General features: G+C 40.5%; 6 protein-coding genes and 1 long non-coding RNA gene across 11 annotated transcripts; 5 read left to right on the top strand and 2 right to left on the bottom strand.

Moving 5' to 3' along the window:
• The first annotated feature begins 17,304 nt into the window (after positions 1-17,304).
• LOC311264826 (uncharacterized protein) lies at positions 17,305-23,574 on the top strand. 2 transcript variants are annotated; one of them, XM_084365960.1, is made up of 7 exons: positions 17,305-17,409; positions 17,681-17,813; positions 19,847-19,945; positions 20,048-20,842; positions 20,990-21,132; positions 21,992-22,101; positions 22,190-23,574. In XM_084365960.1, the coding sequence occupies exons 2-7, from the start codon at positions 17,708-17,710 to the stop codon at positions 22,326-22,328; spliced, it is 1,392 nt and encodes a 463-aa protein (XP_084222086.1). In that variant the 5' UTR covers positions 17,305-17,409; positions 17,681-17,707; the 3' UTR covers positions 22,329-23,574. The 2 variants fall into 2 exon arrangements, with proteins under 2 accessions (XP_084222086.1, XP_084222085.1); XM_084365959.1 differs by having other exon boundaries at positions 17,317-17,409; positions 17,654-17,813.
• A 5,352-nt stretch (positions 23,575-28,926) lies between these two features.
• Positions 28,927-32,095, top strand: LOC311269570. The gene is made up of 3 exons (XR_014624108.1): positions 28,927-28,992; positions 30,150-30,242; positions 30,550-32,095. It is a non-coding gene; the product is annotated as an uncharacterized lncRNA (long non-coding RNA).
• Positions 32,096-41,251: 9,156 nt separating this feature from the next.
• LOC311272932 (uncharacterized protein) lies at positions 41,252-47,101 on the top strand. Of its 2 annotated transcripts, none has more exons than XM_084379702.1 (7): positions 41,252-41,360; positions 41,632-41,764; positions 43,793-43,891; positions 43,994-44,788; positions 44,936-45,078; positions 45,930-46,039; positions 46,128-47,101. In XM_084379702.1, exons 2-7 carry the CDS (start codon positions 41,659-41,661, stop codon positions 46,264-46,266), a joined length of 1,392 nt encoding a protein of 463 aa, XP_084235828.1. In that variant the 5' UTR covers positions 41,252-41,360; positions 41,632-41,658; the 3' UTR covers positions 46,267-47,101. The 2 variants fall into 2 exon arrangements, with proteins under 2 accessions (XP_084235828.1, XP_084235829.1); XM_084379703.1 differs by having other exon boundaries at positions 41,279-41,360; positions 41,639-41,764.
• Positions 47,102-64,250: 17,149 nt separating this feature from the next.
• On the top strand, positions 64,251-68,231 carry LOC311252606 (up-regulator of cell proliferation-like). Its single transcript, XM_084345900.1, has 2 exons — positions 64,251-64,311; positions 65,685-68,231. The coding sequence occupies exon 2, from the start codon at positions 65,714-65,716 to the stop codon at positions 68,156-68,158; it is 2,445 nt and encodes an 814-aa protein (XP_084202026.1). The 5' UTR covers positions 64,251-64,311; positions 65,685-65,713; the 3' UTR covers positions 68,159-68,231.
• An 8,266-nt stretch (positions 68,232-76,497) lies between these two features.
• On the top strand, positions 76,498-97,265 carry LOC311263771 (up-regulator of cell proliferation-like; the record flags this gene model as incomplete). Its single annotated transcript, XM_084364075.1, has 3 exons — positions 76,498-76,965; positions 93,816-93,912; positions 94,798-97,265. The coding sequence occupies 3 exons, from the start codon at positions 76,498-76,500 to the stop codon at positions 97,263-97,265; spliced, it is 3,033 nt and encodes a 1,010-aa protein (XP_084220201.1).
• Positions 97,266-97,923: 658 nt separating this feature from the next.
• cabp2a (calcium binding protein 2a) lies at positions 97,924-119,830 on the bottom strand (the record flags this gene model as incomplete). Of its 3 annotated transcripts, XM_084375362.1 has the most annotated exons (8): positions 97,924-98,872; positions 99,171-99,318; positions 99,477-99,586; positions 100,551-100,685; positions 101,814-101,844; positions 105,977-106,198; positions 118,968-119,150; positions 119,697-119,830. In XM_084375362.1, 8 exons carry the CDS (start codon positions 119,754-119,756, stop codon positions 98,847-98,849), a joined length of 915 nt encoding a protein of 304 aa, XP_084231488.1. In that variant the 3' UTR covers positions 97,924-98,846. The 3 variants fall into 3 exon arrangements, with proteins under 3 accessions (XP_084231488.1, XP_084231487.1, XP_084231486.1); XM_084375361.1 differs by lacking the exon at positions 105,977-106,198; XM_084375360.1 differs by lacking the exons at positions 118,968-119,150; positions 119,697-119,830 and adding an exon at positions 106,435-106,482.
• A 6,501-nt stretch (positions 119,831-126,331) lies between these two features.
• Positions 126,332-129,601, bottom strand: LOC311251153 (prostaglandin D2 receptor 2-like; the record flags this gene model as incomplete). The annotated part of the gene is made up of 1 exon (XM_084343480.1): positions 126,332-129,601. One exon carries the CDS (start codon positions 129,599-129,601, stop codon positions 128,282-128,284), a length of 1,320 nt encoding a protein of 439 aa, XP_084199606.1. The 3' UTR covers positions 126,332-128,281.
• Positions 129,602-139,088: the final 9,487 nt, after the last annotated feature.

Here is a 139,088-nt window from a genome sequence, read left to right as displayed (position 1 = left end):
TTGAATTTTATACACAACCATGGCACCATGCCTTTTAAAATAACACATAGTTTATCAAACTGAGAAGACTGCCATTCATCAAGGATTCACAAGTCTGAAATTTCTGCAAGAGGCACCCCCTGCTGTTGAATGTTAAGAAGACCAAAAAAAAAAAGAGGAAAAACACATCATATCCATAAATGCCATGTGTCTGCCATGCCAGACATGTTTTGATGTTTGTTTTCCAAATCCACCACTCACCTCGTCAACAACGGCCTTCAAGTGGACTTTTGGCATACTTCCAGAGAGTCTGCGCAGGTACCAGACTGCACTGGAGGTCACTGATTTAATCACCCACAATTCACTGCTACAGACGTGACCTTATAGTTTTTCCAACACCAACTGAAAAACAAACAAACAAAAAGAAAAACATACTACTAATGTGTAAAACAGTGACTCATATTGCCTTGCAGTCTCGTACACCCACGCTGACTTGACGTGATGACAGTGAACATGTCACAGTACATACCACCCTAGTCCAAGAGGGCTCAGCCTGCCAGTCCAGAGGGGGGACCTTTGTATTCAAACCATTACTTGAGACTAAAAGCCAAAATGGTATGCATGGTAACTCACTGGCATCTGAGTGTGACTGTGTGTGTGTTAACAGATGAATGAGAGGCAAGGTAAAGCACAGTGACTCAGTGTTTAACACTGTCGCTCCCTGGGACCTGGGTTTGATTCCTGGCTTTGATTCATTTGTCCAGCCAACCCTTGGTTGCGGCACTAACCTAGATATGATATGTGATGGCATGACACAAGTGTCTTTTCCTGGTTTTAAAGGCTGCATTACAGTAAAGTGATATCATTTTCTAAACTGAGTGACTGTTCTACTTGTTCTAATATCTGCCTTTACCCACTTAGTTATTATATCCACATTACTGATTATTTATCAGAATTATTATTGTGTTCATTTTTTGTCAAAGGACCAATAGTCATCAATACAATAAGGTATTTGGTCAAAAATATTGCATTATTTGACTTTGTTGCCCAGTTATAACATTAATGAAGTACTTTTGAGGAGATATCAAAATATTATATTGTGTATTTTGATAAAGCCTAAAAAATGTAGACAGAAAATAATAAAAATAATAATAAAAAAATAACATTGAGGCTACATATCCCAACCCGAGCATGATTGTATGTGACAATACAGAATATTTGTCTGCAAGTGCTTTTGAAAGATGCAGTAGCCTGGATCAGTATACAATCAAGTTACAATTGACCATGCAGTCCAGTGAGGTAACCCACTCATCATTAAAACAAACTGAACAATAACAAAACCCAAACCCAAAGGGCTGACCGAACCAAAACCTAAACAAAAACTTTTCTTTAAAAGTGAGTTTACTTTTTCCAGATTTGGTCCTGTATTCAGAACTCAAACAGGCACTGACGGTCAACCACAGCTGGGTGTCTCTAAACTCTATCTCTTTGTATATTCACGTGTCTGTCTATCTGGATCTGTACCCCACCCACTCACACAGGTAGGTGGTGAGATCTCAATTTGGCCATATTGCTGTGTGGAAGAAGAACCATGCATCCACACCTCAGAGAGGTAAAATAAAAGCTCTCTGCCTCACATATGTCTGATATTGTACACACAACCTGTCTCATTTAGTCAGTGGATAACTGAGATTCCATATGACCCCTTCCTCTTACTTCAACTAAGAAGTATGAATCATTCACTTAGTTTCATCTGTGTTCAGACTGTGTTTGACCTGTGTAAAGCTCTACGTTGGGATGTTCCCTATTATATGTTCAGGTAACATGCCTGTGTAATCCAAAGGGCCCTTTTAAGGAATATAATTCAGTGTCATCCTACTTTTGATCTAAATGTTAGATCTCCATCATCCAATTCTTCTGTATTACACCTTAATTTTTAAGTGGAGTTGTGAGAAAGTGAGTGGCAGAAAGTGGAAATAATCAAGTAAGTACAAATACCTAAAAACTGTACTTAACTACAGTACTTGAATACATGTACTTACAGTCCATCACTGACTGTAGTAATATAGAAGCAACAGTGAATGTATACTAATTTCAGTAAATATTAACGGATAAAAATGGTCACATTCATGTACAGTTAATATTTCACATCGGCACACCTATTGGCAGGCAGGCATACTGACATACAGTACTGTCATTGACAAGTAAGTTAAAATTTAACTGGTTGTGAGAACACAATATCTACAACTTAATCAGCTTTATCTGCTCTACAGGCTCATTCTTCAGTTTGTCTAAATCAGTAGCAGTCCAGCAGTACTGAAAGCCATTTGTTATACTGCAGAGTGAAGCTGTTGTCACACTTGGCCTGTTTACTTTTATGCTTTAAGATCTGCAACCCCCCCCCCACACACACACACTTTTTCTAAGTGCACAAACTTACAAATGAAATATGTAAATGATGAATGAGTTATATTATATTTGTGAGACCGAACCAAAATACTCATATTTCTTTCTGCAGAAGACGGTCATCGGATATTATTCAAAATGATGCAACGATTGATAAATAACTCATGAAACGACTCATGAATCAGTTCCCATATCTGTATGCAATTCTATCCTCTTCGGAACTTGAACTTGAACACACACACACACGCACACATTCACGCACACACACACACACACACACGCGCACACACACACACACACACACACACACACACACACACACACACACACACACACACAGATGATGATGCGATAAGGCACTGGTCCTGGACTACATTGTGAGGCTTATGTGTGTTGTGTTATGTGTTGATAAATCATTATCATAAAAATAACCACATGAATAAATTGTGTAAAACATATAATTGAAACATGTTAATAACACAGGCCTTGATTGAAGTGTGCAGCCCTCTGCCAGCAAGTCTACAGTAGTTATGTGTTAAAGAAATGTGGGAGCAGTCAGTAACTTTGCCAGTGAGATTACACGTGATATTGTGCAATGGAAAATCTTCCTTTTCTTCCGCCTTCCATCCGACACTTGACCCACTGACTCTACACGTTAAACTCTATTTGAGTTCTCTGAGCAACGATTCACCATGAGACTCTATCAGGTAGGCTATTTTTTGTATTTTTGATTCAATATACAGTATATATACATTTGATCTGAGTCTCTCCTAGCTATATTTTGAATAATTATGTTAGGTCAGATCAACAATGCAGGAGAAAGTGTCTTTTGGCTTCATACTGATCATTTCGTTCTTGTCTTTCATTGACAACATTTTAAACATTTTCCTCTGATTGTCTGCAGTGTTTTAACAGTGTTTTATCTCAGCTTCAGCCTGGACACACATCTTAGCACCAGGGGCATAGCTATGAATTCTCGCCCCAGTAATCAAATACAAATTTTTGTGGGTCCTCAGGTGGACAAATTTTTGTGTCCTCTAATGCACTCAGTGTGTCTGCCCAGAGCTTTCATAGCTTATATTGGATTACATTGTAAGTAAAGGTTTTGCGTTTCCCTATATTTCATTAAAACTATTTCCTTATTACTATAAGTCTCCCTGCCAAGTAGTTTTGTTATTTCCTATGCATTGCAATATTTGTCTCTGCTAGCTCCACTATTGACTTATGGAGGCCATGTGTTGTACCAAATGTGCACACAGGTTTCTGATGTTTCTCCTCAGATCCTTTTCTTTTTCAAGCGCCTTGACCAAACAGAAGGAATCATTAGGTCAGCAGCGAGTGCGTACTCCCTCACTGCCTTCCCACCTACAAACATGACTATTGAAATGCAAGGCTAAGCTGAAAATATCACTGCTAAGTCATGCTCATTGTTTACAGTCATTATGGTAACGTGAGTGTCATGGGCTAAATTTCCATTTCAGTTTAAACACTCCGAGAAACTCCAGGACACAGATGATTACTTTCCATGAAATTTACTAGGAATCTTTTGAAACTAAAAACACAATACAACAAAATGTATGTATTATTAAACAACCAAACATCACAGCAGTATTTGATACATAGCATGGCTTAGCTATCCTAGTGGCAGCAAAATATAGAGCTAGCTTAGCTTTGCAACACAATTGGCATCTCAGCAACTGTAACTGCCACTATAACTGAAACTGCTCACAGAACCGTAACTGCTACTATGTTGCTATGGCTACGAAAATAAACAACTGACACAGAACTATGCCCTTCTAGAAAGGCACACATTTTCTAGGGGCATAACACTCCCCGCTTGGGGTCTTTAAAGAGCCCACATTAATGAACAGAATCAATCCTTGGAGAAAGAAGCAGAACCACTTCTGTGATGGGACGAGAGAAAGTCTTCTTGGTTCCATCCTTGTTGACTTCCACTTCGACTTTCCGGACCAATCCATCTTCTCCTGGAAAGGTTTTTCTGATGATGCCCATAGGCCACTCATTTCTCTTTGCCTGATTGTCTTTCAAGAGAACTATGTCCCCTTCTTGGAGGCTCGTCCGTTTCCCTTGCCATTTGTGCCGAAGCTGCAGTGTTTTGAGGTATTCACGTTTCCATCTGCTCCAAAACATGTCTGCCAAGCATTGAACTTGTTTCCACTCTTCTCTGAAGAGATCTACTTCATCATATCTGTCTGATGGGGGAGGAGGCGCAGGGCCTGTCTTGAGGGTCAGGAGCATTGCTGGGGTGAGGATGAAAGGCGATTCTGGATCTGATGACACTGGGATGAGCGGTCTGGCATCCATGATTGCAGCTACCTCAGCCATGAGTGTGGTAAGAACCTCGTGTGTCAGGCGAGATTTCCTCTGCTCAAGCAGCATGCAATCCAAAATACGGCGAGCGATGCCAATCATGCGCTCCCACGCGCCTCCCATGTGAGACGCGTGGGGTGGGTTAAACACCCAGGTGCAGCTCTCTGTGCTCAGGTACTTTTCTATGCTGTTGAATCCTGGATTAGTCTCATCCATCTCCAGCTCACAGGAGGCACCAATGAAATTAGTTCCACAGTCAGAGCGTATCTGCTTTGCGGGGCCCCTGACTGCAAAGAACCTTCTCAATGCATTGATAAAGCTGCTAGCACTCATTGCCTCAATCACCTCGATATGAACTGCCCTTGAACACATGCATGAGAACATCACAGCCCATCGCTTTGAGTTAGAGACTCCTCCTCTTGTGCGGCGTGAGACGATGTCCCATGGTCCAAAAACATCGACGCCTAAGTAGGTGAAAGAAGGTGCTACTTGTAGCCGTTCCGCTGGTAAGGCTGCCATCTGCTGATGTTCGGTCTTTCCCCTCAGTCTTCTACAAGTGATACATCTGTGAAGCAGACTGCTGATACAGCGTTTGGCTCCCACCAGCCAGAACCCTGCAGCTCGAACGGCACCTTCGGTCAGATGTCTTCCTTGGTGTTTCACTGCTTCGTGGAAGTGGGACACAAGCAGGGTTGCGAGATGATGCCGGCCAGGAATGATGATGGGGTGAGTCTCGTTCATGCTTAGATTTGACTGTCCAATCCGGCCTCCTACTCTAAGAAGTCCGTCTTGGTCTATGGTGGGGTGTAATTTCCACAGGCTACTGGAAGATGGGATGTTGGATCCTGAGTTAATGCACTTGAGTTCCTCTGCATAGCATTCATTCTGGACACTCTTCACAACGCACACTTTGGCTCTTAGCAGCTCTTCCTCTGTAGGACGACAGATATGCCATCCCTGACATTGATCCTGGACGGAGTGGGTGAAGGAGCGAGCTACGTGGATCAGGTGTGCCATGGCTGTGAGGAGAGTGCTGAACTTGGAGAAGCGTTCAAAGCGTTGTGGGTGTACCACATCTCTGATAACGTGTGAAACTTGTCGTCACCTGGGGACGCACTTCAGAATCGATGTCAGGGTCGATGACATCGTAAGTCTCCTGAAGCTCAGATGGGTGCAAAGATGCATCACGGAGAAACGTTGGTCCTTTGAGCCATGTTGTGCTGCTAAGGAGAGCTGGTGTCACGGTTCTTGATCCAACGTCAGCTGGGTTAAGGTGTGTTGGGACGTACTTCCACTGGCCGGGACAAGGTGACTGGCGGATTCGCTGGACCCTATTATGTACGTAGACATAAAATCTCCTTGACTGGTTGTGGATATATCCCAATACAACCTTGCTGTCCGTGTAGTAGGTGATTTTGTCGAATGTTGTATCCATCTCTGTGACAATCATCTCAGCAATCTCGACAGCGAGTACAGACGCACAGAGCTCAAGCCTTGGTATAGTTAGGCCAGGCTGGGGGGCCAACTTTGCCTTCCCAAAGACAAACCCAACCTCAGTCTGTCTGAGGTTGTCTGTCACCTTGATGTAGGCCACGGCTGCAATCGCTTTGATTGATGCATCTGCGAAGACACAGAGTTCTCTCCCTAGCGCGCCTGTGGTGGAGAGGGACGTATAAGGGCGTGGTATTTGGAGCTCTTCTAGGACTTGGAGTGACTGTTTCCATCTGGTCCACTCGATCTCCATGTCTTTGGGGAGTGGTGAGTCCCAATCCTCTGCTTGCGTGGTGAGTTCCCTGAGTATAAGTCTTCCATGAATCGTAATGGGTACGAGGAATCCTAGGGGGTCGTAGAGGCTATTCACTGTTGAGAGTACCCCTCTGCGGGTGAACGGCTTCTGGTCGTCTTCAATCTGAAACGTGAAGGTGTCTGTGCGCATGTTCCAGAACAGTCCGAGGCTACGTTGGATAGGCAGATCATCAACGAAGAGATCTAGGCTGTCAACATCCTTGGAGCGATCTTCTGAAGGGAATGTCTCTATCACTGCAGGTCGGTTTGATGCAATTTTGTGTAATCTGAGGTTGGAAGCTGCAAGCATCTGCTGCGCTCGCCTGAGGACACTGATGGCTTCTTCCTCAGTGCTGAAGGACTTTAAGGCATCGTCAACATAGAACTCACGGTCGATGAATCTTCTTGCGTCGCTGCCGTAGTCGGCCTCTGCTTCCTTAGCTGCCCGTCGCAGACCATACACAGCAACAGCAGGTGAGGGACTGTTCCCAAAAAGGTGAACTCGCATCCTGTAGTCCACAATGTCTGAGGTCAGGTCATTGTTCCTATACCACAGGAAGCGTAGAAAGTCCCGGTGGTCCTCTTTCACAACAAAACAGTGGAACATGTGCTCGATGTCAGCGGTGATCGCCACTTGTTCCTTCCTGAACCTCATGAGAACACCTAGTAGGCTGTTATTAAGGTCGGGGCCAGTCAGCAAAACATCGTTGAGCGACACTCCTCTATATGATGCGCTGCTGTCGAAGACCACACGGATCTTATCTGGCTTTCTGGGATGATACACGCCAAACAGGGGTAGGTACCAGTACTCCTGTCCGGGCTGCATTGGCGGGGCGGCTTCTGCGTGTGCTCTCTTGAGCATCTTCGCCATAAACTCTAGGAAGTGGGCTCTCATCTGCGGTCGTTTTTCCAATGAACGCCGGAGTGAGACAAGGCGGTCGAGAGCCTGTTTCCTGTTGTTGGGCAGCCGTTGTCTCGGTGACCGAAAAGGTAAAGGTGCGACCCAACTTTTGGAGCTGTCTTGGTGGCACTCTGCTTCCATTATCTGGAGAAACTCCAGATCTTCCATCGATGGAGCAAGTCTGTGGTCGTCAGGAGTACGAGCAAATACAGTTTGCCCTAAGCTGTCTCCTATGAGCTTTGTTGCGCCGTGTGTGGAGATTGGTACTAGATGGTGCTGATGTTTAGGTGCTTGACTGAACACCTCTTTCACTCTGATCACGTTGTTGCATGGCTGAAGATGGCTTGCACGACCATTCTCTAGGATGGTTGTCTTGTAACTTCTCATCTCCCGTGGTCTGTGAGCGCCTCCAAGGCATACATCACCAACGACGACCCATCCTAAGTCAAGCCTTTGTGCGAATGGAGCATCTCCTGGGCCACTTATCTGATCTCGGACCTTGTGCACACGTAAGATGTCTCTGCCCAGAAGGAGAAGTATCTTGGCATCCGGATCGAGAGGTGGTATTTTGTCAGCAATGCATTTCAGGTGATCATGATGGTGGGCTGCCTCTGGGGTAGGAATCTCAGCACGGACATTGGGAATTTGGTTGCACTCCAGGAGTGTAGGCAGAGGAATGCTCATTTTCTTGTCTACTGGCTCCACAGTGTAACCACTGGCTCTCCTCCCCGCTGTCTCTGTACATCCCGCACAGGTCTTGAGCATGTATGAGTAGGAGCAACCAGAGATTTTAAAGACGTCGAAGAACTCTGACCGTGCAAGGGATCGATTACTCTGCTCATCCAGTATAGCGTACATCCTTTTGGACTCCTCTCTGCGTCCGTTTGGGAAAACACTGACAAGACAGATCTTAGCACATGCTCTGGAGCTCAGACCTTCTCCACATACTTGTGTACATGTCGACTTGACCTCCTGGTTGTCCGCTTTGTCCTCCTCCCCGCTGTCCTCTGAAGTAGGAGGGGACGACTTAGATTTCCAGGTAGGTGGGTTAGGGTGTAGTGCTGTCACATGGGCAGTGCTCTCAAACTCTGTACAGTTTATTTCAGCGGTGCAGTTCTTTGCAAGATGTGAGCAACAGCGAAAGCAGATGTAGTGTTCTTTCAAAAGCTGTTTGCGATCACCTATGCTCTTTTCGCGGAAACCTCTGCATCTCCTCAGAGGGTGGGGCTTTAGGTGCAAAGTTTATTTGGGTCAATTCTTTCTCTGTCTTCTTCAGACTCAAACTTGGCCGTACCTGAGACCTGTGTTTTGTGAACATATACAGATGTCTTTGTGGGCCTCTCCCATTTGCTCTTTCTTTCTGCTGGAACTTGCATGAAGAGACTAAAGCCTGGGTCTGTGCGAGCCTTTGCCTCTGTGCTGATGAAGTTTACCAACACGGAGAAAGGTGGGAAGCTGACAAAATGTTCGTGTTTGTATCTTGTCCCGTGGTATAGCCATTTTTCTTGCATATTGTATGGCAGTTTCTCAATGATAGGCTTAATGCCTCTGGAGGTATCCAAGTATGACAAGCCTGCGAGGTAGCCATCTTCCTTGGCAGCTTGTAGCTCTGACAACAGGTCGGCTAGATCCCGGAGTCTCTGCGGATCCTTCGTTTAATTTTTGGAAAGTTTTCCAGCCTGTTGAACAGAGCTTGTTCGACGGCCTCTGGCGAGCCATATATTTCATCGAGACGCTCCCATGCCATGCACAATCCAGTAGACAGATTCCTGATGTTTACAGTTTTTACTCTTCTTACATGTTCTGCTGACTCTTTCCCCAGATACTTGGTTAGGAGGTCTAGTTCTTCTGTAGCAGACAGGTCTAAGTCAGCGATGACATTTTTGAATGATGTTTTCCAGGCGCAATAGTTCATTGGCTGGTCATCATACATAGTGAGACCTGATGTCACCAGGTGGTTGCGGGCAAGATATTTCACAAGGTCTAGAGTGGTTGTAGAATGGTCATGGTTAACTCCATAAGGTGTCCCATGAACAGGCGGTTGTGCAGGAGTTGGGGAATATTGTTCGAAGTTCTGTTGTAGTGGTGCTCCACTTGACTGAAGAGCCTTGGGAGAGTGGTGAGGCATAATGGTAGCAGAAGCAGCAGCTTGGGTCTGACTTTTATTGAGTGGGTGGGGTGTTGAAGGGTTAACTTTGCTCTCCATTATGGCAGATGCACTATTGCTGCGTAGGCTGGCTTGTGCTGACAGGTAGGCGCCGGTGCGCTGGTCTTTCATAAACTGAGGGAATGGGTCTTTAGCTTCGCTGTATACTTCAAAGCCCATTTCTTGTAAACCGGCCATGAGAGTATTTGCCTCCGCTATAGCAGCATCTTTTTCTTTTTCTTCATTTAATGCATCGAGGCTGGCTTGGATACGTGCCTGCTCCACTTTAAGTTCAATTTCCTTTTTTGAATGTGACGCTCTAGCCTGTGCCGCTTCAGCTTTTGCCTTTGCCATGGCGATGGCCATGCTAATCTTTGAGCTGGACGATGCACCAGATGAGCGGCTGCTCCTTGAGCGTGCAGACTCAGAGTGGTTACCTCCATTCCCTCTGTTAGCGCTGTTATGTTGTGACATTGCTGAGACTCAGCGTGGTCTCAATATCAGGAGAAGAAAGCTAACGTGAAGCTATCTGAAGCTGTAATGCTAGCCGCTTATCTTTTGATACTGAGTAGCTTCGTAGAATGGCAATCCTTGTGTCTCCCATTAGCTGTGTCGACGTCTTTTCACTGTCATGGGCTAAATTTCCATTTCAGTTTAAACACTCCGAGAAACTCCAGGACACAGATGATTACTTTCCATGAAATTTACTAGGAATCTTTTGAAACTAAAAACACAATACAACAAAATGTATGTATTATTAAACAACCAAACATCACAGCAGTATTTGATACATAGCATGGCTTAGCTATCCTAGTGGCAGCAAAATATAGAGCTAGCTTAGCTTTGCAACACAATTGGCATCTCAGCAGTCTTAATATTCACATAAACTCAAATTGCAAAAAAATCAAGAAATGTATTAAGATTTGCTTAAATTTTGAGTCATGGGATTACCCATGTCTCAACAGGAGGGATGGTATCCATAATAGAGAACATTTCAAAACTATGAAAAAATGTTTTTGTGCTTCATGATTAATATGTTCTAAGCATAAATGTTCCAGGTCGATTACGTCTAAAGCCAGGTAAATTCACCATGCAAAAATTAAAACTATGTGTAATAACTGTTTTATGTACGACCCCGATTGCATTCCTTATTGTAAGTATCAAGAGAGATTTTTGAATTTTACTGAGGAGGCAATTGGACCATACATCAACACTTAGATAAGACTAGTTTAATGGCATGGCAGAATAGGATGGTGTTAGACATGTTGTTGGCTGGATGTAGAATGTTTGGAGATATGTGTTGTAAGTTTATTCCTAACAATACAACACCTGATGGCAGCACCACTAAGGTATTGGATGGATTAATCTCCCTATCTGTAGAATTGGCTGAAAATTATGGTTTGATAATGCTCTGACAGAATGGTTACAGGACATATTTGGAAAATGGGCAGGTTTTATAAAAGTTGATGATGTTTTCTGTAGCCGTGATGATTGCTATTCTAATCACTTGTGGATGTTGTTCTATCCTTGTTTGAGAGGACTGTTACAGAGACTCATTGACACGGCTGTGACCAAAACGACGATGCTGTATGAAAGGATCCCCACCACCGATGATTACCAAATGAACTATGAGTGTACAGCACCAGAATATGTTTCATTTGATTTGACAGATGATGATCTATATGGTAGCCTCTTTAATGAAGAGGAAGATACGACGGTTTAAGGAATAATTGCTGTTTAAGTGTTTATTCTACTGAGTACATATTGAAAATAACCCCATTGTTTTTATTTCTTTACGTGCAAGGGATAGTTTAGTTAGGTAGGGACAGGTCCATATCCAAGTACGATGGGTTGACCAGCTTGGTGAGGATGCTTATGTTTTGTTTTAGGGGTAACATTGTAGTTAAAAAGTTTTTGAACCTATGTTATTCTTATAACTTCTGTGCCTTGATGGAGTACCTGTGTGTGGCTGCCGGGGCAGCGGAACCGTGAGAGAGTTTCCCTATCTAGAAGAATAATGGTAAACTAGAATGTTTTCAACTGCTGATAGGGTTTTCGCTCTCACACTCCACAAAATTCATGTAATAATTATGCTTAAAATCAGCATAAACAGGAGGGATATGTGATGAGAATTTTGTATTACATGTAGAGGAAGGTGAATTGATGTTACACAGCCCCCTTGTGAGGGACTGTTAAATGTGAACTGTGACCTGTGACTTGTGACCTTTTGATATGGCCTTGTTTTGTGACTTGTCTTATGACCTAAGTAAGGTACTGACACTAATGGTAAACATCCTCCTCTCTGTAGGAAGGTTTGAATCAGCATTTGTTATAGTGATGACACACCCAGAGAGAGAGAGATAAATACCCTGATTCCCTCCTTAGAAAGGAGTCTTCACTTTGTAACTGATCTGCGTGTTGCTCTGTGAATGCTCCTCTTGTACAAGATTAAAACCCTTGTTTGAACTTTGAGCTGACTCCGATCTCCTTCCTCCAGTTCTAATGAATGCAGAATTATTTTAACAAGGTCTGTCTTGCAAAAGAAAACTTGATCTCAATGAGATTACCTGATTAAATAGAGGTTATAAATTGCACTTCTATGAAGTTGGGGGACTCATAGGGGGCAACATTAAAGCAGTAGTGACACCTAACTCCAAAAAAATGCTACATTTCACATGATACAACTCAATGTCATCTTTCATATGCCCCCTCTGCCTCCTAAATAACTGCTTCCTCCAAACCGTATAGGTCATAACTGTACAGTAACACAGGCTTTATGTTAAACTTTAAGTCGTAACTGTTCATTCATGTGCTGTCTGAAAATTCGGAAAGATGTTTTTCCAGAAAATTCATATGAATGTTCTCTCAAGTCAGAACAACAACTCGTAGAGTCAGAGAAAAGTTTGGCATATGAGTAGCCAAGTTGAAGTCACATGATGCTGAAACATGGCGGATTAAAGTGGGGGAAGCTGTGTCTTTCCTGCCACTGTCCCTCTGTATATTTAGAATGGATTGTGTCATAAAATGCTGATTTGCTGTTCTTACGTTCTCACAGGAACCTGACTAAGCATAAGTTGTTAAATTGTTGACAAGCTATGGACCCATTAGAGCTTCTGAAATGTTAGCTCCAGCTTGCATTGTCCAACGGGACCTGTTGCTGTCGCTGCGATCCAGAAAGTGAGCTTCATAGAGATGCTTTACATATACAGCGTCATATGCTGTGTGCATTTTATGAATGTATTTACTGCATTGTTTAATGATATGAAAATGAACAAATTCAGATGAATATGAAAACACAAACACATTTCCATGCCAAATTTCCACTCTTGTACACAAGTTGTTAAATAAAGTCTACACAAAATGATTTACTCGCCCAGTGCACAATTTTTTCTCATTCAGAAATACGTTGGAACCAGTGTATGAAATACGGGGGTCCGGTGGGGCTGGACCCCCGATTAACCCATGAGACCCCCTGAAAGCCTCAAAAGCAACATTTGAAGGGGGTCTCAAATTTTGTCAAAAAAAAAAAAAAAAAATTTATTATCACAAATGGTCACCAAAATGTGTTTAAGCTCACCATGTCCAGTATTCAGAATCCAAAACATTTATTCACAAATATGTTCTACTTTTTGCCACGTGGAGCAGCTGGTCCTGCGCATGTATGCAAATTAGCCATGTGCGCAAACAGAAGAAAGACGAGAAGTTGAGAAGTCATACTGAAAATGGCTAGCAAGCTAAAACTAAACCAGAGTGTATCAGTCACACACTTTGGGTTCACATCCAAAAAGGTGACACTCAGAGATGATGAGGCACCGAAAGATGATGCTGGTGCAGTTAGCACAGTGGGCCCACTCGGTACCAGAACAGAGGGTCCTCTCCCACCCAGAGACTCTCAACGTCCAGAAGAACAACTTGAAGTTGAGTCCGAGTGCTCCGAAGACACAGCAGGTGCTGAGGTAAGGTTAGCTGCCACTGCTGCTAGCACAGGTGACCTGCCGGCTGGTTGGACAACGAAGCAGGTGGGCGAATGGAAAGACCGCAAGTTATGTAGGCCTTGTGGTCAGGGGCGTTGCTAGGCCTGCAGCTTTGCAGGGGCAGTGATGTTACTGTTATAATGTGTTCTGTGTTCTAAAGCTCTGTGATTTCTGACTGTCAGTGAACGTGTATGTATGGACAGGTATGTGGTTGGATGAGGAAGCAAGGGGGCGGGGAGAGTGTAGGAAGTGAGAGTGTGTATGTGGAGTAAAACGAGGCTGTAAGACAGAAGTGAGAGGAGTTGTTGTTGTTTTTGGCGTAGTTACGGCCGACAGTAACTGTTGTGGTTCAGACATTAAAGAAAGGTGAGACCAACTCCTCGTTCTCCTTCTTACGTCCGGTCGGACGCTACAATATGTTACATTATAAGCAGGCTAAGAGGTTATGCCAATCCTGTATCACAGCTTGCTAACACTGTTTAAGACTGGTTTATTGGTATGTTGCTTTGGAGGCAGTCAACCAGGATAGTGAGGTATCTGTGCAACAACACATTCTGAGCTATGATTTAACTGTGACATGTTGTTCCTGGTTGTGGGGGTTAAGGAAGGTGTCAGATGGGAATGACATCTGTTAGGTGACATTAGAGTAATTAGTCAGTTCTATGTGTGTTTTGGAGGGCAGTTGGAGGACAAGATAATAGAGTTTAACTGGTATGCCAAATGGTCAGGAGCCGGTTCAACTATACATTTCCCCAAAAGGACAGAGGGACAGTCAGGTCAGTTTTAGGGCACAAATCCCAAAGAAGGACATCAGCAGAGTAGGTTATCTATAGAGGAGGTGACATTCCATAGGAGACTGGCCAACACCTCTTTTGCCTATTGGATAGAGAAACCCTAAATCTACCAAAGTGACCAATTAGAAAAAGTAGGTAGGTGTGGGCTTAAGTACTTTAAAAAGGCCTGCGCAGATAGAGAAGGTTAGGTGAGTACTTGTAGATTTCCTAGATCACAGAGGATTTCTGGTAGAGCAGAGGGCAAAGCTTTAGGGAGAACTTTGCCAAAATTGGGAACACCGGGTGCGGCCGCACCGGTTCGGACGCAGGCTTGAAAGCTGTTTCAATAAAGATTGCTCTATCCATTCTCACCCAGCCTCGCCTCCGCAGATTTTCATCGCAGATCATTTATCATCAAACTACACGCCGACATCTTTTGAGGAAGAAAGCCCAGAAACAACAATAGCTTGGAGCATGTATTTTTGCATAACATGAATTGATCAGCATCATAGCAACAATGTCATGTAACATTATCTATCAATATTACCTAGCAAAGCTTAACATCATGAACTACATGACCCTCAGTTTCAGAGACAGTCAGGGAGATAGACATGCACATGCAGACTGTGTGACCCAATACAACTCTCAATACAATCAAAGAAATGTTTATACTTTCTGGAAATCAGAAGATTAAATCGCAACGACCATGTAGCCCCATATATGTATTTTTTCACCCCAAATCCAATGCCACCACCTGTGAGTCTACTGTTGTGGAGCTAAATTAGACCTGCATGTGGAGGGAGACAGTGAGCAGTAACTGTCATGTTGTTCTTTTCACAAATATGGGAATGATAGTCAAAAATATCATTAAATACATAGTTTTACATAAAACAGCACAACATTTTTTCGCCGGCCTATACAAGGGCCCAATTAGATTTCTTTTCATGGGGCCCAAAATCCCTGGTGGCACCCCTGGTTGTCATGTAGGCTATAGACTGATTGTCTTAGCTTGCATCCATGAAATATCGTAATGTTATAGGCCTACTGCATATTGAGAAATGTATTTCGGTATTGCGCAACAATCTGGAGATGGGTACCCCCCCAATATTGACGAGTATTTCACACACTGGTTGGAACGAAACTTGAGTAATCTACCTGACTCAGACGTTTTTCCAGCATGCTATGCTATTAAAACTCCATGCTCAGCATTTTTGTTTTGTGAAATCTGTCCTTCCTCATATCTGATCTTGTGGTTATATTGTGAAACTGACAAAAAAGTTTGTGCTGCTGCGTTATGTAGCGCTTTGATTACACCAAATCGAACAGCTTTATATCCCATGACCTCAAACAGTGGTCTCGGTGCTGTCGGGGCTTTAGTGTGTTTATTGTGTGTTTATTCCAATCAGGGACGCATGACGGGATGTCACTCATGGTTATGATGATGCCTCAAACAATGCATCATCAGTGTTAAGATCAATCTTGGATGGCCAAGAGTATCCTCAGTTTAATTTCAACCGCTCCCTAAAGAAAAAGTTCACCCAAAAATTCAACTTCAGTCAATAAGAACAACTGAAGTAGATGAAGACTTGTTTTAAATACGGCTGTCAAGCTATTAAAAAAGTAATCTAATTAATTACAAGCTTTGTGATTAAACTACAGCTCACAATTTCCATTATTAGCATCACCGCTAATCACTGGAGGCTGGGATTTTGCATCTCCATCTCAGCTGGGCTACCTGCTTGATGGTGCGTCTTAAACCGATGACGCTCTTGTTTCAATCCCCGCAGTAGTATCAAAGAATCACTGCTAACAAAGTGGCTCTGCTAATTCAGTTACAAACACATTTCATTTGCTATAACTTCTTCACAATAAAAGCCCCCCTGTAATTCAGTAATTTAAAAGCTTTTGTTATGAAGCTGCATTACAGGAAACATTGTGTTTTCACCAGCAGTAACTACACATGACTCCTGAAACAGCTGAAAGTGAACACGATGAAACCGTAAAACACAGCAGAGGTTTGAAAGTTGCAAACAGGATGAGAGAAACTAAAAAGATTCAATTAGAAGCTACAAAAGTACTGAGAGCTGGATACACTGACTTTTAAAAATGTCTTTCTCTCAGGTTTCCTGCACAGACATAAGTTGAGTATTGATTTGAGGGGGGAACAGGTACTTTTCCGACAGGTTTCGGGTTGGCTGCAGTTGGAACATCACTGCAGCACGCTTGAAGGCGGGGCGGCTTGGCGCTTCTCTAGAGCAGGTCCATTGCCAGCGCCACTTGGCTCAACTCAACTCAGCTCAACTTGACGCATTGCAGGTGCTCTACGTGTTATATTGACAGCCCTAGTTTTAAAATATTGATAAACAACAAAATAAACCATAGAAAATGGCTCCATACAGCCTGTCCAGTGTAATTCAGTCTCTAGTGGCCTTGACATAACAAATTTATTTAAAGAGATTGGTATTAACACCTGTTTAAAGCGGAAATCTTGGCATTACCGCACACCCTGCCTGATTATCAGATATTTCACTTTAAAGCAACATGATGTAACTTTTTTCCTTAAAACAACATCTTCAAAATCATTTTGATGGTACAGTGTCTTGTAATAGGGTGAATGGTGTCTCTGTCTCAGCCATTACGCCCTTTGTTTCTGCACTATATAACCTCAGTGAGAGGGTAGGATCACAGTGTTACATACATGTTTACTTCAACATACAAGTTTCCAAGACACAACATTGTTATGATGTGATGAGTTTTGTTTGCAGTTAGCACCTACATTATGTTGACAAATGACAAATTGTTTCAGACCTGGGATTTGTATTTACAAGAGTGGTTTTGTAATGACCAAATTTTCATTTTTGGGTGAAGTAATCCTTTAATTTGATTTCTCTGTCTAACTCACTTGCGGTTAGGAAGAAGGGAGTTCCTCACTCCGCCTCCTGGCCAGCCCTCAATTTCTGCCCCACTGGTCACAAGTGAAAAGAACACCATACTTTAAAGTGAGTGTGGCATATATTGACACACAGGTGCACTGCCTTTGTGATCTGAAGTTAGAGGAATACAAAACATAATTCCTTCATTATTCCAAATTTTTGATCATCTCTACAAGGAGAGGTAAGGTTTACTTTGTTGCTATCTTACATTCATGTGTGGCATTCTTATCCAGGTGTAGATTCCAAAAAACAAATCTAAACCTAGAATTGTATGTAGACGTTTGAATCCTGCTAAAAGGTAATATGTTCTACAGCATTATTGTTTATGTCAAGATAGGAAACTTTGAAGAAGAACATAAATCAAAGTGAAATTGTTGAAAGTGGATAGATTGTTTGTATTATTACTGAAAGAGTTTTTTCATAAGCTAATGCCGCAGTGTTTTGCTGGCAAGACTGCAGCTCATGAAGCAGATGCAAATATGGCCGTTGAGTACCGTGCCTCCACAGTGACAAACATGGACATGGAGAACAGTAAAATTGGCTATAAGAAATTCTTCACCGATGGCAGCAAGCTCCAGTATTCAGGTAAAAACATCTTAACTTCCTTTCAAATACAATTGGATGGTTTAACAATTTATAAAATGAAACTATAAAAATTTGTCAGCTGCTTTTTAATGTTTTTTAGCTCACTGATTTGGTTTCACAGCCCACAATGTACTGTTTTAATTCTTATCTTATATCTTATAATCTTATACGGGCAATACCATACAATAATCACATTTGAATATTTGATAGAAATGAACTTACTAAACAAAAATGTTTATTTCTATAGCTTGTTGTTTTTTGGCTGCTGGGGTGCAGCAGAATACGCTGTGGACACAAAATGCAAGAATTGCTTTTGTATGATATGGTGACTCCACAGTTTCTTATTGCAACACTACTATCATAGGCCTAAATACTATAAAAAACAATGTCAGATGTATCCGAATGTACTAGGTGCTAACTACAACCAAATCTCTTCAGCATCATGGCAATGTTATGTCTTGAAGTGGGATGTGCCATATGGGAGTCAACGTTTGCACAGGCATTTTGCACACAACTCAGTTAAGTAGCATGCCAAGCTAACGTAATCCAAACCAATGAAAATATGCTGCTAATATCAGGCTATAACATGCTACCTGGCCAAGGCCATTTTGGCCATATCCTTTTTACACAGTCAAGAACAATAGTGGTATCCATTTGGACGGATCATGTTTCTGGCAACAGCACTGGACCCTACCTGCCCAGTTTCAGGTAGTAGGCAGACTAAGCTAACAAAGTTAGCGACCACCTGGTTAAAAATGTGGAGCTTTAAGCAGCTATGGAGTGAGACATTTCTCTCAGGAGTTATTGGAGATCAAAACAAATCTAAAAGGGAAGTGAATATTGGATATGGACTTCTGTCAGTTTACAAAAACTTGATTCCAAATAAATGCTAAAACTTGTGTGTATGTCTGTTCAATGCGTAAATATGCAGCTGTTTGATAAATGTTTGCTTCAGCAATTTTATGTGGTGTTTTTAGTTTGTTCTGCTGCCCCCATGAAGCCAAATCATGCTTTGATTCAATTCTGTTAGAACTGGACATTTTGACAGGAAGTACGAACAAACAGTGCAGATCATTGAGACAAAACTAGCTAAGCTTAAGGTACTTCTACATCACAATATATTTCATGAGAAAACAAAAAACTGCCAGTTCCATAGTATTTATATTAAGCTTTATATCCCAATCCCAATATCCCAAAATTGTACTTTTGGTTGCATTAGTGGGCTGTTCACATTTGCAAATGATGCTACAAACAGTGATAAATGTGTCTGTCTGCGCCATTCTTTCCAAAAATCTCTGTTTCTGCCCACCCAGACGTGAACACTGAAAACATGGTTTCTTAATAACTTCACTCCGACAGCAGTTTTCCAAAAGCTCCATTTTCAGTGACCTAAACTGCTGTTGATGTTTGTACAAAAGTGTGTACGCATGGACAGGGTCTTAGTAACTAATTGTTATTATCATGAAGTACTGAGGGACTACTTGGTAACTACTCAGTATTTTGAATCACTACTTGAGGAGGCACAAAAAGTATTATGATTACTTATGATTAAATAATTACTTAAATAGTTGTTGATTCACAGATTTTCATGAAGCACTCATTACCTAATGATTTATTAATATATTTTCTCCCAGTCTGTTGTCTTCACTATCTACTGTATAGTCCTCAATTTCTCGTTAAAGATTCTGCTCTTATGTAATTATCAAGTCGTTCCTGATTCATCCCTTACTCACTCTTTAGTAGTATATATATATATATATATATACACACATATATATACACAGTCAGTATATATCATTACAAGTTCCAACATAAATATGTTCGTATATGTAATATGTTTTGAAAATAATACATAAATGTATTTCTAAAGGAACTATTAATTCATCAACACTTTTGCTTGAAATAAATGTTTTGAATAGTATTTTGCAACACCACGCCTCACCACTCATAGTACAGATGAAGCACAAAACCACAAGTTCCCTAAAACACTTCTTTGGTTTTAAGTTTCTGTCTCTACTCCTGCTGTCATCCAGTTTATGCATTGAGAAACGGCCCTTTCCGGATCGCTACAGTTTGCCTCGGTCTGCTGTGCCTAATCCTGTTGTTTGGGGTCATAGGTCAGAGTGTCCACTGTGAGTCCACCTCTTTGTTTCCTGTCAAATTTTCACGTTTTAAAAAGTTGCCTCATGTCATGATAAAATCACTGATTTACTGATATATCTTATTTTTGGCAGATCAAAACACAGAGCAAGAGCATCAGAACAACCTAAAAGCCATGCGTAAAGAGAAAGACAATCTGCAGGAGGATCTGAGGTCAGCGCAAAAACAGAAAAGGGATCTCCAGGTCACAAATACAAACTTGCAGCAAAATTACGATTACTTAACTACCAGATATAACCGCATAGACACCAACAACAACATACTGAGTAGGGAAGTAACTGAACTTAAAAGTAGCCAAAGCCAGTTACAGGCCAGTAACACTGCTTCAATCAAGGAGATAGAAACACTAAAAGCCAGTAACGACCAGCTCGAGACTAATAACAAAGCCTTGACTTCAGCCAGAAACCTGATACAAAAACGATACGATATAGTGGTCAACAGCAAAAATGAGTTGCAGGCCCATTATGTCTCAGTGACCAAAGAAAGGGACAATTTACAGACCAAATACAATAACGCAACCAGACAAAGAGATCAGCTGCAAAGTAATTACAACACCATGATTAAGGCTGTAGAGCACTTGCAGGACAGATACAACCACTCTACCAAAGAGAAAGACAAGATAGCAAGCAGCCACCAAAACCTGACAGTAGAAAAGGAAAGTCTGCAGGCCAGGTATGATGTACTTGTAAAATCCTTGGATGAGCTGCAGGCTTCTTACACGTCCATGACTCAAGAAAAACAGGAGGTGGAAAACAGTTGCCAAAATGTAACAGTGGAGAGAGACCTGCTGATGAAGAACAACGAGAACCTGACTGCTGTGAGAGACGAGCTGCAAATAGAAATTGAGAAGCTGAAGGCAAAGATTGGAGGTAACATGTTAAGGATGTTTCATATTGACAATATGCATGTGGCCCTCTTGCCAAAATGATTCTAGACAGAACTTTAAGATCTGCCATGCCTTCTGATGAAAAACAAATCCAATGCTTTCAAATAGCTTTCAACGGCTGTATTTTCAGATGTAAAATGCCCCACTGACTGGAGAAAATATGAGGGCAGCTGCTACTACACCTCCACTGGCAAGAAAGGCTGGAGGGAGAGTAGAGAATACTGTCAAAGCAAAGGAGCAGACCTGGCAATCGTAAAAACCCAAGAGGAAATGGTTTGTTTGTCTCTTTGCATTTATCTACAGTATATCGGCATGACTGTTCATGCAGGTGTCACAATGAAAGCACAATAAACCAGCTTCTTCATAGCATTTTAGTTCATGAAAGCTGCACTGATCAGTATGTTCACACTAACAAGGGATGTGTGATGTGAAAGAGGATGCGCTTATGCATTATGTGATGAAGCCACAAGGAATCACTGGCTCTGCTGGTCTCCACAAAGAACTTAATCTATAACATATGCCGATTTAACAAGTAGGTGCAAATAATGAAGAACCAGTCATGACAGAATTTCACAATGTCTATGAAGACTCTCACATAACAACCTAGTCTGGGGACTTTCTTCTCGGCCGGCGAAGAAGTTTCCTATATTAGGAACCCCACCAGCCACTGCCTGCTCATTGTTTGGATTGTACAACCTGCAAGTAATGTTTTGGTCCAGTTATCTTTAAACAAAAGGACATTTTGGCAGAACAAATTGTTTGTGAAGCCATGTTGACAATGCCATCAACATAGCGGCTAAGTGCTCCGCTGGAAATAGTGAAAATATAGGAAAAAAAGAGACAAAGGAAGTGAAACTATTGTTACTTCTAAAAGCAAATTTAAGCAAAATGGAAATGGAAATATTTAGCTCTTTAGATGCTTAATTCTCCACTATGTTCACCATACTTATGCTAGCTTAATTAATAACATAATTTCATCAATTGTTAGTATAAAAATATTCATTAGTGCAGCTTTAAGTTATTCTGCTACATCACAACGATAACTGTCTGTATTACATTCTCATGAAGTAAAACGTGACTTAAGGTAACTTTGCGTTTAGTAACCTTTGATTTTATGTCTTATCCCCCATAGATCTTCATCAATGGCTTGTATTCAAGTGAGAAAGAAGTCTGGATTGGATTGACGGACTTAGGAGTGGAAGGGAATTGGAAATGGGTAGATGGGTCGCCACTGACTACAACGTAAGAAACTAAAAACTATGTAGACCTCGTTCACCAAAGGATAGAGCAGCATTTTTTCTCATTCTGGATGTCTCTCGTTGTCCTGCAGGTTCTGGGGTAAAGGCCAGCCCAACAGCTTTGATGGGAGGAACCAGGACTGTGTGGAGTTCAGGCACCGGGCGACAGGGAATGGAGACTGGAATGATGAGAGCTGTAACACAGAACAAAACTGGATCTGTGAGATGTAGTTTTCCTGTTTGCAAAGTGGACTAGAGCTTTGACTAGCCTTGCTGGCCACTGTCTGGTACAGATGATTATCATGTAATATCAAATTTACACACAAAGACACAGAGCATTGCTAACAGCTAAAGCCTGAATGTATTGTTGTGATAAGCGATGTAAGTCAAAGTTAGCAGATGGCTGATCTTGTGCTGGAGCAGATACATTAAGATAGGTTGTTTGGATAAAACTGCTTTCGTAATGTTGCACCAGTTAACTGTACAATGATATCTGTACATACTGTAACAAACAATCATGTTAACCTTGTAACTAATTTTGAAAATAATGATTTTCAGTGTACACATATGTGAACTGACACTTCCAGATTATGTCAAACTAATTAATCAATTTTCCCAGAAGTTGTACCTACTAATGAGTTGCTTTGAGGCTTGTGACGGAGAAGTTGGGTGGAGTTTGAGCTTGCTTTCCATGGTGTCCTCTGGTGCCAGGCCCTGAAAACACTGTTTATGTATGAGGCTGTGGAAACATTTCACTACATTAAAAGGGCCCTGTGGAACTTCTATGTTGTGGTGGAAGGCTGACTAAATTAACGTTAGCTACTCTAGCTCTCTGTTAGCAAAGTGTAGAAGGGACCTGAGATGAATTAAAGTCACATCCCTGAAATCTGCTCACAGATGGCAAAAAAAGAGATATTGGATTGGATTGGATTTAAGTAGATGGGGCTACGTTGGAAGAAATACAACATACTTCATTGCAACCACCAGGATCAAGCCAAAATGTATTCAATTTCTGATGACAACTGATGAGTTGCTGCTTATGTTGCAGTCAAATCTGATCACAACACAACACATCAACATAACCCATGAGGACCCATCTACAGCCTTTAAAAGCAGTATAATGTTGTCTCATCCACCATTTGGCCTGACAGTCCCATTGCCAGAAATCCTACTCATTCCTCTCCACAACGCCTTTGCATTTTGCAGAAGAGTGTGTTCACATTTCTCTCTCAGTGCTGTAGGTGTTCCTTCCATTATCCTAGATCCCTACAGTAGGTCCTTTTAGAAAGACTTAATCAAATGTTTCACTTAATGAGCACTGTATATATTAAAGAAAACACTTTCTGAACATTCACCCACACAAACCAAATGTGTTTCTTACATATTTCAGATGATCATTATTAACTGCAAGAGATTATCAGCACATTCAATGCAAGATGCTAAGCAGGCAAACTTGTGACAGAGTTATACCACTAATGTTCCCACTGTGCTGTCTCAAAAGATGTGTTCCTAAAAGAGTGAAGCTGTTTGTATCTATTGAATTTCTAAACTAACGTGAAAAGAATGCACACTCAATATGATATTTGCCAATATATTGCAGCTCATTTGAATTTTATACACAACCATGGCACCATGCCTTTTAAAATAACACATAGTTTATCAAACTGAGAAGACTGCCATTCATCAAGGATTCACAAGTCTGAAATTTCTGCAAGAGGCACCCCCTGCTGTTGAATGTTAAGAAGACCAAAAAAAAAAAAGAGGAAAAACACATCATATCCATAAATTCTAGACATGTTTTGATGTTTGTTTTCCAAATCCACTACTCACCTCGTCAACAACGGCCTTCAAGTGGACTTTTGGCATACTTCCAGAGAGTCTGCGCAGGTACCAGACTGCACTGGAGGTCACTGATTTAATCACCCACAATTCACTGCTACAGACGTGACCTTATAGTTTTTCCAACACCAACTGAAAAACAAACAAACAAAAAGAAAAACATACTACTAATGTGTAAAACAGTGACTCATATTGCCTTGCAGTCTCGTACACCCACGCTGACTTGACGTGATGACAGTGAACATGTCACAGTACATACCACCCTAGTCCAAGAGGGCTCAGCCTGCCAGTCCAGAGGGGGGACCTTTGTATTCAAACCATTACTTGAGACTAAAAGCCAGAATGGTATGCATGGTAACTCACTGGCATCTGAGTGTGACTGTGTGTGTGTTAACAGATGAATGAGAGGCAAGGTAAAGCACAGTGACTCAGTGTTTAACACTGTCGCTCCCTGGGACCTGGGTTTGATTCCTGGCTTTGATTCATTTGTCCAGCCAACCCTTGGTTGCGGCACTAACCTAGATATGATATGTGATGGCATGACACAAGTGTCTTTTCCTGGTTTTAAAGGCTGCATTACAGTAAAGTGATATCATTTTCTAAACTGAGTGACTGTTCTACTTGTTCTAATATCTGCCTTTACCCACTTAGTTATTATATCCATATTACTGATTATTTATCAGAATTATTATTGTGTTCATTTTTTGTCAAAGGACCAATAGTAATCAATACAATAAGGTATTTGGTCAAAAATATTGCAGTATTTGACTTTGTCGCCAAGTTATAACATTAATGAAGTACTTTTGAGGAGATATCAAAATAATATATTGTGTATTGTGATAAAGCCTAAAAAAAAATAGATAGAAAATAATAAAAATAATAATAAAACAATAATATTAATGCTATATATCCCAACCCAAGCATGATTGTATGTGACAATACAGAATATTTGTCTGCAAGTGCTTTTGAAAGATGCAGTAGCCTGGATCAGTATACAATCAATTTACAATTGACCATGCAGTCCAGTGAGGTAACCCACTGATCATTAAAACAAAGTGAACAATAACAAAACCCAAACCCAGAGGGCTGACCGAACCAAAACCTAAACAAAAACTTTTCTTTAAAAGTGAGTTCACTTTTTCCAGATTTGGTCCTGTATTCAGAACTCAAACAGGCACTGACGGTCGACCACAGCTGGGTGTCTCTAAACTCTATCTCTTTGTATATTCACGTGTCTGTCTATCTGGATCTGTGTTTGACCTGTGTAAAGCTCTACGTTGGGATGTTCCCTATAATATGTTCAGGTAACATGCCTGTGTAATCCAAAGGGCCCTTTTAAGGAATATAATTCAATGTCATCCTACTTTTGATCTAAATGTTAGATCTCCATGTAGGAGATACACTGTATTAAAGGCAAGGTATTAATCACTGAAGATTAATAAAACACTCGTTAATGGGGCACCACCTCCGATGTTTTGTCTATTTGAATAATCCGGAGGTAATTAATCAAATCCGACTAAACAAGGTTAACTTGTATCAATTTAAATCAATTTAGTTAGTCTCACAGCTGAATTAGTGACTTCTTTATACAGTTTCCTCGGTTCTCCACATCAAAGCAAGTAAGCACAGACAACGACGTACGGTTAAATATGTTTATTTACTAAATAAATCAAGGTGAATAAATGAAATGATGATTCAGACAACAATAAAACAAACAAAAATGTGAAGACTATATGGTTAAAGTGACAGGATTATTTAAGGTGGATGAGCGATGGTAAAGTCGTGAGTCTGGGCAGCATTCAAATGTTACGAGAGTAATTTTGATACTAACGAGACCCTAACCGGACTTGTCTTGTGAAAAGATTATTATGAATTAGGAATTAAAAGAACACCAACTCATGAACGTTTAGTGAAACGTGTGCAAGATGCTTAGCCTACTTTGTCTGAAGAGTGGAGAAGCCTTTCGCTTCGATCTTTCTGCCGGATTTCGTCTGAGGGATTGCTGGCTCGCGGTAGCTGCGGGTCCCGAAGAAAGAGGGAAGATGCGGTCGATCCGACTTCACAGCAGGCGGCTCTCTCTCTCGTCCAGGTGTCGGAGAGAGATCAGCTGATCCAGCGCTCAGCAGAGGATGGTCCGGTTCGACCTCACAGCAGGCGGCTCTCTCTCGTCCAGGTGTCGGAGAGAGATCAGCTGGTCCAGCGCTCAGCAGAGGATGGTCCGGTTCGCTGCCCAGCGGGATGGTACCGCTTGTGAGCGTAGAGGGCAGAGTAACTTCAGCTTGGCACAAAGTCGCTGCAAACCGTAGTCCTAGGTTTGTGGAAACAGGCAGTGACACTGCGCGTTTTGCTTGGCGTTTTAGTCTTAAAAAAGACTGTTGTTTATCTTCACACTCTGAGTGGTGACTTTTAACTCTAATTCAGCTGATATTTAACTTTCCTGACGAGGATAACGATAGGATGACGCTGGCCTGGCGTTTCCTCAGTTGTTTCTCAATACAAGAATAATTAAACTGAATTCTGTTCCACTGAATAAAATAGTGATACTTAACAAAAATAATAAGGACGGAACTTACTTCTATTAACGTCTAACAAAAATAAAAGCTCTTAAAGATTATCGCACGTGGTCGATTGTACGGAGATTTTTATACCTAGGAGCTTGTTACAAAAAGAAGCAAAGTAAAGTGTTGAAAAATTTAGCAAAGAAGAGAAAGAGAGAAGGAGAGGAGAGAGGAGAGAGGAGAGAACGAGGGAGCTCTGTCCCTTGGCTTTAATAGTCCCGACAACAGGCGGAGAAAAAGGGGCGTATTGACCACACTCCTAGTGTGGGTGTTTTAATTCCACACCTTTAAACTTGATTAATTCCAACTATCAAGTTAACGCTTTCGAAATCGCGCTTAGCCTTTCTCAGAACTTTACCATGGCAAAAGTAGATGGACTTTTGTGAAACAATAAGACATTATGATCTGATTAAAATCATTGAACACTTAAATGAAATCAACACTGGATCAGAACATAAGAATACACTTGAAGACAACGTAGGACTGACGAAACTGGTCGCTTATACATGTTCCTTCTAGTGTTAGCTTAAGGCTTGTGAAGAAAAACATTTTACAGACTTTTAAATTGTAGTTTATAAACACGTTAGAAAACTAAAAAGATCTCCGACAGTCTAATCCAGTTAACCATAACTTACCACTAGATGGCACTGTGACTCCACCAAACACCAGACACCAGTGAGCATTAAGCAGGATCTCAGTCCATGTTCATCACAGAAACTTAGGAATTGGTTCAGTTTGATGAGCTTATTTTACTGGATTTCAAATTGTAAGAATTAAACAGGTGAGACTCTGATTTAATGGTTAATTAGAAATGCTTCTGAAGTCTAGAGGAAACTCTGACCATTTGTTTGGAATGTACCAGAGATAACACTGAAACAGATGTGTCGTTAATCTCTTCAAAGAGAGGAGGTAGAGAAAGGGGGGTTTTCCACCGTCCTTTTCTCTAGTGTGTGTATTGGAAAGTAGGGAGAAGAAGAACACGTTTGAGGGACAGATAGCACGATCGGTCCATCAGACGTGTTACCTAATTACAATTATAAAGACATTATATCACAAACAATTTTATCACAAACAATCCCGGTTCCTTTGGTTGAGGTTTTAAAGGAGAAGTAGCTTCATATGTTTCCTTCGTTTGACCTGTGTGAAAGGAATGTTCCTGTTGGTTAGGTCAAAAACAGTTCGTACAAAGGGGGTTACCATCGTAAATTAATTCAAACTGATTCCCTCTGGTGGTTTTATGAGAGAGAGTGTTGTTCTCCCTCCTAAGAGATGACACGGGGAGACATCCCGGCGTCTCCATCCTGATAACGTCCTCACACAGATGGAAAGTGTTAATAATGAAAAAAAAACAACAGGGCCTCAGCAGGTCAAAGGTCCACATGAGAGCATTAGGCATGTTTCCCTACATCCATCATCCAATTCTTTTGTATTACACCTTAATTTTTAAGTGGAGTTGTGAGAAAGTGAGTGGCAGAAAGTGGAAATAATCAAGTAAGTACAAATACCTAAAAACTGTACTTAACTACAGTACTTGAATACATGTACTTACAGTCCATCACTGACTGTAGTAATATAAAAGCAACAGTGAATGTATACTAATTTCAGTAAATATTAACGGATAAAAATGGTCATATTCATGTACAGTTAGTATTTCACATCGGCACACCTATTGGCAGGCAGGCATACTGACATACAGTACTGTCATTGACAAGTAAGTTAAAATTCAACCGGTTGTGAGAACACAATATCTACAACTTAATCAGCTTTATCTGCTCTACAGGCTCATTCTTCAGTTTGTCTAAATCAGTAGCAGTCCAGCAGTACTGAAAGCCATTTGTTATACTGCAGAGTGAAGCTGTTGTCACACTTGGCCTGTTTACTTTTATGCTTTAAGATCTGCAACCCCCCCCCACACACACACACTTTTTCTAAGTGCACAAACTTACAAATGAAATATGTAAATGATGAATGAGTTATATTATATTTGTGAGACCGAACCAAAATACTCATATTTCTTTCTGCAGAAGACGGTCATCGGATATTATTCAAAATGATGCAACGATTGAGAAATAACTCATGAAACGACTCATGAATCAGTTCCCATATCTGTATGCAATTCCATCCTCTTCGGAACTTGAACTTGAACACACACACACACACACACACACACACACACACACACACACACACAAACACACACACACACACACACACACACACACACACACACACACACACAGATGATGATGCGATAAGGCACTGGTCCTGGACTACATTGTGAGTCTTATGTGTGTTGTGTTATGTGTTGATAAATATGTATTATGTATTAAAGAAATGTGGGAGCGGTCAGTAACTTTGCCAGTGAGATTACACGTGATATTGTGCAATGGAAAATCTTCCTTTTCTTCCGCCTTCCATCCGACACTTGACCCACTGACTCTACACGTTAAACTCTATTTGAGTTCTCTGAGCAACGATTCACCATGAGACTCTATCAGGTAGGCTATTTTTTGTATTTTTGATTCAATATACAGTATATATACATTTGATCTGAGTCTCTCCTAGCTATATTTTGAATAATTATGTTAGGTCAGATCAACAATGCAGGAGAAAGTGTCTTTTGGCTTCATACTGATCATTTCGTTCTTGTCTTTCATTGACAACATTTTAAACATTTTCCTCTGATTGTCTGCAGTGTTTTAGCAGTGTTTTATCTCAGCTTCAGCCTGGACACACATCTTAGCACCAGGGGCATAGCTATGAATTCTCGCCCCAGTAATCAAATACAAATTTTTGTGGGTCCTCAGGTGGACAAATTTTTGTGTCCTCTAATGCACTCAGTGTGTCTGCCCAGAGCTTTCATAGCTTATATTGGATTACACTGTAAGTAAAGGTTTTGCGTTTCCCTATATTTCATTAAAACTATTTCCTTATTACTATAAGTCTCCCTGCCAAGTAGTTTTGTTATTTCCTATGCATTGCAATATTTGTCTCTGCTAGCTCCACTATTGACTTATGGAGGCCATGTGTTGTACCAAATGTGCACACAGGTTTCTGATGTTTCCCCTCAGATCCTTTTCTTTTTCAAGCGCCTTGACCAAACAGAAGGAATCATTAGGTCAGCAGCGAGTGCGTACTCCCTCACTGCCTTCCCACCTACAAACATGACGAAATGCAAGGCTAAGCTGAAAATATCACTGCTAAGTCACGCTCATTATTTACAGTCATTATGATAACGTGAGACTTGAGGTACTTGGATATGGTTAGCGATGACAACGTTGCACTCACAGTACACGGCCTGCTCTACAGCAACTTATTAATAAAAAGTATTTGTGTTAATTAAACTAAAATAGCTAAGAAAGCTTGTGGAATGTAGCGAAGTAGCTGCTAACACATCTCCCTGTTCGCCAGCGAGAACTATGGAGCAGTCAGTGTCTGTGATGTCAGTTCATGCATTTGTCTTTGGTTTGTTTGGCGGTTTCTATAATCTTACCAACCGCAGCTTTAATTGCACAATTTGTTTTATAATGAGAGACACACATTCATCAGCTTTGGAAGAATTTGTTGATTGAACTGAAAGATTAAGAGCTGCATTAGTCGAGTTCAATATTTGTAATTTGTACATTTATATAACAGTTTTCTGTATAATTTTCAGGATTAAGGTAAAACCCTCTCCATTTCCTGCATGTGAGATATTCGTGTCTGATGATTCAGAGGATACCATAGTCAACTTCGTCCAAAACGAACCGTAAGAAACAAGACTATATGTGATATTGTTATAAACAGTTGAATAATCGATTGTTCTACATGGGAACAATATTTAATCAATGCATCAGAAATGATTAATGACTCAGATGAAGGCTGATTCATCCTCACTTCTTGATTCTACCTGGATGTTGCAACAGTCATTGTAATCTTCACCTTGTAATTCTTTACTGTCACATTCTGAATTTGAAGGATGTAAAAAAAGAAGGCTGAGTCTTGTAGCTTTTGATTACAGATTCTTGAGATGGATGAAAAGTATGTGAAGTCTTTTTTCCTATTTTGTCTTTCAGTGATGTTCAGTTCGATGCACAGACATCATTCACATCACCCACATCTGATGGTTTATCAACCACGTCTGGATCGAGGGATTCTCTATTTGATGAGGATGATTCGTGAGACACTTCTTAAATTCAATACCTTAGTAGTGCACTCATATAAAGTAAACATCATAAAGACTGATCAGAATCAGTGCAGCCAGGGCTGAGTCATCCTGACTCACAGCTGCGGTCAATTGTCTTATGACAAAGACAATTGACAAATTATCTCTTAGAAAACTGTCTTTGGAAGGACAAAGTTTAAATTAATCCCTTAGGCCTGAGTAAACAAAAAGATGTCGGGTCAGGGACCCAAGAGTTAAAGAGTATAAGGAAAAGAAATGAAAAGACCGGTAGAATAAAAAATAACGTTAAAATAAAAATACAAATAAAAAAAAAATACATTAAAAAAAGAGGGATCAAAATGGGAAATTGTAAATGTTGTGGTGAACCTGACGAGGTTCAATATGAAGGAGATGTAAAACGGATGGGCCAAAGAGCACCAGATACTGTAAAATATATAAGAAGTGGGAAAAGAAGTATGGATTTAGAGGAAAGTTACAGGTGTAACAGAGAATTGGTAGAAATTGGTAGAAAAAATAGAGGCAAAGTCAAAGGGAAGTAAGAAGAGACAGAACAAAGAAAGTTACACAGGCGAAGTCATGGTTAAATGAGGCAGAAGCAAGAAAGAGAGGAATGCAGAAGCAGAAATAAAAGGAAGTGAGACAACGTGAAGAAAGGAAAAGAGGAAGAAAAAGAGAAAAAGAAAAAGGAAAAAGATTTTGGAGGTAATAAACTTTATCCTGTTTTGTACTCCAACCGAGATAAACAGGAAGATGACGATTATGTGCCTCTGGGTCTCCATCCCGCTCCTCTGCCGTACCTCAATCCTCAACTACTGCCACCTCCTGCCGCAGCCGCAGCTCCAATTCCTCCCCCTCCCTCTCTCTCTGCACCTACTCTCTCCGCTCCTACACCGACAGAAAGGGCCTTAGGAAGTCCAAAGACAACGAGGTGGGGTAAGTGGTATGATTCTCATAACCCTTTTGCCATGACTGTACTCTCTCCTCCAAAGAAGTCAGTGAATTATAACATAGAAGAAGGAGAAATGTATCCGATGATAGAAATGCCTAACCCGAGAGCTGGGGATGGGCAAGATGCAACAATTAGAGTGTACAGAGCATGGACAGAGGGTGATGTGAAAGACGCAGCATGTGGCGTTCCGCACCCAAGGGAAAACACAGGAGAGTTTAAGGAACAATTTGAAAGACTGTGTGAAAGTTTCCAGCTGAACACTCTAGAGGCAGAAAGAATACTAAGGTGCATGGTAAAGCAAGATGAAGGTGTGTTAATCTACTTAGAGAGACTGAAAGTAGTGTTTGCAGCAAATAGTGGGATACAAGCCACGACCGACCATGCAGTGCATGTAGAAAATGTACTGAGAGATGTGTATTTCCGAGGCGATGTTAATCGTGGAGGCTGGAGAGGGAGAGGCAGAGGAGCAGGACGAGGAGGACGAGGAGGACGGAGATTTGGAGAAGATGAGAGCTGCTATAACTGTGGAAAATTTGGACATTGGTCTCGACAATGTAAAGTTCCAAGGGACAGAGGTCAAGGAGGTTGGCGGGGAAGAGGAGGAGGAGGGACACCCAGACAGATAAATCAGGTCATGCACACACACGCACGTAAACACATACACATCGAGACACAGAAGATGAGGAAGAAGTATGTTAGCTAGAAAGTGAAGTATTTTTAAGCATGAATAAAAAAAAAACGATGGTCAGTTTCCTATGCCTACACATTTTAAGAGTATTTTAATGTAAAACAGCTCATGAGAAGAATATGTGGTGAAACAAAGGAGCCACACAGAGTATTTGGTAGAGCCTTGAAGGAAAAATCAAGAAATGTATTAAGATTTGCTTAAATTTTGAGTCATGGGATTACCCATGTCTCAACAGGAGGGATGGTATACATAATAGAGAACATTAAAAAATGTTTTTGTGCTTCATGATTAATATGTTCTAAGCATAAATGTTCCAGGTCGATTACGTCTAAAGCCAGGTAAATTCACCATGCAAAAATTAAAACTATGTGTAATAACTGTTTTATGTACGACCCTGATTGCATTCCTTATTGTAAGTATCAAGAGAGATTTTTGAATTTTACTGAGGAGGCAATTGGGCCATACATCAACACTTAGATAAGACTAGTTTAATAGCATGGCAGAATAGGATGGTGTTAGACATGTTGTTGGCTGGATGTAGAATGTTTGGAGATATGTGTTGTAAGTTTATTCCTAACAATACAACACCTGATGGCAGCACCACTAAGGTATTGGGTGGATTAATCTCCCTATCTGTAGAATTGGCTGAAAATTATGGTTTGATGATGCTCTGACAGAATGGTTACAGGACATATTGATTACCAAATGGACTATGAGTGTACAGCACCAGAATATGTTTCATTTGATTTGACAGATGATGATCTATATGGTAACCTCTTTAATGAAGAGGAAGATACGACGGTTTAAGGAATAATTGCTGTTTAAGTGTTTATTCTACTGAGTACATATTGAAAATAACCCCATTGTTTTTATTTCTTTACGTGCAAGGGATAGTTTAGTTAGGTAGGGACAGGTCCATATCCAAGTACGATGGGTTGACCAGCTTGGTGAGGATGCTTATGTTTTGTTTTAGGCGTAACATTGTAGTTAAAAAGTTTTTGAACCTATGTTATTCTTATAACTTCTGTGCCTTGATGGAGTACCTGTGTGTGGCTGCCGGGGCAGCGGAACCGTGAGAGAGTTTCCCTATCTAGAAGAATAATGGTAAACTAGAATGTTTTGAACTGCTGATAGGGTTTTCGCTCTCACACTCCACAAAATTCATGTAATAATTATGCTTAAAATCAGCATAAACAGGAGGGATATGTGATGAGAATTTTGTATTACATGTAGAGGAAGGTGAATTGATGTTACACAGCCCCCTTGTGAGGGACTGTTAAATGTGAACTGTGACCTGTGACTTGTGACCTTTTGATATGGCCTTGTTTTGTGACTTATCTTATGACCTAAGTAAGGTACTGACACTAATGGTAAACATCCTCCTCTCTGTAGGAAGGTTTGAATCAGCATTTGTTATGGTGATGACACACCCAGAGAGAGAGAGAGATAAATACCCTGATTCCCTCCTTAGAAAGGAGTCTTCACTTTGTAACTGATCTGCGTGTTGCTCTGTGAATGCTCCTCTTGTACAAGATTAAAACCCTTGTTTGAACTCTGAGCTGACTCCGATCTCCTTCCTCCAGTTCTAATGAACGCAGAATTATTTTAACAAGGTCTGTCTTGCAAAAGAAAACTTGATCTCAATGAGATTACCTGATTAAATAGAGGTTATAAATTGCACTTCTATGAAGTTGGGGGACTCATAGGGGGCAACATTAAAGCAGTAGTGACACCTAACTCCAAAAAATGCTACATTTCACATGATACAACTCAATGTCATCTTTCATATGCCCCCTCTGCCTCCTAAATAACCGCTTCCTCCAAACCGTATAGGTCATAACTGTACAGTAACACAGGCTTTATGTTAAACTTTAAGTCGTAACTGTTCATTCATGTGCTGTCTGAAAACTTGGAAAGATGTTTTTTCCAGAAAATTCATATGAATGTTCTCTCAAGTCAGAACAACAACTGGGAGAGTCAGAGAAAAGTTTGGCATATGAGTAGCCAAGTTGAAGTCACATGATGCTGAAACATGGCGAATTAAAGTGAGGGAAGCTGTGTCTTTCCTGCCACTGTCCCTCTGTATATTTAGAATGGATTGTGTCATAAAATGCTGATTTGCTGTTCTTACATTCTCACAGGAACCTGACTAAGCATAAGTTGTTAAATTGTTGACAAGCTATGGACCCATTAGAGCTTCTGAAATGTTAGCTCCAGCTTGCATTGTCCAACGGGACCTGTTGCTGTCGCTGCGATCCAGAAAGTGAGCTTCATAGAGATGCTTTACATATACAGCGTCATATGCTGTGTGCATTTTATGAATGTATTTACTGCATTGTTTAATGATATGAAAATGAACTAATTCAGATGAATATGAAAACACAAACACATTTCCATGCCAAATTTCCACTCTTGTACGCAAGTTGTTAAATAAAGTCTACACAAAATGATTTACTCGCCCAGTGCACAATTTTTTCTCATTCAGAAATACGTTGGAACCAGTGTACGAAATACGGGGGTCCGGTGGGGCTGGACCCCCGATTAACCCATGAGACCCCCTGAAAGCCTCAAAAGCAACATTTGAAGGGGGTCTCAAATTTTGTCAAAAAAAAAAATAAAATAAAAAAATTTATTATCACTAATGGTCACCAAAATGTGTTTAAGCTCACCATGTCCAGTATTCAGAATCCAAAACATTTATTCACAAATATGTTCTACTTTTTGCCACGTGGAGCAGCTGGTCCTGCGCATGTATGCAAATTAGCCATGTGAGCCAAACAGAAGAAAGACCAGAAGTTGAGAAGTCATACTGAAAATGGCTAGCAAGGTAAAGCTAAACCAGAGTGTATCAGTCACACACTTTGGGTTCACATCAAAAAAGGTGACACTCAGAGATGATGAGGCACCGAAAGATGATGCTGGTGCAGCTAGCACAGTGGGCCCACTCGGTACCAGAACAGAGGACCCTCTACAACCCAGAGACTCCCCAGAAGAACAACATGAAGTTGAGTCCGAGTGCTCCGAAGACACAGCAGGTGCTGAGGTAAGGTTAGCTGCTACTGCTGCTAGCACAGGTGACCTGCCGGCTGGTTGGACAACGAAGCAGGTGGGCGAATGGAAAGACCGCAAGTTATGTAGGCCTTGTGGTCAGGGGCGTTGCTAGGCCTGCAGCTTTGCAGGGGCACAGACCCCCCCCCCCCCCAACAGTTTGATTTCTGGTCTATTCAAACAAGACAATTTCATTTAAAGATATCACGTTACCTTGTTTTTTTCAGTGTGTTACTATTACTGGTACATTCTAGTCAGATTTAATTCTTTTCTTTATAAAAATAAGATTTAGTCTTCAAAAAAATGTTTCAAAAAGAGAAACGGGGGTGTCTCATAATCAAGGTCTATATTGTAGCGACCCTGCAGTGATGTTACTGTTATAATGTGTTCTGTGTTCTAAAGCTCTGTGATTTTTGACTGTCAGTAAACGTGTATGTATGGACAGGGGGCAGGGGGAGTGTAGGAAGTGAGAGTGTGTATGTGGAGTAAAACAAGGCTGTAAGAGAGAAGTGAGAGGAGTTGTTGTGGTTCAGACATTAAAGAAAGGTGAGACCAACTCCTCGTTCTCCTTCTTACGTCCGGTCGGACGCTACATTGGTGTCAGAAGTAAAACACCGGAGTTTGACTTGCTACCCTCCAGTGCAGCTAGCACTGACCCGGCTAACTCTGCGTTGCCAGCTTGCAGTATGGCAACACAGAGGGATGAGGTTGACACTCGTCCAAGAGTCAAGGAGGAGGTGATAGACGGTGCTTATGGCGGGATGTCGGGGCGTGAGACGGAGTTTGACCGTGCTTCTTCGGAGCACGTTGCTCGCCTGAGACAGCCAGCCAGGAGGCTAGCTGCAGATGCCGGCTTCAGCTCGAGCACCGGGAAGAGCGCCGGCGGGAGAACGCGTGCCGGGAGTAACGCGGGGCCGGATGTAAACAAAGATGGCAGCGCCCGCTGTAACCAGATCCAAGTGAAGACGCTGAAATACTCCGGTAGGGCGGACTGGGAGGCTTTCCATGCCCAATTTGAACTCTTGGCGAGGGCTGCAGGCTGGTCAGAGGACAGTAAAGCACTCCAGCTGGCCCTGTGCCTTACAGATGAAGCTTTGACATGCTTGCTGCTGCTTAGCCCAGCTGAAAGAGACAACTATGGGGCTTTAGTTGGTGCTCTGCAGCAACGTTTTGGACAATGCAACCAGCCTGGTGTTCTTCGCTCAGAGCTGTCAAACAAGCAGAGACAGGCCGGGGAGCCGCTCCGTGGGTTGGCTAATGACATTGAGACCATGGTGAGGAGAGCATACGCCCACATGCCCACTGAAGTGCAAAGTGAGCTGGCCAGGGACCAGTTCATCCGTGCCATAACCCCTAGGGAACTGCGCATACAGACACAACTAGCGCACCCCTGTACTCTGCAGGAGGCACTGGAGCTGGCCTTGGAGAGGGAGGTCTTAGGTGAGGTTTCACAGAGCGGCCACGTCGGGGGCAGCCCTGCTGTGAGAACTGTGGTGCAGGAGGGCCCGGGCCAAGAGAAGCCGGCATGGGCGGATGAGTTGACTGAACTCATCCGTGCTGTGTCACTGCAATCACAGCGCAGCAGCACCCGTCCTCACCGAGGCCCTCCTGTGTGTTGGACGTGTGGCCAGCATGGCCATATCAGCGTGCGATGCCCCAAGCAGGCTGGTGTTCAGGGAAACACCCCGGGGTCTGTGTAAAGGGGACAACGCAGACGCCTGCCCCTGTGTCCCACCATGCCTTGCCTCCTCAGGACGGAGCCCAGCTATACAGACGGGGGAGCGAGGCTCCACTCCCCCCAGAAGTAGATGACACCTCTGAGTCTGTGAGGGTGGTGGGCTGGACCCACGTGGGAGGTTTTTGCCATGTCCCCATCACCCTGGCAGGCGCTCCATGTATAGCCCTTGTCGACACCGGCTCCACAGCAACGCTGATGAGACCTGACGTGGCCCCAGCAGGGATACAGTTGGAACCTACTGTGGTAGAGCTGCGAACAGTGACTGGTGAGCTAGCCCCCATGCTTGGAAGAGGGGTGGTGGCTATACAAGTTGGGGGGCTGTCAGTGAACTTTAGGGTGTGGGTTGCAGCAGTGCAGGACCCCTGCATATTAGGACTGGACTTCCTGCGGGCTGTGTGTTAGACCTGGGGAAGAACACACTTGCCTTCTCAGGGGGACCCACAGTTGAAATGGTGCTCCCCACACAGGCCCCAAGACCACATCCACCTACATCACGAGTAGCAGAGGCACACCATGGGTCAGACCCCCAACTCCAAGCTTCTCCTTCTACACCCGTGTCCCCCACACGCCATGCCCCAGTTGATGTGCAGCCCCCTGCCCCTGAATTTAAGGACATTTTTGCCCTAACAGAAGAGTAAGTGGGCCTGACACACCTGGTGCAGCACAAAATCAACACCGGCGATGCACGGCCCATCAAGACGCGCCCCCGCCGCCTTCCCCTGGCGCACCAGGCAGCTGCTGACAGCGCTATTGATGAGATGCAGAAGGCTGGCATCATTGAGCCATCTGACAGCCCATGGGCCTTGGGGGTTGTGATGGTCAATAAGAAAAAGGGTTCGAAGATGAGGTTCTGTGTCGACTACAGGCCACTAAACGGTGTGACCAAGAAAGACTCATACCCACTGCCCTGCATCGATGAGTCTCTGGACTTGGTGTCCAGCTCATCCTGGTTCTCCTTGTTAGACCTGCGCAGTGGATATTGGCAGGTGCCCCTCAGCCCGTCAGCCAGACCAAAGACTGCTTTCTGTACCGGCAGAGGATTGTGGCAGTTTCGAGTCCTCAGTTTCGCCTGTGCAACGCGCCAGCCACGTTTGAACGGCTGAAGGGGAAGGTGCTGGGTGACATCACCCGACAGGAATGCCTGGTCTACTTAGATGACATACTGGTCCATGGGAGCTCCTTTCATGCAGCCTTGGGGGCCCTGCGGCGCGTTCTACAGAGGATATCGGCGGCTGGTCTGAAGCTTCACCCCGATAAGTGCTGCTTCATGAGAAAAGAGCTTCTCGGGCACAGGGTTGGGGGAGAGGGCATCAGCACGTTGGAGGAGAAAGTGCAGGCAGTGAGGGACTGGCCGGTCCCCACCAACCTGCGAGAGCTGAAGAGCTTCATTGGGCTGGCATCCTACTACAGGCGGTTTGTGCGTGGCGAGTTGTTGTTTTTGGCGTAGTTATGGCCGACAGTAACTGTTGTGGTTCAGACATTAAAGAAAGGTGAGACCAACTCCTCGTTCTCCTTCCTACGTCCAATCGGACGCTACAATATGTTATATTATAAGCAGGCTAAGAGGTTATGCCAATCCTGTATCACAGCTTGCTAACACTGTTTAAGACTGGTTTATTGGTATGTTGCTTTGGAGGCAGTCAACCAGGGTAGCTTGGAGCATGTATTTTTGCACAACATTAATTGATCAGCATCATAGCAACAATGTCATGTAACATTATCTATCAATATTACCTAGCAAAGCTTAACATCATGAACTACATGACCCTCAGTTTCAGAGACAGCCAGGGAGATAGACATGCACATGCAGACTGTGTGACTCAATACAACTCTCAATACAATCAAAGAAATGTTTATATTTTCTGGAAATCAGAAGATTAAATCGCAACGACCATGTAGCCCCATATATGTATTTTTTCACCCCAAATCCAATGCCACCACCTGTGAGTCTACAGTTGTGGAGCTAAATTAGACCTGCATGTGGAGGGAGACAGTGAGCAGTAACTGTCATGTTGTTCTTTTCACAAATATGGGAATGATAGTCAAAAATATCATTAAATACATAGTTTTACATAAAACAGCACAACATTTTTTCGCCGGCCTATACAAGGGCCCAATTAGATTTCTTTTCATGGGGCCCAAAATCCCTGGTGGCACCCCTGGTTGTCATGTAGGCTATAGACTGATTGTCTTAGCTTGCATCCATGAAATATCGTAATGTTATAGGCCTACTGCATATTGAGAAATGTATTTCGGTATTGCGCAACAATCTGGAGATGGGTACCCCCCCAATATTGACGAGTATTTTACACACTGGTTGGAACGAAACTTGAGTAATCTACCTGACTCAGACGTTTTCCCAGCATGCTATGCTATTAAAACTCCATGCTCAGCATTTTTGTTTTGTGAAATCTGTCCTTCCTCATATCTGATCTTGTGGTTCATGTTGTGAAACTGACAAAAAGTTTGTGCTGCTGCGCTATGTAGCGCTTTGATTACACCAAATCGAACAGCTTTATATCCCATGACCTCAAACAGTGGTCTCGGTGCTGTCGGGGCTTTAGTGTGTTTATTGTGTGTTTATTCCAATCAGGGACGCATGACGGGATGTCACTCATGGTTATGATGATGCCTCAAACAATGCATCATCAGTGTTAAGATCAATCTTGGATGGCCAAGAGTATCCTCAGTTTAATTTCAACCGCTCCCTAAAGAAAAAGTTCACCCAAAAATTCAACTTCAGTCAATAAGAACAACTGAAGTAGATGGAGACTTGTTTTAAATAGGGCTGTCAAGCTATTAAAAAAGTAATCTAATTAATTACAAGCTTTGTGATTAAACTACAGCTCACAATTTCCATTATTAGCATCACCGCTAATCACTGGAGGCTGGGATTTTGCATCTCCATCTCAGCTGGGCTACCTGCTTGATGGTGCGTCTTAAACCAATGATGCTCTTGTTTCAATCCCCGCAGTAGTATCAAAGAATCACTGCTAACAAAGTGGCTCTGCTTATTCAGTTACAAACACATTTCATTTGCTATAACTTCTTCACAATAAAAGCCCCCAGTAATTTAGTAATTTAAAAGCTTTTGTTATGAAGCTGCATTACAGGAAACATTGTGTTTTCACCAGCAGTAACTACACATGACTCCTGAAACAGCTGAAAGTGAACACGATGAAACCGTAAAACACAGCAGAGGTTTGAAAGTTGCAAACAGGATGAGAGAAAATAAAAAGATTCAATTAGAAGCTACAAAAGTACTGAGAGCTGGATACACTGACTTTTAAAAATGTCTTTCTCTCAGGTTTCCTGCACAGACATGAGTTGAGTATTGATTTGAGGGGGGGACAGGTGCTTTTCCGACAGGTTTCGGGTTGGCTGCAGTTGGAACATCACTGCAGCACGCTTGAAGGCGGGGCGGCTTGGCGCTTCTCTGGAGCAGGTCCATTGGCAGTGCCACTCAGCTCAACTCAACTCAGCTCAACTTGACGCATTGCATGTTATACTGACAGCCCTAGTTTTAAATATTGATAAACAACAAAATAAACCATAGAAAATGGCTCCATACAGCTTGTCCAGTGTAATTCAGTCTCTAGTGGACTTGACATAACAAATTGATTTAAAGAGATTGGTATTAACACCTGTTTAAAGTGGAAATCTAGGCATTACCGCACACCCTGCCTGATTATCAGATATTTCACTTTAAAGCAACATGATGTAACTTTTTTCCTTAAAACAACATCTTAAAATCATTTTGATGGTACAGTGTCTTGTAATAGAGTGAATGGTGTCTCTGTCTCAGCCATTACACCCTTTGTTCCTGCACTATGTAACTTCTGTGAGAGGGATCACAGCGTTACATACATGTTTACTTCAACATACAAGTTTCCAAAACATAACACTGTTATGTCGTAATGAGCTTTGTTTGCAGTTAGCACCTACATTATGTTGACAAATGACAAATTGTTTCAGACCTGGGATTTGTATTTGAGAGTGGTTTTGTGATGACCAAATTTTCATTTTTGGGTGAAGTAATCCTTTAATTTGATTTCTCTGTCTAACTCACTTGCGGTTAGGAAGAAGGGAGTTCCTCACTCCGCCTCCTGGCCAGCCCTCAATTTCTGCCCCACTGGTCACAAGTGAAAAGAACACCATACTTTGTGAGTGTGGCATATATTGACACACAGGTGCACTGCCTTTGTGATCTGAAGTTACAGGAACACAAAACATAATTCCTTCATTATTCCAAATCTTTGATCATCTCTACAAGGAGAGGTAAGGTTTACTTTGTTGCTATCTTACATTCATGTGTGGCATTCTTATCCAGGTGTAGATTCCAAAAAACAAATCTAAACCTAGAATTGTACGTAGACGTTTGAATCCTGCTAAAAGGTAATATGTTCTACAGCATTATTCTTTATGTCAAGATAGAAAAACATGACGAAGAACATAAATCAAAGTGAAATGGTTGAAAGTGGATAGATTTTTTGTATTATTACTGAAAGAGTTTTTTCACAAGCTAATGCCGCAGTGTTTTGCTGGTAAGACTGCAGCTCATGAAGCAGATGCAAATATGGCCGTTGAGTACCGTGCCTCCACAGTGACAAACATGGACATGGAGAACAGTAAAATAGGCTATAAGCAATTCTTCACGGATGGCAGCAAGCTCCAGTATTCAGGTAATAACATCTAAACTTCCTTTCAAATACAATTGGGTGGTTTAACAATTTATAAAATGAGACAAAAAAAATGTCAACTGCCGTTTAATGTTTTTTAAGCTCACTGATTTGGTTTCACAGCCCACAATGTACTGTTTTAATTATTATCTTATATCTTATAATCTTATACGGGCAATACCATACAATAATCACACTTGAATATTTGATAGAAATGAACTTACTTAACAAAAATGTTTATTTCTATAGCTTGTTGTTTTTTGGCTGCTGGGGTGCAGCAGAATATGCTGTGGACACAAAATGCAAGAATTGTTTTTCGTATGATATGGTGATCTACAGTTTCTTATTGCAACACTACTATCATAGGCCTAAATACTATAAAAAATAATGTCAGATGTATCCGAATGTACTAGGTGCTAACTACAACCAAATCTCTGCAGCATCATGGCAATGTTATGTCTTGAAGTGGGATGTGCCATATGGGAGTCAACATTTGCACAGGCATTTTGCACACAACTCAGCTAAGTAGCATGCCAAGCTAACGTAATCCAAACCAATGAAAATATGCTGCTAATATCAGGCTATAACATGCTACCTGGCCAAGGCCATTTTGGCCATATCCTTTTTACACAGTCAAGAACAATAGTGGTATCCATTTGGATGGATCATGTTTCTGGCAACAGCACTGGACCCTACCTGCCCAGTTTCAGGTAGTAGGCAGACTAAGCTAACAAAGTTAGCGACCACCTGGTTAAAAATGTGAAGCTTTAAGCAGCTATGGAGTGAGACATTTCTCTTAGGAGTTATTGGAGATCAAAACAAATCTAAAAGGGAAGTGAATATTGGATATGGACTTCTGTCAGTTTACAAAAACATGATTCCAAATAAATGCTAAAACTCGTGTGTATGTCTGTTCAATGCGTAAATATGCAGCTGTTTGATAAATGTTTGCCTCAGCAATTTTATGTGGTGTTTTTAGTTTGTTCTGCTGCCCCCATGAAGCCAAATCGCTGCTTTGATTCAATTCTGTTAGAACTGGACATTTTGACAGGAAGTACGAAAAAACAGTGCAGATCATTGAGACAAAACTAGCTAAGCTTAAGGTACTTCTACATCACAATATATTTCATGAGAAAACAAAAAACTGCCAGTTCCATAGTATTTATATTAAGCTTTATATCCCAATCCCAATATCCCAAAATTGTACTTTTGGTTGCATTAGTGGGCTGTTCACATTTGCAAATGATGCTACAAACAGTGATAAATGTGTCTGTCTGCGCCATTCTTTCCAAAAATCTCTGTTTCTGCCCACCCAGACGTGAACACTGAAAACATGGTTTCTTAATAACTTCACTCCGACAGCAGTTTTCCAAAAGCTCCATTTTCAGTGACCTAAACTGCTGTTGATGTTTGTACAAAAGTGTGTACGCATGGACAGGGTCTTAGTAACTAATTGTTATTATCATGAAGTACTGAGGGACTACTTGGTAACTACTCAGTATTTTGAATCACTACTTAAGGAGGCACAAAAAGTATAACTTATGATTAAATAATTACTTAAATAGTTGTTGATTCACAGATTTTCATGAACCTAATCATTACCTAATGATTTATTAATATATTTTCTCCCAGTCTGTTGTCTTCACTATCTACTGTATAGTCCTCAATTTCTCGTTAAAGATTCTGCTCTTATGTAATTATCAAGTCGATTGATCCCTTACTCACTCTTTAGTAGTATATATATATATACACATATATATACACAGTCAGTATATATCATTAGAAGTTCCAACATAAATATGTTCGTATATGTAATATGTTTTGAAAATAATACATAAATGTATTTCTAAAGGAACTATTAATTGATCTTTTTGATATTAAAAAAAAACTTTTGCTTGAAATAAATGTTTTGAATAGTATTTTGCAACACCACGCCTCACCACTCATAGTACAGATGAAGCACAAAACCACAAGTTCCCTAAAACACTTCTTTGGTTTTAAGTTTCTGTCTCTACTCCTGCTGTCATCCAGTTTATGCATTGAGAAACAGCCCTTTCCGGATCGCTACAGTTTGCCTCGGTCTGCTGTGTCTAATCCTGTTGCTTGGGGTCATAGGTCAGAGTGTCCACTGTGAGTCCACGTCTTTGTTTCCTGTCAAATATTCACGTTTTAAAAAGTTGCCTCATGTCATGATAAAATCACTGATTTACTGATATATCTTATTTTTGGCAGATCAAAACACAGAGCAAGAACATCAGAACAACCTAAAAGCCATGCGTAAAGAGAAAGACAATCTGCAGGAGGATCTGAGGTCAGCGCAAAAACAGAAAAGGGATCTCCAGGTCACAAATACAAACTTGCAGCAAAATTACGATTACTTAACTACCAGACATAACCGCATAGACACCAACAACAACGTACTGAGTAGGGAAGTAACTGAACTTAAAAGTAGCCAAAGCCAGTTACAGGCCAGTAACACTGCTTCAGTCAAGGCGATAGAAACACTAAAAGCCAGTAACGACCAGCTCGAGACTAATAACAAAGCCTTGACTTCAGCCAGAGACCTGATACAAAAACGATACGATATAGTGGTCAACAGCAAAAATGAGTTGCAGGCCCATTATGTCTCAGTGACCAAAGAAAGGGACAATTTACAGAACAAATACAATAACGCAACCAGACAAAGAAATCAGCTGCAAAGTAATTACAACACCATGATTAAGGCTGTAGAGCACTTGCAGGACAGATACAACCACTCTACCAAAGAGAAAGACAAGATAGCAAGCAGCCACCAAAACCTGACAGTAGAAAAGGAAAGTCTGCAGGCCAGGTATGATGTACTTGTAAAATCCTTGGATGAGCTGCAGGCTTCTTACACGTCCATGACTCAAGAAAAACAGGAGGTGGAAAACAGTTGCCAAAATGTAACAGTGGAGAGAGACCTGCTGATGAAGAACAACGAGAACCTGACTGCTGTGAGAGACGAGCTGCAAATAGAAATTGAGAAGCTGAAGGCAAAGATTGGAGGTAACATGTTAAGGATGTTTCATATTGACAATATGCATGTGGCCCTCTTGCCAAAATGATTCTAGACAGAACTTTAAGATCTGCCATGCCTTCTGATGAAAAACAAATCCAATGCTTTCAAATAGCTTTCAACGACTGTATTTTCAGATGTAAAATGCCCCTCTGGCTGGAGAAAATATGAGGGCAGCTGCTACTACACCTCCACTGGCAAGAAAACCTGGAGGAAGAGTAGAGAATACTGTCAAGGCAAAGGAGCAGACCTGGCAATCGTAAAAACCCAAGAGGAAATGGTTTGTTTGTCTCTTTGCATTTATCTACAGTATATCGGCATGACTGTTCATGCAGGTGTCACAATGAAAGCACAATAAACCAGCTTCTTCATAGCATTTTAGTTCATGAAAGCTGCACTGATCAGTATGTTCACACTAACAAGGGATGTGTGATGTGAAAGAGGATGCTCCTAGTGATGAAGCCTCAAGGAATCACTGGCTCTGCTGGTCTCCACAAAGAACTTAATCTATAACATATGCCGATTTAACAAGTAGGTGCAAATAATGAAGAACCAGTCATGAAAGAATTTCACAATGTCAATGAAGACTCTCACATAACAACCTAGTCTGGGGACTTTCTTCTCGGCCGGCGAAGCAGTTTCCTATATTAGGAACCCCACCAGCCACTGCCTGCTCATTGTTTGGATTGTACAACCTACAACTAATGTTTTGGTTCAGTTATCCTTAAACAACAGGACATTTTGGCAGGACAAGTTGTTTGTGAAGCCATGTTGACAATGCCATCAACATAGCAGCTAAGCACTCCGCTGGAAATAGTGAAAATATAGGAAAATAAGAGACAAAGGAAAAGAAACTATTGCTACTTCTTAAAGCAAATTTAACCAAAATGGAAATGGAAATATTTAGCTCTTCAGATGCTTAATTCTCCATTATGTTCACCATACTTATGCTAGCTTAATTAATAACATAATTTCATCAATTGTTAGTATAAAATTATTCATTAGTGCAGCTTTAAGTTATTCTGCTACATCACAACGATAACTGTCTGTATTACATTCTCATGAAGTAAAACGCGACTTAAGGTAACTTTGCGTTTAGTAACTTTTGATTTTATGTCTTATCCCCCGTAGATCTTCATCAATGGCTTGTATTCAAGTGACAAAGCAGTCTGGATTGGATTGACGGATGAAGGAGTGGAAGGGAATTGGAAATGGGTAGATGGGTCGCCACTGACTACAACGTAAGAAACTAAAAACTATGTAGACCTCGTTCACCATAGGATAGAGCAGCATTTTTGCTCATTTTGGATGTCTCTCGTTGTCCTGCAGGTTCTGGGGTAAAGGCCAGCCCAACAGTTTTTCTGGGAGGAACCAGGACTGTGTGGAGTTCTGCCACCGGGCGACAGGGAATGGACACTGGAATGATGAGAACTGTAACATAGAACAAAACTGGATCTGTGAGATGTAGTTTTCCTGTTTGCAAAGTGGACTAGAGGTTTGACTAGCCTTGCTGGCCACTGTCTGGTACAGATGATTATCATGTAATATCAAATTTGCACACAATGACACAGAGCATTGCTAACAGCTAAAGCCTGAATGTATTGTTGTGATAAGCGATGTAAGTCAAAGTTAGCAGATGGCTGATCTTGTGCTGGAGCAGATACATTAAGATAGGTTGTTTGGATAAAACTGCTTTCGTAATGTTGCACCAGTTAACTGTACAATGATATCTGTACATACTGTAACAAACAATCATGTTAACCTTGTAACTAATTTTGAAAAGAATGATTTCCAGTGTACACATATGTGAAATAGACACTTCCAGATTATGTCAAACTAATTAATCAATTTTCCCAGAAGCTGTACCTACTAATGAGTTGCTTTGAGGCTTGTGACGGAGCAGTTGGGTGGAGTTTGAGCTTGCTTTCCATTGTGTCCTCTGGTGCCAAGTCCTGAAAATCAACAGCAAAACGATAAACAAACGTTATGACAGCGAGATTGCTCTCAGTTTGAGCTAGCAAGCTTATGCTGGCTATTTTGTGTTCAGTTATGACTTCTTGTATGAACTCAAAGTCCAGCTAGTATGTACATGCATGTATTATGCATAATTCAATCTGTATTAACAACCATTCAATCTGTGCTTTAACTATTTAAATTGACGTGTGAAAAAAAAAAATACATTATGTACATTGCCTTGCAATTAAACAATTTCTTTGCACTTTTTTTTTAATTATAAACACATTTTATATATTGATTCATGTAAACACATAAAATGAGTGATTTCAAATAAAGTAATTCACCTTGTACTACATCAAGTTCATCAATGTAGTCAAAAAATATGGACACTACATTTACAAGTATAAGTACCAGGAAAAATTGTTAGCTTCATCTGTGTTCAGTCTGTGTTTGACCTGTGTAAAGCTCTACGTTGGGATGTTCCCTATTATATGTTCAGGTAACATGCCTGTGTAATCCAAAGGGCCCTTTTAAGGAATATAATTCAATGTCATCCTACTTTTGATCCAAATGTGAGATCACCATCATCCAGTTCTTTTGTATTACACCTTAATTTTTAAGTGGAGTTGTGAGAAAGTGAGTGGCAGAAAGTGGAAATAATCAAGTAAGTACAAATACCTAAAAACTGTACTTAACTACAGTACTTGAATACATGTACTTACAGTCCATCACTGACTGTAGTAATATAAAAGCAACAGTGAATGTATATTAATTTCAGTAAATATTAACGGATAAAAATGGTCATATTCATGTACAGTTAATATTTCACATCGGCACACCTATTGGCAGGCAGGCATAATGACATACAGTACTGTCATTGACAAGTAAGTTAAAATTTAACTGGTTGTGAGAACACAATATCTACAACTTAATCAGCTTTATCTGCTTTACAGGCTCATTCTTCAGTTTGTCTAAATCAGTAGCAGTCCAGCAGTACTGAAAGCCATTTGTTATACTGCAGAGTGAAGCTGTTGTCACACTTGGCCTGTTTACTTTTATGCTTTAAGATCTGCAACCCCCCCCCCCACACACACACTTTTTCTAAGTGCACAAACTTACAAATGAAATATGTAAATGATGAATGAGTTATATTATATTTGTGAGACCGAACCAAAATACTCATATTTCTTTCTGCAGAAGACGGTCATCGGATATTATTCAAAATGATGCAACGATTGATAAATAACTCATGAAACGACTCATGAATCAGTTCCCATATCTGAATGCAATTCTATCCTCTTCGGAACTTGAACTTGAACACACACACACACACACACACACACACACACACACACACACACACACACACACACAGAAGATGATGCGATAAGGCACTGGTCCTGGACTACATTGTGAGTCTTATGTGTGTTGTGTTATGTGTTGATAAATCATAAAAATAACCACATGAATAAATTGTGTAAAACATATAATTGAAACATGTTAATAACAGAGGCCTTGATTGAAGTGTGCAGCCCTCTGCCAGCAAGTCTACAGTAGTTATGTATTAAAGAAATGTGGGAGCGGTCAGTAACTTTGCCAGTGAGATTACACGTGATATTGTGCAATGGAAAATCTTCCTTTTCTTCCGCCTTCCATCCGACACTTGACCCACTGACTCTACACGTTAAACTCTATTTGAGTTCTCTGAGCAACGATTCACCATGAGACTCTATCAGGTAGGCTATTTTTTTGTATTTTTGATTCAATATACAGTATATATACACTTGATCTGAGTCTCTTCTAGCTATATTTTGAATAATTATGTTAGGTCAGATCAACAATGCAGGAGAAAGTGTCTTTTGGCTTCATACTGATCATTTCGTTCTTGTCTTTCATTGACAACATTTTAAACATTTTCCTCTGATTGTCTGCAGTGTTTTAGCAGTGTTTTATCTCAGCTTCAGCCTGGACACACATCTTTGCACCAGGGGCATAGCTGTGAATTCTCGCCCCAGTAATCAAATACAAATTTTTGTGGGTCCTCAGGTGGACAAATTTTTGTGTCCTCTAATGCACTCAGTGTGTCTGCCCAGAGCTTTCATAGCTTATATTGGATTACACTGTAAGTAAAGGTTTTGCGTTTCCCTATATTTCATTAAAACTATTTCCTTATTACTATAAGTCTCCCTGCCAAGTAGTTTTGTTATTTCCTATGCATTGCAATATTTGTCTCTGCTAGCTCCACTATTGACTTATGGAGGCCATGTGTTGTACCAAATGTGCACACAGGTTTCTGATGTTTCCCCTCACATCCTTTTCTTTTTCAAGCGCCTTGACCAAACAGAAGGAATAATTAGGTCAGCAGCGAGTGCGTACACCCTCACTGCCTTCCCACCTACAAACATGACCATTGAAATGCAAGGCTAAGCTGAAAATATCACTGCTGACATAACTTGCAGAATTTTGGTATTAAATCCTCAAGTGTTGTCCCTAAGTCCGGATCTAATGTAGCTGTACATGGAATTACCATTATATGCTACTCCACACATTTAATAATGTAATATTGTCCTCCACCGCATTTATTTGACTACTACAGTACAGTTTTGGATGCTTTGAATATTTGGATTTGAAACATACAACATATAATCATCTCCAACATGCACATGATGCTTCTTTATATTATTAATTAACCAACCAAGACTGTAAATAAGGTCAAACTTCAAACTGTAAAAGTGACATATTTCCACTAACAGACTGATAACACTAATGTCTTCAAAACATTTATTAAAGTACTTTATCATGGCTTTATAGATAACTAATTGGCCAGTAACAGAGACATATTTTAGTTCCTAGTCTTAAAATAAAAATAATTATTATAATCTGGTTACAAACCTGTCGCCACAGTCCCAGAATAAATGTTGGCAATGAATGTTAAAAAGAATGTAAAAAATGCTAAAGTGGGTTGCCAAATGTACTTGGGCTGCTGTTTCTATACATGGGTGGCCGCCCAGGTAAAGTGTATGTGTGGGAAACACTAGACTGAATGCTATCTAAACTATGTTGTCATTGGGTTGAACATTGTGTTAAAGTGAGATAAATCAGTGGTCAGATGAGCGTCATGTGACATATCAGTTTTGTGTCAGGTGAGCTAATACTATAACTGTCATGAACCATTCTGGGAAGTTTTATGTGCAAGCTGTTTTTCAGTGAACACGTGTTGTTATAAACCTGAGGTGGTGTCCCTTATCAGAGCAATGTCATGATTCAAGAACAAGATTCAATACTTTATTGCCCTATCAACGTCACTGAATAGAATTAATCTTGGCAAGCCCACCCAAACACAGACAAGGAAACCACTCACTCATAAATAATGCAATAACTAATTATTGAACTGATATCAGACTTAAATTGCAAGGTCATCTGGTTATAAATGTTTGATGTTCAGTGTTGACTGATACTAAGCTGCTGATACAGTTTTGATACTAGATAACTGGCTTGTGAACACATCTGCAGGTTGTCACGAATGTTTGATGGTCCAGTTGCAGTGGTTCAAAGATGTATTGAGGTTTGAGCTGTAACGGCCAAAAAAAGTGATGGATTCCTTAAAAAACAATGCAAGGTAAGAATAAATAACTTCTTTTAATACTAATTGATAGCAGTCATACATATTTTCAGTCTTTATTAAGAATTAATAAAGTTCATAATGAATGAAAAACATATAAAGATATCAATTGCGGTAGTTCTTTCAAATAAAACAGCGGTTGAAAATAATATTACAGATGAATAAAGGTTGTGTTTGATCAGTTGTTATGCCAAATGGGGGGTGAAAGAACATGTTGTCCTGTCACATCTGTTCAAAGAAAGCATTTTATTTTGAAGACACCAGTGTATTTTTGTGCAATTAAAAACTCTGATGTAAGGAAATAAAGATATGCTACTAAACATTTCCTGAATTGCATAATGAATTTCAGAGTGAGGTCACCAAGCCCAATGCCCGGTGGATGTTTGAGTGTGAAGTCTACACAGTCCTTTGAACCCGGCATAGACTTCAAAAACCAACGGTAAGAAACCATAAATTCACAGTTTCACCTATAAATGACTAATTTCATGTATTCATGTAGGCTGCTTTTGTGCAGGTAAAATCTTTGATACAAGATGTTTCCTTGCTCTTGGTTTAAAGGAGTAGTTTCACATTTTGGGAAATACTCTGATTCACTTTCTTGTAGAAAGTTAGATGACAAGATTGATACCACTCTCATGTCTGTGTGTTAGATATGAAGCTAGCACCAACAACCAGTCAGCTTAACAAAATAACTGTAAACAGGTGGAAAAAGCTAGCCTGGCTCTGTCTGAAGGAAACAAAAAGTCTTGCCAGTACCTCTACTGCTCATGCATCAACAGGTTGTATCTCGCTTGTTTAATCCATTAAAGATCAAAGTGTAAAGACTACACCACCATGCTAGTTGTTTTGTGTTAAGCTAACCCTGTCTTGGCTGTATGGGCATACTGACATGAGTGTTGTGTCAACTGTCTCATCTACCTCTCAGCAAGAAAGGAAGCATATTCTCAAGAGGTCAAACTTTGTCTTTACATGGCACTAAAGTTTAATAAGCTGCTTTTGAATTTTCTCTTTTTTGTAAGTGACTTTATTGTACTTTCCAGTCCGCTCTTAATCCTAACGCATCAAATACAGCAGCCTGGTAGTATAAAGTCAGTAAAAGAGGGAGAAAAGGTCTGAATTAGGGGGTTGTTGAGATGGTGGGATGGGTCATACACTGGACTTTCCTTCCAGAGATTGGAGCTCATGTCCCGTTTATGACAAAGAGTCCAGAGTGATTTGGTTATAAGTTATGTTACGTAAGTCAGTTAATGTATATTAATGACCTACATTACTTATGTTTCATGAAGTGAGTTACGTCACTTACGTAACTGATGTTACAAGACTTAAATAGTTATTTTAACCTAAAGTATGAGCTTATCCTAAACCTAACCAGGTTGTTTTTGTGAGTAAACCCTAAACATTTGACAGTGTAAATAAAAATCCAAAAGTCATAATGTCATATAATGTGAATTGTTCGTCACAAGCTTTAGTTTGAAAGTCAAACTGGACATATTATTGCTAACGTGATCGTGGAGCCCTTCATTTGTAAAAATGATGCTAGAGGAGTAAGTAGAGAGTCATAGTTTGAAGCTGAAGGCCACTGACAAAGCTGCTGTATTTGATGAGTTGGGAGAAAGAACATGTTGTCCTGTCACATCTGTTTAAAGAAAGATTTTTATTTTTTCACTGTGAAGACACCAGTGTATATTTGTGCAATTAAAAACTCTGATGTAAGGAAATAAAGATATGCTACTAAACATTTCCTAAAATTGCATAATAAATTTCAGAGTGAGGTCACCAAGCCCAATGCCCGGTGGATGTTTGAGTGTGAAGTCTACACAGTCCTTTGAACCCGGCATAGACTTCAAAAACCAACGGTAAGAAACCATAAATTCACAGTTTCACTTATAAATGGCTAGTTTCATGTATTCATGTACTGTAGGCTGCTTTTGTGCAGGTAAAATCTTTGATGCAAGACATTTCCTTGCTCATGGTTTAAAGGAATAGTTTCACATTTTGGGAAATACTCTGATTCACTTTCTTGAAGAGGGTTAGATACAAGATTGATACCACTCTCATGTCTGTGTGTGAAGCTAGCACCAACAACCAGTCAGCTTAACAAAATGACTGTAAACAGGTGGAAAAAGCTAGCCTGGCTCTGTCTGAAGGAAACAAAAAGTCTTGCCAGTACCTCTACTGCTCATGCATCAAATCAAGCGTAGCATTAGTTCTGGCACTAGGCCACGACGTCAAGCTCTAAATCGGCATCAACAGCGTAGCTGTCAACACGGAGCAGATCAGCTGATGGCTCAGCTGACTCCCCGTGCCCGCTTCCTATTGGGAAATTGCATTCAGAGCACGCTATTTAAACTGCTCTAGCCCGACCTCACTTGCTGCTTCCTCTGCTGGCTTTTTTGCAACCCACCTCCACCCCAGCGCCTCCCGTCATCTCTTATGAATCTTACATTGTATCTTGTTGGTTGCTCTGCTCTGTCTGGGTTTTTCTTTGCTGCTGCGCTCCCTGCTTATGCCGTTCATGATGGCTCGTGAAGGGCAGGAAGGTGTGCTCTTCCTGCCTCAGGCTTTCCACGCAAGCGCGTGGAAGAGCAGGGGGTCCCAGAACAGTACCATACCGCCAAATGAAACTTGTGCAAGTAAATTTAAGATTATTTTGACAAAGTGGTCCTGACTGAACAGGTTGTATCTCGCTTGTTTAATCCATTAAAGATCAAAGTGTAAAGACTACACCACCAGGCTAGTTGTTTTGTGTTAAGCTAACCCTGTCTTGGCTGTATGGGCATACTGACATTAGTGTTGTGTCAACTGTCTCATCTACCTCTCAGCAAGAAAGGAAGCATATTCTCAAGAGGTCAAACTTTGTCTTTACATGGCACTAAAGTTTAATAAGCTGCTTTTGAATTTTCTCTTTTTTGTAAGTGACTTTATTGTACTTTCCAGTCCGCTCTTAATCCTAACGCATGAAGTACAGCAGTCTGGTAGTATAAAGTCAGTAAAAGAGGGAGATAAGGTCTGAATTAGGGGGTTGTTGAGGTGGTGGGATGGGTCATACACTGGACTTTCCTTCCAGAGATTGGAGCTCATGTCGCGTTTGTGACAAAGAGTCCAGAGTGATTTGGTTTTAAGTTATATTACTTAAGTCAGTTAATGTTTATTAACAACGTACGTCACTTATTTTTCATGATGTGAGTTACGTCACCTACGTAACTGATGTTACAAGACTTAAATAGTTATTTTAACCTAAAGTGTGAGCTTATCCTAAACCTAACCAGGTTGTTTTTGTGAGTAAACCCTAAACATTTGACAGTGTAAATAAAAATCCAAAAGTCATAATGTCATATAATGTGAATTGTTCGTCACAAGCTTTAGTTTGAAAGTCAAACTGGACATGTTATTGCTAATGTGATCGTGGAGCCCTTCATTTGTAAAAATGATGCTAGAGGAGTAAGTAGAGAGTCATAGTTTGAAGCTGAAGGCCACTGACCAAGCTGCTGTATTTGATGAGTTGGGAGAAAGAACATGTTGTCCTGTCACATCTGGTTAAAGAAAGCATTTTATTCTTTAAGTGTGAAGACACCAGTGTATATTTGTGCGATGAAAAGCTCTGATGTAAGGAAATAAAGATAGGCTACTAAACATTTCCTAAAATTGCATAATGAATTTCAGATTGAGGTCACCAAGCCCAATGCCCGGTGGATGTTTGAGTGTGAAGTCTACACAGTCCTTTGAACCCGGCATAGACTTCAAAAACCAACGGTAAGAAACAATAAATTCAGAGTTTCACCTATAAATGACTAATTTCATGTATTCATGTACTTTAGGCTGCTTTTGTGCAGGTAAAATCTTTGATGCAAGACATTTCCTTGCTCATGGTTTAAAGGAATAGTTTCACATTTTGGGAAATACTCTGATTCACTTTCTTGAAGAGGGTTAGATACAAGATTGATACCACTCTCATGTCTGTGTGTGAAGCTAGCACCAGCAACCAGATGGCTTAACAAAATGACTGTAAACAGGTGGAAAAAGCTAGCCTGGCTCTGTCTGAAGGAAACAAAAAGTCTTGCCAGTACCTCTACTGCTCATGCATCAACAGGTTGTATCTCGCTTGTTTAATCCATTAAAGATCAAAGTGTAAAGACTACACCACCAGGCTAGTTGTTTTGTGTTAAGCTAACCCTGTCTTGGCTGTATGGGCATACTGACATGAGTGTTGTGTCAACTGTCTCATCTACCTCTCAGCAAGAAAGGAAGCATATTCTCAAGAGGTCAAACTTTGTCTTTACATGGCACTAAAGTTTAATAAGCTGCTTTTGAATTTTCTCTTTTTTGTAAGTGACTTTATTGTACTTTCCACTCCGCTCTTAATCCTAACGCATGAAGTACAGCAGTCTGGTAGTATAAAGTCAGTAAAAGAGGGAGAAAAGGTCTGAATTAGGGGGTTGTTGAGGTGGTGGGATGGGTCATACACTGGACTTTCCTTCCAGAGATTGGAGCTCATGTCGCGTTTGTGACAAAGAGTCCAGAGTGATTTGGTTTTAAGTTATATTACATAAGTCAGTTAATGTTTATTAACAACGTACGTCACTTATTTTTCATGATGTGAGTTACGTCACCTACGTAACTGACGTTACAAGACTTAAATAGTTATTTTAACCTAAAGTATGAGCTTATCCTAAACCTAATCAGGTTGTTTTTGTGAGTAAACCCTAAACATTTGACAGTGTAAATAACAATCCAAAAGTCATAATGTCATATAATGTTAATTGTTTGTCACAAGCTTTAGTTTGAAAGTCAAACTGGACATATTACTGCTAACGTGATCGTTGAGCCCTTCATTTGTAAAAATGATGCTAGAGGAGTAAGTAGAGAGTCATAGTTTGAAGCTGAAGGCCACTGACAAAGCTGCTGTATTTGATGAGTTGGGAGAAAGAACATGTTGTCCTGTCACATCTGTTTAAAGAAAGATTTTTATTTTTTCACTGTGAAGACACCAGTGTATGATTGTGCGATGAAAAGCTCTGATGTAAGGAAATAAAGATATGCTACTAAACATTTCCTAAAATTGCATAATGAATTTCAGAGTGAGGTCACCAAGCCCAATGCCTGGTGGATGTTTGAGTGTGAAGTCTACACAGTCCTTTGAACCCGGCATAGACTTCAAAAACCAACGGTAAGAAACAATAAATTCAGAGTTTCACCTATAAATGACTAATTTCATGTATTCATGTACTTTAGGCTGCTTTTGTGCAGGTAAAATCTTTGATGCAAGACATTTCCTTGCTCATGGTTTAAAGGAATAGTTTCACATTTTGGGAAATACTCTGATTCACTTTCTTGAAGAGGGTTAGATACAAGATTGATACCACTCTCATGTCTGTGTGTGAAGCTAGCACCAGCAACCAGATGGCTTAACAAAATGACTGTAAACAGGTGGAAAAAGCTAGCCTGGCTCTGTCTGAAGGAAACAAAAAGTCTTGCCAGTACCTCTACTGCTCATGCATCAACAGGTTGTATCTCGCTTGTTTAATCCATTAAAGATCAAAGTGTAAAGACTACACCACCAGGCTAGTTGTTTTGTGTTAAGCTAACCCTGTCTTGGCTGTATGGGCATACTGACATTAGTGTTGTGTCAACTGTCTCATCTACCTCTCAGCAAGAAAGGAAGCATATTCTCAAGAGGTCAAACTTTGTCTTTACATGGCACTAAAGTTTAATAAGCTGCTTTTGAATTTTCTCTTTTTTGTAAGTGACTTTATTGTACTTTCCAGTCCGCTCTTAATCCTAACACATGAAGTACAGCAGTCTGGTAGTATAAAGTCAGTAAAAGAGGGAGAAAAGGTCTGAATTAGGGGGTTGTTGAGGTGGTGGGATGGGTCATACACTGGACTTTCCTTCCAGAGATTGGAGCTCATGTCGCGTTTGTGACAAAGAGTCCAGAGTGATTTGGTTTTAAGTTATATTACATAAGTCAGTTAATGTTTATTAACAACGTACGTCACTTATTTTTCATGATGTGAGTTACGTCACCTACGTAACTGACGTTACAAGACTTAAATAGTTATTTTAACCTAAAGTATGAGCTTATCCTAAACCTAACCAGGTTGTTTTTGTGAGTAAACCCTAAACATTTGACAGTGTAAATAACAATCCAAAAGTCATAATGTCATATAATGTTAATTGTTTGTCACAAGCTTTAGTTTGAAAGTCAAACTGGACATATTACTGCTAACGTGATCGTTGAGCCCTTCATTTGTAAAAATGATGCTTGAGGAGTAAGTAGAGAGTCATAGTTTGAAGCTGAAGGCCACTGACCAAGCTGCTGTATTTGATGAGTTGGGAGAAAGAACATGTTGTCCTGTCACATCTGGTTAAAGAAAGATTTTAATTTTTTCAGTGTGAAGACACCAGTGTATATTTGTGCGATGAAAAGCTCTGATGTAAGGAAATAAAGATAAGCTTCTAAACATTTCCTAAAATTGCATAATGAATTTCAGATTGAGGTCACCAAGCCCAATGCCCGGTGGATGTTTGAGTGTGAAGTCTACACAGTCCTTTGAACCCGGCATAGACTTCAAAAACCAACGGTAAGAAACAATAAATTCACAGTTTCACTTATAAATGGCTAATTTCATGTATTCAGATAACAAGATTGATACCACTCTCATGTCTGTGTGTTAGATATGAAGTTAGCACCAACAGCCAATAAGCCTAGCTTGTAGGTCATTAGCTTGTTTGCTGTTCATGCGTATGAATACAGCTTACACTCAATGCCAGGCCAGTTTTGCTGTGGTCCTGCCAAAAAACGACACCATCAAAACTCTTATAATGTTGGGTAGGACTCTTTCTATAGCCCCTTCCAAACCCCGCCAAGGTCTCTATGCCAAAGCATGACAGGCCTGCCCTGCCAACATATGGTTGCCAAGTTATGATCAGACAATTGCTGTTCTTGCTCAGGGGTTTTAGCGGACAGTCAATTGATGTTGTCATTCTTTCAGATTGGAGAGACCAGACTTGTCTTCAAAGGACATCCCTGACGACAAAATGTAAGACTTGTGACTTTAAAGTCCCTATGATGTCAAAAATCACTGTTTAATGTCTTGCTCCATATCTCAGCTCAAGACAAAAAGATGTTTTGTAGGCATTTTTAGTGGTATCTTAGAGTTAGTAACTCCCTGGAAATACATTAAAAGTGATGATGATGACTCATCTTGCACTCAATGGCAGATATTGTTTTTCCAATTAATGCTTCCTTTAGTTTATGATGCTGCCATGGATGACAAAACAATGTCGTCAGAGGAGTCTTGCTTGAGACCGGACCTCACACTACTGTACAAAAGCATAACTTTATAAGTTGTACAAAAGCCTACCTCCATGTTTTATGGAGAGGTAGTGTCAGCAATTCGGTGGTAAGTGGGTGGGGTGGTGTGGAACAAGAAACACGTAACTATGCCAAAGCAAATAGCACTTGGTTAGCCGTTTCATGGGGACTTTAATACATTGTTTTTATACCAGCAGTTGTATTTATACTAGCTGACACCATGCTCAGTTGCAAAGTGTTTCCTACTACCCAAGTTTTGCATGAAAAATGTACATACTGCACTTTTGCATGCGAGGATGATTGAATCTTGTAATATATATTAAGCGGAGGACATCAGCGTCGGTGTCTGGTTGGGAGACAGACAAGTGGTTGAAGGAATACAGTAACCTCAAGTACATTTTGGTCTCTTGTCAACATATTTGATTTTTGGAAACTTGGTGATGGAATATTTTATAATTCCTGCATCTTTGGTTTTAACATTACTGATTTTTTTCTTATCCCCTTTTATCAGAAAGAAAGCATACGGGGTGCCTCAAGCCTGGGGTGGACATGTTTCTCATTCTGTGATTCCACAATGGTATTTTTCCTGCATGTAAATTTGTCTGATAACATGCTGAATTTCTGTCTGATTAACTAGACAATCTGAAAACTGACAGACTTGAATACTGTGTGATGTGTGTAATGACTTTCAGGTGTAAGCCGCAGGGTCCTCCGCCAGTTGTGTATCCAGTACTAACAACTGATCACAGAGCCCATGATGACCAAAGATGGTAAAAATCACTGTTAACATTACTGTCTAATTCATGTGCTATTATCAAAAGAGCAGAAGGTTGATGGGTAAAAAAAATCCAACACCTTTTTTTCTTTGATGCATTCAACTAAAGTCGATGACATTTGCAAGTGCTGAGAGATGATCAGACGCAAGACAGTATCAGTGGCGTTTTCATGTAAACAATTTGTTCTCACACTTTGACAAAAACTTTCACACACAGTCTGGTGTACAGTAAACAGCAGCAAGTTCAATTGAAAAAAAAAGAGTTATGTAAAAAGCTTCATTAATATATATTTTCTGTCAACAAAAACAAAATAATACTTATGAAGTCAGGGTTGGTATGTCATTCTCATTTTTTTAATATTTGTAGAAAATCTCCAAAATTTCCCAGTACTAACATTCAAGCTTGACAGCAATGAGTACTAACAATAGAGTGGTGTAGAAATGAGTCCTAAAACCTGGAAATCAGTTATAAAGATAATTTTTAAGATATTTACACATTTTGTTCTACGACATAAAATACATCATTAAATGTCCCACAATTGAGTTAATGTGCATATGTGTCTTAGCAGTTGTTAACAAGTGGCTAAATGAGACTACAGAATTTGTCAGAGACTTTAAATGTCATCATGCTGAACATGGAGACCCATGTACTGACTTTAGTTACTATCTATTTTAACTCTTACTTTACAACTTGTAGGTTGATCACTTCACAGAAAACATGTATAATAATTGTGCAGTTAGACGCTTAGCGGCGGCGACGTTGAATTCATGCAACCGCAATGTAGTCTCTTTATAGCCTAAACATTAGCTTTTTAATTCTAGTGATTTAATTTACGCTTTGAAAGTCACAAAGTGGTGTTCATCTGTGAAGGTTTTCTTGCTGAACAAAATGTGTAAATATCATAAACTTGCCACAGAGTTTATTTTTGGCGATAATCCAAAATCCAATTAAAAAATTGTGTTGAGGGATTCCGGTTTGGCCCGCAAAAATACATCATACCAACAACACCCTATAGTCACGCTCATTATTTACAGTCATTATGATAACGTGAGACTTGAGGTACTTGGATATGGTTAGCGATGACAACGGTGCACTCACGGTACACGGCCTGCTCTACAGCAGCTTTTTAATAAAAAGTATTTATGTGTTAATTGAACCAAAATAGCTAAGAAAGCTTGTGGAATGTAGCGAAGTAGCTGCTAACACATCTCCCTGTTCGCCAGCGAGAACTATTGGGCAGTCAGTGTCTGTGAAGTCAGTTCATGTGTTTGTCTTTGGTTTGTTTGACGGTTTCTATAATCTTACCAACCGCAGCTTTAATTGCACAATTCGTTTTATAATGAGAGACACACATTCATCAGCTTTGGAAGAATTTGTTGATTGAACTGAAAGATCAAGAGCTGCATTAGTCGAGTTCAATATTTGTAACTGTACATTTATATAACAGTTTTCTGTATAATTTTCAGGATTAAGGTAAAACCCTCTCCATTTCCTGCATGTGAGATATTCGTGTCTGATGATTCAGAGGATACCATAGTCAACTTCGTCCAAAACGAAACGTAAGAAACAAGACTATATGTGATATTGTTATAAACAGTTGAATAATCGCTTGTTCTACACGGGAACAATATTTAATCAATGCATCAGAAATGATTAATGACTCAGATGAAGGCTGATTCATCCTCACTTCTTGATTCCACCTGGATGTTGCAACAGTCATTGTAATCTTCACCTTGTAATTCTTTACTGTCACATTCTGAATATGAAGGATGTACTGTGAAAAAAGAAGGCTGAGTCTTGTAGCTTTTGATTACAGATTCTTGAGATGGATGAAAAGTATGTGAAGTCTTTTTTCCTATTTTGTCTTTCAGTGATGTTCAGTTCGATGCACAGACATCATTCACATCCACCACATCTGATAGTTTATCAACCACGTCTGGATCGAGGGATTCTCTATTTGATGAGGATGATTCGTGAGACACTTTTTAAATTCAATACCTTAGTAGTGCACTATCATAAAGACTGATCAGAATCAGTGCAGCCAGGGCTGAGTCATCCTGACTCACAGCTGCGGTCAATTGAGCCGTCGTTCGCGAAAATCCAAGTGGCAGCTGATTTGACTGGGTTTTTGCAAATAATGGTTCACTTGACAGCAGCGAATAAAAAAACGTGTGTTTTACTCATGCATATAGCAGGCAAATGCAACCTATGTAGACATCCGGGTTTACGTCCTGCTTATGTGGCCCACTGAACATATACAGTAATGTTTCTCACGCTGCTCGGCCTGCAAGTTCCTGCTCGTCACATATTTTTAAATCACTTTCCTCAGCTTAAGGAAAGTTTTACAAATTTAAAACCTCCATCGATCAAAAGTTTATAACAGAAAGAGTCATAATTGATCTTGTTTGCAGTTTGCAGCTGCTTACCATAAGTGGCCACTGGGCAAAATTGGAAGCATGGTGTATATAGTATTATTGATTTATCCTGAAGTGTATCTATTACGTCAGATTTATGTGAGAGCACGACTGAAAAACGTGCTCCTCCTGTGTCTTCCCACAATACAACTTTGCTTCTTTCTGTAAGACCTGGAGTTACTAGGTCCAAACATCTAACTTTAAACGGCGTGTTCGAAGTTTGCAACACCTTTTTGTTGTCGTCTTAAAACTTAAACTGAGATGTCACCAGGATTATTTTCTGAGACATTATCAAAAAGATGATAATCACAGTCTTATTGACTCATCCTGAACGCTTACAACTTTGATATGTCATAGCACAAAGTTGAAGCTTAGTTTGAATGTAATTCATTCAGCCAGTTTTCTCACAACATAAAACATGTTTCAGTATAAGTCCTTCTTTAATTAAAGGTGCACTATGTAGTTTTGGGAAAGCAATTTTAATCAGAAGAGAAAGACCTTCATTGACTTATTTCTTATGTCCAAGCAAACTAAATAAAGAAACTCTCTTCGTAAATAATAACTGCACTTTATTTATCTGTTTGAACACAGAGAAGATGAGGAGGTGATATGTGACATCTGCTGTAATGCTCCAGCTATGAAGACCTGCCTGACCTGTAACAGCTCCTTCTGTGGGAATGATGCGCGGGACCACTACACAAAGGAAGATCTGTGGGGACACAAACTCATCGATGTGTGTCACGAAGTTGAGAGGAAGCGCTGTCTGCAACACAAAAAGCCTCTAGACTTGTTCTGCAGGACCGATCAGACTCTGATCTGCAGCAGGTGTGCACGGAAAAATCACAGAGGTCACGACATCGTCTGGAAGAGTAAACATGCAAGTCAGGTGAAAATCTTGAAAGGTGTAAATAATGTGAAAAATATCTTAATAGTGACACGCTGCATTTTACTAATTAATTCTATTCTGTTGCATGTGTGTGGTGGTGATGGATAATAGAGCTCTGGACTAACTGAGGCAGGTGAGTGAACACTTCAGAGGTACAGGCACAGTCACACATACATTTGGAATTGACTCATATGGCAATTTAGTTACAATTATCTGGGGGTACAAGCAAACACTCTGACTGGCTGGTAGTAAATGTAATACAGGAATTCTCCACTAGACAAAGCATGAGCTATATTTGAAAAAACAAATAGAGTTTCACATTAAAGGAATAGTTCACTCTAAAACAAAATTCAGTCATTATCGATTTACATCCTGCTGTGTGTGTCAAAGCTTCAAATCATGAGTGCAGGCAGATCCCTCTTGTGTTTGTGTGTCGCTTGGTCGCTCAAAGCAGGAAGTAAATACCGGTGTGTATCTATAGCGAGTCTCGTTCATCTTGTTCGGTGCGGCTTCCGTAGTGCAATCGGCTGTGAGGGAGACTCGCGTGAACGCGGAACGTGCCTCCAGGCAAATGTAGCATAGTGACTGTAAAAATGTACTAAATGACGTCGTTTCGAGTAAACTCTGGATGTCGCCACTTCAGGACACTTGGATTGCAGCGACCTTTTCTTCTCGGACACCATTTATGCTCGTTATATGGATTATCGTTACCGGAGGGTAGCCCCGCGGGTCTCCAGCTGCACTTTGAGGAATAAGAAACTACACATCTTATCAAAACTTATCAACACCATGTGGGTGAGTCTATAATGACTGAATTTTGTTTTAGAGGGAACTATTCCTTTAAGTGTTGTTGAAGTTTCCTCCCAACTAGTCAACAGTAAAAAGAGTGCTGTCTCCAATGATTTTATGACAGGCTGTAGAGAGATAGACTTTGTTCCAAAGTTTAAAAGCATATCGCGTCACATAGCTGGGCAAAGGTAAAAACCATAATTTTTTTTATGTGGTATTGTACAGTACAGCAGCGGTTCCAAGTACCTTTGTATATATCTATCTATTTATCTATCTTGATAATATTCACAATAGATTTCTACATCTTTATAGCCAGTCACTAAGAACACAGACTGATACATAAATGTGTGATACTGTAGTACTTTATTAAAATGGATGCTAAAATCATAATTTACTGAGTGAACCATTTGTAATGAGGCTGAAGCAGACACACAAGCAAATATATTATACTCTGCAATAAAACTCAGAATTTTAATATTTACAATATTAATGGGGTAATAATAAAAACTGAGTTTTTATTATTACCCCATTAATATTGTAAATATTAAAATTCTTTGTATACAACAGTAAAAAGAGTGCTGTCTCTAATGATTTTATGACAGGCTGTAGAGAGATACGACTTTAAAATAATTGTATTTTTCTTTTCAATAACTGAAAAAACAAGCTCCTCTTAGAGGACAATAAGGTCCCCAGAACACTATTTGAAGCTAGAAAGTTGGCAGGGTCCGCCAAACATAAACAAAGTAAAACAGTATGAAATTGTGTTGCCCTCTAAGGTCAGTTTGTTTATAAAGTGTATTCAGTCATGAAAGCGAAGGGAGTTTATTTATTTAGTTTGTTTGGACATAAAAAATCAGTCAATGAAGATCTTTCTCTTCTGATTAAAATGTCCTCCCCCAAACTGCATCGTGCACCTTCAACTGAATTCTTTTCAAAAGTTTGGATTTGCAACAACCATTATACCTGAAATGTCCTACTTCATAGACAGAACATGCATTAGAGGGAGAGCTCAGTGTGCAGCATTAGAAAGTGTTTTACACATGATCATGTTCGGTCATTGGGTTTAATATGACTGTAAGAATGACACAAAAGATTTCTTGTGCTGTCTTATGTTTGACAGTGGTGCCCCCTCCTGGTGAGATCAAGTTCCTGTCAGTGAAACCAAACTCTGTAACCCTAAGCTGGGAATGCCCGAAGGGACTGGAGGGGCCTGTGAGCTTCAGAGTTACGTGGGGCTCCTCTGTGAAAGTGGAAGGTTGCTTCATCATCAGAGGTTTTAATAAAACTGAAATAAACAACCTCCAACTTGGACAAAAGTATTTCTTCAGTGTGGCCACACAAGACAAGGATGGCAATTTAAGTGAATGTGTCAAGGCATCTGTTATGACAGGTAATAAAAGAGATGCTAACACACTTCATGTTTCTTTTACTGCATTGTGTTCATATTTCATTCACACACATTTATTTCAAATACCTGCTCTCTTGCAGCGATGCCAGCCCCTCGACACTTGAAAAAAGGACATTCAGAGGCCACAGCTCTGTCTTTAAAATGGACAAAAGGAGAAAACATGGAGGGAATTCCACATCAGTTCCTCATAACCCTCACAAGTCCAGGGAAAGATTTGTTAGCAGCACACACAGAAGACTGCTACAAGACGTTCTCTGATTTAGAGCCAGACACAGAGTACGTCATCTCTGTTTCTACAGTGCTGGGCGATGCATGCAGTGAGCCAGTCTCTACAACTATACACACAGGTGAGAGTTATATCACATGCTTTTTTTAAAAAGTATAAAACACTGTCCATACTGTAAATACTGTACATTCATTGTCATTTAAATAATAAACTTCAGAAACTGAAATAATGGCAGAAACACAACCTGTAACTTTTCTTACAGTAATATATTTACATATAGTATTATAAATATACCTGATTATATATATTTTAACTTTAATGATACTAATACTACTATATTTTTAAGGAAGGGTAGGTTTTATTGAGTATGATAAATAAATCCAGCAGTGATGGAATGTTACTGAGTACGTTTAATCGAGTACTGTACAGTTTCAATGTACTTGAGTGTTTCCATTTTCTACTGCTTAATATTTCCACTAGAAAATAGTGTAAATTTTACTACTATATATATAAATGATTCCAATAATCAGAAAAACGCTGAATAACAACAACAAACAAAAATCTTAGTTTTTAATTAATTAACACACAATGAAATTCTTTGTAAACAATTTACTAAGCAATTGAAAAGTTTTATAATAGGGCTGTCAATCCACTGAAATATTTGATTAATCGCATGTTGTCCATAGTTACTTTTATCATGCTTGCTTTATGCAAATGTATGTATGTTGACAACAATCCAAAACAATGACAAATACTGTCCAGAATAATCTCAAAGGTACTTCATGCTCAAAAATGAACAGGGCAAACCCAAACCAAACAATCAACAACAGATGGGCATACTGACCTGAGTGTAACATTCCTAAGTGCTAAATCGTAGACAACTGGACCTGTTTTAGTTTCTTGAAGACGTTGCACCTCTCATTCAAGAGGCTTCTTCAGTTCTAACTAACTGGAGGGGAGTCGAAGGCTTCTAAACTCGGTGTGGGAGTGTCCTTACAGAGTTGTTAAGGACACTTGTGAGCTCTGTGTTACAGAGTCATTAGGGCCACTTGTAGGTCATTGACCCTACCGGCCTCTATGTGGGTTGTTAGGGCTAGGTGAGCCCGGGTGTGAATGGTTGTTAAGCTGTCTGCGGAGGGAGCTCAGTACAGCATTACATGTTGATGAAAGGTAGTGTCCTAGGCCTCCTCCTCTGTTCAAAGACAGTCGTTCCAGTTTGACACGGATGGATTCTTTTACTCCAGACCTCTTGCGGACGTCAAATTCAAAATTTGACGTCTGCAAGCCCAATTTGATGACTTCATCAGGAGTTAGATTTAACATAGCTCCTCAGAGCCATGTAAAAAAAAAAAAAGGAGACACGCTGAGAAGCACTCTCTGTGATGAGTGTACTGATCTTCAGTTCTTCATCTTGAGTATTTTTGTGTAACTAATAGACCGAAAGCAAAGTGTTACATCCTGTACATTGATTTATCTCTTTGTGTTGATTTACAGAGCCATGTCTAAGGGAGGTGCTGTCAAAGATGGGACATGAAGACAAGTATGAAGACAAGCTAACATTGAGCACCGTTCTGGAGATCAATCAAAATGAAATGTCAGATAACAACCTTGACACTGCTGAGTCACTTCCTGAGGCTTTTTTGAAGAAACTTACAATGTTGAATGCAAATGCTAGAAGTTTCACATGTGGTTCCCATGAAGCGATCACAGACAAAAGCAATGCCATTAATCCCCTTGACATGATTGTTGCGCTGCTTCTCTGTTCAGACAGTTTCCTTCAGCAGTACATAGTTCTGAAAATGGCACTCTGCCAGTTTGCTGTCCCGCTCTTGCTGCCCAACTATGAAACAAGACAAATCACATTGATGCTGTGGTCCATGCGTGAAATTGTCAGAACCTTCAGTCCCTCAAACCTGGCATTCGGAAAGTTAAGCTGTGTAGAAAGAATTGTGCTCTGTGATATTCCTCTGGTGTCATTCGTCAGGCTGGGCAGGACGATCTTGTCCAAGTCTCAGATGCTGAACAAACTGCTCAGTAACTCGCAGCAGTGCCACGACCCGTTCTATCATCGTAACATGGTGTGCGGTGATGTTCCCAGGAGGATTTCAGAAGGGCTCGTTGAAATCAGCTGGTACCTCCCATGTGGGGACAGGAAAGTAGACAGATTCACTGAGCCACTGGCTGTCGCCAACCTCAGAGGAGACATTAGGGCCTTTGACAAGCAATTCTCATTCCTCTGCCGGACATCTTCAGCTGTTTACATCTTCTGTGATGAATCAGAGGCTGATTTCTTAAAGAATCTGAAAGGAAAAGATGTGAAAGCAAATCTCATTGTGATAAGCAGTGGACAGGGGAAGACCTTTACACTCCAAATGTTGACGTTGAAACCAAGTTTAAAGAAAACTAATGTGAGCCAAAAGAAAAAGACTGAAACTGAGCTGATCAAAGCCCTCCAGGAATCAGTCTCTAAGTTGCTAGAAAACCGTCCAAACAAATTGTCGGTAGCAAATCTGGCTGACAGTGCTCAACACTGTGAAATCCTGGTTGATGAGGATACTGATGAATGCCAGGATGCAAGGAAGAATGTGGGTAAAATCACTGAACACATCACTAATACCTCTGAGTTCAAAGACAAACATCTGGCTTCCCAGGGGCACATCTGGAAAGCGCTCTCATGGCTGGAAACTGAGTGCTGGAGACTGCGTAAAGCTGGCAACCGGGACACTGAAGAATACCGCAAGTCTTTGAAAACAAAAGAAAAGGTGCTTAGAAGGAAACAACTAAGATTTGAGATGACACCTGTTATGTCAAACTTCCTTCGTGGTGTGGTCATCTCAGAAGTGCAACGTTACTTTTTCCTCAAATGGCTGGAAATGGATCTGGACAACCTGTCCTGGAACCAGCTGCCAGCTCTGCAGGATCGATACAAAGAGCTTAGCCAGAAATTTCCACAAGATACAGAAAAAATTGCGGAGATTGACAAGCAAATATCTGCTTGCTCTTTACGCCTGGAGCACTTTTTTCGAGAGTGTGGGCAGCTGTATGAATGTGCGAGTCACCTGCCAGACTACAGCTCCCAGAAAAAAATCATGGAACAACTCCCTGCACTGTGCGCTCAGATGCTACTGGATGGTTTCCCTCTTGAGCTCGTTGATGGAGATGCAGCAAACATCCCGATTAAATGGATCACTGAGGTGCTTACTGAGCTACACTACATAATGCAGTCCAACAGTAAGCTCAAAGTCATTACTATCATCGGAGCTGAAAACTCAGGAAAATCAACTCTGCTAAACACCATGTTTGGCGTCAGGTTTGCCGTCAGCAAAGGAACATGCACCAGAGGGGCGTCCATCCAACTGATCAATGTCAACAAAGACATCAGAGAAGAGCTGGGGTGCGACTGCATCATGATCATCGACACTGAGGGACTGAAACCACATCAGATGGTTCAAGATGATCACAGTCACGAACGTGATAAGGAAGTAGCAAGCCTTGCTGTGGCACTAAGTGATGCCACAATCGTCAACGTTTCCAGGGACGACTCAAGTGAGCAAGACATCTTGAAGATGGTGCTTTATGCTTTCACAAGGTTAAAGGATGTGAGATCGAAGCCACTCTGCCATTTTGTTCATACTGACATGTATGAGACGCCTACTGCAAAGAGGAACAATAGTAAAGTAGTAAATTGGTGGGAAAAGCTCAATGTGATCATCCGGAAGGACATTAGGATGAAGAAGGCAAAAATCAACAGGATCTCAGATGTGGTGGAGTTTGATCGAGACACTTGCAGCTGGCACTTTCCTTCGGTTTGGCATGGAACTCCACCGATGGCTCCTTTCAGTGTTGACTATAGTGAGACTGCTCACGCCTTGAAAAAGCGTCTATTAGGTGACCTCAAAAAGTGCCAGGCAAGGGGTGATCTGATGCACTTCATCGGGACGGTGGAAAAGTTCTGGAAGGCTCTATGAGAAGTGAAGCTGTATCAGTGCCAATAGTGGAAAGTGGTGTGAACACAGAAAAGCGGAAGCAGAATAATTTCATAGAAGCAGATATAACATTTTATTAACAAATTGGAACCCAGTTAAATTAAAGCAGAAATAGACTACTTTTGATCTTTCCCTGTGATCTTTCATCACAGAGTTTCTCTGTGGTATTACTGTTTTTGCCACTGTCAAAAAAACAGCATTAGCAACAGAGAAAAACACCAGTTGTATTAATAAGTAGGCAGGTTTTGTTACTTACTGATCTGGTAGAAAGAATGCTGGTTTTGAACTGTTTCAAGACCCGGCGGTATCAGCAGGGAAACAGACTTTTTCACAACACCGGAGCTCTCCATGGAGCGAATGCCCATCTGTTCATTTAAAAAAAAAAAAAAGAGACTTAAAGGGAACCGATCTATTCTACAGCCATTACAATGAGCATTTTCTTCAGAATGATAAGTTAAAGCAAAAAAGTTGTCTATTGCCAGTTCAAAAAGGGGACAATAAATCAGTATATTTTCACTCATTCACTTTTTTTTTATTCAAAATGCAGTTTTTGTATGACATGACATGTTGAAAACTACAAATAAAACATTAAACCCTATGATTGCATAAACTAAACATGTACCTTGAGATTGTCATGTTCCATCTGAAAAGGGCAACAGAGGTATGGACATACACTTGATGTGTACAGATGTGTAGCAGTCACCAAAAATTATCATGTTATTGTTATCAAACCTTTATCAAAAAGATGTTTGACAATAAAAATTACAGTATCTGCAACAATTTTGTTTGTTTGCTTTGATTCATTTACATCAAAAGTGCACATCTGAAGATGATGCTAAGTAATTGATATGTGTATGAATTTATTTGGTAGTTTGTACAAACATTTTGTATAATAATATGTATATATAATCTCATTTACTTGCTCTCTCATTAGGAAAGGACTCGCTTTTGCTGTCTACTCTACAGTAATATCACACAGTCAGTCAAAACAATTTAGATGTGGCATCATTAGCATCATTAACATCATGACAATAAATCTCATTTATATTCATACACCTCTCTCCAAATCAGGTCAGGTAACATACTAAACTGCACATTTAAAGTTCACCCAAATTTGGAGAGAAAAAAACCCCTCAGAAATCTCAGAGACAGGGCAACTGAACACCTAAACTAGAGTTACAGCTAACCCTAACTCCTAACAGTATATAATTATATTTATATTCAAATTTAAATTTACTTCTAACGAGAATGCCCACCAACCCTTTACAATCTCTTTTTACATGTTTTTTTTTGTGATCAAATGTTTTATTAGAATTTGAAAGGCATCTTTATACATTCAACAGCACAGCAGCAGTCAAAAGAGAATACTCAACACAAACGGTCAGCAGAATATAGGAAGGATAACCAGCCTCTAAAAAGTACGCATGTGAAGTAAATTAAAAATACATTCACCAAAAAAAAAAAAAAAAAAAAAAAAAAAATTAATAACGTTCACCATCTACCAGAAGGGGTATGTACATACTTTCCCGCATAATTTAGGCGACACATCAAATAATACACACAGACATACAATATATAGGCCTACATACAAACAAGTAGTTACAGTAAGGGATACTGAATGAGGTGGCAAATAAAACATAAATGGGAAAAAAAATTTTTTTAAATAATAAATAAATAAATAATGTATACATATATATATACATACACATACATACATACACACATATATATATATACACACATCCACATATATACACACATACACACACATAATAATAAAGGAGAAAAAAAAAAAAAATAATAATAATAATAATTAAAAAAAAAAAAAAAAAATAATAATAATAATAATAATAAATTAGTTAAACATAAAAAAACAATACAATTAATAGGTAAATAAATCAGGCAAAATGTTACATAAGCAAAGAGATAAAGTGCTACTGATGTTGAAAGTCTTACAACCTAGCTAAATATACCAAACTGTTAGATACCATTAATAATTTGTAAAGGACATAATACGAAACCCAACAGGGAACATTAACCAAAGAAAACAGGACCAGAGGGGGGGTTGGGGGGGTGGGGGTCATATCAAAAGGCCTTTGAGATCCTCTACTGTCTGAGCCCAGCACATTATCACTTCCTCCTTTGCCCCATGGATGCGTGCTGTAGACAGTTCCAGATGCGCAACATCTATGAAAATAAGCAGCCACTGTCGCCGAGTTAGTGTATGAGGAGGTTTCCACCTGGTTGCAACCATCTTTTTAGCGGCTGTCAGGCCAGCCAGAAACACCCGCTTTTGGGATTTTCGTAGTTTCAGCTGAGAGAGATCATTTAAAATAAAAACAGATGGGGACAATGGGACAGGGATGGACATTAATGAGGACAGTTCTCCCCCTACCATTTTCCAAAAATTAGCAACACCTGGGCATTCCCAAATCATGTGGAAAAAGGTACCTACTGTGCCTGGAAAACATAGTGTACAGTTTGGGTTATCTTTAAATTTCATACTGTGAAGTTTACGAGGAGTCATATATGTTCGGTGAATGAAATTTAAATGGATCTGTTGGTGGTCAGGATTTCTGGATGACTGTTTAACCGCATCCCAGACACCATGCCAGCTGAAGTCAGGGTTCAGGTCGGGGATATGTGCCCGCCAAGACGCATCCACTGGAAGAGCAACATATGAATTTTCCAGGAAATAGCGATACAATTTAGACACAGTTTTTCGTGATTCCCGGGCCTGACGCAAAACCTTGAGCAAAGAGTGTTCCTCCAGTGGACCCTGCCATGGTACCCCATATGTCTTCATGGTTGTTCTTAGTTGCAGGTAGAAATAAAAAGTGGAATGTTGTAAATTAAACCGGAATGTGAGTTCTTCAAAGGAGTATAGGCCCCTGTCTCCAAATATGTCACCAAGGGAGTGAATCCCCTTGTCGTACCACTGGCGACATTGACCAAACTTAATTGGGGATTTACCAATCAACAAACGATCATTATAAAAAATAGGTGAATAAGGGTTCCAATTAGATGAAATGCCACACGTTTTTTCTGCCGCCCTCCAGACTGCTAATAAGTGAGACACAATGGGCCCAAAGCGGACTTGAGATTTTCTTATGGGAATATTAGAGAATAAGATTTCATTCAGTTTCAATGGAAGAACCATATTCTCTTCCAGAGCACGCCATGAAGTCTCGATTCTATTGTCAAACCAGCTGATCAAAGGGCGCAGAGTGAAGGCCCAGTGATATAGCTTAGGGTTAGGCAGTGACAGTCCCCCGTCAGCTCTATCTCTCTGTGCTGTGGATAATCTGAGACGAGGGCGCTTACCATTCCATACAAAGTTAGACATTATCTGCTGGACCTTGTCCCAAAAACGTGGGGGAGGTGGTAAAGGCAGCATCGCACTCACAAAGTTAATCCGGGGAAGCACATTCATTTTAATAATAGATATACGAGACCTAAGAGAGTTTGGCAGCGCAGCCCATTTATCAAGATCACGGGTAATGTTGGACAAGGTTTCTTCATAGTTGGTTTTGACAGTGGTCTGTAATGATGAGCCAATCTTAATGCCCAAATACTTAAACTGGTTGACTACTGGTATATTCGCAGGTAAAGTTATATTTCTCATTTGGTCATTCAGAGGTAAGAAAGCTGACTTCGTCCAATTTATTCTGTACCCAGATATATCACTGAAACATTGGAAAATAGACAGAACATTAGGTAGGGACTGCTGAGCGTTTCCTAAATACAAGAGGATATCATCCGCATACAAAGATATGTAATGTGTGGTCCCACACACAGTGATTGGAGTGATATCTTTAGCCATTCGGATTGTCTGAGCCAGAGGCTCCAGAGAGAGTGCGAACAGAAGTGGACTCAACGGGCATCCCTGTCTGGAACCCCTTGCAATGTTAAACAAGGAGGAACAAGTTCTACCTGTTAGGACCATAGCTGTTGGATTGGTATATAAAACTTTAATCATATGTATGAAATGAGGCCCCAACTCAAAAACCTCCAGTACTGACCAGAGATACTGCCACTCCAAACGGTCAAATGCTTTCATAGCATCTAATGAGAAGACAGCTGAAGGTAGTGGTAGTGAGGAGGCCCTGTGTATGATATGTATTAATCTCCTCATATTATCTGATGACTGCCTGGATCTAATGAATCCTGTTTGGTCACAATTAATAAGTGTTGTCATAAAAGGTTGGAGCCTACGTGCAAGGAGCTTAGCATAAATTTTTATATCAGCATTTAAAAGGGATAAAGGTCTATAATTGGCACATTCAGAAGGGTCTTTATCTTTTTTTAGCAACAGTGAAATGATAGCTATATTCACATCTCTAGAGAAGGAGCCTTTCTCCAAGGAGGTCTGTATCATATCAAGAAGTAAGGGGCCCAGACTATGCCAGAAAGTTGTGTAAAATTCTGGGGGGATCCCATCCAGACCAGGTGATTTACCCCTGCGCATATCATCAGCTGCTGCCTTAAGCTCCATTAAAGTAATAGGGGCGTTTAAACTTTGGGAACCATCGTCTGTCATTCTGGGTAATTGGATGGAACTCAAAAATTTGTTGCATGCATCTTTATTGTGAGAAACCTCTGAGCTGTACAAGTCAGCATAGAAACTACGGAAAGAAGCATTAATTTCGGAGGGTTCTGTTAACATATGACCGTCATTTGATCTAATGGAGGTGATGTCAGAGAATTGTTCATTAGCCTTCAGCCTTAGCGAGAGTAAATGACTGGGTCTGGCTCCATTAAAATAATATGTTTGCCGTGTTTTATGTATCAAGAATTCAGCGCGCCGTTTGAGAATAGCATTAATGTCTTTTTTCACCAGGTCATACTGTAATGCAACCTGATCATCAAATTGTTGTTGTAATAAGTTATCCAATGTTGAGAGTTTGCGCTCCAGCTCAGAGAGTCTGGATGAGCGGGCCTTCCTTAGATTAGATGCATACAGTGTAGCATTATTTCTAATAAAACCTTTTACAGCGTCCCAGAGTATTCTCGGGTCAGTAACTGAGCCCTTATTTATATTAATGAATTCACTAAGTTGGGCCATAAACTGAGTTCTAAAAAACTCGTCACGGAGTAAGGTAGTATTAAAACGCCATTTAGGTGCCCGCAATGGGGTGGAGCGAATCAAGACAAGAGCAACCACTGCCTTATGATCTGAGAGAGTAACTGGCAAAAGAGTAACCTCTATAATTTTCTGAAACATGCCTCTAGAGGCAAAAATAAAATCAATTCGTGAAAAGGACTTGTGCCTTGCTGATAGATGAGTAAAATCTCTGGAAGTAGGATTTACCATACGCCACAAATCCACCACACCAATGTTATTTGACCAAGAGCGTAAGGCTTCGGAGCTCTGTTTTTGCTCTTTGTTTTCAGATTGTCCAGATCTATCAAGAGAGTGGTCCACTACAGCGTTGAAATCAGCACCTATGATGAACTTAAAGTCTGAGAGGTCCAACAGAATTTTAGTTATCTGTTCATAGAAATGTGAATCAAAGGTATTAGGAGCATAGAGCGATACAAGTGCAATGTCTGTGTTTTCTACATGAATTTTGGCGATAGCTATTCTGCCTTTATTGTCAGACCACGTATCCAGCAATTTAAAGCGCAAATTACGACGGCAAATAATTGCTACTCCTTTGGTTTTATTAGTGGCAGAAGAATGAGCAAGTACCCGGAAAAATCTGTTAGATAAACGATTCACATCACGTCTGACAATATGAGTTTCTTGTAACATAGCAATATGGGCTCCTTGTTTACGAAGGAAGTCTAAAATAGCAACTCTTTTCACTGAGTTATTTAAACCCCTTGCATTGAGACTCAGGACTTTCAACTGGAGTCCATCAGCCATTACAATATAAAAATTGAAGCAAAAGGAGGGCAGAGGAATTGAAGGCTATGGAGATAAATCTCGGGCTGGGGAAGGGGAGGCGGAAAGGAAAGCCCCTGGGCCTGCAACAACTAAGGAACCTCTGAACAACACAAATAGAAACACAAAACAAGGAGAAGACAAGAACACCCATGTCTGTAACTCCTATGGAGAGAGAGAGAAAAAAAAAAAGCTAACTTTACCTATCGCTTCTAAAACACAGGGAAGTAGCAAAAAACACTACTTAATCTAGTTTAGAAAACAAAAACAAAAAGGGGGACTTAATTAATCAAATAAACCCCAAAAGGTGGCCATCTCCCCCGCTCGGATGGCTAACTGAAGTGCAGTCTTAAGTCATGGAAAACAATAAACCAGAATCAATAATAAACAAAGAAATACTAGCAGTAAATGAACAAAGGTACTTGAAATTATGTGCAAATGTAAAATAAATAGATAAGTAAATAAATGTGATGAGTGGGGAGCAGGGCACTAAAGTTAAGTGACTGACTCACCAGCTGCCAGCAGTACAAAGATAGGCAGATAACAGGACGATTCACATGTTACCATCCATAAATGTCTTTGCGTCCTCTGGGTCTTTGAATGACTTCTGTACACCGTTTACCTTGAATGCCAGCACCGCAGGAAAGTTCATCTGGAAACGGATGTTTCGCTTAATAAGCTCGGCGCAGACAGGGTTGAAAGCTCTACGAGCAGACCGGACCAATGGAGGGATGTCAGGAGCGAAGCGGATAGACTGGCCGTCATACTGGATGGACCCTTTGCGTCTTGCTGCAGACATTATCATGGCGACATCTCTGGAACGATGGATCTTGACAATGACAGGGCGAGGGCGACCCTCCAAAGGTGGCCCGAGACTTCGATGTGCGCGGTCAATTGAGATGGATTGGACCGGTAGCTCCAGCACCCTGGGAATGAAACCTTCAAAGAAACCAACCGGATCACTTCCTTCGATCGACTCCTTGATATTTAAGATTCTGATATTGTCTCGCCTGGAGCGACCCTCTAAATCTGTAACTTTAGCTGTCAGTTCTGCATTTACTTTTTCCATCGCGGTTAGTTTCCTCTTCAGCGGAGTAACGTCGTCTTCCAAGGCGGAGACACGGGACTCGTATTCGGTCTGACTTGCAGCGAGGGAGTCGGTAGTCGCCGCTATCTCGTCAATGCGCTTCACCATACCGTCAACTTTTTCCTCCAGTCTGGATTCGAAGCTGGTGAAGACTTGCTGGAGCATTGTTTGCGTCCGCCTGCCTTCTTCGGCAACGACAGTGGCAATGTGTTTAAGCAGCGCTTCAGATGAAAGTTCAGGTGACACGCTATTAGCGTTAGCAGCATGCTCAACGCTAGCGTTAGCTTCACTGGATTCAACAGGATCTTCTGCCGTATCCCGAGGCTGGTCAAGTTTGTGGTGTCTTGCAGGCTTCGGCATTGCGAAGTGAAGTTCAGAAAACAATTTGATAGGTTTTTATGCTGGTTCAGCTGGCGAAGGATAAGTTAAATTGTTCCGAGCGGAGGAGAGACAACGCCGCGCAACTTCACACTACCACGCCATACCGGAAGTCCACCTCTTTTTACATGTTAAATACATATTACATTCATACAACAGTAACACATTTAAGGATTCTCTTATATTTGAGACATGATGGAAGTTACTGAAAATAAAATACAGACACCAAGAAGTCTTTGTACATTGAGAAGAATTACATAAACATGAACAGTAACAGTGTGCATTCTGGTACATGGTGTTTAGTGCAGTAGATAGAGGGGTTTGGAGTCAGCAAGACATCATTCGCACAAAATCCTGAATGCCTGAACATCCTCCTTTAGCTCAGTTTTCTTGCCAGTAATGGATGAAACATGTATGCCAAAAAGATTGTATCATGCCTGAACTCTGGTTTTTCAAAGACAATCATTCTTTAATACCACAGAAAGCAGTATCTTGCCCACACTTTCCCTTATTTCTTAACTTTTTTCTCCCCAAGGCTGATCTGACCATCACCATCAGAATAAAACTGGGAAACAAAATGGAGGGGGTATAGAATAAAAAAAAACAAATAAACAATGTAATAGAGGTGGAAGTTTCTGAAAGGAGGTAATCTACTCAGTGGACCCCTAAGGTAATAGGTGGCCTTCTTGGCTTAAGTGAATAAATTGTATTGATGACCTCTTTGAAGGCGTCCCTCAGTACCTTGACACAAATCATGTCACCAATCTTGTCCTGATAGTTTGGCAGACCCAGATTTATGTAGGTGAGTCTAACCATTTCTCTCCCATTCGTCTCAATTTCCAATGTTTAATGACATTATTTTTCAACAAAAGCTTCATTGCTTACCTTATGTATTACGAGTTGATTCTCAATCCTTTGGACACCAGTGTTTTTGATGGTTGATCCACTGTCTCTGAATCTCCTCCCTCTATGATCATCTCCACACTGACACGGCAAGCTACCTTGCCACCACGTCCTCCCTCAATTATCCACGTCTCTCTACACCACATCGTCCATTACTCTCCATCCAGCGGCTCCAGCCAGACACCACCAACACCAGGTTGTGAAAGCCCCTCCTCCCTACGCCCAACCTGCAGCCGCACAGCGGTCAACCCTCAACTCCTGGATTTGTCTCCTCCCCCAACAACATCAATCTCTGACTGGACAGTCGCCCGCCTCCAGCGCGCCCTCAAGGAAAGGAAAATCCCATTCCACTGGACTAACAACAAAGCCCAGCTTTTCCAGCTCCTCACAGCCTCCACTTCCACCACCACTTTGGACAGTCACTCACTTTCGGGTTCCCTCCCTAGCGCCACCCACTCGCGGCCCTCCAATAATGTCGCCATGCAACCCACCTCAACGAGGCAGCAACCTCCTCTTGCCCTCACAGAGGGCCAGGTTGTATCTCTCCCTGTGCCTTCTCCCTATGTGTCTTACCTGTCTAACCTTTTTCCCTCTTTTCTCTCATCCCTGTGTCCACACGTCTCTTGTATACATTCCTCCATCACACCATCCTTTCTTCTTCTCTGCCCTCTTCCTTTCTTCCAGCTAATACCCACAGTTCCTCTCTACCAGTAACCACTCTCCGCCATACCAGTGTTCATACTGTCACTCAGGGCACTTCCACTGCTGGTCCCCCTCAATTTCCTCCTGTTCTACCCCCCTAAACCTGTAGGTTTCGGAGGCCCCTGGAAGTGTCCTCACTCTCTCCTTCCTCTGCCCTCTACGAACAGTATCCAGTCGTCATTGCTGCACTTCTTTGGGGGGCACAAATGGTCCAAAAAAGTCATCCTCATCCACTCAGACAAACTAACTGCTGTCGACATTGTGGAATTCATCCACCACCTGACTTTAATCTCAGCCAATCACCAATTCATACTCTCTGCTGCTCACGTTTCGTGTCACAAAAACCACACTGATTGACTCTCGCTCTTGTTTCTCAATCCAGAAATTAAAATCCTTGGCAGCAGACTTGTCGCATCTCAGCAAGCAATCTTGAACAGTCTGTCTCCTAAAACCCTTTCATTCCGGATGGTTCCACACCTGCTGTACCACCTGAGCCTGAGTCTCCTTCCACTGCCACCTGCCTGTACTTAAAGAATGGATTCCCTTAAAACTTCTCCAGTCTTGGTGTTTGGTTTTGGGTCCTGCAAACAATATATTTTACGTACCATAACAGTTTCAAATCATTCCATACCTCACACAACCTCCCTTTTCCCTCTATCAACATCGTAACATTAATCAGCTTTATCACATATGTCCCAAGTCTCGAGTCTCACCCTCCCTGGTTCCTAGATGGCTCAGCCACTCCACAACCTTATTCGACCAGCTCCTCCTTCATCCACCGACCTTGACCCCCTCCCTATCTTTCTCAAATCTTCCATCAATTCAAATAAAACTACCTTTGTGCTAAACAATGGCGTAGTCTTTGTTAACCAAGGCACTGGCCTTGATCTGGAGTTGGCCCCTGGATGCTGTAGTAAAGATGCTCACTGCTCGTCTGGGATGGAGTAAATGCAGAGAACCAGTTCACTACATTGTACATTGTATGATTGTATATGATAAAAAAAAAAAAAAGATTCAACACAGAGACTGGAAAAATCGAGTGGTCAGGAAATCCAACTGCAGCTAAAGACACTCATCTGTTACTACAAATCGTACATCCTGCAATGGAACAAGGGACTTCCAGTCTCCATTTATCCAACAATGAGCTAAGTGGTGCACACATTTTTAGACTGTGCTCCAAGTGCCCTGCATGGTAACTCACTGGCATCTCTGTGTGAGTGGGTTTGTTTTAATAGATGAATGAGAAGCAAGGTAAAGCACAGTGACTCAGTGTTTAACACTGTCGCCTCCTGGGACCTGGATCTGGCTCCCCCCACCATCACAAATGCGTTTCTTCCGTTATTTATCCTGCCAGTGCCCTTGGTCGCATTACTAGCCAAAATATTATATGTGATTAGGACCATGGGTGTAGGATTGGGTAGGGACGCTGGGGACATGTACCCACCAATATCCAGTAATAAATTGTCCCCGGCAATAATTTGGTATACAAACAGTTTACAGATCTTGTTCTCTACTCCCTAAACCAATATCACTAAGAGTATTGGCGTTGCATTTTCCTGCTGACATATGATAGGCTCTCTCATGAATGTGGGCTGGCTGTAGTAGCTAGCTACATCCTGGTTGAATGAATTTGCGGCAAAGCTGTTCTGTGTCCCCGGGGATAAATAACGTCAGAAGAATGCCTCATATTGTCCAGTAAGTCACAGTAGCTTACATTTGTTATGTGCTCTATCAAAATCAGTCGGATGTTGCAACGGCACATTTCTAGAGAAGCATGGATTTATGTCATTTTGGTCATTTGGGGGTTCAAGTCTTGGCTTTCAGAATATGAAACTCTTATCACCAGATTCGGACAATAGATACATTTCTGAAGCTTGCATGATGACAAAACCTAGCAGAGAACGATTATCAATGACACTCTGGTCCTCCTTGCCCTCTGGCTACCTGAAATTATGAATGAAAAGCTTAGCATTATATTGACAAGGCAGATGGGCATAGGCATGTGTTTGGCTCCTTCAAATAGGAGTAAGGCAGTGGACACTTTTTTTATGTTTAAGCCTAGATGTAAATACAAATGTACAGATCATTGGCAACTCTACCTGCCTTAAAATGCGTCCTTCAAGGTTTCATACTTCAATTCCACTGGCAAAATTTGAGTGAAGAATTGATTGTTTTGGGATTACAGTACTTGTTATTGTTGGCAATTGCACTATGAAGTCTCTGTTAAACTGCCTTCTTATGGTCATTGCCCTTTAAAAAAAATAAAATAAAATAATAAACCTTCAGTGGTGTTGACCTTTGAGCTCTGCTGTTCGCTTATGGTCCTGTAGACTCATTTGTTCTGAGCTTTGTTAATTTAGGCTTGTGACAGTGGTAATGTAACTTGTGTTATTGCTCTCCTCTCTCTCTTCCTGCCCTTCTGGTGCCAGCACACACCTGGAAACCTCCCGGCAGGGCGTGCTCTGTAAACGCTTTGCATTCCAATATCTGTGATTTCCTCTGTCCCCGCCGATATCAAAACCAAACCTACACCCTTGGATGACAGTGCTGTCTTTCCCTGGTTTTAAAGGTTGCATTACAGTAAAGTGATCTAATTTTCTGAACTGAGTGACTGTACTTCTTGTTCTTAAAAATACTTGCCTTTTCCCACTGAGTTATTATATCCACATTACTCAGGATTATTTATCAAAAATCTCATTGTGTTCATTTTTTGTCAAAGTAACAATAGTCATGCCAACAATAATGTTGCAATATTGATATTGAGGTATTTGTTCAAAAATATTATATATTATATCTGGTTCAACTGTAACAAAACTTGTTTTCAAGGGGTGTAGAAAATGAAATGAGGGGGTTTTATACTGAATGTATTTCAATTTCAATAAATATGTATGGTTGCTCTGCTCTACAGGCTCGTTCTTCAGTTTGTCTAAATCACAATATTGCATCTTGCAAAGTGATATCTAGATATAAAACATCATTCATTTAGAGTAAGAGTCCAATAAGTTATTGGATCTATGTTTTTACACAGTTCAATTATTATATTGTGCTTTCGGTTTAATTCCTCATCCCCCTTTTTTAGCCCAACAGTACTGAAAGCAGTTGTCACTCTTGGCCTGTTTACTTTTATGCTTTAAGATCGGCAAAAAACACACAAACACTATTTTTAAGTGCACAAACGTACAAATGAAATATGAAAATGACAAATGAGTTATATTTGTGAGACCAAACCAAAATAATTGTCATCTGATATTATTCAAAATGATGCAACAGTTAACAGTAAATAACTCATCATGAATCAGTTCCCATATCTGTATGCAATTCTATCCTCTGTGGAACTTGAAGTTGAACACACACACACACACACACACACGCACACACATTGAATTTTAAGCCAAAGCACTCACAGTGATCGGGTGTTATGTGTTGGTAAATAATTATCATAAAAATAACATAAAACATAACTGAAACACGTTAATAACAGAGACCTTGATTGAAGTGTGCAGCCCTCTGCTAGCAAGTCTAAAGTAGTTATGTATTAAAGAAATGTGGGAGCGGTCAGTAACTTTGCCGGTGAGATTACATGTGACATTGTGCAATGCAAAATCTTCCTTTTCTTCTTCCTTCCATCCGACACTTCACCCACTGACTCAACACGTTAAACTCTATTTGAGTTCTCTGAGCAACGATTCACCATGAGACTCTTTCAGGTAGGCTATTTGTGTATTTTTTGATTCCATATACAGTATATATATATATTTGATCCGATTCTCTCCTAGCCATATTTTGAATAATTATGTTAGGTCAGATCAACAATGCAGGAGAAAGTGTCTTTTGGCTTCATACTGATCATTTCTTTCTTGCCTTTCGTTGACAACATTTTTAAATAGTTTTCTCTGACATTGTCAGCAGTGTTTTAGCAGTGTTTTATCTCAGCTTCAGCCTGGACACACATCTTAGCCCTCCACCGCATTTATTTACCTACTACAGTATAGGTTTAGTTGCTTTGAAGTTCATATTCAGATTTTATACACACAACATACTATAATCAGCTCCAACAATATGATGCTCCACCTTAAAACGGCAACAATGGCATACTTCCCACTAACAGATTGATGACACTAATTCCTAAAAAATGTTTATGAAATGGCTTTATTGTGGCTTAATAGATGACCAAATAACCAGGAACAGAGACAATATTTTAGTTCCCAGTTTACAAAAATTAACAGGCTGCAAACCTAACACCAGCCTGTCAGAATCAGTTTTGGCAATGAATGTTAAATGTGACAATTTCAAAAGAAAGTAAAACATGGTAAAATGGGTTGTTAAATATAGGCTGCCATTACTGAACATTGGCAGCTGCCAAGGTAAAGTCTGTGTTTGGGGAACACTAGATTCAATGCTTTTTAAACTATTTTATCATTGGGTTCAACACGTTGTGTTGAAGTGACAGAAATCAGTAGTCAGACGAGGATCACGTGACACATTCATTTTGTGTCAGGTGAGCTTATATATATATTATATATATATTTTTGCACCATGTTACTGATATTTTTTTCCAACTCTTCCAATCTCTTTAACACATTTGTTCTAATAATCCCTGAGGTGGTGTTGCTAGATAACTGGCTTGTGAATATATGTGCAGGTTGATAGTTACCTCTAATGGTCCAGTGGCAGTGTGGTTCAAAGATGGATTGAGGTTTGAGCTGTAACGGCCAAAAAAAGTGATGGATTCCTTAAAAGACAATGCAAGGTAAGAATAGATAACTTTTTTAAATAATAATTGACAGCAGTCGTACATATTTTCAGTCTGATGTGAGTTACGTTACTTACATTTCAGTGTGAAAGACACCAGTGTAGTTTTGTAAACTTAAAAGCTCTGATGTAAGGAAATAAAGATGGATGGATACTAAACATTTCCTAAAATTGCATAATGAATTTCAGAGTGAGGTCACCAAGCCCAGTGCCCAGTGGGTGTTTGAGTGTGAAGTCTACACAGTCCTTTGAACTCGGCATATCCTTCAAAAACCAACAGTAAGAAACCATAAATTCACAGTTTCCCTTATACATGACTAATTTGATGTATTCATGTAGGCTGCTTTCATGCAAGTAAAATCTTTTATGCAAGACTTTTCCTTGCTCGTGGTTTAAAGGAATAGTTTCACATTTTGGGAAATACTTGTAGAGAGTTAGATATTTTTGCCAGTTTTGTTGTGGTCCTGCCAAAAAACAACACCATTGAAACTCTTAAAATGTTGGGTAGGACTCTTTCTATAGCCCCTTCAAGGTGTCCAAGACAAAGCATGACAGGCCTGCCCTGCCAGCTTATGGTTGCCAAGCTATGATCAGACAATTGCTGTTCTTGCTCAGGGGTTTTAGCAGACAGTCAATTGATGTTGTCATTCTTTCAGATTTGAGACACCAGACTTGTCTTCCAAGTACATCCCTGACCAGTGGCGGTTCTAGCTTGCAACATAACATAATTGACTTGACGTGTAAATGAGCAATACAAAAACCAGATGAAATGAATGCAAACAAATTTAAGGCAGCCGGAACGGGTCGGCACCGGGGTCGATCCGCTGAGATGACGAGATAAGCCCAGAGGCGGCAGCTACAGAGCTGGTTTCTGACGGCGACTGTCTGCTCGCTTTTTTTTTTTTTTTTGCAGGCGCTTATGCGCCCTTCCACAAATGCCGCCCTGGGTGGCTGCCCATATTGCCCATATGAGGAACCACCACTGTCCCTGACAACAAAATGTAAGACCATGAAGTCAAAATCGCTGTTTACCGTCTTGCTCCATATATCACCTATACACCAGTATCAGGCCCAACAAAGACAAAAAGACGTTTTGGAGGTATTTTTTGATGGTATTTTAGAGTTGGTAACTTCCTGGAAACACATCCAAAACTCACCCTGTACTTGGGGGCGTATGTAACAGTATTCGTCGAATAAGCGCTTCCTTTATTTCATGACACTGCCATGGATGTATAAAAAGAAGAACATCGCCAGAGGAGACTGTGTTTGTGACTGGACCTGATGGATTACTGTATAAAAGCATAACTTTATAACTTGTACTAAAACCTACCTACGTAACTTGTTATGTTCATGTTCTATGTAGAAAATATTTGCTGGTTTGCCCTCTGCTGCCCTCGGACTACTATAGCAATAGCATGAGGGTTGCCAGGAGTAAAACCTGGCAAGAAAACCACTCCAGTACTGTTTGCTCTTTGTCAAATTGGCCTCTGTCTTCTCATAAGGAGAAGCATATAGAGTGGTGTAGTGATGAAGTATTTTTGAAGGCTAACCCGAAAGTTAGCATCGCTGTGGTTCCCTCGTCAAAAAGGCTTACGGGATTTTTCCATTGGATTTTGGAATATCACGGAAAATAAGCTCTGTGACAAACACAAGTTTATGATACTTACACATTTTATTCATCAAGATAATCTTCACAGACAAACACCACTTTTGTGATTTTCAAAGCATAAATTAAATCTCTAGAAGTATTTGATATGATTTAAACGTGTCTTATTACAGTGTCACTATACACATTTTCTGTCAAATTCGTCAACTTAAAGGTATAGTTGGTAATGTTGGAGAGCTAGCAAGATTTGAAAGTGGCACCTCGTCTAAGCTCCACCCCCTTCTCCCCCTCCCGTCAGTGCTCCGTCCAAAGCCCCGCCCCCACAAACTTGAACGTGCATCAGACAGTCCGTCAGCAGGGCAGAGGAGAGCCTGTCAGTGCCCGATCCGTACCTGGAACACGATCCGTTCCAGACGCTTCTGCGCATGCGCCAGCATTTTCCCTCCGTCAATGCCCCGATTTACGGCTGGACAGCTACATACGGCAACTCCACTTGGACAAACTTTATTAGGGCACAGGCCGTGCAACTGACGGTACAAGCGTTCGTCTGTTAAAAGTTAAATGAAGTGAAAATACTGAAAAAATTAATTAATAAATACAAAAATAAAAGCGCCAGTCTGTTAAACTGCCTTTTTACGCTGGATTATGGCCGAGGTAGACGCCAGACAGGTCTCGCTGCCCTCGGTCCTGCCGCGGTCCTGGTGCTCCGCAGGTCAGCCAGACCGAGACACCCCGTCTGCCTCGGCCGACGGACTATCACACTCCGCGGCGGGCGGCTGTGGCATGACACGGTCTTTCTCACCCTGTGGTTAAGAGCAGGGCGGTTGGTTTATTCTCCAGCCCAGTCACTCCGCTCTTCTCATCACCCACACTTCTATCTATCTATCTATCTATCTATCTATCTATCGAGTCTGTGTGGATAGACCGTATTACCATAAACATTTAAGATGTATATTTTACAAAGATGCATCTTTCCTATTACCACACTGAGAAGTTATCATTTTAACACCATCAAAATTTGAAACATCAAAAACAAAAACAAAAAATAGAGCATAGAAAACAATATAAACAACACCAATCAGTCAAAATTATTTATTACAATGTAATTTCCGGATTATTTCAAAGATTTGCTTTGTTGTGAGTCATTTAAAGGCATTTAATACTCTCTCTCTCACGTACGTCAGAGTGTCGCAAAATAAGATCCGTCCCCGCGCATGCGCAGAAGCGATGGATCGTGTTCCGGGTACGGATCGGGCACTGACAGAGCCGTTAGCATTGGGCTAATACAAGCTAAAAAAGTAGCTAAGTTGGCTAACGTTACATATTTCATGAAAATAACAAATCCCCCCGAAGCAAAACAAATAATTACCTGTCCAACCGAAAGACAGCAACCTCTGCATCACTTCTGGAAGTGCTACTTTTGGCTGCATTTTCTCTGCCACTGTTATCTCCTGCTAACTGTGCTAACTCTTCTTCTTCTGCTGTTGTTTTATGGCTGTTGGCGAAAAAACTGTTAGGTGTGCATTACCGCCACTTTCTGACCTGGAGTGTGTATCTCCTGCTAACTCCATATGGAGTGTGCCGAATATATCCGGCAACGGTGACGTGATGAGTGCGCACAGGGAGGAGGGGGGGACAGAGGGGGGTGCAGGCAGGAGGAGACATGAAGGCATCTGATTGGTTCTTTCAACTCGGACCAAGAGGGAGGGATTGGTCAGAGTTTTTACAGGCCTGCAGCTGCCACAGAGGTCTGATTTATTTCGTTCCTTTTCCTGAACACATTATGTATGGACTACTATACCTTTAATTGTAAAGTTAGAGTTAGAATAATTTGCAACTTAAGTCTGCTTGTAAAGACCAACCAGTGAGTAGATGACTCTTCGTGTTCGGCATGATGGTGTTTAATGTCTGTGACAAATTCTGTAGTCTCATTTAGCCCCTTGTTAGCAACCACAGTTAAATTGTGGGACATTAATGATGTAAATTATGTTGTAGAACAAAACGTGTAAATATCTTAAGCCTGTGGTAACCACTTCTTTCAGGCATATAGCCTAACCGAAAACCTATTCAAAACCTCATAGACTTTGAGATAAGTGAACCGGATGTGACTGAACTGATTTCTGAATACACACTGCACTTTGCATACAATGATTGAGAATCTTGTCATATGTTTTAAGCGGAGGACATCAGTGTCGGTGTCTGGTTGAGAGACAGACAAGTGGTCGAAGGACTACAGTAACCTCAAATATATTTTGGTCTGTTGTCAAGACATCTGATTCTTGGAAACTTGGTGATGGAATATTTTATAATTCCTGCATCTTTGGTTTTAACATTACTGATTTTTTTCTTATCCCCTCTTTTCAGAAAAAAAGCATATGGGGTGCCTCAAGCCTGGGGTGGACATGTGTCTCATTCCGTGATTCCACAATGGTATTTTTCCTGCATGTAAATTTGTCTAACTCCGTGTTGAACATCTGTCTGATTAACAAGAATATCTGAAATCTGAGAAAAATGTATGTATATTGTGTAATGTGTGTAATGATTTTCAGGTTTAAGCCACACGGTCCTGCGCCAGTTGTGTGTCCAGTACTAACAACTGCTCACAGAGCCCATGATGACTCTGACCACAGCAGGTAAAAATCACATTCGCAACATTCGCATTAAGCACACACCAACAGCAGTAAGGAGTGAATATTTGTCATTTGTATATTAAATATAGCCTACATGTACATTTTCCTGTATAATTTTTCAGAATGAAGCTCTAACCCTCTCCGTCTTCTGCATGTGAGACAGTTGTGCCAAGTCAGTTAGAGGATACCATAGACAATTACAACCAAGGCGAAACGTAAGAAATCAGACTATATGTGATTTTGAAATAAACAGTAGACCAACTGCTTCTTCTACACAGTAACAAACAATATTTAATTAAAGCTTCGGAATAGATTAATGACTCAGATACCAACTATAAAGCGATATAAAGGCTGATTCATCCTAACGATTTGTTTGTGTCTCTTCATTGATTCCACCTGGATGTTGCAACAGTCATTGTAATCTTCACCTTGTAATTCTTTACTGTCACATTCTGAATATGAAGGACATAAAAAAAACCTCATGACTTTGAAGGCAAAAGTGAAGAGTGCAAAGTCCAGTTTTGAGTCCCAGATTGCAGTGTCTTTTAGTGTCTAATTACAGATTCTCGAGATGGTTGAAAAGTATGATATGTCTTTTTTCCTATTTTGCCTTTCAGTCTCATTCAGTTCTATCCAGAGACAGCATTCACATCCAACACATCTGATAGTTCATCGACTAAGACTGGATCAAGGGATTCTCAATATGAAGAGACAATTTTTTATTTCAATACCTTAGTACTGCACTTCCATAACGACTGATCAGAATGCAAAGTGCAGCCAGGGCTGAGTCATCCTGACTCACAACTGCGGTCAATTGAGCCGTCGCTCACGAAAATCCAAGTGGCAGCTGATTTGACTGTTTTTGCAAATGACGGCTCACTTGACTGCACTTGACTGAAAATCTCTCGCGGCCCACCCAACAACTCTGATCAACACACAAGACATTCATAATCCATCTACATGCACGTAATGATTTGTACAGTAACCAATGTAAGAAATTATTAAGCCCGTATCCTGGCTGTTTCACCACTGACTAATAAAATACTTCTAAAAATTTCACAATATCCAACCCAATATCAATATGAAGAAAAACAGGCAGAAATTATCGTTGAATCAGGCCAACACTTGCACTTTTTCAACACGTGCAGTCTGATGCAGTTACTACAATCCATCACAGCTGGGCTGCCGTATAATATTTTGAGGCGTTCAACGGCACAAAAGCGCTCTCTCTCTCTCTCTCTCTCTCTCTCAGAATATTAATTAACATTAACAAGAGTCTCTGTGAGACCACCTGCAAACAGTATCTGGATTCACTGGATATGAATCACATTATGTCATCTGCATCTCACCTAATGTAGGAAATTAATATCCTGGGCCGTATCCTGGCTGTTTGACATTGAATAAAAAGCATAGGCATATACATAAAAAAAGCAACCCAATAACAACATGAAGGAGAAAAAAACAGAACATTATTTGAACGTTGAATCAGACGTAGGCCTACAATCCATCATAGCTGGGCCGTTTAACAGCGCAAAACAAAGTGCTATTTCACACACACAAGTCTATCTTGACATTAACCCAAGACTTCGTCCACTCTCTGTGAAACCAACCGCAGTTTATCTCCATATGCTGGTTCTGAGCCACACTTCGAGTAACATTACATTGTGTCGACTGCAACTCATCTAATGAGAGGGGTGATGCTGCTGCATAGCAGCTGTCAAAGTCTTGATGTCTGGCTGAATAGACGTCAGCTTTAGGCGGAGATCAGGCTCAACATCCAGTTTATTCCTGTACTTTGTCTTTAAAGTGCTGAAAATCAGCAGCGGGTTGTCTTCTGGTCCGACACTCGTAAATCCAATCGTTAGGTAGTGAGTACCTAAGTACCTGAGTGCTTTTGACGAGCCTTTCTTATTGTTTTTTCATTTTGACCCTCTTCACTTGTTGAGATTGACTCATTAACAGCTTTCTTTTGACTCCTGACAGCCACCGATCCATTGTTAGTCTTTCCCGCCAGTGATAAGGTATTCCCTCAATTACAATTCCCCCGTCAATAATGAAATATAAGATACGTTCTGGCTCAAAAATAAATCAGATAAATGAAGAATAACACGTAATTTAAATCACATGGTTTTGTTTTATTAGTTGTAATTACTTTTTTAAATTAAAATGTTTAACCATAAATATTTAATGGTAACTTAAAACTCAATAACAAAATAGAAAATGACCTCTCGTGTCCCACCTGCAGTACCTTCGTGGCCCACACTTTGGGAATCACTGCCCTACACACCAAGTGTGAAGCAGCCGGGAAGCCGGCTCGCTGTGTGTAGCGACACACAAGTCCGGCGATTTACCATTACAGTGGATGCAGTCTGAAAGGCACAGGCGAAAGCAAAGACGGCATATTGGGGGACAAAAATATCGTCTCTGATAGGCTACAGGATTGCTGTGTGTAAGCGGCTAATGTTACTACAGAGACACAAACAAATCGTTAGCCTGTGGCTACATCCAGCTGCTAACGTCACCTCCAAGAGAACAGGTTGGGCTTTCGGTCCGATATATAAAGGGACATATTTCTAACTACTCGGTTTCAGACTAAAGGACCGTGGAAAATGCGCAGTCTGTAACTATTCAATGTTACACAGCGGTGGACTAAGTTACATGTTTGCAGCTAACGCTACTTTGCACGTTAGGTGACTCCGAGTCCTTGGTGATCTCATATGATTTTCAAATCAAGCTCTAAACATGACCTGTAATGTTTCTTACCTGGTTACTTGGAAATGAGCCATGTCAGCATCTGTTTTCAGTCCCAATTCAAGTTGAACCTGCCTCCATGAGTCGAACACGTATCCGATGTTTATTAGGGTGCCAGCCCGGCTTTGGTCGTAATGTCATTCCGACTCACGACATGCTGCTGATAAAACCTTTGTTTTCTTCTTAGTATGACTTTTTAGTGGACTTTGTGTGGTGGTGGGTCGTTTGCTGGCCGTAGCAGAATCCATTAGCAGGTCCACCGCGCTTGTCTTCTTCCCGTATCCAAGGACGCGCATTTCAGCGGGACTGCAGGACTGCGCGGGAAATTCGGGTCCGAAATTGCTGTACATTATGCAGCACACAGCCTGTTCAAGGCAATGGAGAGATACATGGGTCACCCATTAGCATTAAAAACACTTAAAATGCATGTTTATTTTTTCACAAATCCTGCCCTAAGTTCCTTTAAAGGTGTAGTATGTAAGAATTTCAGTTAAATTTGTTCTTAAAAAATGAACTAACAGAGTTTGAAGAAACAATTGGCATTGTGTCAAAGACATCTATGTATTGTATTGCAGAGATATCTACTGTAGTTACGTGCTAAGCAGCTAGCCCCTGCGTCTCCCTTCTCATAAAACCCTCTGAGCTCCCAGTCCGAACCGCTAACTGCACTGCGAACTGAGGTAACAGTTAGCAGAAATTAGTAGTTACTCTGGAGATATGCTGCCCCTTATTTGTTTTGGAGAATGAATTCAAGAGGTGGCCATTTCTTGCATATTGCACCTTTAAAGCCTAAGCTCATCATCATCAGGGTTATTTCTGAAACTTGACAGAAGACATGATCAAAAAAGTCACATGTCCTGTTTTGGTTAGTATAATCACAGTCTTAATGCCTAATGCTGAACACTTACAAGTTTGATATGGCATAGCACAAAATCTAGGCTTAGTTTTAATTAAATTCCTGATATGAATAATAGCCATTTTTCTTACAACATTACCAAAAATGTTTCAGTATAAGGCCTTCTTTATTTAAAAGTGCACCATGTAGTTTTAGAGAAGAAATTTTAATCAGAAGAGAAAGATGTTAATTGACTGAAATACCTAAACAAACTAAATAAATAAGCTATCTTTGTTTTTGTGACAACATTTACTGAGTAAACAAACTTATTTTCCTCTGAGAACAGCTTGTTTATTCACTTATGGAAAAGATAAAAACTTATGATTTTGTATTATTACCTCATAATATTGTAAATATTAAGATTCTGTGTTTGAATTTCTTCCAAATGACATAGTGCCCCTTTAAAACTTAACTATTCCCCCCATCTTTAATGTTTAAGAGCCAGGCTCTCACATGGCAAGCATTTCTTGCACTGCTTTATGCAGTAAATAATAACTGCACTTTATTTATCTGTTTAAAAACAGAGAAGATGAGGAGGTGATATGTGACATCTGCTGTAATGCTCCAGCTATGAAGACCTGCCTGACCTGTAACAGCTCCTTCTGTGGGAATGATGCGCGGGACCACTACACAAAGGAAGATCTGTGGGGACACAAACTCATCGATGTGTGTCACGAAGTTGAGAGGAAGCGCTGTCTGCAACACAAAAAGCCTCTAGACTTGTTCTGCAGGACCGATCAGACTCTGATCTGCAGCAGGTGTGCACGGAAAAATCACAGAGGTCAGGACATCGTCTGGAAGAGTAAACATGCAAGTCAGGTGAAAATCTGAAAATGTGTAAATAATGTGAAAAATATCTTAATAGTGACACGCTGCATTTTACTAATTAATTCTATTCTGTTGCATGTGTGTGGTGGTGATGGATAATAGAGCTCTGGACTAACTGAGGCAGGTGAGTGAACACTTCAGAGGTACAGGCACAGTCACACATACATTTGGAATTTACTCATATGGTACTTTAGTTACAATTATCTGGGGGTACAAGTAAGCACTCCGATTGGCTGGTAGTAAATGTAATACAGGAATTCTCCACTAGACAAAGCATAAACTGTATCTGAAAAAACAAATAGAGTTTCATATAAAGTGTTTTCAACAAGTGAAAAATGTGCTAAACTGGTGATTTAGTCTGCTTACTGCAGACCAGTAAGGACATCATAAAGTCCGTCTCCAATGATTTTATGACAGGATGTGGAGAGATAGACTTTCTTCGGAAGTTAAAATGCATTTGGCCTCACATGGCTGGGCAAAGGTAAAAACCATTATTTCTTTTATACGGACATATTTATCTGTATCAGTGTGGTGTGTGCTGTTCAAAGTACCTATGTGTCTATTTGTGTGTCTTGATATTATTCATAACATGTGTCTACATCTCTAGAGCCAGTCACTAAAAACACAGACTTTGATGATTCATTGCCAGTTGTATCACTTAAAATCTGATACATAAATGTGTGAAACTGTAGTTTTTACTTGAAATGGACGCTAAAATCAGAATTTACTGAGTGAATTATTTTTAATGACACAGAAGTAGACACACAAGCAAAGTAAATTCTGAATTGCTTTTAAAGTTTGGATTTACCACAACCATTATACCTGAAATGTCCTACTTCATAGACAGAACATGCACTAGAGGGAGAGCTCAGTGTGCAGCATTAGAAAGTGTTTTACACATGATCATGTTCGGTCATTGGGTTTAATATGACTGTAAGAATGACACAAAAGATTTCTTGTGCTGTCTTATGTTTGACAGTGGTGCCCCCTCCTGGTGAGATCAAGTTCCTGTCAGTGAAACCAAACTCTGTAATCCTAAGCTGGGAATGCCCGAAGGGACTGGAGGGGCCTGTGAGCTTCAGAGTTACGTGGGGCTCCTCTGTGAAGATGAAAGGTTGCTTCGTCATCAGAGGTTTTCACAAAATAGAAATAAACAACCTTCAACTTGGACAAAAGTATTTCTTCAGTGTGGCCACACAAGACAAGGATGGCAATTTAAGTGAATGTGTCGAGGCATCTGTTATGACAGGTAATAAAAGAGATGCTAACACACTTCATGTTTCTTTTACTGCATTGTGTCCATATTTCATTCACACATATTTATTTCAAATACCTGCTCTCTTGCAGCGGTGCCAGCCCCTCGACACTTGAAAAAAGGACATTCAGAGGCCACAGCTCTGTCTTTAAAATGGACAAAAGGAGAAAACATGGAGGGATTTCCACATCAGTTCCTCATAACCCTCACAAGTTCAGGGAAAGATTTGATAGCAGCACACACAGAAGACTGCTACAAGACGTTCTCTGATTTAGAGCCAGACACAGAGTACGTCATCTCTGTTTCTACAGTGCTGGGCGATGCATGCAGTGAGCCAGTCTCTACAACTATACACACAGGTGAGAGTTATATCGCATGCTTTTTTTAAAAAAGCATAAAACACTGTCCATACTGTAAATACTGTACATTCATTGTCATTTGAATAATAATTCAGACACTGAAATAAAGGCCGAAACACAACCTGTAATTTTCCTACAGAAATATATTTACAAATAGTATTATAAATATACCCCATTACATATATTTTAACTTTAATCAAACTATAACTACTATATTTTTAAGAAAGGGTAGGTTTTATTGAGTATGATAAATGAACCTAGCAGTGATGGAATGTTACTGAGTACGTTTAATCGAGTACTGTACAGTTTCAATGTACTTGAGTGTTTCCATTTTCTACTGCTTAATACTTCCACTGGAAGGAAAACAGTGTACGTTTTACTACTATGTATATAAATGATTCCAATAATCAGAAAAATGCTGAATAACAATTACAAAAGAAAATCATTGTTGTTAATTAATTAACGCACAATAAAATTATTTTTAAACCATTTATTAAGCAATCGAAAAGTTTATAATAGGGCTGTCAATTGGTTCAAATATATAATCGCGATTAATTGCATGATTGTTCATAGTTGATTTTTTTATCTGTTCTAAATGTACCTTAAATGGATATTTGTCAAGTATGTAATGCTTTTATTGGCTACTGCATGATCAAAAAAATATGCAGAAAGCATACCACCGCAAACTCAAGCCCAACAAGCAACAACAGATGGGCATACTGACCTGAATGTAGCATTCCTTTGTACTATATCGTAGGCAACTGGACTTCAGTTGTAACTAACTGGAGTGGAGTTGCAGGCTTTTAAATTCTGTGTGGGTGTGATAATGTAGTGTCCAACTTTATACTTAAAGATTAACTAAACAATGTTAATCAGCCTGCAAGCTGTAACCACCCATTTAGCTATCACTGTTGAAAGTTTGTCGCATGTAGAGCTGTCCAGCCGTCTCCGTTGCAAACTATGCAGCGTGGTCTGCCTTTGTCGAGGGAAAGGGGGGGCTCTCTACATCAGCTGTGTGCTCAGCCAGCAAGCGCTATTTAAGACTTGACGTACTGTGGTGTTATCAACAGTAAATGCAAATAACTCCTGTTGAGAGAACCATCTTGTAGAGCTTTGAAGCTCAACTTGCCATTCAAAAGAACCCTATGGTACCCTTATGGTAGTCAGTCCCAAAGAGTTTCTGGCTCAGGGCACCCTTGAACCAGCCCCTAGGCCTGTGCCTAGTATGCCCATTCAGTAATCCCCTTCCTGGTAAATTGGTAAATTTCCATGTTTATCAAGCTCCACACTCCAGTTTGTAACGTAAGTGTTCCATTCAAAATTTGACGTCTGCAAGCCCAAACTTGATGACTTCATCAGCAAAGCTGAGTATATGGGTTGCGCCCATGAAAAACTTGCCAAATCTCTTCTGCCAATGCCAAACAATTTATTCTGAAGTGGGCGTCCCAAGAAGACGACACCCCAAGAAGACCGTTTCCTCACCCTGTCAGAAACGTAGGCAGTCTTCTACAGATTTGCAGTCAAGGTTTGCAGGACGATATGGCCGACGGCTGTCTGCCCAGACAATCCAGAACAGACTGCGCACAACCAATCTCCGGTCTCCTAGGGCTGCCAGGAGGCCTACCATGACTACCCTTCGCCGTCAGGCCTGTTAGCACTGGTGTCGGCAACACGTGTACTGGAACCTGAACATGTGGAGGAACGTTATGTTCAGCAATGAGTCCAGATTCTGCCAATGGCAGTTGGATCATGGGTCAAAGTGTGGAGAACACACGGACAACGCTTTGCTGATTGCTGCACCGATAGTGTAATATCTTTTGGTGGAGGCAGTGTGATGGTGTGGGGCGGCATGTCCCTCACTGGAAAAACGAGGCTTGTCATCATTGGAGGCAATCTCAATGCAGAGAGATATCGAGATGAGATTCTGCAACCAGTGTCCCATGTCTCCACAGTCTGGGACAAAGCTCGTCCCCACAGAGCGGTGTTTCTCAGAGACTACCTCCAGAATTTGGGAGTGGAGAGGATGGAATGGCCTGCCAGCAGTCCTGACCTCAACCCCATTGAACACTTGTGGGATCAGCCTGGGCGTGCTGTTCGTGCCAGAGTGACCAACACAACCACTTTGTCTGACTTGCGTTGGCTGGTTGAAGAATGGGAAGCAGTGTGTGACCAGGCTGTTGTGGCTGTGTATGGTTCTTCCATACGCTACCGAGGCTCCTGTTTGTTAAATTAATAAATTGCCAATATGTCTTGATTCTTCAGACTTCAATCATCCAATCGACCGAACAACACCAAACAAGAGTCAATAGAAGAATAAGCTGATTGGCAGAGCTGATTTAGCACATTTTTCATGGGTGCAACCCACATACTCAGCTCTGCTGCTCATGCATGTTCCTTACAAACGTGGCACCATTTAAAAGTGAAATAAACGGTCTTTCCAACAATATAAGATTTATTACCAAGAAGCATTGTTACAACAAAGAAATAATCTACCAAATACAAATGTCCTTACTTGTTGTGCTATGTTTAGATAAAAAGCAATTTGTTACATCCTGTACATTGATTTATCTGTTTGTGTTGATTTACAGAGCCATGTCTAAGGGAGGTGCTGTCAAAGATGGGACTTGAAGACAAGTATGAAGACAAGCTAACATTGAGCACCGTTCTGGAAATCAATCAAAATGAAATGTCAGATAACAACCTTGACACTGCCGAGTCACTTCCTGAGGCTTTTTTGAAGAAACTTAAAATGTTGAATGCAAATGCTAGAAGCGTCAGATGTGGTTCCCATGAAGTGATCACAGACAAAAGCAATGCCATTAATCCCCTTGACATGATTGTTGCGCTGTTTCTCTGTTCAGACAGTTTCCTTCAGCAGTACATAGTTCTGAAAATGGCACTCTGCCAGTTTGCTGTCCCGCTCTTGCTGCCCAACTATGAAACAAGGCAAATCACATTGATGCTGTGGTCCATGCGTGAAATTGTCAGAACCTTCAGTCCCTCAAACCTGGCATTCGGAAAGTTAAGCTGTGTAGAAAGAATTGTGCTCTGTGATATTCCTCTGGTGTCATTCGTCAGGCTGGGCAGGACGATCTTGTCCAAGTCTCAGATGCTAAACAAACTGCTCAGTAACTCGCAGCAGTGCCACGACCCGTTCTATCATCGTAACATGGTGTGCGGTGATGTTCCCAGGAGGATTTCAGAAGGGCTCGTTGAAATCAGCTGGTACCTCCCATGTGGGGACAGGAAAGTAGACAGATTCATTGAGCCACTGGCTGTCGCCAACCTCAGAGGAGACATTAGGGCCTTTGACAAGCAATTCTCATTCCTCTGCCGGACATCCACAGCTGTTTACATCTTCTGTGATGAATCAGAAGCTGATTTCTTCAAGAATCTGAAAGGAAAAGATGTGAAAGCAAATCTCATTTTGATAAGCAGTGGACAGGGGAAGACCTTTACACTCCAATTGTTGACGTTGAAACCAAGTTTAAAGAAAACTAATGTGAGCCAAAAGAAAAAGACTGAAACTGAGCTGATCAAAGCCCTCCAGGAATCAGTCTCTAAGTTGCTAGAAAACTGTCCAAACAAATTGTCGGTAGCAAATCTGGCTGACAGTGCTCAACACTGTGAAATCCTGGTTGATGAGGATACTGATGAATGCCAGGATGCAAGGAAGAATGTGGGTAAAATCACTGAACACATCACTAATACCTCTGAGTTCAAAGACAAACATCTGGCTTCCCAGGGGCACATCTGGAAAGCGCTCTCATGGCTGGAAACTGAGTGCTGGAGACTGCGTAAAGCTGGCAACCGGGACACTGAAGAATACCGCAAGTCTTTGAAAACAAAAGAAAAGGTGCTTAGAAGGAAACAACTAAGATTTGAGATGACACCTGTTATGTCAAACTTCCTTCGTGGTGTGGTCATCTCAGAAGTGCAACGTTACTTTTTCCTCAAATGGCTGGAAATGGATCTGGACAACCTGTCCTGGAACCAGCTGCCAGCTCTGCAGGATCGATACAAAGAGCTTAGCCAGAAATTTCCACAAGATACAGAAAAAATTGCGGAGATTGACAAGCAAATATCTGCTTGCTCTTTACGCCTGGAGCACTTTTTTCGAGAGTGTGGGCAGCTGTATGAATGTGCGAGTCACCTGCCAGACTACAGCTCCCAGAAAAAAATCATGGAACAACTCCCTGCACTGTGCGCTCAGATGCTACTGGATGGTTTCCCTCTTGAGCTCGTTGATGGAGATGCAGCAAACATCCCGATTAAATGGATCACTGAGGTGCTTACTGAGCTACACTACATAATGCAGTCCAACAGTAAGCTCAAAGTCATTACTATCATCGGAGCTGAAAACTCAGGAAAATCAACTCTGCTAAACACCATGTTTGGCGTCAGGTTTTCCGTCAGCAAAGGAACATGCACCAGAGGGGCGTCCATCCAACTGATCAATGTCAACAAAGACATCAGAGAAGAGCTGGGGTGCGACTGCATCATGATCATCGACACTGAGGGACTGAAACCACATCAGATGGTTCAAGATGATCACAGTCACGAACGTGATAAGGAAGTAGCAAGCCTTGCTGTGGCACTAAGTGATGCCACAATCGTCAACGTTTCCAGGGACGACTCAAGTGAGCAAGACATCTTGAAGATGGTGCTTTATGCTTTCACAAGGTTAAAGGATGTGAGATCGAAGCCACTCTGCCATTTTGTTCATACTGACATGTATGAGAAGCCTGCTGCAAAGAGGAGAAATAGTAAAGACTGGTGGGAAAGGCTCAATGTGATTATTCGGAAGGACATTAGGATGAAGAAGGCAAAAATCAACAGGATCTCAGATGTGGTGGAGTTTGATCGAGACACTTGCAGCTGGCACTTTCCTTCGGTTTGGCATGGGACTCCACCGATGGCTCCTTTCAGTGTTGACTATAGTGAGACTGCTCATGCTTTGAAAAAGCGTCTATTAGGTGACCTCAAAAAGTGCCAGGCAAGGGGTGATCTGATGCACTTTATCGAGAGGGTGGAAAGCTTCTGGAAGGCTCTATGAGAAGTGAAGCTTTATCAGTGCCAATAGCGTAAAGTGGTGTGAACACAGGAAAGGGGAAGCAGAATAATTTCGTAGAAACCGATTTCAGTTTCAACTATTTCATCTTTTGCTGTTTCCCTGTGGTATTACTGTTGGCGCCACTGTCACAAAGACAGCATTAGCAACATGGCTACAGCTAGCAGCCTGGCTACTGTCCAAAGAAAAATAATTAATAAGAAGGCAGGTTTTGTTACTCACTGATCTAGTAGAAAGAATGCTTTTGAACTGTTTCAAGATCAGCAGGGACACAGACTTTGTCACAACACCAGAGCTCTTCATGGAGTGAATGCCTATCTATTCACTTTTCTTTACCTTTACCTCTGTCACTCCATTTTTGTCTTCTTTGCCTCCTCCATCAGCAGGGTTTCCTTTTTTCCACAGTTATTCCAGATCTTCCACCGTAACCTGGGGATTGCGACCGGGGAAAACAATGCCTCTTTCTGTTTTGGTTGTGCATTGGCAGACATGCTTTCTTTGTGCTAAATTTTGACCTTAGTTTTAACGGGGATGACCAAATAGCCAAGTAAAAGTGAGGCTTATAAGAAACCAATCTATTGTACAGCCATTAAGTATGTACTTCAGAATGATAAATTAAAGCAAAAAAGTTGTCTATAGCCAGTTTCAGAAGGGGTCAATAAAAACAAGCATATTGTCACTCATTCACTTTTTTTAATTTACAATGCATTTTTTTTAAAAAGATCTGACATGTTAAACACTGTACAAATAAAACATTAAACTCTATGATTGCATAAAATAAACATGTACTTTAAGATTGTCAAGTTCCTTCTGAATAGGGAAACAGAGGTATGGACATACACACAACCAAAAATCATGTTAGTGTTATCAAATCTTTATCAAAAAGATGTTTGTATCTGCAATAATTTTGTTTGTTTTGATTAATTTACATCAAAAGTGCACATCTGAAGATAACGCTAAGTAATTGATATGTGTATGAATTTATGTGGTAGTTTGTACAAAAAATATGTATATATAATCTCATTTACTTGCTCTCTCATTAGGAAAGGACTCACTTTTGCTGTCTACTCTACAATAATATCACACAGTCACAGTCATAACAGTTTAGATGTGGCATTATCAAAATCATGTAAATAAATCCTAATATTTATATTCATACACCTCTCTTTAAATCAGGTCCGATAAAGTACTAAACTGCATATTTAAAGGGTCAGTTCACCCAAATTCTGGGAAAAAAAACTCTGCGGGCAACTGAACACCTAAACTAGAGTTACAGCTAACCCTAACTCCTAACAGTATATATTTATATTCATATTGAAATTTAAATTTACTTCTAAAGAGAATGCCCATCAACCCTTACAATCTCTTTTTACATGTTAAATACATATTACATTCATACAACAGTAACACATTTAAGGATTCTCTTATATTTGAGACATGATGGAAGTAACTGAAAATAAAATACAGACACCAAGAAGTCTTTGTACATCGAGAAGAATTACATAAACATTAACAGTGTGCAGTCTGGTACATGGTGTTTAGTGCAGTAGGTAGAGAGGTTTGGAGTCAGCGAGACATCATTCGCACAAACTCTGTGGAAAGAAAACATTTGTTATTGTTGGCTCAGGAAAAGGATATTATCTCCTTAATCTACATTCTTTCTTTCCACACTCCTTTTCCTTCTGTCCTTAGCCTGAACATCCTCCTTTAGCTCAGTTTTCTTGCCAGTAATGGATGCTACATGTATGCCAAAGAATAGTTTATCATGCCTGAACTCTGTTTTTTCAAAGAAAATTATTCCTTAATACCACAGAAAGAAGTCTGGTGCCTATGTGTCAGACACTTCCCCTTATTTCTTATCTGTTTTTACCTAAAGTAGTAATCGCTCACCTTCAAAGTCCACCTGTCCGTCCCCGTTGAGGTCTACGTCTCGCAGGATCTCGTCAATCTCGCGGTGGTTGAGCTGCTCTCCCATTAGCTTCTTCATGGCTTCCCTCAGTTCCCCAAGGCTGATCTGACCATCACCATCAGAGTCAAACTGGGGGAAACAAAATAGATGGGGTAGAGAATAAAAATTTTTTAAAAAATAAACAATGTAATAGATGTGAAAGTTGCTGAAAGGAGGTAATCTACTCAGGGGACCCCAAAGGTAAAAAGTGGTCTTTTTGGCTTAAGTTAATAAATTGTATTGCACACCTCTTTGAAGGCGTCCCTCAGCTCCTTGACACCAATCATGTCCGCAGTCTCAGCAAGCATCTTTGGACCCATCAGTTCCACAAAGTCCTCAAAGTCCACTCTACCGCCACCTAGAGGGCAAGAAAATAAGGACGCACAGAAGACCAAAGTGATGTATGACACTTTTCTTCTAATACACAGTGTTAAGGGAAGTTATAGTTCGGTTTTGATGTGACATGGAGCCCTAACAGCTCCACATTATGGATATACAGCTTGCATTCATACACTCAGTGCCACCAGGCTGTACAACAGCACAAACATGGGGGGAACTTGCTACAACCTCCTGGCATAAGCATTGCTGGGGGAAGCTTGGGGACTGTCCTGGCTAGATCGATTCTAATACAAATTCAATTTCATGGTTGTGTTCAGCAACAATTAAAGTTGCTGATCAGTGATCAGGGATATATTTTGGTGATAAAAAGTTGGAGTTTATAAAGGTCACTCTACAATGATACATGCAGTGATCAAGTGTGAGCTGTGACTTCTAGTGGGCTGTATAGGTACTGCAGATAGGCCATGAGAGGCGATTTACAATAAATAAATCAATAAAAAATTTAATTTTGAAATTTTACTATTACCATAAAACTTTAATGATTCAAATATTTATGTTTAGAAGAATTTAGAAGGATCAGAACTAATAAAACAAGGGAACAACTGCAGTTTATCAACCAACTTTAACCAGCACTTTAACCAGTTACCAAATTGTAACTTCATGTTACATAGAATTCTCTGTTTATGATTATTTATATATATATATATGCACCCTTCAGCAAGGCACATATATGTATTCCCTGTCAATGTGATTGTACAGCCACTGTGTGTAAGTGCAGTGAAACATTAAATGCAAATCCTCACAACTTTAAAGTCCTTAACATATCAATAATAAAGTACTTTACATTTACTGTGTAACAGCAGTGTTATAAGCATATGTAGAGGCAGGGACAACCTCAATTTTTTTTCTAAAACTATATAAAATTACAGACGTGTTTTGTGTCTCTCTCTGTGTATGTACTGACGTGTGCGTGGTGGACTCACAGATCTGCTGGCTGAGCTCTATCAGTTCCATCTCTGTTGGCATGTAGCCCATTGTCCTCATGCACTCGCCAAGGTCCTTACAGCTGATGAAGCCATCCTTGTCTTTGTCAAACTCCCTGAATGCCTCACGCAGCTCTGTGAGAAAAAAAAGAATGACTGATTTGAGAAAGATCGAGACATTGCTGTTCTAAATGTCAACTCTATAGGTCTTATGTTGAAGTCCCATCTGTAGGATTTTAATGGGATTATACCATTTGACAGATTAATCTGATGGGGAAATCCTGCAGATGATTGTTCTTGTCTGTGTTGCTTTGAGCCTGTTATCTTTCCTGAATCACATCTATGATTGTATGCATGTGTGTGAAGGTGGGGGTCTTACACAGTGTTTTTTTTTAAAAATGTTACTAGTGGTGAGAGCCAAAGTTGTCAGACTTGATTCATAAATGGCTCCACCAATTTTAGACATCAAAGTCTGTTTACAGGTGTTTGGAAGTTTGACTGCCTATGTAAAAACGAAGTTGTTCCAGTTGGTACAGAGGGAAGTCTGATAAATGTCATTAAAAATAAGTTAGCTAAGCAGACTTCTGTAGCCTGCTCCTCATCTCTGCTCGAGGCTAGCACCTCAAGCTGCTACTAGCATAACAAACCCTGTCACCACCTGATCTAGGTAGCACACATGAAGACCGTGTGCCATCTTGGACAGCTGGGTACAGCAACAAGTTGATCTTTGACGGAGATCTGCAGAGTTTTCATTTTTTTAAAACTTACCTTATTCCGTAGACTATTAATTAACTTTAATAAAGCCATTATCATTCACAACGCACGCCTCATTTGAAAATTGTAGCTTAATTTGTTTGTTCACTGTTCAAAATGTGCTTGACAACTAAAATGTCAACATGTTTTTAGAGTAAATGCTCCAATAATTTCTTTCCTTCATTCCCATCAATGTGGACTGTGAAAAGAGTGAGCCAAACCTGAGGAATGTAGTTGAACTGTGCTTTAAATGTGAAGAATAATCTTTTCCTTTGAATAATAATCCTTCACTTTGATCTTCCACAGTTCAAGTAAGCTGACATTCAGTGGGAAGGCAAAGTCAGGAGGGTCTATTGAAATTCTGCTCTTTACAGTAAAGCACAATTTTTCACAGTCAAACAGAAGGTTTGAGGTTTGAAAGGAAGGCTGTTGAGGGAGAAGACGGTGGAATGACTGCGGGAGCGAGAGTCGGAGGGAGGATTTGGATTAAGCGTTTTGATATCTCAGTACCTTCCATTTCCTCTGGTCGTAGATCTCTGTCCTGCGGTGGTGCGGATAGAAGACACGACAAACATATAGATCAGTATCACTCTGTGGCTCACACAGTTACAATGGCAAAACATGCAGGAAACATTTCAGTGCGTCATCGGGTTCCTTCACTCCTGTTGCATCGACTCAGCAGAGATTCCGTTACAGGATTATTTGGGTTTTTGATCTGACTGACCTTAATAACCTTTTTAGTTGATCTGATAGAAAATGTCATGTCCAATCTCATTTTGCTCTCGCTGGTGGAGAAGCTTTGGAAGTCTGCTGTGCATATGCTCCACAACAAGCATTAGAAATGTATTATCAAAAACGTTTGACCTCTCTCTCTCTCCATTTCCAAACATGCATAAATAAAGTGCAAACATCCATGTGCACACACACACAGGCAACAAAGCTGATGAAATGGTTTGTATGCTGGCCGAATTCTGAAAACCCAGCTTAACATGGACCAAGTAAAAAGGTGAAAGAATACAATTAAATTGCAAAAAGAGGAGTCAAAAAGGAGTCAGGGCCTAAACTGTCTTGGAAAAGAGTTGAAACAGCAACACTTTTAGCTACGCTCATACACAAAAATGTACAGTTACAGTTTGGGTTTAGCGTGTGGTGGCATGGGCACAAGGTGATGCCAGGATAAGTTTGTTCTCGGTGTGTTCTGTGAGGCTGTGACATCAGCAGCAGGAATAATACAGACCTGGATTAGAGAGTGCAGGAGAGAGAACGGTGGCAGGGAGATTACAGCTGTAAATTGTATTACAAATCACGAAGGCTTATCGGTTTTTCATTTCCCTATCTGATGCAGATTTTTTTTTCTCATCTGCATCTCCATCTGCATCTGCACCGCGGTTTCAGCCGGGACTTGATTAACAAACATTAACACACCTGCGCTGACTGAACATACAGCGAATGCACATGAACAAACTCAGGCTGGATGTCTTTTTTGCTTATAGTTGTGACTGTCAGGCTGAAGTATAAGTTCAGGCACAGAGGCCCGAAGAGGCCACAGAGCAAATTTTCTTGTTCCCATTTTGTTTTGCATCCCAAACTACTACCACAGTAGTACCGCAACTACAAGTACCACTGATCGCTTCTAGAACAACAGCGACCCAGCATCAACTAAAGTGTTTGAAGGAAGAACATGTTGGCACCTCAATGTGCTTTAGGAGTGTATACAATCGTGTGCATCAAATATTCATACTATATATCATACTATAACGTATGTATTATGTGCCGCTAAAGAAGTGCTCATACTCGGTCTTATTTTTAGCATGTCATTTTAGAGAACAAAGGGATTATGGGGGATTAATAACCAGTTAAGGCTATCACTCTCACCCTGTCCATCTCATAGACTTATCTGTGCACTCTGTCGAGGAATCCCATCTCTTTCCTCGATCTATGACTTAAGGAAAGATCAGGAAGTTGTCCTACGAGTTCAGGACTGTGGTGGCTCAGTGAAGATTCTGCTAGGTGACTTGACTGATGTAAGAAAGTCTGAACACTAATAACTCAACAAGAACAAGAGTTTAAAACAATAGCAGCTCTGCGAGCAGCTCTGTAATGTAAGGATGTAGTACATCTGTAAGGATGACATGTGTCCCTAACTACTCTGTTAGGACACAGACACTGAAACAAGTCCAGTTGCATACGATATTGCACTTAGATTACCCATGACCTGGATGACTGAGAACCTTCATCAACACGAGCTAAATGCTAATGTCAGCATGCTAATGTTGCTCACAATGACATTGTTAACATGCTGATTTTATTAAGTTTGAACATAATAGCTGCGAGCTAGCAGGTATAGCCCGAAAGTTTAGCATGGTCAACATATTAGTTTAGTGTATTAGCATGCCATGACTGTTTTAAATACTACTATTAGCACTAAAAACAAAGTATAGATTTGGTTGATGGGATTTGATCATTCCAAGACAAATTACAATGACCTAATGATGGTGATGGTGCTGGATGAAAGTTGCTTCCAGCTAGTTGCTAACTTCATCCGTCTGTAGTTTGGTGCTGGGCAGGTACTGTATGGTGGGTTGTTACAGCTTGTTGGTTGAAACCAGCTGCAGCTGGAAACTTGGTTGATCAAAGCAGTGAGACTGAACCAAAAACAGTAAATTGCAGACCATTGTTGATATGGAAATAATGACATAGCCATATTAAAGGAGAACGGTCATGATATCAGATTTTCACTATATGATTATCCTGATGAAACGATTTCACGATAACAATATTATTGCGGTATCTATAGAAATTTGAAAATAGAAATGCTTGCAATCAAATCTATCTTTAACCATTTATAGTTTACTGTGTGTAAACACTTTTTTGTCTCGTTGATTACTCTCAAAATACAAGTTTAGGGAGGTGGAGAGAGTCTGCAACCATAATACAACCATAAAAACAAAGCTGTACAAAAAGAACAATTACTATCAACTCAATTACAAGTGAAAAGTCAACAAGATGAACTCATAAACAAAGGACGTACAAGGCCGAACATCTTTGCTGGATTATTCAGACGTATGTTTACTGTATTTTTAATACAATATCAATATTTCATGGTTAGGGTGAATATCACAATATTGCGTCACCCCTAATTCACACTGTCATCTTTTAAAGCTGTGTGTCAAAATTGTTAGCAAACAGATTTGTATTTTCTGGGGTTGATTGTGTACATCATAATCTGTATCTGCTCACTGTCAGAATGGTCTGTATCTGTACTTGCAATTAGCGGAGCTTTAACTGAAAGTAGATGGTGCTAAACCTAGACATGGGTCTAACTAACTAACAGCCTCAGAAGTGAGCTTCAGATCAATGTTTTTGACCAGAAGTAAAAAAATCTATTGTTCTACAGAACAAGTTTTTTTATAGACTACAAATCAACTATATTGATTCATTAAGTTTATTTATACATTTATTTCCCAATTATTTATTTCTGGATTCATTTCATGGGCATATTTATTCATTAAATAAGCTTATTTATGTATTTATTTATTTATTTCATAAGCTTATTTTTTTATTTATTTATTTATTTAATTATTTCATGAGCTTATTTATTTATTTATTTAATATTGATTAAAATGACATTCCATACCTAATGACATACTGACACATTTTACTCAGACGATACTCATTCAAAGTACATTATCTGTGCTGGACACTCTTCTGAGTCAATATTTACGTATGCAGCAGATATGGAGCAACATTAGCATTCATTTGGAGCCATGTCTCAATGTGTCAATGTGATGAATGTCCACTATGTCCACCAGCTCACGGCTACATTTGTCTCTATGCTGTTTGTTGCTGTGCAAGTACTGCACAGTGAGTCTTTCTCAGTCTCCACGGCCATAGACAAGTTAATCAGATTTCCTTCAACGTATTTGATTGGATTTGCCAAAAAATGCACTAAGGCCAACTGTCAAATACCATACAAGAATATAGATTCTATGTAAATTACTTCATTACATTTCTCCTCTGAACTCAGCCCAAGGTCTTCCAATCCCTCGGGAGCCTGCAGTTCAGTAAAGCACCTGTGATCAGTGACTGTCCTAATGGCTCGTTTCAATTAGCGCTGCTCATTGCGCAGTCAGGAAATTACTTTGTTATTGATCTCTGCTGTATCCCCGGTCTATACATAAGAAATTAATCTGAAATGAGATAATACCTCCAGGAGTGTTAGAAAATTAATTAATTTATGATCTAAATGACAATCTGTCATATCACCAGTTACTCTCTCTCTCTCTCAATAGGACAAACAGTAAGTGAGAAATATTTTATTACTTTCCTCACTGAAATGTAATGTCCCTTTAAAGGTGTTTTAGGTTTATTCCCTTAAACAAATGATATTCTGCAACAGACATCTCATCTCATCTCATCTCAAACAATCATACAGTAAGTTATATGAAATATGGTGATATGGTGGTAGAGTATGGATTGGAGGTTGACACTCACAGGATGAAATTCTCATTGGTGGAGATGGGAAGGCTGAGACGATGTCACACTGATCTCAAGGTAAACTTCACCTTCCCTTGGACAATGAGACACTATGAGAATTTATGGATGAAGAGACTTAAGAGTGATTTTGACCTTGATAATTCAGTTCTGTGTATGTGTGTGAATGTCATACATACAAGCTGGCTCTGTGCGAAGCCCTGTCTGAGGAAGATACAAGCAGGCCCCACTATGTTGTGCAGCATGTTGCAGTTCTTAACCAGAGCACACAGGGGCTCATCGAAGTCCCGATCGCTCCCCGCTTCGTCCTCGTCGTCCGTGTCCACCTCACCTGCACCACCCAGCTCCCCCAGCATGGCGGCAGATAACTGGGGGGCGCTTCGTTCTACGGGTGAGTCCAGCTTAGAGCAGGGGAACCAACCGAATTAGGATAAAATTTCCACTGAGTGCAATGAAACTGGCTTTTTTTCACATGTACATTTCCTTCGTGAGTCAAATTTTAAACAGAAGTTGTGTCACATTAGTGACAAACTTTCACAAATTATTAGGCTTAAACATGCACAACAAAGCATGATCTTACATATATTAATAATTCAAACTCACTTTCCCAGTCGAAAACAGTTAAATAAGTCCTTACCTTCTTCCTTTTACTGTTCTTTTTAGAAGCTTTGTTGATGTTTCCCATCACCCTGCCCCTCTTCTTCCTGTCTTTCCCCCTCCCTTTCCTCTTTGTTTGTCCCCCCTGTTTCTCTTCCTGTTTTTCTCTTTCTCTCCTTCTGTTCTCAGTTGTCACAAAAAAAGTCCATACTAAATCCGGTGCAGTCCGCGGGGCAACACCTCTCACACCCGGTGAGGCGAAGGCAAATGTTTCCACTACTACTGAAAGCAAATCAGGTCTCCTCTCAGTGCACGTGCTCCAATCCAAGATCCCATTGGTCCAGTGAGAGGCAAGGTAGGCATATGATGTCGCATTGGATCCTAAACTCCTATAGGTTGTCGGAGGCTGTCATGATGAGCTTTGAAATGTGTAGTGTGATATTATGGCATAGCAGCAGGGTGCAGGAGATTGACGGGGTGTGGTGAGAGCTCTGGGTCAAATCTGGGTTGAGACAACCTGCTGCTGCCAGACTCTGGCTCTGATTACATGACTCGACCATTTTCTCTCTCCCTTTTCTATCCCTCTCTGACTCTGTCTCACACAAACATGCTCTTTTTTCCCCCGATTTATCTGTCACCCCCTCTCTCCACGAGTGATCCCTTGAATTTGGACCAACTTAATCTAATCCATCCCACCCACCTTTTTTTCTCTCGGCCTCTCAAACATCATGCTTACGGTCTCAAAATGACTAGTCTGGCAGAACTCTGTGTGTCTATTTGTGTATTTATCTGTATGTGTGTGTGTGAGAGAGAGCGAGGGAGTCAGAGAGTGAGAGAGAAAGGGGGAGGGGATGGTAGAATTATGGATGGAGAATTGGCTGCCTGTTTAATCCCTGGCATTTCAGATTAGAGGGAAAGAGTTATGTTGACGGGCCATGGGAGTACAGGCTTGTAGTGGGAGAAATAGAGCAAGAGTATTTATATTACTCAGTCTCTTTTCAAATACAAAGAAAGGGAGCAGACAGATATTCAAGTTCCAGGACAGAAGACAGAAAGGGGGGTTCATACCAAATCACAGTCAAAGTGAAACTAGATTGATCTCTGTTGGATACCAGTAACAGGCAGAAAGGGTTTCAGAAATACTGCGTCAAAATTTCAAATTACCAAGTAGAACCCCATCACAACCTTATTTCCATCATATTTCTTTAAAGGTGTCATTTGTAAGAAATGGCCAAAAATTGAAACGTAGCTCCAGAAATATAGGCAGACTCAGACTCTACTAACTGAGCCCAGTCAGTAGGATATAACGTTAGCAGTTGACGTTTCTGCAAACCACAGAAACGTCCAAGGTTGACATCTATACCAAATGTGGCATATCACATTCACATTGCATGCTTACAGTATTAGCCACCTTTTTGGCTAGGATGGAGGTGTTATTACAAGCCAACAAGGCTGCCAAATGGTCGAGTTCTAAAAGTCTAAAAAATATTTAAATTAGCGCTAAAACCCCTTCAAGTATGTCTTGTTGAGGGGAAGAGGAGTGTACCTCCTTATCATGTAATGGTAAACTTTAGCAAGCACCACCACTTTGTTACTAGAAACAGCTGTGGATTCATTGATAAATATCCAGAAATGATTGGTTACTGTTCATCCTCGACATATTCTTCTTTTTTCTGACAGCTGTAATTGTTGCTTTACATTTAAGTTATTTCACTGCATCTTTGAACTTATTTTAAAGACATTGGAGTTTATTTGTAGAAATGTTCTTTGTTGCTTTTGACTTATATATTAGGAGTGGTACAATAGTGAGAACGTCACTGTGGATTTCTTTCTACCACTTTCTTGATAAAACCACCAGATGGCACCACAGTAGTTCAAATAAAAGTGGTTTTAATATGAAGTACATTTGAGTTTTTTTCTGGTAAAAACCATGTCTCAAAAAATATATACTTTTCAGGAACTCTTGACAATTCAGGCAAAATGTCAACAACACTTCCTTAATTTCACTCCTGCAGGTGCCTGTTGTAATTGAAGTGCTCTGAAGCTCAACTAAACTCACTAAAACTAGGTAGCTGGGTACATATGCTACTGATACTTGTGTAAAATACTTCAATTGTAAGGCAATTTAGGCTTTGATACACATTATCTCATGAACTGTAACATCTCTGATACACATTCTGATGCTAAATTTAATCCAGCAAATGTGGGTCTGATGTTGTGTTAATATTTATATATTATAAATGATAAATATATATATTTATAAATATCACATCTGTTGTTGAGTTTATCTCTACTGTAGACTGTTGGTGCTTTGGTCAGAGTGCCATATCATATCATTATCTGATATTATATGTACCTAAGCAGGAAAAGTAATTTCCTGGCAATAAATGTACTTGTCAAAAGAAGAGGTAAAAATAACTACATGCACTACATTGTATATAATGTAAACAATGGTCAGCAGATTATGCCTGGGTGATTATCGGATCAGATATTCAGCATTTTTCTGATTATCAGAATCAGAATTTTTTTTTGTTTTGATCTGATTACCAATAGAAAGATAAATTAAAGATGCGCTACCTTGGATCTGATGCAGCAACCTGCATAGTAACTTGTGACAAAATGTTGTGAGTAAAAAGTACAATATTTGCCTCTAAAATGTCGTGGAGTGGAAGTAGCCTATGTGAGAAGTGAAGAAAATGGAAATACTAAAGTTAAGAACACGAACCTCGAAATTGTAATCGAGTACAGTACTTTAATACATTTTGAGCAATCTAATCTTTTGCAGCTTATTTAGCAGAACTAATATATTTTTGTTAGCTGTATATGTCTCCCCATATCTTTCCAGCAGATTGGTAACACCTTATAACAACCATCATTAATAAATGGTACATTTATTGTTAATTCAACTTTAGATAATAGTTATACAATTGTTGACAAACAATAAAATGTTTTATAAACCATTTATTAAGCAACAGTTTACTGTAAAGTAACTGATGTTAATCAAGCATCACAATTGCTAAATAAATGGTTTACAAAGCATTTGATTTTTGTTAACAGTGAAATACTATTAACTAAGTTTTAACTGACAATACATTTACCATTTATTAATGATAGTTTTTATAAAGCGTTACCTCTACGTCTTTTTAAATACTGCATCCTCATTTGCTGCGCAGATCTCCCCACAGTCCTGCTTTGATTCTGATTCCTTTAGTCTGACTTCATAGAAAGCAGCTTAGCTTGTGAAAAGAGACACAAGACAGGCAGCTACCTTACACTGTCGACACACCACCGGAAGAGTGCAGCAAAGCTCAGCTTGATGTTCGTGAAAAGATGAACTTGTGCACAGCTGTAATACTTATGCACCGCCACCAGATGCCGGCCCTGTGCCTGGCATCGTTTTAGTTAAGTAAACATCTGTGTGTCTTTGGAAAGCAGCACTAAGCAGAAGGAGAAAGGAGAGGCACAGCGGGGTGGAGCAGTGACTGGTGCACACTCACTGAATCTCTACCAGCTCCACAGACGTGACCCTCCACCCGACCCTGCAGTCTGACCTTTCTATGGACTTGAGGGAATTGAAAAAAAAAAAAAAAATCCACTGGGAATCTTTTAAGTAGAGAGGACAGAGAGTGATGAGATGACTTGCAATAAAGGATTTGAATCCAGTGTCTCAGTTATATAATAGTATGTGCCTTAGCCCACTGGTCCAGCTGGACAGCCAGCAGATTAGCAAATGGAAGCCTCCGTCCTGTAATGGGCTTTTTTTTTTCTGAATCGTAGATTTCACAAGCATGCACACAATGCTTCAGCTGCGTTTCATCATGTTTCATTTCACTGCTACAATGGCTTAGGGTCGTATTAAGTGGAGATGTCTTGCACAACTCCAAAGGGTCACACACAACAAAGTGGAAAAGCACATGCACATAAAGAGAAAAAGCTGCATAGCTTTTGTCTCGCTCAGTTGAAAAAAAAAACAGAAGCGCTAACACCTGGCGTCAATCAACAGCCCGGTGTGAACACAAATCTTTACAGCCATTAAACCCCAAACAGCAGTTGGGTGAGAATTCATGCTCGATCCCTCGACAACAGCGAGCACACCAGATGCCTGAAAGACAAAGATAGAAGACAGGCCAACAGAAAATCCAGTGCCAGGACAGTATGATGGACGCGTTCCAAAAGTCAGGATTTTGCACGCCATGCTATGTTGACAGCTTCCGTGTGGGTCAGGTCAAACATTTTGATTGAGATGGGGTTCGTCTGTGTGTGATGGCTGCGTACACATGCTTGCTCATTGACACACAAACACAGTTACCGCAAATGCTGTAATCAGTGGATATGAGGCAAACAGGGTGACCTACAAATACAACTATGCAGGGCAGTTTTGCAGCCATCATCATCACATTGGGACTTTACACCACTTACAGCCTGCATCAATAGAATATGTGTCATCTACCTTGCATCTAACACAAGGCTGGCAGCATAATACCGGTGCATTAAAGACGGGTAATAACACTCTTATAGGTAGTACACAAAGCCTCTTTGACGTCAGAGCTCGTATATTTGTTCAGTCTTTGTCCGTATACTCTGTACCATCCACACACATCGAAGAAAGCCTTCTGACCCTAACCATGTGCTGATCTCTCTGGCAGATGAATTTGGACAGTATATCCGCTCAGACATCTGTAAGATGAGTTCTAGGAGGATCAAGCAGAGTCAAGATAGGTTTGAGTCCGCACAATAACATAGCCAAAAGCTCACAGGCCAGATCCACATTTATGTGAAACGACATAACAGTGCTGTCAACAGGTTACCAAACCACTGAAAAAGACAAACACAACGTCAAATCTGAGTATCAGCTTTTTCAAACTCTTATTTTACATTAATATTCATGACTGGAGACAGGTACTCTACTCATCAATGCATCTTTTATGAAAAGCTTTGGTGGCCATCTTTGACAGTAAGACTTGACAGGCATTACTTTTCTATTTCTTTATAGGGATCACTTCCCTATCAAACTGATCCCATCGTCATTATTTGTCCCTGTCTAGTGATTGGCTAATGCAAACGCAAAATTTGGGAATCCGCTTTTTCTTTGGCAGTTTACTTTTCTGCACGACAACTGAAACATTTCACAACACACATTAAAATTCAAAGCAATTGTGCCAATAGGTCAATTTAAGACCACGATTGCAAACTACTCATTTTTTTTTTGTTGCTGTTTGTTTTCTCGTTCATCATTTTTGTATGTATTTATTTTGTTTAAGTGCTCTCGATTGCCCTCAAAGATTTAAATAGGTGTTTTCGGCCTTTTAATGGTTTAAAAGAGTGTTAAGGTTTTATGTGTTTCGATTATTAACTGTGCCTGTCATGTATATTGTTTCATTTGTATGTTGTTATTTCGCTGTCATTGTACTCTGTGAGGCACTTCATAACACTGGTTTGAATGGGTGCAACATAAATAAAATGGTACTTACTCGGTTATGATGTGTGTATCTCTATCCAAAGAGCACTTCTTACAAACAATTTGAGTCCAGATCACGCTCCTACAATCAACCTTCATTTAAATAAAGGTTGATTGAATGTGTACTGAATGTCCATTTAAAAACGTATTTGATGAATCCAGGTCTAAGTCCTGTATGTTCAACTAATTCATTTTTTATATCATCAATGTATGTAATTTTAAGTGTAGCCTGAAAAGGGTCATTCTTGAAAACCTGACCCTCATGTTTGCTTTGGGCCTATGAAGCGTTTTAGCGTCCTGTATCATAGGCTTTTCATATTTCAGCCCAAAACGTTGCAATTTACATTTTTCTCAACTCTCATCAATCCTGTTTCCATCTGCAGCAGGCAGCTGTTTTCACTGAAAAAGCTTTCATAAAACCACTGTTAGCTACCTGCCAACTGACAAGGTTAGCAGCTGCTGAACATAATGGAACATTTAGCAAACTAACTAGACACATTTTTGTCAGGATTTAGTGGAGACCATAGTAGAGCTGAAAGGAGAGTGAATATTGGATGTACGGCTCTTTTCAACCCTGTTTCTGCCACCAGTAGCAGCTGTTTTCAGTGAATAAGCTTACAAATCCACCAACTGCTCAGCAGCAAACAGCAAACAGACAAAGTTAGTGGTTGGTGAACATAATGTAGCACTGAATGGAACATGGAAAAATATATTCAAAGCTAATCCATTAATAGAAATTGATTGTGATTCAACATGAAAAGCACTCAAAATGAAACCAGATACGAGTTCTATACACTATTTAACATCAATTCATCAAATAGTCTTTCTGTGTGTGTAAAAACTTTGAAACACTTTGAGGGTGAGATCGGCATCAAAAAAGAAGAATGAAAATAAAAAGAATATTACCTCATATAACCTTTCTCAGATCTGGACTCTCACAAACTGTGCCAACAATAAAAGGTCATATAAGGAAAAAGTGTTGGTACAGTCAGCGGAGGATTTAACTTTAACCTGACATCATTTTACAGACTGCCCCCACATATGGCCGCCTGGATTGTCCCACATTCCCTGCTCTCATTCTCGCCCACTTACCCATTCCCAAAAGGAGGATAATGCCTTTTGCACCTGTCCAGATTTTGTTCATGCATTTTCATGTGACCTAAAAGTTGGAGAGGTCCTATGGATTAGAGACTTTCTGCGGAAAAACAGAAAGTCACGGAGAGGTTGGAGCTGCTTGTTAATGAGTATAGGACCAACTGTTGGTGCTGAGAGTGCCCCAGTGGTAATGGTCCATCAACTAACCCACTTTTTAAATCTGCCTACTAAAGCTGCTCTTGTTTTTGTCGTTCTCATTGTGTTGCATGCACTGTCTACAAACACTGACGTTCAACAGTCTGTAACTTGGTGCGATGTTTTCTAACAAAGCCTGCTGCTCAAAATAGAATTTCTAAAATAGGGGACTGTTCTCATCAGTATAGTTGTATAACAAAGACTACTAAAATCTACATGTATGAAACTGTAAATATGAAGTCATGTAGTCATGTAATGAAAAACAAAATATGTGTATTTAATATGTATTTCTTAATTTTAAGAATGAGAAAACAACCTTTTTCTATTTTGGTGGGCAAAAATTGATTTTGTGCCACAACATCAATTATTTGTCAATTATTCAATCACTCATTTACTTTTGCAGCAACAGTTTATGTGACTTCTTCTGGTCCAGAATTCACAGTCAGACTTCGGATCTCTGTGGAAAAAAGCACAGCCTTCTGGTTCAACAGGATGAAAATGAAAAGTTCAACACCAGTTCAACAGACCACAACAGCGCATCACTGGGGCATGAAGCTGCATCGGCCAATCAAATACATGCAACCTCACATTATTTTGTCATATAAATGCAGTAATTCCACTGTTTAGTTCTATAATACTCTCCTGAGTATTATGAACCAGTGTGCAGTGTTTTGGCACCAGATAGCATACAAACCCATGGATTTGTCACTCAAACCTGACTTCTTGTATTATTTTTCACTAGTGCAGTGCCCATTCAGAACATGCTGATTGGTTGGTCTGTGGCTCTGCTGCTTGCAGCTTTTCGATAAAAGTTCAATCAAACAAAATAACACCAGACGCTGTGCACTCCTCCTTCCTCCTAATGAACAACACACCTGCTACGACATAATAGAACTGATAGAAGAAGACCTGAGTAAAGCTGGGCTCACACTACAGGAGTTTAGGGCTGATTTAATCCTGATTCACCCTCCTGACAATTGGAGAAGAAATCTGGTCTTGGTCCTTGAGTGGTACAGATTATCAGCACAGATTATCTGGTAGTGTGAGGGGTTTACAGATCCAGTCTGAAGCCTCCTGAACTGCTCACAGACTCATCTGAGCCACCTGATAATATCAAACATGTTTAATCATTTTGATTAAAATCTAGATGATTACATTGGATTTTTCTGAGTCGGACCACAACAACCAATGAGACAAGCGTCTCAAAGCAGCTGATGGTGCTGGACGGTAAATTAAGTTCAACTGAGGGCATTCTAGCCCTTGAGGCTAATGTTAGCTATTATGCTTCTGTTAACATAAACTTAAAATCTCACCTGAAGTACTCACTGAAGAATAGAAAAAACGTGTTGACCTTATCATCAAGACTCATTTACTTTCTGCTTTTGTTTTTTTCTCACCACGACGCCTTACTAAAGCAACTTGTTGCGCTTCACTCATCTCCATTTTGTTTACGATCACTTGTGAGCCCAGCTTCAGTCTGCAGAGTGTTTTCTGTTTGCAAAATGTATTCATATTGAACATGTTGCGTGAGGTAAATCAGATGAACGGCTCTCGAGATATGCAAATAGCATACAGACGGATAGCGATTCCTCCCTCTAGTGGTTGTAGTAATTATGATGGGAGCAAAGAAGAATGTGATGTGACGGTATCCAACACACAAATGCATTATTTAGAACTTGACATGGTATCACCTCTCATCTTGCCAATGAAAGTGGCCACTGAAAAAAAATCCTCTGACCAAAGAAAAGGTTTCCCCATAGAAAAACCTTTTTCCATTGGTGAAGTTCAGGTGTATCATTGACATATGATGCTAAATACAAATACCAGGTTACCACATGGTCAATTATACAGTATGTCAGATTACTGACTCGACGTCATGTTAATTTCATACATAAATCAACTTTCATTTAACGGCCACACTAGTCCTGTACTATCTAAAGTGGTTGGTTCCATTAAAAATAAAAACTCTCATCACATTAAGCAATCCTTTGCAAGGGGATATTAAATGTGTCCACTTGGCAACTAACATGTTTGAATGAATAAGCTGATTTCTAAGCAATGTGTTGCATTTGTCAGTAAGAAATTATAGAGTAGTTAAATGTTCATGATCCTTCACAGAAATCCATCCACTTCCTCAACAGTGTTGAGGGTAACGTGTTACAAAAGCAACAGTAATATATTACTTTTAGCGGCAACATAGTAATATAACACGTTACCAATAATATTTCAGTAATATATTACTACAGTTATGTCACTATCGTGTTACAATTCACGTTACCAACCAAAGTGAAGCATTTCTTGTTTTTTTAAGAACCCATCCACACCAACATGACCATATTAATATTGGCTGTGCGTGTATAATATAGCCGAGCCTGTTAGTTCTTTGTTAAGCCTCTGTGTGACTGAAATGAGACGTATTTTGTAGCCCAATGATGAGGCCTAATCCTCCGAGCGCACTTTAAATTCTTGAATCACATATGCCCGTGCATTCCTTGTTCTGTGGATTAAAATATAAAGGCATAGACAAAGAGATGTTTGTCTTGTCATGTCATTATAGGCTACACTATAGAAAGTATAGGTCTATTGTGTTTCAGGACTGAGCCTAAAAATATTTATTCCTATCTCATAATATATCAGACTTTGATCCTTTGTCTGCCAGCTCATCCCTGTGTCCAAGGCCATTCATTTATCTAAAAATATCTCGGCTATTTAATTGTTCTATAAAGATTATTTGGGCATTTTGTTGAAAGTAACTAAAAAGTAGTGTAATAAGTCATTTATTACTCTACAGTAATATTAATATATATATATATATATATATATATATATATATATTGTAACGTAATATATTACTTTAAAGAGAAGGTAACTAGTAATATGTAATATACTGCATTTTGAAAGTAACTTGGCCAACACTGTTCCTCAAGCATATTCTCCGTATTTTGTGAGATGTCGTATGTGATGTGCGTCTAACTGGATGTCTTGTCCTCTCACTTGTTTAAGCTCTAATCTCCTCTTTATGTCGCAATCAATCGCTTCTGTCTTTCTTTATGACATCCGGCCTCATCCCAGCCCTCCCTCCCCTCTCTCTCTCATCATTCACTCCATCTGTTGCTGACTGTATGGATGCCTCATCTGAACAATTAGAGATAGACTACAGGGGAAAAGAAGAGCTGAGAGAAGAAGGCAGAAGGACCTTCATCTATTCTCAGTGGAACTTTCACTATGATTTTTATTACGATTGTAAATAAATGACCAAAAGTAACATCTCTGAGGACCACTTAACCTGAATTGAGTGTTCCTTAAGCCCTGTGCCCCTGTTGTACTTTCTGGTCTTGGATGAAGGGGACAAAATCTGGCTTCTCATCTCTAGCTGACTGTTGATTTTGCTTGCTGAATTAGCAACTGCTGGGAGATTTTAGCAGCTGTAGCTGGACACTGAACAGTGCTCTCTGACTTTTTAATGATCCCACTTGATCTGTTATAAAAATATTGACGAGATACTGTATATGGAGCAACAAGACTGAGCCACTTTGTCCAAGGCAAAGAGTATAAAGAAGACATGATGTGCCTTACATACAGTGCTTCTTCAATTTGGCTGCTCAGTTTTGTTTGTCTCTTCAAACATTTTCACTTTTAACATTAAGAGAACAGGCTTTTAGCTTAAAGGACCTTCCAATTAGTGGGGAACTACTACGGATGAGTGATGAACAATACTTGGACATGGACAGAAAACTGAATACAGAGTTAATAAAAAACAGTCTCTTTTGTTTTTGCTCCAACGAATCCACAAACCTGTCAAATAAGCTGTTGCTATCTGTTAACCATACAACTAAAATCCAGACTGATCCAGTGAGAACAGAAAGTGTGTCAGCGCATGAGAACTTAAAATGAACTACAATTTTAAAAGCAGAGCAGCTGACCGAAGTACAGATCAGGTCTAACAGTCTGCCGCATTGTACCCATTTAACACATCTGCATACTTACACACTTGAACACATAGACACAAGTACTAGGACATGGATAAAGACTGTGTACAATGTGCTGACACGCTCTGGGATGTCACAGGTTAGGGTGTGAAATCAACCTGAGAGGCCGATGCCCTGAAGATCCACTGAGGCTGAGGCAGATTATTCTTTCCTTGTGTCTCAATGTGACAACTCAGTTCTCTGACTATCACTTAACTTCCCCTTCCTGCTGTTTCTCTTTCTGACTTGTTGACTGTCTTCCACTGTTTTATCAGCTTGAGTCCACAAGTTTCCCTCTTCTCTGTGGCCTGTCTATGGTCTGTCTTCCTTCCAAATATCGTGTTCTCCCTCTACATGATCACACTAGGACATAAATATTATATTAATGATTCTGGATTAACCAGCTAAGTGCATATATATTCTACTTACTGAATTACTTAAGAATACTCAACGTGTTGTAGACGTGATTGGAGCCACTTCATATTCTTTTCTGCTTCCCTCCATAATGCTTTCCGCTCTTTTGTAAATATTGCAGAGATGTCCAAATACATGTATATTGATATCAACACAAATACAGTCATCATTACGGATGAGTCCTCCACCTCCTTCTGCAGGCTTTACACGGGCGCCACCCCTCGCCCAGAGTTTTTCCAGTAGGTGAGAAATCATCTGACACGAACGCTCTGCTGTTTTGTGCAACATGTGTGAAGACTCTGAACATTGTCTGGAGTTAATGTGAAAATGGCAACACTCTTATATTCTTATATTATTGTATCATTACCATCAAAGACATGAGAAGAAGTTTAATTAAAAAAATCCTTACATTTCTGACTTGATTTGTAGTTACATTTTTACCAAAAACGTTAAAGGGACACTGTGGAGTGCTCTCGTTAATAACAAAGGCAGAAAGAAGAACACATTGTGAGTGTTCTTGACGTATCCTTCCTGATAACATATTGGCAAAGCTTCTTATTTAAATATTGTGAAGCCTGCATTGTAAAAGTGGAAATAGACAGCAAGCGGTATTATTGTTGTAACTATCATAAAGACAAATCAAGCGCTCACTGTTTTCATCAGTGACAGCTACAAACAACTCAGAGTATTCATTCATTTAGTCCACAATGGAGACGAGAAAGCGGATAGAGATAGTGCCAGGCTGCCAGTCAAACTTGTATGGTATCAAATTGCATATGTGAAAGCGATGTTTACAGGAACCCAATCTAAATGCTGATGGTGTCATTATTCTACAGACATTACTTGTCCTTCAAAAAGGAATCCACAGTCCAGCAGCATTAAACAACTCAAACATATCGTCCGCAGGCTTGTATAGGCAACTGAGAGAGACAGGGAAAGTCTCAGTTTTCACATCACATCACAATTTGCTGACATATGGCCCATAAAAAAAAGATTCATACATGTGAGTTGCTGCAAATTGTTACACAGAGCATCTTTCACATCCATATGCTAGCTTGCAGTCTTGCAAGACTATGTAGTTTCACAAACAAAAGGAGACTTACTCATCCAATCATCCTAGCTCTACTCCTCTACTAGTGGTCAACAGCTCCACAGGGCACCTTTAAATCAAGTTATAGGTTGATATCTTGCAAAGTTTTGGCCAAGCGAAGGTTCTCACTTTCTGTGTGCTCACTGCTGTTTAAACTCACAGCAGCAGTGATCTGCTTTCCTTCAGTCATTCATTAATTGACGAGCGGTTTGTTTTGCCATGTTTGTTAGATAGTTATTTGTCACAGTATTCAAAAGGATAGTGGCATTTTGTACATCCAAACACATGTTAACAGTGTCATGTTTAGAAGTGCACTGACATGAAGACATGCAATGCCCAGGTCAGAATCCTACCTGTCCGAAGACTGAGTCGACGATGGGTCGCAGCTTCCTCCTGTCTCCCTCCTGCAGCCAGAGGTCCTCGGGGTCTTCCACAGGGGAAGACAGACTCAAGGTCTTTGCCTTAGTCTTCGGAGGCCTCTTAATGCTCGCTGAACTCCATCGCCTGAACGACTCAATCTTCTTCTTGATGGAACCCTGGAGGATAAAACGAGGAGGTTGAGATTGGAAAGTTGCTCCAGATATGACAGACAGAAATGTGAATGGAAAGCAAGACAAGGAGAACTAAGGGAGAGATGAGTCTTCATGAATGAATGAGCTTATGAATGAATGAACAGTCATTGTATTTATCTGTTTGCAAACTTCATCAGGTAAGGGTTGTCACTAACACTTTAGGTGATGTTTCATTCACACAAATAGCATTTATATTGCACAACCTTTGAACTAACTGGCTCAAAGAAGTTCCTACATTTGCAGGATTTGGTTGACAGTCTTAGAGAAACAATGTAATTGCTGGAAATCGTCAGATTCTTGCACATATAGTTTTGCTCTAAAAAGGAACTGTATTAAAATAAATTAAAAAAGGAACCAACTATTCAGTTTAAAAGTTGTAAACAAACAGTAAATGGTGTGTCCATGGCGGCCAGGCCTCTGGGTCACCACCGTTTATCATGTTGGAGGAGGAGCACTAGTTGCAGGATTTAGGACGCTACAAACTCATATTTTGGCATGACGTCCACTGACCTTCTTCACTAACTTCCCCTCTGGCACTTCCACGGATGATACGCCCTTCGTGTCAGTCATCTTTGCAGCCCAGCTCGCATGCACACACAGATGTCCTCTTTCTCTCTGTCTCTCTCTCCTCCTGTCACGCTCTCGTCCACTCCTCCTCTCTATCTGTCTCTAGAGCATCTGACACCGACTGGTTCATAATCTGAGGCATATCTCCTACTGTTGTTGCTCCTCCTTCTCTCATCCCTCTCTCTCCCTCCGCCTGTATCTGCATCCATCACTCACGTTTCCATCCGTCTATCCACCTCTTCACTTGGTTTCTCTCTGTGGACAGTGCGCTCACACAGAGAGGCTATTTCATTCAGCCGCACAAAATGCTTTGATTTGATATTTTGATAATTAATGTGTGTTTTCCTGCTCTTGTGTTGGCCTCTCTCATGTAAAACAGTTTTATTATAATTGAAAAATATACAAAAAATAAGTGTGGCAGTTCCACACACACACACACACACACACACACACACACACACACACACAACTTGCCTTTTTTTTAGCCTGACACTATTTTCTGTCCATGTATATGACATCTCCAATAATCCCTCATTTATTTCCTCTCTATGACTGATCACGTCTGTCCCGGCGCTGATGTAGGCTTGTCCTCAATCCTCTGCACTCCATAGCGCTTCCCATTGTTTATTACTTTCGCCATGTCGGCCTGTGCAGTGCATGTACAGTACAAGCACATAAACATACAATGCTTCCTACATTTACCATATAGTGGCCAATAGTATTTGATTGTATAGAGTCAGTCTGAGAATTTCTTTTTTTTATGTCCTATAAAATTGCTTTAGTCTTTTTAATATAGGTGCGGCAGGAACAGCAACAGTGTTTTGAGATTCTGGGACCATGCATGGAACTGAATGGACGTTAATATTAACACGATTATGTTGACTTTTGGAAATGACTGGCAAATCTGATCCACTAGGATCAGTATCTTTCACATTTGAAAAAATACCAGTACCAGCACTTGGATTTCCATACCAGTACCTTTTTTCGGTACCTTACTTAAAAAAAACTTAATTTCAGTTGTAAAAAATAAAATGTCTTAAATGTAGGAACAGATGGAAGATCAGCACAGAATATGACTGTATAAAGGATACAAATAACTGCCAAAGGGAATGTTCATATCAGTTGGCAGGATCAGTCTGTTTGATCCAAAGGAGAAGAAGAAATGCCGGCATTGTCTGTAATGTTGTCACTACAGCAGTGCCTGCATACTGTAATGTTTCCCCATAAATACTCCGCAACTCACATGTTGTTGTTTTCATACTAAGGTGACGGGCACACTAAACATCCCATTTTAGCATACTAAAGGGCATGTAAGGAAGTAATGTAGGATGCAGATAGTGGCTAAAGTTTTGGGTAACGATAGCAAAAATGCTAAAACAGTGTTAACAAAGACAGTGAGAAAAAAAACTTCTTCTCGTTTCTCATGTTGGACGGTTCAACTCTCCAAGAAGTGCAGCATTGGCTGCAGTCGGCTAACGTCAGCTGCGGCTGCAGGGGACCTCAATTTCGGACTATCAAACATGGTGCACTCTTCAGCTTTTATATATATATATTTGATGTTTGACCAGGTTTGTTAGACCTGGTCAGTTTTGCCTTGACTCACTGTGACTTGTTGCAGGGGGACGTCCTTCTCTTTCTTTCTCTAACATTACTCTAAAGATATGCACTCATGGACTGAAATTTGGTACAGATCAATTTAACATGAATTGGTACTCAGTAGTACAAATGTGATTCAGTTGTTACTGTCAGGCTGGAGCAGAGAACCAGATGCAGGAGACGGCAGGCATATCAACAGATAAAGTTTTATTCGGGATCATGACATGACCAGGGAACCACAACAGGTGACTCGACAAATCCTCAACTAAAGACTGGATTTAAATACAAACTAAACCAAAAAGGTGCAGGTGGAGTGTGGAGAAAAACAGTTGAGGGTAATGAGTGGAAAAACACTATGAACAGGGAAGGAGCTGATGGCCTAGAAAGAACACTAGGAACAGGGCTGGGCTAACGAAGGAGATGCAGTGCAGTGTGGAGGGAAAGCAGACTGGGGAGGAACATAGGGAACATGTCTGGGCTAATTAGACAGATGCATGACAGGTTGAGGAGAAAATGAGGCTGGTGAGGAGCACAAGAAAACAGGAGGACAACACAAAAGACACCAAAAAAACGCTGAAAACACAGATGAAATGAAACTGAAATAACAGGACTATGACAGGTACCCTTAAAGGTGCCGAGATTAGTATCCAAGGTTTTGGTCTTGATGGAACATGTAGTAGCCTAATGCCAAAGGGGAGTGTTGCATAAAGTTTGTTTCCAGGGTCAAAAGGGTCAGTCATAATCTTTCTTGCACACTTCATGGTCCTGAAGGTGGGCACATCCTGGAGCGATGGCAGTCTGAGTGAATGATTTGCTTCCTCCATCACCATCTGCTGCAGCGGTTCCAGCCACAAAGTTCAGGAGCCTGATGGAGTGATGACTGGGGGTGCGGCTAAAAACCACAAACAGGATTTTGGGAAAAAGAAAGACAAAGAGCAGAGGGAAGGGCAAAACAGAGCGAGAACAGACAGGTAGGTACAAAGAATAAAGATTGATGAGAAAGCTGTTTGAGGTGTGGTCTGTGGTCCCAATCGAAAGTAAAAACACTTTTTGAAGGCTCACAGTTGACTTCTTCTCCTTTACAATACACAAAACAACACATTACTCAAACTGGATTCGTACATACATTTCTCTTTGACAATAGCTTTATAATCAAGCAGCAAGGGAGCCCCAGGGTAAGTACAAACAATTACCACACAAAGTTAATTTATTATTTTGTGCAGCTTTAAGTGATCTCTTATCAGTGTGTGTATAATGTAGAGGGTTATCTCATGCAACACAACAGTAAATCTACCTCCATTCATAAATCAAAAGTCATAAATGATAGATGAAATGACTTACAGAAACAATGTAAACTTGAACCTGTTTGTTACAGATTCCTATCTGGGATCTATTAAAGTGGGACTTCTGTGTTGTGGTGGAAGCTGGGCGTTAGGGTTATCAAAACGTCCAGAGAACAAAGATAGGATATGGACTGAATATTATTAAACTTTTCTTCGTCTACATTATAATATACATACATCTGTTGCTATGCTTGAATTTGCATTGTATTATAAATGCATATACATTTTTTTTTTTGTTCATGAGGTGTTTTGCCAGTGCCATTTTTATCTTCCCTGTATGTGTACATGCATGAGTGTGCACTTCAGTACATGATGTTGACAAGAAAATCGCTGATGTGCGATGCACTGTAATTTTCTAGTCAGCATCTGTCACCTATAAGTACTGCAGCAGTGCATTAAACCCTTTTAAAGCGATACTCACTGCCCGCCCTCCATGTGTTCTCTCATTCCTTCTTTCCTTATCTCTCATCCGTACCAACTGTTTTCACAGCACTTTATATAATCTCTCTGGCTCTATCGTTTTCAACATCTTACGTTCTCAATGTTCTCGCTGTGCTCCTGCTGTCTCATTATCTTTATCCTTATCTGGGTGTTTCTGTATTTTCTGTAGTTGAGCTGCAGTATACCCCTAATCTTTACATCTACACCATTCCATTCATGGCGGCTCAGAGATATTCTATGATTTATTCATGAAATATTAAGACCATTCAGCTGACTCATATAAGTTTGTTTCAGTTTTTTAAAAAAGCAAGACCCTTGCTAGAGCTACTAAGAGCTAACTTTATATGACATGCCTTTGTGTATGTATCACAGTATATTGTATGTTTCAAAAATTGATTTATTGGCATATGAACTCCCAGATTTATAACTTTTTGATTCTTTTTGGCAATAAATCTTGCAACAGGAATAGAAGTATGAGGTTAGAAAACAAACGAAGAGACGGGAGGGCTCCAAGCCTGACCCGAGCTCGACAGGTGTTCTGTTTTTTACGTCCGAACCCAACTCAAGCCTGATGCAGTTGATGTAAGCTTGTGTTTCATGTCATGCAGTTTTCCCATGGTTACAGCTTGCCTGCAATGGAGAGGAAAAAACAAGACAGCCCCCCAAAAGGGAATGGTTTTGCATGTGGCCACAGACAGTTGCTCTGTCCTTATCCTTCCTGACTGATTCTTCTCTAGTTCTGTGTTCTGCTAGTGTCCTTGTCACTACTGGTAGCACAAGGCGGTACCTGCAGCCCGAACAGGTTGCACAGGTAGTCCAGCTCGTCCAGGATGGCACATCCATATGTGCAGTTGCAAGGTTTGCTGTGTCTCCCAGCACAGTCTCAAGAGCATGGAGGAGATACCAGGAGACTAGTCGTTACAAGAGGAGAGCTGGACAGGGTTGTAGAAGGGCATCAACCCAGCAGTAGGACAGTATCTGCTCCTTTGTGCGGCGAGGAACCTGAGGAGCACTGCCAGAGCCCTACAAAATGACCTCCAGCAGGCTACTGGTGTGCATGTTTCTGACTAAACTGTCAGTGACAGACTCCATGAGGGTCGCATGAGGGCCCGACGTCCTCTAGTGGGACCTGTGCTCACAGTCCAGCACCGTGCAACTCGATTAGCATTCGAGAGAGAACACCAGAACTGGCATCTTTGCCATTAGCACCCCGTTCTCTTACCAGATGAGAGCAGGTTCACACTGAGCACATGTGACAGGCATGAAAGAGTCTGGAGAGGCCAGGGTGGACATTTTGCTGCCTGTAACGTCATCCTGCCGGTTTGGTGGTGGGTCAGTGATGGTCTGGGGAGGGATATCCTTGGAGGGTCGCACAGACCTCCACGTCATAGCCAACGGTACCCAGGCTGCTGTTAGGTACGATAAATTCAGCACCTATGGGATGTTATGTATCAGTGCACCCAACACCACCACAGACTGTCCAGGAGCTCACTGATGCCCTGATCCAGGTCTGGGAGGAGATCCCCCAGGACACCATCCGCTGACTCATCAGGAGCATGCCCAGGTGTGTCAGGAGTGCATACAGGCACGGGGGGGCATACACACTTCTGAGTCACATTATGAGTTGCTGTGATACAATTCACACAAGTTGGATCAGCCTGTGATTTCATTTTTTTACTTTGTTTTTCAATGTGATTTTGTATCCAGCCCTCAGTGGGTTGATGATTTTGGTTTCCATTGATCGTTGTTACGTCATTTTGTTCTCAACAAATTATACAAAGTACATCAGTTAAGATTTTCAACTTGAATAATTCGTTCATCAAGATCTGATGCGTGATTAAAGTGTTCCCTTAATTTGTTTGAGCAGTATAATGACATATTTTCACTGAAAGACCTCGGACATTTCTAAAGTTTTCTCCTCACCAGGCCCTGGTTCCCATGCTTTATATCCCTGATTGTAAAATAATTTAGGGAAATGTACACAGGATGTATGTCAATCTCTGGCAACCTTTTTCCTTCATTTATTCTTGGTTTGCATGGCATGAGCTCCACCTTTAAAAAGACTCTCCTTTGCTGTTTTCTTCTCTAGTGTAGAAGTCAGTAGAAAAAAAGAGCAAGGCAGGACTCACAGAGAACAAACAGATTCATTCGACAGTCTGGATTTTAAATGTCTCTTTCATTTTTCACAGGGCTCTACAGTAAAAAAAAAATTCAAACGTCGAACATGGGCAGAAATGTTTGCACTTCACTACACTGAGAGTCTTTATTCGCTCTATCACGACAAAGAGAAAAGGCCTTGCTCCACAGCCAAAAAGACATAAAGAGAGAATTAGATGAATACAGACAGGGAGGAAATGAGAGATTGTTCCGAAGGGAGGGAGAGAGAGAGGGGGACATAATCTGCTGGAAGTGAATGGCTGAGAGGAAAGTGGAGCTTTGTATATCAGTCTGACCCGTTAGGTTTAATCCTGCTCTGTCTTTATATTCTGAATCTTTACTCTCTGATATTCTCTCCAAATTACGACTACCTCCACGGTAATCCCACACCGCAGTGGCCTACATTACACCTCAGCCTGTGTGTGTGTGTGTGGGTGTGTCCAATTGAATGTGATGGAACAAGACAACTGTGACCAGCAGTGATGAGACAGTCAATCAAAATGGGTATCAGATATGACCAAATCCAATCACTCAGGAAGGTGGCTAGACGTTCAGCAGTTCAGATTGAAAGTGCTTCTGGATTACAGGACCTGAAAAGCATAATCCTACTTTATCATTTCACGTCTTCTTACCAATCAGTGCTACACTGCTCTCTGGTGGCCAAAACCTGCACAGCATGAACCCCCAATCTTTTGGTTTGTGAGACCTTAAAAAGCTTTTCTCCTTTGTAGCGTTTCATTTGATGAAATTATAACCTAATTTGGTGCAACAGAAACGTATTTATTTTCTTTATATAAATGCAACCCCCTTGAGAGTGCATTTCTTTCACATCTTTGCATTTGCACTTATATACTGTAAGAAGGGAAAAGTTGAAAAATTTCAAGACACAAGAATCAAATGATAACATGGAAATAAATGTCACGAAGAGTGAATGAAAATCAAATCAACCGAACCAGACCAATAGTTTCTGTCTGTGCAAAATACCTAATTTAATATCAGAGTGATACAGACAAACAAAACACTTTTCATTAATGGCAGTGACTGAGTCTGCCAACATCAGGCTGCGCAAAAGCAAAACACCCCTGCCTCCATATAACCACACCAACACCACATTAATAGAATTAATACAAGGAAGTGAAAGTAGAGTAACTTCTAATGAATTGTAAATGCATATCTCACAAAGAATAAATTAAAAACATACAAAATGTACAAAAAAGTTAACATCTAAAATTTACATCACAAAAATATCAAGTGCAAACATTGTTAGAGAGAGAGAGAGAGAGAGAGAGAGAGAGAGAGAGAGTGTTGAGAAGCCATCATTGCCAGCAGGAAGACTGCAGAGTGGAGGCAAGAGTGAGACATTTGACTGATTCTGAATATGAATGCGTAACGAGTTGACAGTTCTGTCTGACATCAGGGAAGGCCTTGCATCAGGCGGAGTGAAATTTGGGAGTGTATTTCTCCTTCAAACTGAGTGGAAGGCTTGAGTGAGCACAGTGACCAGTGACACATGTCAGGCAGGGTTGGTTGTGCATGCTCATCTCTGCCTCTGGGTTGGGTTGCCAGGTACCATGACACTTATCCCACACAGAAACTGCGAAACACTCATTTGACTTGTACCACAATAAAAAACTGGGAGACTCCCACTAAGAGGAGGAGACTCCCACTAAGATCAGGAGTGTTCAGGCATGTATGAAAATGCAAATATTGGAGTAGGTTCCTAGATATCTAATACAGAAACAAAGACAGTACAGTTATACTGTTTTACATGTCCACCTTCTTAGTTGAGTGTTTTTGCATGTCAGTATTTGCTATCATCTCCCATCTGGCTGCTGTGGACAGTACACAGCATTTGTTCATGAGAAACTTGATTTGGGGACAATGACATGGTCTAGTCTTTAGAATTATTGTTTGAATTACTGTTTGTCAATTGTACACAAAGTTATTGATATTGAATTTTGCTAGCATAACTTTAGCTTTGTGGCTATAGCTGAGCTGAAGGCTTCTGTGAGCTGAGCAGTCTAATCTATCTCCTCCTGCAAAGTTGTATCTGTGGTTCGTCCTATTTACTGGAGTAGTGAACGTTTCCATTGCACAGGATCCTTAGGGGATTTTGATGAATGTTCCAGCTGTTAGTCAAACACTCAGGTTTGCTCAAAGTTATTACTTGTGGAAAACCTAACACTTTTGCAGAGTGCATGAAAATAAAAAAAAAAGATGAATGGAGCCCTCTAACTGATCCAATCACGACTCAAGAGCCGTTTCTCAATATGCGTTCTTCTCTGTACTTCTGTTCTTGTGGACTTGAGAAACGTCATCAGCGCCGGACCAAGTACTGTTCCAATTCAAAGTTCGCATCTGGCCAAGTACGGTCGAATACCCCGGATGTGTTCTTGCCCCACCCGTTTCATCGAGGATGCATCGGTGGAGACTTGTGTGGACTTTGGGAAGTTACGTATCCCAGAATGCATTTCGTGATAGCCGTGGCCGAGGAGCGGAGCGGACCGTCCTCCCGTTCTCCCGTCCTCCCGTCCCCTGGGAGTTCACAAGTTCGAACTTGGCGTACTGGGTATTGAGAAACGGCTAAGATCTCACGTAAAAGCACTGATGTCCACCTCATGGTGGCGCTAATGTTAAAAGTCAGGGGATCACTAAGGTCAGTGAGGCTCACCCTCTGCCTAATGCCAATATAAGCATGCTAACATGCTTATGTTCAGGGTTACAATCCATCCAGTTGATTTCAAGATATTTAAAACAACAAAACAAAAAGGTAGCCAGTAGCATGGCTAAACATCACAAAAACATCATGTCTGTCTATGCTAATTCTTGTTCCACATGCTTTTTGTGGTGCTGTGGTGCCAACAGTTTTTATGTGACAGAACAAAGGGCATCCATTTAAGTGGGCCTACGTGTGCATTAAGCCATGTCTGACGTGATTAATCAATCACTCAACTAAATCAAACATAACAAAAGACAAAAATCGAACAGAATCTAGCAGCCAAGTTCCACCTCAGTTTTTGATTCTTGTCTTTGGACGGAAGCTGAACAGGATCCCTTTGGTGTATCTGGTGTTTCAAGCCCCAAATCTCGACTGCACCTCCGCTTAATCGGTGCTTTTAAACTTTTTCCTGGACCCACCAGTAACCCTCTTTCGTCTACCAGACCATCAAACACTGCTCCAAGACTCTGTCGTATTCTCACGCTGAAGTTTGGGCAGCTGAAGACGTACAGAATTGGGTTCAGCACTGAATTCAAGAATGCAAAGGTTGTGGCTAAGGGTAGCCCTGCCTCCACCTTGTTGAAGAGGTTTTTCTTGTAGTGGGCTACCACTTCGAGTACACAGAAGATGTGATAGGGAGCCCAGCACAGTACAAACGCTGCAATCACAAATGTCACCATTTTAGTGAAGCTCTGGGACAGCAGACTTTGATTGGTGGGGAATAAGGAAGGAGTTGACTTGAATACAGATGCACTGGAGGCCAGAGGCTTGAGACCTATGTTAGTGTTTTTTGTGGTTTGAGGGGTATTTGATGTTCCTGATTGTCCATCTTTGTTTGATTCAATAAGGGCATTAGTGAGCCTGCTGGCACTCTGCTTCCTCCTCCTGCTTCTGTTCCTCAGGCTTACAGCAATGTGGATGTAGCTCCCTGCAATCACCACCACAGGGAACAGGAATGCTAGCAGCAACTTGGAAATGGCTGTTGCTGCCTGTCTCACTTCGCAGTCTCTCTCCATAGTGGCTTGAGAGGATGAATACATGGCGAAATGATGATAGCACAGCTTCCTCTGATGTGGTTCCGTTCCATTCCTCCCATTCACTGAGCGGAACACGAAGTAAGGTAGCGTATTGATCGCTGCCCACAGCCAACCCAATGCACACACCTTCCATGCTCCTGCCACTGAGCGATGGTTCTGGCTCCACACTGGCTTGGTCACCAGAAGGCAGCGGTCCAATGAAATGGCGGCCAACAGGAAGGCCGACACAAACATGTTCAAGAAGAAGATGGAAGCCTGTGCTTTGCAAAGTACTCCGCCGAGCTCCCAGCTATGTTTGGCGTTAAGGTACATGGTGAAGAGCGGCAGCGTCAGCGTCGTCAGGAAGTCAGACATGGCCAAGTTGAGTACCCAGACAGAGGTCACAGTGCGGCGCTGCAGGCGGAAACCCACCACCCAGAGGATCAGGGCGTTCTCCATAATCCCCAGGCAGGACACCAGACCATGGAAGCAAACCAACAACGTTTGTGCTTCGGTGTGGTTCCTTTTCATCATTTCTTTTAGCAGGGGACAGAACATCTCTGAGGTGTTCGACATCAGCTCTCTGAAAGAAAAATGACAGAAAATGGATTAAAACCAGATTTAAGGTTAATGTTAGGATTCGCAGGTGCACACATGCTTGTGCTTGTTTTAATCCTGAATACTTTGTACGTCACCTTCTGCAGTATCTGATCTCTTTTTTATGTTCCTTCTTATTTACGGAGGGGAAGATTTCCCAGAACAGTTTGCTGCAGTGATGTTGATGATGATTTAATTGGTAGACTTGCCCTTGCCTGCAGATAGATAATAAATCGTCACTCCCTTTTCTCATGTACAATGACTAAAGGAAATGAGTACCATAATCGTCTGGCTTGTTAGTCTTTATTGCTCAATTACAAATCTACTTCACTACGGAGGAAACTGTGGTGAGCCTCTAACTGCTGGGGGCTGTCTGATTACGCGGCAGCCACCTCACCTTCATACATCAGTGTGTGAGTATATATGCTGATAGTGCATGCGCGTGTGTGTAAAGATAACGACAGATTTAAACAAATGAATGTATCTCTTCTCTTTAGTAATTACAAGGAGGGACATTTCATACATAATGTATTCATGCCCTGCTCTACAGCCTTTACATTACTGTCATCACATTGCATTTGACTGTAACGCAGTAATATCGCCCTAACCCTAACCCTAACCCTGTTGCTAATACACCGTTATGTCCTTACTTGCTTTTTAGTCCTTTAATTATCTACATAACACGCAGAGCGGGGAAAAACATCAAACATGCCTTTTCATGCACGCTTGTGCAATAATTTCCCCCAGACAGTCTTGTGGTGATTTCGAGGGGGTTACATATTGTCTGATAAATGATTTGAGAGACTCACCTGATGAGGTGTAACCACCGCTTTGGTGATAAACACGTCACATCAGCTGGACTAGTCTATAGTCATCTGCCACTAAAATGTGTGTTTTCCTTTCAAGTCTGTCATCATCATCGAATGGTGTGTTAAAAGGGCCAGTCTCAACTTATTTAATTTATTGAAATATTATTTTTAAGGCAATATCTTTACTGGTTGCATAAGGAAGGCCAACCTCTTTTATATTGTTTTATATATGGTATAGTTTTTTTTTATTTTATCATACTGCTCACAATATTTTTCTGTGCTTTTTAAAGTGCTGTTTGGCTCGTTTTTGGCTTTGTGGTATTAAGAGCATTAAGAAAAGAGTACTTGTTGTGTGTGTCCTCCTTATCAAATGAGTATATGCAGCGTTGTATAAAGTACTCAAAAGTCATATTTGAGTAAAGACGTGTTAAAATACTTTGGCAAAAGTGAAAGTGACCCATACCAATAGCACTTGAGTAAAAGTCTTAAAATATCTGATATTAAATGTGCTTAAAAGTAATTTTCTGTCAATAAATATATTTAAGTATCAAGAGTACAAGTAAATTAATCATATATTAACATGTATGTAAATATTGTATACTATGAGTCGACTGATTATCGACCTGGTCGATTATTAGATCCAATATTCAGCATTTTTCTGATTATCTGATTCAGTATTTTTTTTCTTCTTCTGATTGTTCTTAAAATACTTAATTAAAAAAAAATGCACTCATCTGGCTCTGATGCAGGATGCAATCAGAAAAGTATCGGGTAACTAAAGTTATCAAATTAATGTCGTGAGTAAAAAGTACGATATTGGCCTCCAAAATGTAGTGGTAGATGTATCAAGTAGCAGAAATGAAAATGGTCAAGCGAAGGACAAGTAGCTCAAAATTGTACTTAAGTACATTACTTCAGTAAGTGTACTTAGTTACACGGCATCACTGGGTAGATGTGAAGTTTAAGGTTATATTCTTAACCGGCAATTACGTGACAGTTCATAGCAGGCATCGTTGTAGAGTAACAAATAGGAAAATAATGAGTAGTGTATCAAATTACTTTCTACAGGGAGTAAATAAATAAGTAAAATAATAAGTAATGCATTACTTCTTTAAAAATGTGGCGAGTAATGTGTGACGCAGTACTTTTTTGGAGTAATGACCCTAAGCTGATGATGATACGCTGATGTAATGTCTGTCCTTGAGAATTTTAAGGAAAGTGCTTCACAAACCAGCTGGTATGCACCGCTGTCTCACAGTTTTCCCTTTATTCCTCTTTCTCTAGAAAACATAATGAGAAAAAACAATCTACATACACATTAAACTACATCTACTATAGTGTACATGACCATGTATGTCCCACAGACATATGCTTATAGATGTGATATACATACAGTGTGAGTTACCATATACTCATATCATATATAGAAGTGAAACTAAACATTGTTTTGATGGAAACAGCTAATGAGTGAGCCATCTCACTTCCTATTCATCAGTGCAGAGAGTGGCATGGTGTAACGCCAGGAAGTACAGATGAGGTATCTTCATATAAATCCCTGGGTATCTTTCACAAATCAGCATTTGGTCACACCTTGTAGTCTTTCAAAACAACTGACATCCTTTGACAATCACAAGTTGGCAAGTGCTCTCCTGAAAATATGTCGCAATGACAAGCCCAGCCGTTGATTTATTTTCCCACCATCTTCAAACACCAAACCAATGTGTTTGGTTTGCAGTGAGAACATTGTAATAGAATCCTCCTCTTCAGCATTATCTCACTGATACAACGTGCCAAAGCTTGTTCCTGTGGCCTAATGACATACCAGCAACTATGCATGTAGCCAAGCAATGCAGGCAGTGAAAGTTTTACAAGCATGTCATTGTCAGGATTGGTGTTTATCTGTGTATATCAATCTATTTTCACTGAGATAAGCACACGTATCATTCCATTGACACACCACCATGACACATACAAACTTAACTTGAGTGAAATGTGAAAGTAAAAAAAGACAGTCAAATCTTATTCACTAAGATGCTGTCTTTCTATCTGTTTTTGATACAAAGCCTGTCAGCACTCTATCACCCCATGCTAGAGTTTAAACCAAGAGGGTGTAAACACTGTAGTCTGGAGTCACTGGCTTGCTAGTAAGACACCACAATGAAGACGACTGACTTGCCAGGCCGTATGGTTAGCAGTGGTTGTACGTCACACTGTTTTTATTGCTGTAAAACCTGTCAGCTGAGAAAACTCTAAAGAATGAAAAATACTCTGTACTAAGCGAATAATAAAAAGCTTTGTTCAGCCTGTAGCCTACCCACTGAAGGGAAGCAGAACGCCACTTTTTGTTGGACTCTGGTACCAGTGCTGATGAGTGTGACATGAAGACATGAGGCAGAGGAGGACTTAAAACAACAGAGCAGTTAATACAAGTTGCAGATGTGACTGCGTACAGTGACTTGTTAGCAGCACTAACACAAGCTAGATGTATGTCTATTGTATAATACTGAATAATTAACAAATTATATTAAACAGCACAAACTGAACAACTAAGCCAAGTTGACCTTTTAAAGAATGAAATGCAGGCCAAAAAATGAATGAAATGAAATGTATAATCAGTGTTACATGGTCTGATGTTTCTGATATCTGTGGGTTGTTGTTGTTCCTCGAGATTGTTCCAGGGCCATCATAAGAACTGACCAATCACGATGATCTGATGTCATAGCTTTGCAACTCATGTTGATGTTGTTCCTGGAACATCATAATTAATGTTAAATCAGCATATCCTCATGCCTACATGACTGAATAGGTCCATTGTCAGCGTGTCCTAAAATGAAATATGTCACTGCACTAAAACAACATGACCGTGGTGGTGTAACAGTAACTTAAGTACCAGACCTCGTCTTACGGTCACAGTAGGTTAGGTTTAGGCACTAAAAGTACTTGACTGGGGTTAGGAAAATGTTGTCCAGCTGTAAAAATGACTACAGCTTCTTGAGGTCACCGCCCAACAAAAAAAATGTAAATATGGGTCGAAATAACCTGCTTTCGTCTTCTACCCATATGGTTGTTTTTCTGATGAGGACGGATTCATTTCAGCCTATGAAATAGCGTCAGAAACCACACCTAGAGTTAGCTGTTGTGGCTGAGTGGGTTGTGTGCAGGACTCTCACTCAGTAGACTGGGTCAAATACTTGGTCAGGTTTAGGGAACACAATTACTTGGTCTGTAGAAAAACAGAGATTTGGGTTAATATAATGCTTAACATGTGTTTGAAAAGATAACGTCCCACATCCGCTATTTTTCAGGAACAACACCAACACAGCAATATCAGAGTGTGTGACATGTCAGATTCTGTGACCTGACTGGAAATGAATCTATTTAGATCTTCTGGTCCTATCTTACAGTATTCTTCTCTGTTACTAATTCTCAATTACTTTAGGTGACACAGCACATTTAAACTCTGACTGTTCAAATGCTGCCATTGCATTTTGACATACAGCCATTCGAACATGCTTAGTCACATCCCCGTTTCTGGACTGCCTGGATGAGGTAAACACAGTACCGTGTCTACACAGGAATACAGACATGAGTAAATCTATCCATGACGTAACTCCTTTCCCCCTCAAGTGTAAAATGCTGAGATGGGGGTGTTTTGGCTTCAATTAAGTTTTGAGATCTTGCCATGAGAGCTGCCTTCAAGATGAAAATTTGAGAACTTGACTAACCACAATAAAAGAAACATGGGCTCTTGGAAATGCTGAACATACAGTAGGCTACAGACAGAGAAACTATGGTCAGAGTGAGCCAATCAGCAAAGCACCAAACTGCTGACCCTGCAGATTCTTATTTATACTTCTTTTTTTGTGACCACATTTCAGTGAACACAAGGATGTGTATCATTTTTCAGTGTGCTGACTTTCGTGCCTGACGAGCCATCAGCTGCCCTTCTGTTTGGTTGCTTTTGACATTTAATAAAGAAAATCAGTTTTATTGGGGACACCAGGCTAATATTTAGTCTTCCATCATTTTATATAAATCAAGGGAGCAAAGTATTTGAAACATCCCATTGGTAGCAAGCAATAAAATTCAGAAGGATCATAAAATAAATCCTCTGCAATTACCACGGAGTTCAATGAACACCTATCTAAAACAGTTTAACAGTCATAAAGGAAGGATTTATTGCAGGGCTCTTTTATCAGACTGCATTTAGTGGCACATGTATCAGGTAATAAACTAGCAACTATCCCTGTCGCCTGTGATCTTAATCCCATGCGACTCTGTCATGTCTGTAATTTGAGAAGATTCTGCAAATTAGCAAACATATTTCATCAAACAGAGGCCACGTGATGATTTTAGTCCCATGGGAATCAGCATCTCAGCGTCATCTTTTTTATTTCACATCAGTTGTCAGACAACTTAACAGTTGTGAAATTTGGATTGTGGCTCCTGACATGTTGCACAACCGTCCACAGCTGTGCTGCGAGATAAGTTATATTGGCGGTAAAAATGAGTGATGACAGACAGGGTTAGCAGCAATGAAAGGCTGTTATAGTCAAGTACAGCCACAAAGCATCCATTACTTGGTTTAAATGAGCTGCAAATGTGTATCTATGCTTGTAACACATGCAGAGGGTGAGCAAATCAACTCTTAACTATATTTATAAAAGCTGCTGAAGAACAGATGCTTTGCTACTAAAATGTTGATGTTACGTTGAAGCTTTGACATCATATCCAGGGGATAATGTCAGTAAATTTGACTGTAACACATACAGACTTCACTATGTGTGAATGCACCAAACGAAACACTGACGTAGCTGATACTTACTAAATTACATTAGGTCCCGTGTAAATAGGACTATAGTCCCATGCAATTTGGGTATGACATCACATCACTATATATATATATGTATATATAAATATAGAGCAATGTGATATCATACCATTCTGTAAATCTCACAGCCATTTTTGTTGTTGTAAAATTCCTCATATTAAATACTGTATAATCTGGTAGTGCATGACATGTGGCGATAAGAGATAGTATCTCAGTATCTTGCGTGAGAATCTATTCTGTCTACATAAAAACACAGAGCTGTTCACATTGTGTTGTGGAGCTGTATGATGAAATACATCACTCACTCTGCATGCATGATATGAAACTGAACTGTGATTCAAATATATTAGAAAAAAAAACATGTACTGTAGGAAGATAGGTCAGCATGTGAAAAAGTAGGTCTGCAACAACAACAACAACAACAACAACAACAGCAACAACAAGCCCAATTGACAACAATAAAAACTGCATAAGGATGAGAGAGCACACCGGTATGAAGTATAGTAAAATAAAAGACACAATAAACATTTGGAACTGCTTAATGAAAGTCCCCTTGTTGATGTGATCGCAGGTGTACAGTCATCATAGTGCTGTGAACTGTGAATTAATTGAGAAGTTTTTGTAACACTCACCTCGACGTTGTGTTACTCTCACAGTTGAGGAAGTTGCAATCTTTCAGTCAAAAGTCCTGTGCTGTCTTCCTCTTCGTCTTCTTGTCACGCTCATCACCACTGTTCTGTCACTTTCTACACCTCTTTTGGACATGCCCACTGCTCCGCCCCCTCATCCACCCATACACAAGTATGCACTGACAAACCTCCTCTTCCTCCGCTCATATGCTGATGAGATTTGTGTTTAGTGAGGGTGTGTGTGATAACATTTAAATTTGTCAAGTTTACACGTCAAGTCAATTATGTCGTGTTGCCGTGTGGGGAGTGGGCGGCTGGGCACCCTCTGTTTTGGAAAGGTGCTGAGAAAGTCTCACATACAGAGGCTGTGGAGGAGGAGGAGGGGCGGGGGATAGGTTCACCTCTGGACCTCAGCTCTCCCTACTGGTGCTGGGGAGCGGTGAAGCAGGGGATTCATCTGATAGTGCACAACTAATGCAGCTAGTGGGCTAAAGTCAATCACATCACCAACTGCTTCCAAATAAAGCAAATTTCAGTCATAGATAGATAGGTAGATAGATAGAATAAAATGCTTAAGTAGCTATAAAATAAAATAAAATAAAATAAAATACTGAGGAAAATAAAATAAAATACTGAGGTAAATAAAATTCATTACTGAGGCTGATGGTACCAGGTAGGAATGATTTCCTGTGCCGTTCCTTTAGGCAGGGGGCTTGAATGAGTCTGTTGCTGAAGCTGCTCTTAAGCTTGTCCAGAGTGGAGGGGGGTAGTAGGAGGCATTGTCCATGATTGCCAGCAGTTTTGTCAGCATCCTGTCCTCCACCACCTCCTCCAGGGTGACAAGCTTAGAGCCAACAACAGACTCTGCCTTCTGTATGAGTTTGTCCAGTCTGCGTTACTAACGGCGTTATTTTTTTCAGTAACGGGTAATCTAACTAATTACTATTTCCATCGTTACAACGCCGTTAACGTTACCGACAATTAAATGTGGCGTGTTATACACTGAAGCTACTCGTTGGAGCTGTTCTCATCCGACTTTGCTCTCAGCCACAGGAGCTGCAGAGCTGAGTTAGGAGGGGAAGGACAACCGCATAAGTGATGATGATTGGCTAAGAGTTCGTAAGTCAATCAGAGGCAGTGTTCAGTTTAAACACAAACCACACACGCACACAGCAGCCTCACACACACACACACAAACTAGCAGAGGCAAGCTGCAGCAGTGGCGAGTCCGGAGGGAAAGTTGGCGTTTCCAAAGTGGAAGTACAGACACTACTTTAATCTCCTTGAGGTAAAAGGCAAGAACGTACATGTGAAGTGTACATTATGTGTGTGTTTGTCCACGTCTGTTGTAAACAACTCCAATCTAATGAAGCATCTCTTAAGGAGAGTTAAAGCACTCCATATTTAAACTGTGTACTTTTATTGTTAAGAAAATACTTAAACAGTACAGCATGTACAGAGAGTCAAAAGCACTTCATAATGTTACACTGTGTATTTTTGTGCAACTGGCTTGTGAAACCTGCTTAGAAAAAAATCCAAATTCTTAGACATTTTTAAACTAAAAAAAAAAAAGTAACACAATAGTTGCTTTCATGCAAGCTAGGACCGCCACTGCATAATGGGATGTGTGTGATGTATCATCATCTGTCCTACGTGACTGTGTATCATGCCAGGGCCGGACTTGTGTGAACTAGTTCCTCTGATAACTCAGTCTGTGCTGGAGTTTACTTGACAATAAACTGTATCAAGTATACAGTAAATCAACATTTCCCTCAGGGAGTCCACAACAGCAAGTCAAGTCAATTTTTACTTAAAAAGCCCCAAATCACAAGTCACAGTCTGTACAGCACACAATATCCACATGTGATTTTTTTGGCAGCTCACAGTATCTGTCAGAGTGAAGTGTTGTTGAAGAGTGTTTCCTGTTGGTCACAAATGTCTCAGTCACCATCTAGTGGTGAACATGACTTCACACACATGTCATTTGTTCGCTTTTTTGCTTTTATGTGAACATAGAAAGGGTGAGGTCTGGAACTGTTTGCTTATTATTAAATGTACGCAGAGATCGAAGCTGTTGAGCGTTACCAAACCACACTGCTAATTTGTTTATGTACAAATAAGACCACTGTCTTTCTATTGAGTTAAAGTTATTTGTATTGTAAAAAAAAGTACACTATACAGCTGAAACAGACCATTTAATGAAAGATCCCGTCCCCGCATGGATAAAATCAGACATAAAGATTCTCTAATGCATGTCTGACATGGTTTTAGCAGGGAAAAGAAGTGTAATTACCACATTAAAACTAAAACTAAAATTACACCTACTCTCTCAGCCTCATTAAAAATAAATCCCAGAAGATATGAATATGCAAGTATTTCTTTATTTGTCCCTATTAAAGTCCATTCTCAGTGTCTGTGCACTGAAGGCTTCAAGTTCAATACCATGGAACCATGACTAGTTATTTCATGGAAATATGACACATACAAACACCCTGCACGTTCTAAGACAAACTGGGCTTTTTATCTGTTTTATACATCATGGACAAAAGATAAAGTCAGCTGCAGTGAACAAGCAGAGATACACACGCATTTAAAATGCCCGATGACAGGATTTATATTTGATTTTATGTATTAGTTTATCTCCATTAGCCAACGCCCGCTAGCCTTCCTGGGGTCCGAAACACAAATCACACATTTGAACATACAGTTATATACCATAAGTACAATCAAGCGACTTTTAGGCCCAAGCAATTCATTAACAAAACAACACCCAAAATTTAATTAAACAACAACAACAACAACAAGTAAATATTCTGATTACATTAACAAATCGCCTCTTGGACCCTTTCTCATAATTCACCATTATTCTCTCCTGTAGAGCTATTGTCACGTCTGGGAACGTTTTTCTCCAGACATCTGCTGAAATAAAACGCTCGGTAACCTTGTCATCCAGGGTCTCTATCCCTTCCGACACCACTCTGATGCCTTTGACGATGACCTCCTTTTGTCCAGCAATGACCTATTGTAAAAAATACATTTTTTAGTTATTGTTGCATAAACCACCCTGTCTGATATTCAGTAAATCTCATGACACACCAATCACCAATATGAAATACATTGGCAGGTTGGCAAAATGACTATCATTTACGACAAATAATGGGTTTGTGCAAGCTGTGTTGCTATGGTAACGTTGCTAC

This window comes from Pagrus pagrus (genome assembly GCF_965226575.1).
Source record: "Pagrus pagrus genome assembly, chromosome: 2".
Lineage (NCBI taxonomy): Eukaryota > Metazoa > Chordata > Actinopteri > Spariformes > Sparidae > Pagrus > Pagrus pagrus.
Note: the sequence above shows the minus strand (reverse complement) of the source record. Positions and strands in the feature narration are given on the sequence as shown.

Coding starts and splice junctions, on each gene's coding strand:
- LOC311252606 (XM_084345900.1), top strand. CDS start 65,714: ATGGGACATGAAGACAAGTATGAAGACAAGCTAACATTGAGCACCGTT.
- LOC311272932 (XM_084379702.1), top strand. CDS start 41,659: ATGGCCGTTGAGTACCGTGCCTCCACAGTGACAAACATGGACATGGAG. Junction 41,765..43,792: donor CAGCAAGCTCCAGTATTCAG/GTAATAACATCT, acceptor GCTGTCATCCAG/TTTATGCATTGAGAAACAGC. Junction 45,079..45,929: donor TAAAAACCCAAGAGGAAATG/GTTTGTTTGTCT, acceptor TATCCCCCGTAG/ATCTTCATCAATGGCTTGTA.
- LOC311264826 (XM_084365959.1), top strand. CDS start 17,657: ATGCCGCAGTGTTTTGCTGGCAAGACTGCAGCTCATGAAGCAGATGCA. Junction 17,814..19,846: donor CAGCAAGCTCCAGTATTCAG/GTAAAAACATCT, acceptor GCTGTCATCCAG/TTTATGCATTGAGAAACGGC. Junction 22,102..22,189: donor GGGTCGCCACTGACTACAAC/GTAAGAAACTAA, acceptor GTTGTCCTGCAG/GTTCTGGGGTAAAGGCCAGC.